General features: G+C 34.3%; 10 protein-coding genes and 1 pseudogene across 19 annotated transcripts in view; 7 read left to right on the top strand and 4 right to left on the bottom strand.

Moving 5' to 3' along the window:
* LOC110614946 (VIN3-like protein 3) overlaps positions 1-21 on the top strand; it is a 3,993-nt gene extending 3,972 nt beyond the window's left edge. The window contains exon 4 of the mRNA XM_021756639.2: positions 1-21. This exon is cut by the window's left edge and continues 960 nt beyond it. The gene's annotated coding sequence lies outside the window, so the exon portion shown is untranslated.
* Positions 22-1,744: 1,723 nt separating this feature from the next.
* LOC110614312 (double-stranded RNA-binding protein 1) lies at positions 1,745-6,245 on the top strand. Its single transcript, XM_021755820.2, has 3 exons — positions 1,745-2,163; positions 3,144-3,406; positions 5,055-6,245. Exons 1-3 carry the CDS (start codon positions 2,139-2,141, stop codon positions 5,832-5,834), a joined length of 1,068 nt encoding a protein of 355 aa, XP_021611512.1. The 5' UTR covers positions 1,745-2,138; the 3' UTR covers positions 5,835-6,245.
* Positions 6,246-10,915: 4,670 nt separating this feature from the next.
* On the top strand, positions 10,916-15,480 carry LOC110615614 (geranylgeranyl transferase type-2 subunit alpha 1). Its single transcript, XM_021757587.2, has 8 exons — positions 10,916-11,139; positions 11,224-11,386; positions 11,602-11,762; positions 11,870-11,974; positions 12,130-12,924; positions 13,011-13,185; positions 13,641-13,824; positions 14,888-15,480. The coding sequence occupies exons 1-8, from the start codon at positions 11,024-11,026 to the stop codon at positions 15,274-15,276; spliced, it is 2,088 nt and encodes a 695-aa protein (XP_021613279.1). The 5' UTR covers positions 10,916-11,023; the 3' UTR covers positions 15,277-15,480.
* A 2,223-nt stretch (positions 15,481-17,703) lies between these two features.
* Positions 17,704-19,338, bottom strand: LOC110615446. Its single transcript, XM_021757286.1, has 3 exons — positions 18,701-19,338; positions 17,896-17,965; positions 17,704-17,712 (listed from the first exon to the last, which is right to left on the bottom strand). Exons 1-3 carry the CDS (start codon positions 19,336-19,338, stop codon positions 17,704-17,706), a joined length of 717 nt encoding a protein of 238 aa, XP_021612978.1.
* A 2,853-nt stretch (positions 19,339-22,191) lies between these two features.
* On the bottom strand, positions 22,192-30,222 carry LOC110615682 (serine/threonine-protein kinase CTR1). 4 transcript variants are annotated; one of them, XM_021757690.2, is made up of 15 exons: positions 28,959-30,222; positions 28,440-28,738; positions 28,213-28,357; positions 27,449-27,564; positions 26,762-26,970; positions 25,946-26,395; positions 25,815-25,855; positions 24,562-24,630; positions 23,942-24,042; positions 23,777-23,861; positions 23,590-23,688; positions 23,442-23,510; positions 23,232-23,363; positions 22,892-22,986; positions 22,192-22,727 (listed from the first exon to the last, which is right to left on the bottom strand). In XM_021757690.2, exons 1-15 carry the CDS (start codon positions 29,799-29,801, stop codon positions 22,616-22,618), a joined length of 2,865 nt encoding a protein of 954 aa, XP_021613382.1. In that variant the 5' UTR covers positions 29,802-30,222; the 3' UTR covers positions 22,192-22,615. The 4 variants fall into 4 exon arrangements, with proteins under 4 accessions (XP_021613382.1, XP_021613383.1, XP_021613384.1 ...); XM_021757691.2 differs by having other exon boundaries at positions 26,762-26,967; XM_021757692.2 differs by having other exon boundaries at positions 25,946-26,386; positions 28,959-30,221.
* A 31,480-nt stretch (positions 30,223-61,702) lies between these two features.
* Positions 61,703-70,853, top strand: LOC110615597 (GATA transcription factor 25). Of its 3 annotated transcripts, none has more exons than XM_021757562.2 (7): positions 61,703-62,231; positions 62,601-62,684; positions 62,773-62,909; positions 64,545-64,652; positions 64,926-65,031; positions 70,326-70,391; positions 70,469-70,853. In XM_021757562.2, exons 1-7 carry the CDS (start codon positions 61,947-61,949, stop codon positions 70,586-70,588), a joined length of 906 nt encoding a protein of 301 aa, XP_021613254.1. In that variant the 5' UTR covers positions 61,703-61,946; the 3' UTR covers positions 70,589-70,853. The 3 variants fall into 3 exon arrangements, with proteins under 3 accessions (XP_021613254.1, XP_021613256.1, XP_021613255.1); XM_021757563.2 differs by having other exon boundaries at positions 61,710-62,231; positions 70,495-70,853; XM_021757564.2 differs by lacking the exons at positions 70,326-70,391; positions 70,469-70,853 and adding an exon at positions 69,186-69,751 and having other exon boundaries at positions 61,705-62,231.
* A 4,870-nt stretch (positions 70,854-75,723) lies between these two features.
* LOC110615272 (GATA transcription factor 24) lies at positions 75,724-82,600 on the top strand. 3 transcript variants are annotated; one of them, XR_006350723.1, is made up of 10 exons: positions 75,724-76,334; positions 77,120-77,206; positions 77,289-77,422; positions 77,962-78,072; positions 78,216-78,330; positions 79,675-79,734; positions 80,100-80,165; positions 80,266-80,370; positions 80,780-80,860; positions 82,120-82,150. XR_006350723.1 is itself a non-coding variant. In XM_021757065.2 (10 exons), exons 1-10 carry the CDS (start codon positions 76,059-76,061, stop codon positions 82,183-82,185), a joined length of 1,068 nt encoding a protein of 355 aa, XP_021612757.1. In that variant the 5' UTR covers positions 75,724-76,058; the 3' UTR covers positions 82,186-82,600. The 3 variants fall into 3 exon arrangements, 2 of the variants coding, with proteins under 2 accessions (XP_021612757.1, XP_021612758.1); XM_021757065.2 differs by having other exon boundaries at positions 80,266-80,337; positions 82,120-82,600; XM_021757066.2 differs by lacking the exons at positions 80,100-80,165; positions 80,266-80,370 and having other exon boundaries at positions 82,120-82,600.
* Positions 82,601-85,456: 2,856 nt separating this feature from the next.
* On the top strand, positions 85,457-89,962 carry LOC110615445 (annotated as a pseudogene).
* Positions 89,616-101,668, bottom strand: LOC110615444 (protein SABRE). The gene is made up of 22 exons (XM_043956824.1): positions 101,598-101,668; positions 101,098-101,209; positions 100,730-100,996; positions 100,376-100,683; positions 100,087-100,297; positions 99,836-100,006; positions 99,658-99,735; positions 99,298-99,552; positions 96,458-98,566; positions 94,514-96,299; positions 94,323-94,432; positions 93,875-94,231; positions 93,640-93,758; positions 93,083-93,332; positions 92,741-92,971; positions 92,478-92,617; positions 91,943-92,015; positions 91,586-91,687; positions 91,084-91,500; positions 90,821-90,988; positions 90,331-90,694; positions 89,616-90,141 (listed from the first exon to the last, which is right to left on the bottom strand). Exons 1-22 carry the CDS (start codon positions 101,666-101,668, stop codon positions 89,990-89,992), a joined length of 7,851 nt encoding a protein of 2,616 aa, XP_043812759.1. The 3' UTR covers positions 89,616-89,989.
* Positions 101,669-105,084: 3,416 nt separating this feature from the next.
* LOC110616199 lies at positions 105,085-108,188 on the top strand. The gene is made up of 5 exons (XM_021758545.2): positions 105,085-105,298; positions 105,426-105,452; positions 105,841-105,963; positions 106,463-106,727; positions 107,065-108,188. Exons 1-5 carry the CDS (start codon positions 105,240-105,242, stop codon positions 107,875-107,877), a joined length of 1,287 nt encoding a protein of 428 aa, XP_021614237.1. The 5' UTR covers positions 105,085-105,239; the 3' UTR covers positions 107,878-108,188.
* Positions 108,189-108,775: 587 nt separating this feature from the next.
* LOC110615443 (E3 ubiquitin-protein ligase UPL2) lies at positions 108,776-126,760 on the bottom strand. 3 transcript variants are annotated; one of them, XM_043957129.1, is made up of 17 exons: positions 126,622-126,760; positions 126,277-126,403; positions 121,810-121,905; positions 121,424-121,630; positions 114,723-121,302; positions 113,510-114,582; positions 113,133-113,432; positions 112,833-113,034; positions 112,172-112,452; positions 111,797-112,092; positions 110,389-111,493; positions 110,162-110,308; positions 109,979-110,059; positions 109,672-109,897; positions 109,448-109,587; positions 109,082-109,188; positions 108,776-108,995 (listed from the first exon to the last, which is right to left on the bottom strand). In XM_043957129.1, exons 2-17 carry the CDS (start codon positions 126,370-126,372, stop codon positions 108,893-108,895), a joined length of 11,040 nt encoding a protein of 3,679 aa, XP_043813064.1. In that variant the 5' UTR covers positions 126,373-126,403; positions 126,622-126,760; the 3' UTR covers positions 108,776-108,892. The 3 variants fall into 3 exon arrangements, with proteins under 3 accessions (XP_043813064.1, XP_043813065.1, XP_043813066.1); XM_043957130.1 differs by having other exon boundaries at positions 126,277-126,406; positions 126,622-126,759; XM_043957131.1 differs by lacking the exons at positions 108,776-108,995; positions 109,082-109,188; positions 109,448-109,587; ... (1 more) ...; positions 109,979-110,059; positions 110,162-110,308 and having other exon boundaries at positions 111,400-111,542.
* Between the last annotated feature and the right edge of the window lie 17,419 nt (positions 126,761-144,179).

Below are 144,179 nucleotides of genomic sequence, written 5' to 3'. Positions count from 1 at the left end.
GCTCCTTAGTTTTGAGTTCTATATATCAGTAGTATTTGATGATAAACTTAGTAGAAAAATATGCTTATGCCTCCTTTGAATTAAAAAAAGAAAGTTTAGTTAAATAAATATTTAAGAGATTCAGAATAATGTAAAAAGAATTCTTTTTTTTGTTGATAGGTATTTGGAGAGCGGAAGAGAAATCAAACCTGATTATCAGAGAATTCCCTAACATGCATTCTCAAGCGATTTTCCAAATTGTCGCGATTTAATCGAGAGCGAATAACTTGACCATTAAGAATAGGAGGCAAGACGAAAGATGCGAAAGGAGGTGTTTCAGTGAATTTGCTAAGTAAAGATACATAGAACACATTATGGATTTTAATTTCTAAAGGCAACTCCAATTCATAAGCAACAGGACGAGCATGCTTAATAATATTGAAAGCACCATAGAAATGAGGCCCTAGCTTATTTGAATGCATGCGACACATCTCGATAGCCCTAATCATAAAACTGTTTCATATGATTCTAAGGTTGTTGGAGCTAAAAATGAATATCACTTAAAAGCTTATCTCTTGCAATTAAAGCTTTGTCTTTGGCATTTACCCGAGAAGAGCCTGACTTGTCTAGATGAGTGTCTCTTTTGTGAGGTTCTTTTAGATATAGGTATATGGCTGTTTCATTCTTTTTTTGACTTTTTTGTTTTCTCTATGTTTGGGTTGAGTTTCTTGCAAGAATAAAGGCATTAATGTGGATAATGATCTTTGAGGGAAGAGGCCTTCAAGGTCTATAGTAGAATCCTTGTGGTTCGTTGACTCCAAGACTATGTTGGAATACAACTTCTTCTTCTCTTATTTACCCTCTTTGTTGTACTTGCATGCTTGAGGTTGTTGACTTCTGGTTCCTTTGTCGGTAGAAATGAAAAAAAAACATGCTTCCCTTTTTTGGATTGACAGCCTCATCCTCTAGATTCTTGTTCAAAGCTTCACTACCTCTGGCTATTCTCAGTATTGCATGTGCTTGGCTATTTAAAGCGGTGTTCTCAAGCGATGTGGAAGAATGTTTGCACAACTGTGATTTCTTCTCTTGGTCCTCAGTGTGTTTGCATGCCCTCTTGGATTATTGTAGATAAAGAAAAGCATTGGTAGCTGGTTCCTCAAGAGACAACGACATTGATTGTGGACGCATTCATATGTAAGAATGGATCAAACTAGATTGGGAGTCTCTAGGGTTTTATTTTTCATAGGCTTTTGTCATGGAATTTAAGAACCCCTTAGCTGATATGATGATAGGACTCTAGGTTATGCTTGTTTTTTTATTCTTCAGTCGTTCCTTTAGTTTTTAGCCTTTTAAGTATTATATAAAAATTTAATATAAAGAGATTAAATAGTAAAATTTTTAAAAAAATAAAAAATTAATTAATAATTTTTCTTTTTTTGAAATAGGGGTGGAAAGTCGAACCTTTGACCTCACAAGACTACAAGGATGCACTTTCCACCAATCTAAGTCTCGGAGTGCTAATTAATAATTTTTTTATAATATAAAAAATAAATAATAAAAAATTTTTAATAGATAAACTAATAAAAATAATTAAATAATAATTTTTTTAATACACATTTAAAAATTAATAAATTAACTGATGAATTTATTCATTCTATTTCTGTAGACATTAAATAATAAATACCAAGGTTGCCTAATGGTTGGAATTCAGATCGTGTAGGCCTCTCCTCTTAAAAAGTTTCAGATCGGACCCTTTCTTAAGCCCAGTCCAATACTACCAAAATCAGAGTCCATCGTTTTCTCTCCCAAGAAACTATCCGTCCGATAAACCTCCACCTTGCCCACCGCCAGCTAAAGGCCCCTTCCAACGGCCCTGATTTCGCTCCTGCAGAAAGCACAGAGCACGCGTGAGTTTTCTCAGCAATAAATACACAGAATCCTCGAGCGAGATGCTGCGCAAAGTTCACTTTCACGTACCTTATTCGTGTTCTTCACTTGCTTAGAACCATTTGAAACGTTTGCTTCTCTCCTTCCCCTCCTCGAAGGGCTATAATTACTGGGACTCGATCGTTGCTTCGCGTTTTTGTTTCTTTGCTCTCTCGGTTCTCAATCTCTGGGACCAAATCAGTCGAAAATTCCTCCGGAGAACTCTCGTAGCTATGCCTACAAACGATGGCTTCTCAGGTACATTACTTGGTTAAATTTGTGTATTATTTTCTATCTTAATATTAGCTTTTAGATTTCTCTTGATAAGTATATGTGTGTGTGTATGAGATACTCTTTTCTGTATCTGCTTATGTGTGTATTTTAGGTGTTTATTTATCATGCATTTGGTGTAGAACGTTCTTTTAAGAATACAAAGTTTGGGCTGTGTTGATATTTTTACAGAAAAGAAAAATTGATGGATATTTAGATTGATAAAGTGGTCTTCTCAGATTACTCATTTGAAGTGTAAAATTATTCATTTTGCAGCCTTTTCTGGGAGAATTTTGTTGCAATTGAATTGAAATTTTAATTACATGTAAAAAATCGCATTTTTTTAACGAATAATTGTGTCAAGAATGTTGATTTGTTTCATGTACCCCTTCTCTGGAGTCAAAGATTTCACAAAAATTCAAATCAATCATTTCTTTTTTATCAAATTTCTTGTTTAGAATAGAAAATTTCATTTCTTTTTTAAGTTGCAAAAATTTCATTTATAAAGACAATGAAATTATTTTGTAAGAATGCATTTGGAATCTTTTCTTGTGAAATGAATCATGAATCATGCCAAATGGAGGGTTAATAATACTAATGGTAATAAAAATTATAATAATAAAACTACTATGGATAAGTGAATATTGAGATGGGTTCATCAGTTCATCTATATTAGCTAAATTGTAGTGAATACATAGATATTTCAATTGTTATGCTTATGATGAAGGGATTGCTTTATATCTGGAGAGATGGAAGGTTTTGATGCATACCTATTTGTGAATGTTGAGGGTACATTGGGGAAGAAAGGTATAAGTTAAGCATCTAGATTATTGTGCAGCTTAGTAATTTTTCATTGTTTTGTTGATGAACCCAAGAAGTATTTGCGACAATTTTGATATTTGTTTCTTTCTTTTTGAGGACTTTATTAATCCCTTGATGCCTTGATGTTCCTGTTTTGCACGCATCAGGTGTATCCAATTGCTATGTTTTCAAGAGCCGATTACAAGAGTATGCGCAAAAAAAGGGACTGCCAACGCCTGTGTATGAGACAATCAAGGAAGGCCCTTCACATGAGCCTTCCTTCAGGTCAACAGTGATTGTAAAAAATGTTAGATATGATTCTTTGCCTGGTTTTTTCAATCGGAAGGCTGCGGAGCAGTCAGCTGCAGAGGTTGCTCTAGTGGAGTTGGCTAAATCTGATGAAGTTAATGAATGCATTTCTCAACCTGTTGTAAGTTTATCCAATTCTCTTACTAAATCAGTGTTAAAAGCTAGGTTTATGATAGTCTTGTGGTCTTAACCCTTTTTTCTGTAATATTATTTAGTTATGGTGTGACAGTTCACTGTTATAATTGCTTCCTGCCTTCCCTTTTCTCTTCAGGGGCCTTGTGCTAAATAAGATGATGGGATTCTTACTCTAAATAGTCTTTGTTCTTGCAATTTTTTAAGTTTTTTTGGCCAAGAAGTTATGGTTCAACTTCTTGCAAGTAATAAGTAAACACTGTGCAAAATACTATGTGCAATCAACTTCTAGTTTTACTAGTATGACTTCCAACCTTTATCTCTGGTGCCTTGACTTCATGCTACTTTTGAGATTGCCCGAAGGAGCATTAGAGTTTGTGGGCTTCCATGATGGTTCTGCACAATTAAATTAACTGCCAGCCATACATACAAATGGTAACATGCTGATTTTTTGAAATTTGCAGCTCCCACAAAACTATCATGAACAACATGATGTATGAAAATGCTCAGTACAGTAGAAATTATTGATGCTAGCTGTTCTCGCTTCTCTTTTTGTGAGAGAGAGAGAGAGAAAGAGAGAGAGGGAGAGAATGGGGTTGGTCTTTTTTCTTGGTGTAGATTTTCTTTTTCTTTTTCTTTTTCTTTTTTTTTTTTTTTGGGGGGGGGGGGCGGGGGAGGGGGGAGAGAAAAGGGGAAGGGGTGTGCTTCTCCTCTCCTTGCTTTTAATTTAAAGGTCTCCAGTGCTATGCTCCACATGCATGCAGTAGTAGGGCTATACCCGGGCTGGTTTTGTTTGGTCTGCATATATTTTTTGGTCCAAACCGATCTTGTTTGGTTGCATACTGTCATGACCACAGTGGACTCAAGATAGATGTAGAACCACTATAATTGGGCATGTTGGATTCAGTCTGGTTTGATTTGGCTTTATTGAAAAAAAATCCAACATTTTTTATGAAGGAGAGAACCAAAAATCAGAATTTCAATGAGTTACTAACGAATCTATAAAACATTCTTAGCCCAAAAGAAAAAAAAAAACAACAAAAAGAAAAAAGATCTGTATTTGGATTCAACTGTATACAACATCAAAAGGTGAGGCGTAGGAAAACTAAAATCTCAGAAATACTTAATAAGATCTTTTTGAAGTTTGTTTTAGTGAAGAGAGAGAGAGAGAGAGAGAGAGAGAGAGAGAGAATGCTGATACAGTGACAAGTAATAGTGATCATAAGAATCATTTTTCATATTTAGTGGTTGGTTATGGAAGTCAATGACAAAAAACACACACTGAAGTATAGTTTGGGTGTTACAAATTTAGAGAGAAAAGTTGCAGAAATTGTAGATATACGATGAGATTGAGTTAAAGTGTTCTGATATGGAAGATTTTATGAAAATGTGATGGGAAGTTTATCGAAGAGATTATAGGGCAGAAAGTAAACGCTAACTATATGAGAAAGAAAATCGAGTTCTAGGTGTAAATTTTATGTGCTTTGGATTGTAAAGTGGCTCCTATGTTTTTCTGTAATCCATACATGAAATGCCTGCAGTCATAAAGTTTCATTGTTTGGTGATTCATAAATGAGGTTTTAGTGTTTCCTGCTTTTGTTATCCTTTCATTGTGACCTTCATTTCTATATTTCCAGCATGAAACAGGACTTTGCAAAAACTTGCTTCAGGAGTATGCACAGAAGATGAATTATGCAATTCCAGTGTACCAGTGTCAAAAGAACGAGACCCCTGGTCGAACTACACATTTTAAATGTAATGTTGAGATTGGTGGGATTCAGTATATTGGAGCATCAGCAAAGACAAAAAAGGAAGCAGAGATTAAAGCTGCTAGGACTGCTTTGTTAGCTATACAGTCAAGTGCTTCTGACCCATCTCATAAATCAGCTGCCAACCATCAGTTAACAGTAATTCCGTTCAGAAAGAGGGGAGCGGAAACAATTGGTGTGATAGAGGAGGCTGCAAATGTTCCCAAGGCAAAGAAGGGTCGATTCAAAAAGAAAATGTTGAAACACAAATTCTCTGGCGACAAAGTAGATCATAATCAAGGTGAAAGTGTAGGTAATGTGGATGTTATTATGGATGGCCCATCAGGATCAGGGTCAGGGTCAGGGTCAGGGTCAGGGTCAGGGTCAGAGTCGGATAAGGCTGATGCAGCTGGAGTCCAAGGGACAGGTCATTGTATGTTAGCAATAATTGATACAAGGAATTTGGAAAATGGGAGATCTTCCAACTCAACCAGCGAGAGAGCAACAAGTGATGCAACAGGTGCTTTGACTTGCCATATTTCTGGTGATTTTGGAAATGGATTGTCACCAACTGTGGATTTTAATGAGAGTAACCATGGGATGCCCACTGGAATATCTTCTGAATCTAATGGTGATGCAGCTAAGGTGTCTGGACTTAGCCTTGCTTAGACAGGGCCTTCAGCTGTCATGACCAGGTTAAATCCATTGGGACAGGGAATCAGATGAGGCGCAGTCAAAAGATGGGATTTGATAGAGTAGATGGGGTTTAATGGGGAATTATTGGACTAGAAAGGTAGAAACAATTGAGATTATATTTATATATTGACATTCTGCGAATTTGACGTCCGTTGTTTGATTAGGGCGTCTTAGAATTTTTGTTTAGGGGTTAGTATCTATTACAGCATGGGGTGCTGTTTACATTGTTCTAGTGGTATTGGTTTGCATTTTTGTTGATCTCCCCTGTATGGGAACGAACTATTTATTTTACTATGAGACATTGGACTGATGAGATGGGCTATCTTTGCAATCATTCATGCAATTTATGTAACTTGCTTGATATTATTAATAGTTTCTCCTCTCTCTCTCTCTCTCCCTCTCAGTTTAAATATAATGTATTTTTCCTCATGATTTGCGGTATCTTGTAGTATTATATTATTAGTAAAAAGTGTTAATTTTTATACTTTTCCTTTTTCTAAAGATAGCATGCCATTGAAAAAGATCTTGAGATCCAAACACCCGATAAGCCCATAGGTTATCAAATAGGAGATAACAGGAGAAGCATCATCTTTGTTCAGTTGCAGGAATATTACCTGGAACAATAAAATAATATTTAAAAAACACAACAGAAGCCCCAGAAGCAGTAGGAACAGAAGACAATGTCCTTGGGCAAGCAACCACAAGGAGGAGACCCAAAGACGATGATAGTTAGGTCTAAACAAGCCAGGAGGTGGCGGGCTTCATACTGATGGAGCCATGCTTCATTGGGTCTGGGCAAGGAGAGTCGTTGACCATTTTAGGTCTCCCAGAGCACCGTGAACTCAAAGCAAAGGCTCCAAATCCTCCAGTTGCAGATCTCCCAAACTTAAGTTCTTGTATTCATTCCGGCAAGGAGATCCAAGCAAGTAAGAGGAACCAAAAACAATAACATCATAGAATTTGTAGATCAAAAGGCAACTTTCAATCGAAGCTTAGATCTATAAAGCAATAGAAATATAACTAAAATCTGACAGATATCGAGAATATAGCTACCTAGAAAGGAAACCCTCCTAAAAAGTCAATAAAAAATAAAAATATGTAATTTATTGGACATGATAATTCTTTCATACTCTTAATTGAAATTATAGAATAAGTTTTTGTAAGTCATATTAGAGTATAAAGAAATGTACAAAAATTACAATTAAATTTCAAAACCTATGCTGCTTTTTTTTTCCTTAAACAGTATCAAGTTTTATATAATTTCTCAGAAATTAATTAATTAATTTTTTATTTTTTAATATTAATTTTAAATCATTTTTTATAAAAGGAAGGTTTAACTCACGATTAGTAAGATTACATTTGGCTCATTTGATAAATGAGTCCTGACAAGCTAAGTTTATATTAAATAAGTATCGAATAACTCCTGAATAAATTTATTTATAATTTTAATAAATTTTATTTTAAAAATAATAAATTTAAAATTAAATAATTCCATTTCAATAAGCGTATTGATGAGTTACCTTGCAAAAGTTATAGACAAACGAATTTTAAAGTTTTAATAAGTTCGATATCAGCAAGTATAAGTATAGTTTGGTTTGTTTATTAAACGTTTTTAAAAATTAGGTTTAAACTTGGTCTATTTAGAAAATAAGCCAATCCAAACTTTAATTGGATCAATTTGAACTTTTGTGACTAAATGTTTGAATAGTATATGCGCAACTTGATTTATTTACAATAACTAATACTATTTGCATATTTCCAAATAGTATGAAAAAATTATTTAGAAATAATGGCAAAAAAAAATTGCACTATTCATATTTTACTAGATATACCTCAAATTATAAAAGTTAACTAATATATTTTAAATTAACTACTTAAATTTATTTATACTATACCATTAAGTTTAACTATTAAATTTAGCAAAAATAACATGTTATCATCATAGACAGTACCAAAAATTAATATTTTAATATAATTGATATTTGTTAAAAAAACTCTAAACCTTATGAATTTCAACAATTATACCTAAACTTTTTTTTAATAAATATACTCCAAATCAATTTTTTAATTTGGTTTAATTTTTAATTTTGATTTGGTATATATATTGCATTAACAAGTGGTTATATGATGTGAAGCAATTAACCTTAGATTTTATGGAAGATTTAGACCAAACTTAACTTCTGCTATCGATATCTGTTGGAGGTCCACAATAACTTTTCAGAAAATGAATTTCAAAACGGACGACTTTAAAAAATGTGATGAGAGAAACAGGCCTATCACAAAGTTTGATGCTCAAATTCTATTATTTAAGGGTCAATTTTAAATTTTTATTATTTTTTTAGATTTTTTTGTAAATTTCTGCATTAAGATTTTTGTAATTATAAATAGCAAACTTTTTCAATTTTTAAAAATTCAATAAGAAGTTTCGGCTTCTAACCTTTTATTTTTTGAATTTTGTCTTAATCAAACGATATTGATTAAAACTCTTAACAAAGTCTAAATAGTCCTATTTCAGTTGGTATTAGAGTGAAGTTCATCCATGACTAACAACTAAGAAGCGCGAGTCACTGCAATTGAGGCATCCTTTCTAGAATTGAGGGAGATGATCGGACAACTAATTCTACAGCGAGGTAACAGCCAATTCGCCACAGCCGAACGCGCACAGCTAGTTTCAAATCCTGTAGTCGTAAATCCTATGAGCACAAATCCCCAACAGGATTATCACGAAGGTTACAAAATAAAGACAGACTTTCAAAACTTTTTTGATTCGTTGGATGTAGAATCTGTCTTCGAATAGTTAACAGAGATTGATCGATTTTTTGAAATTATGAATGTGAAAGAGGATCAAAAGGTTCCGATTGTGGCTTATAAATTAAAGGGTGGTGCAGTAGCATGATGGAATTCTATTCAAAAGGAACGTTATCGCAGGAGGCTTGAACTTATACGAAACCAGTTTGATGAAGCAGATGATTGAACAATGGTTCTTGCCTAGCGATCACGTCCAAATTTTATATAACCAATATCATGACTATATTCAAGGAGTTGAAGGGTGGATGAATATATATAGGAGTTTTTAAGATTGCAAGCGAGGTGTGATAACTGTGAGAATAAAGTCCAACAGGTTGCTCATTATTGGAGGAGACTGAATCATGAAAATCGTTGTATGATGAGAGTAGCTACGATTTTTACTTTGGAGATGGTGAAAAGAGCGGAAGAACGTGTTGAATGGCAGTCTTGATAACAGTCTAATCAAAATTTTAATTACAAAAATTCTAATTTGACAGGAACTCAGTAATATAAAGGTAATTACAGCGAACAACCTTCTAAGGTTGTAAATTCTAGCAACCATCAGAATACTGTGGAAGAAAGGAGAGACAATAAGGAAAAGACAGTCATCAATACAATAGACAAAGGAGACAAAATCAATCCTTACCAAAAATCAACCGAAGACATATGTTATCGTTGTAGGTAACCTGGACATTGATTGAATAATTGTTCAAAATGTAGAGGAGTTAATAATGATTGTCGACAGGTTAATGTGGTTGAGGAGTTAGTTGAATTTGAGGAGGAAGTAGATGAAGATGATGGGTCTATTGCTGGTTCTAAAGATAGGGAAGTCACTTATGTGGTGAAGAAAATTTTATACTCGACGAAACAAGAAAATTAGACACGAAGGAGGAAGATTTTCCAGGCGAAGTGTCGAGTGGAAGAAGCAATTTGCAAGCTAGTTATAGATAGTTGTAGTTGTGAGAATCTGATAGCTAAGCAATTGGTGGAGAAACTGCAGTTGCCTACACATTCTCACCATTCGCCATACAAAGTTGGGTGGATTAAGGAATGTCCGACAATTGAAGTCAACAGAATTTGCAGTGTGTCTATTTCGATCAGTAAATCTTACACTGAATCTTTTAATTGTGATATTATGGATATGGATTGCTGTGAAATTTTGTTAGGTTGTCCTTGGCAGTTTGATGTTGATACTTTGTATAAGAGAAGAATTCGTATATGTTTACATAGAACTAGAAAAATATTACTATTTTACTTTCTGATTCTGCAAAATATTCTAAAGTGGAAGGAAAAATTGTTGTTATTGTGTCTACAGGAGTGCAAAGGCTATCAGGTGCAATTAAGAAATTTGGAGGCATATTGGCTTTATTGATGAAAGTAAAAGATGAAGTGGAGAGTACACCATCTTTACCATCACCCGTCAAAAAGCTGTTGGATGAATTTCCTAAGATAGTGGACTTTTTTTACTTAATTATAAGATGTTTTCTCATTAGGAACAAATGCGCATATTAATAACCAAATGATATGCTATTTTTATTAATGCAATGAAATATCCTCTTCAATTCAAGTATACCTATACATTGTTACATTACACATATTACAACTTAATTTTTCAAATTCTGATAGAACTCTTAGCATATCAAATGACTCATTCAGATTTTTTATCTCAATCTTCTTTCACTCTCATTTTATCTACACTACCTTTGAGGATTTCAAACTAACAAACTTCTTTATTTTTATTTTTCTTTTTATTATCTCTAACTTTTGCCAAAGTTTTTCTTTGTGGATCTTCAATCAAGTGGTCTTTCTCTCGAATGATACTTTTAATTCGTTTAAATTGATTATTGTTTTCAAGTTATCACTATTCATATTCCCTATTCTTATATTTTTTTTGGACATATTATATTCTATGATACTTGTTTTAACTATATTTAAACCTAACCTTAATCGAAAATGATGAGTTAAATCTATTTTGACTTATCGTAATCTATTAATATTTATTAGCAGGATTCTTTGACTATAATAGGCATCGGTTTACTCTACCTTGTTAGTAGAAAATACTTTAAATTATGACCTGTTTCTTACTAGGAGCAGGCTAAACACATTTACACGAGTCAATATTTTTTTCTCTTCTTTCAAATTTTCCTTTATATTCTAACATGATCAAAATATAAGGATTAGAGAGTATATTTTTCAAAATATAATGATCAATCACGATAAGTGATGAAATCTATGGACCAAAGAGTAAATTTCCCGTAATAATAGTTACCCGAGGGAAATGAGGTTCTTCCTCTCTGGCTCTGCCCATAGTCTACGGACATCTTCTAGTCCAGGCCATACACTCGAACGCCGACTGCTGGCTCGCCGGAGAGAAAATGCACGGACGTCCTCGCAAAGCCTCTAAACCAGAAGACGAAGAAGCTTCGGCGGCCAAAGGAGAGAAGCTCCGGGCCCTCCAGTCTCAACTCCTCTCCAATCACCGCCATAAAATGTATCCCTTTTCTTTTACTCATTTGGTTCTTGATCCAAACATCTTTCCACTTTTTTTTTTTAATTAAACAAAACTTTTTTCCAGTTATACTAAGGAAGCTGTAGAGCTTAGCACGAAGCTTCTCGAGATCAATCCGGAATGTTACACTGCTTGGAATTATAGAAAACTCGCCGTTGAACACAATCTGACTCAGTCCGACTCCGATCCTAACTCGGTCAAGTCAATTCTTGAGGAAGAACTTCGAATGGTTCGTTTCTATCTACTCCTGTTTGGTCACTGAGAATTCCAAATACTTAGTTTTTTTTTTATCGGCCAATAATATAAATTAAATTACTTAGCTTTGAAGATTTAGATTTTAGTTAATTTAAAACCTGGAAGCAGAAACCTAGCCTCAGCTACACTTCAAGAGAGTTCTGTGACTTTGTTTTCTTGGTGATTCAATGAATTCTATGAATATTGTAGGTAGAAATTGCTCTGAGGCAAAATTTTAAGTCATATTCGGCTTGGCATCATCGCAAATGGGTGCTAAGTAAAGGGCATTCTTCAATAGAGAAGGAGTTGAAACTTTTGGAGAAGTTCCAAAGTGCTGATCCTCGAAATTTTCATGCATGGAGTTACCGGAGGTGAATATCCAGCTTCTTTCGGTTTCAATCCGTGATTAAAGTAGTTTTCTTCATTGTGGATGACTGACTATTCTAGGCTTTTGTTTTCAATCATTGGTTATGTCTAGATTTGTAGCAGCTTTGATGAACAGATCAGAGGAGGATGAATTAGAATACACCCAGAGTCTAATTGATAAGAATATTAGTAATTATTCTGCTTGGCACAATCGAAGGTTCGGTTTTATTTTGTTGTAACATGCAATTATCTGAACTTGCTTCAGTTATTGGGACTATTTTTTTATTACTGATGCTTTATGTAAGCGAAATAATGTATGCTTTATGTTTGATACGCTGCTGATATTGTTGTGTTGACGTGAAACTTTTGCAGTTTTCTTCTGTCTAATTTAATGAAGAAAAATGTAGAAGGTTTTACCAAAAAAGATGAGGTTCTAATCAAGGAGTATGAATTAGTACGTGAAGCTCTTTTTACAGATGAAGATGATCAAAGTGGTTGGTTTTATCATCTTTGGCTTCTTGAGCAAACTGTTAAAGCTAAGTGTCCAGTGCTGGTTGCTACGTGGCCTGTTCATGGCTCTGATCTCATTCTATTGCGAGACAGATACCTGGATGCTTCCCCTTCTTCTCCATTCAGTGCATTCCAATTTGATTCAGGAACATTTCCGCTTATTCTTTACTTTAGTCAGGCTGTTGAAGGTGTAAACTCATCTACAGTCAATGTTGACTTTGGATCTAACTTGAATCAAGATCTTGTTTGGAAACCTCTTTCAACAATTAACTCTCATGCTGCCCAAGTTTGGATTACACAGTTGAGTCTGCCCAATGCGGATCTCCATTCTTTAGAAGCTTATCCTGTGGAGATTAGCCTTGGACATTGTCAAGGAATCATTTCTTCTAGTGGTATTCATTATAGCCAATCTTCTCATTTTTCATTTACAGTGCGTGTACAGCCTGTCAAAAAAGAAAGTACAGAAGTATCAGGCGTAGAAAAGATGTCATGGACAGATGAAAACTTTTATCTTTGTGAGCCATATTCTGGAGAATCAAATCTAGTTGCTTGGTTTCAACAGGTAGGTTTAGGAAATGAACATGAGCTAGAGGCTAATGCATGGCAAGCAAAAATTATAGAGGAGGAAATGGAACACTTCCGTCTGTTGTCAGACTGGTAATCCTGCTATACCTGATTGGTGACTGTTAAATCTTTGAAAGTTATATTGTTAAGCATGCATTTATTTGTGTTGTATTTTGCAGTAAAATTGGAAAACTTACACTGGCAAGGTTGTTGACTGCTCATGATTCATTAATGTCTTCTGGCAAATTGGTCCACTCTGAAGAAATTCTTGCACTGTATAGTGACCTGATGAAGTCAGATCCATCACATTACTGGTACTATAAAGATCAACATAGCATGGTTTTGTTGCAACAGGTGATTTCTTCTTTTAAAGAATTACTTCATCTTTAAATATATGAGTAAAGTTTCTATTGACTTCAGGTTATGGAATGCGTTCTCAACTATCCTAAATCTTGGAATGCTAGAGAGTTGTTACATTTTTAGGTTGCCAGTCCACTTTTTGTTACGATACCTGATTGTTGCGTCAGAAGGAAAACATTGGATTAATCAATGAAATTTGGTGTGGAAGGCATGTTACTGTCATAGGAAATCTGGAAGAGCACCCTTGTTAATTGCCTTTTAACCTTGGGAAACAGAATTCTTTTTGTGCAAAGAGCTTCTAACTGCAAATTGTTTAGTTTTGAAATTTGAATCAAAGAGATTTGCTGATGATGAACTGATTTGAGTTTTAAGTAACTGGAATGAATTTAGTGTTTTACCATGCTAAATTTTATATAAGGCGAACAGATTCTTTCAATGTGGTTGTGCAGGTGATGTCTAGTAGGGAATATCTGAGCCACTGCTTTCACTATAGGGACCTGACTTCATCAATCAGGGGCTATCCTATCTGTTTACGACTGAATAAATTATCATTATCTCGCATAGGGTCTGTTGAGAAATTATTATGGGTCCAAATGCTAGACCTGAGTCACAATGAACTTCAATCAATTGAAGGTAAACTTCTTTCACAACTGAGATTCTTTGATGGATTCCTCCTAGCTTAATGCTCTGGTAGCTTTTACGAATTCAAACCCTTCATTGTGAAAGGCAAAATACAAATACAGGTTTAGAGAGAGCAAACTAAAATAAATTGGTTCTGTCAATTGGTTCTTAAAATTTCAAGAACCAAACAAACAGAACTGAACTATTTATCCAACATAAATTTTTGCAAGAAATCCTTGCTTACAGATTAAAAAAAAAAAAGCAAATAATCAACACAAAGAACAAGCAGATTCTGGCATTGTGACGGCAATGGCAGGGCAGAAGATGACAGATGAGAAGTAAGGGCGAGAGGAGAGTGACGAGGGTGAGGGGAGTGGGTGTGGGGAAGAGAACAGATAAAAACGAGGATGATGCCACACAAGGGCAGTGGTGTCGAGTTTGACTTATCTGTGAGGGAGAAGAGAACAGATTTAGAAACAGGAGGAGAGAGTAAGCCATAGCTAGAGACGAGGAGATTCTGCTCTGGGGCTGAGTTTTTAGGTTTAGTTTTTATCTTCTGGGAAGTGAGGAGAGAAATTTTTTTAGTTTTATTTTATGGATTTGGCTGATCTTGTGAAGATTCTTTCACTTTGAGAGGTGGGTTTAAGTTAAATGGGTTGGGTAATCTTAAGGTAGGCTGCAGCCGTGGGTTCAGAGTTCCTGTCGGTTTGGTTAAGTTTGGCACAAGTCATGAACAAAACCAAGCCAGGAAAACCTGAACCATAAAACTGAGTTACAGTGGTTCAGTTTTTTGGCTGTAACCAATGTTTGCTCACCCCTATTGCTGTGGTTCTTAACATCCCTTGATAATATAATGTTTCCATTTATGATATTGTGGTTTTGCAGCATAGGTTTCTGAAAGAGAATTCCTCCTGAAAAACTTTTATATCTCAATTGAACTCTGTTTAGTCTTTGACATAGGACAAGGATAAAGCTCTTCGCTTCATGATACAATATTTCTAGTACCTACTAATTTTCCCACTGTTCTTGATCACGGGAAAAAAAGTGTCTTACTTCTTCTTATCTCGCGGCACAGGGTTGGATGCTATGCAACTACTGACTCATTTGAATTTGAGCAAGAATAAACTCTCAAGTTTTACTGCTTTGGAACCATTAAGACAGCTGAAGTCATTGAAAGTGCTGGATATTTCATACAATGAGATAGGCGCACACTCTATTGACACAACAAGATATCTATGCTCATCTCCTTTATCTCATTCAGTTGGAAATGAATGGGAGGGAGACAAAATATTGATTGATGGTGTTAGCCTGACAAATTATTGGGAAGCCTTTTTTGTGTTGAAAGGCCTGAAGTTGACACAGTTGGATGTGGTGGGCAATGCGATTGCTGATGAAAATTTTACCTTATTTCTGGTTAAGGTCCTGCCTACACTCAAGTGGCTGGATGGTGTGCAATTGAACTGATTTTGATCTTTATTTATTTTCTGCATTTTCTTGTCTTTTCAGCTATAGATACAAAACGTATCGTATTTCTGTTTCTGTAGTTTGAACGACTTGCTTCAAATATTTTTCTTGGATTGTATACTCTCCCTTGTGCAGGGAAGGGAAGAAAAGGAATTGAATGGGGAAATGAAGAGAAAAGAAAAGAATCCTATCTAAGAAATCTAATTTCCTTAGTTGTTAGAGAGGTACAATTTCTCCTTCACAAGCAAAGAGGAGAAATTATTATTATACATTTTTTAATGTTTAAGGGCATTTAAATAATTTTAATTGTAAGTGATACTTTTGTTTTTCAGATTTTTCTTCATTAGAAGTAGAAATACATATTTTGGAATCATCTTATGAGTGGACTGTTCATTTCAACCAGATTGTGAAGTAGAAATACATACACATTTTTCTTCATTAGAAGTAGAACTAATTTCGATTTTAGACTGCCAGTCTTAGATTTCAACCGAATGCTCACCCCTAACTCATATTGTTGTACGAATCTATTCAACTATTACATTATCTTTATAATACTTCCTACACCATTTTCTATTAAAAACAACATAAAGAAATACATGAATACCGAAATTAACGACAACAAACACCGTAAATTATTTTACCTTGGAAGTTTCACATCAATAAAATTAATGTTTTGAATTTTTTAAAGTTCACAAGGTGTATAAGAAATCTCTTTTTACTAGAAAAATAAAATAAAAATGTAATTAAAATAATTACGATAGGAACTCGGTTTTCGCACTTTGACGGGCCTAAATAATTGAATTTTCGTTGGGAATCAGTGAGGAATAGAGAAATTAAAATTAGGAATTCTATTTTATTTTTTAATAAAATCTTAAATTTTACTTATTTTTTTAAAAAATATTATTTATATACACACAAAAATAAAATAGTGAAATTTAAAATTAAATTCAAATAAATTAACAAAAGAAATTTTATGTGTGAAGTTTTTACAAAATATATTATTTTTTTCATATAATATAGAACGTGAATTTCAATTTTTTTTATAATAAGTAGTTTAAAATATTACATATAAAAATATTTTTTAATTTTATCATGTAAAATTTTTAATTTTTAAATAATATAATAAGTTATTTATTAAATTTAAAATTTATTTTTTAAAATGTAATAGTACATACAACAACTTTTTTTCATTTAAAAATTTATTTTTTATATTTAAATAATTTAAAATATATAATTTCAATCATACAAATAAAGATGAACAAAAATAACTATCTCTTTTTAATAATAAAAACAATGTGTATAAAAAAATTTAAATAATAACTTAGTAATTTATTTTATAAATATTTTTAAAAAAATTAATTAGGATACATGTTGAAATCTTGAAAATTAAAAAAAAAATTATGGAGTAATAAAAAAATAGAGGAAAGAAATATATAAATAAGGGTGATTGCAATGAAAATAGTGGTGAAATTGAAATTTTATTTATAAAAAATATATTATCAAAGTTTCTAAATATTTAAAAAATTTATATTGTTTAGTCTATTTCTCAACTAAATTATTAATTAACTTATTTATTCTTTAATCTATATATTTAAATTTATAAGAACTAAACGATATATATAATTAAAATTTTATGGTCTAAATAATAAATCTTCAATATATTTTAATAATTTTTTTATAAAAAGACTAAAAATTTTAATTTTATAAAATAAAAATTTTCTTTTAATTATTTAGATATATAAAAAATTTACTTTAATACTCCAAAAAAATTTTCAAAAGTTCAGGGACCATGCCCCAATCTAAATCCGTCCCAAACAGTCCCTCTTGAAAACTATATTAGTTCAAAAATGGTCATAGTCAAAACAAATTCCACATGTACTTTTGTTTGAAAAAGCTGATTCTATGTTAAAATTAGATTTTTTTTAAAAAAAAAATTGAGTGTTATATAGGACTAATGTAACTAAAAGTAAAAAACTTTCGAGGAAAAAACAAAATTAAAAAAGAAAAAAACAAAAAGTCAATTGTATCATTTGGTGAGGTTATACACATTTTCCGTATTGAATTATCAAAAAGCAAAGTTTTGGCTTCTAAACAACGATTGCTCATCTATTTGTTTTTTTTATCAAGATAATATTCATTAAAAAAGTATATCACAATCAAATTATAATATAATTAAAATAATTTGAAATATAGAAAATAAGGTCAAACTCTAAAGCAACAGAGAAAAAAAATATATGAACTCAAATTTGGAGCCTTAGACTCATAATAAACTCTAATCTAGAGCTTGATCCGATTGAAAACTCAAGTCTCGCCTTTCCTTTCCACCAAAAAATATTGGTCACCCAAGCAAGGGATTGCCACAGAGATTTGGAGAAAATCTCAATAGTAAGTAAAAACCCATAAAACTCACTAAAATAAATATTCAATTTAAACAATCTGCAAAATAAAGGAGATCCCAATCATGCAATCTCATATCAAAACTTATCACCGTCGAAAGCACTCTTTCCGGCATAGAGAACTTTGAAGCGTCAGAGAAAGAAAAAGCAGGGCCAAAAATAAAAGCCATGGAGGGAGAAGGCAAGACCTTTAGCAAGATTACGGACCGTCCCTGCAGAATACCTCTAGCTTTGCATCTAGACTTTGGTGCCTCCTCCCTCCTTTAACATCACATAAACCTCCTTTTCGATATCTGCAATCCAAGGAAGGAAAGCAAGCAAAAAAAGCACAACATTATAGATAAAACAGATCAACAACCTGATTTGTTCAAAAAGGCCTGGGCGAGGGAAAGGACAGTCATTCCTTGCACAGAGGAGATAGGAGACAACCACATTCAATGATGGCAGGAAAATACAATCTAACCTTAAAAGGAAGGATAAGCACCCAAATAGCTTATCTCTTTTTGAAACTCAAATAGAGAGAACTTGATAATAATTATGATGAATTTTGAATTCTCATTTATTTGTTTATAAAAAAAATATATATTTATATATCTTAAATGATAAATCAAGATTTTATATCGTAACAATTTGAAAAATAATATTTAGTGTTTAAATTAATTAAAATGTTATTTTAAAAATTGAACGAATGAATTGTGAGAAATTAATCCTCTTAGTTTCTCATGACGTTTATCTAAAAGCTACAAAACCAGAGCTTAAAATTACAAAATACTCTTCTAAATCTTAAAATAGCCAAATTATTTGAACTACGATTGTACATTAGCAATAATATTAATATAGTCTCACCCGCACGTTATAGAAACTAGCATTTAAGCTTGAAAATAGCGAAATAAACAATTAATTACATATTATTTCTTTCCGATTTCTTTCTCTTCCCTCTCCTTAGTTCACAACTACAACTGCTTACAACATGCATTACAACCACATAATTGTGAATTAAAAACCAAACGCCGCCGTTTTCTGCCTACGAGCCCAGCCGACCCAGCGCTTCCTTGGCTGAAGCCAATTCGGGCTGCACCCTCAGAGCCTCCTCGTAAGCACTTTTAGCTTCTTCCATCATATTCTTAGCCTCATAGCACTCGCCTAACAAACGATACGCATTTGCGTTCTCCTGATTCAGCTTCGCTGCCTGAGTTAGATCCTCAATCACCGAGTCAACTCGCCCCCGTTTATTCATTCCCATCACCAACTCAGCTCTCTTATACAGCGCATCCCCCTTCTCTTTCTCGCTCAGCGACTTAACGGCCAACGGAGAGAGAGCCACGTCTAGCGAGTCTAGAGCGGAGGGCTTGAATCCTTGAAGATCGAGAGCTAATGCTTTGAGAATGTGAGGCGCGGCGTCCTTGGGATTGAGTGAGATGGATTTGGTGGCTTCCTCTTCGGCTTTTTTGGCCAAGGAGACGGCACTAGAGCGAGAATTGGAAGGGGATCTAGCCTGCGATAGGATCTGGGCACCGATCACGAAGTGGCGCTTGGCCTCGACGGCGGGGCGGTTCCGATGCTGCCGCACTTTGGCTAGAACTTTTTGGGGGATTTCATGTATATACAGATATAGGAAGACGGAAAGCAAGATCAAGAATACTTGTAGAAGGATATCGATCACCATGATCGTCCCTGGTTTTTGAGTTGTGGGAGCTTGATCGGATAGAGGTCTTTGCAAAGAACTAACTGGACGGGGGAAGCCAGGTCCTCGGTTTTGGTTGACTATATAAGAAATTATTGATACAGCCGCCTTGTTTGACGTGTGATCAATGGAATCCCAATTACCAAACAATGGGGGTTTTATTTTATTTAATTATTTTAATGGATTTTTTTTAAAGATAAAAATTCATTCAAGAGAACTGGGCTAAGAAAAAGTACAACTGAAAAGCGGAAAAAAAAAAGGAGCCCAAGGCCTTAAAGCTTAGCATATGAAGAGGCCTAATGAATGTACAGCTGACGAAAAGCGAAAAAGTCCAAGCCCACAATTCAAATAAGCCCAACATAAAAGGCTCATTATACAAAAAACCTAATAAACAGCTATCAACCCAAATCCCCTCAACCCGTCTCCACCAACCCGAAGACTTCTCCACCATGGCACTGCAACAAACAGAGATTGGAGAAGACGCATGAGAGGTCAAAGAGAATTCAATTATTGAAGCTTCGATGGACGCTAAGAAAGATAGGACAACAGATAAAATGCCCTAGGGCGAGATTTCCCAGCTAGAAGACACCCTGATATATGTTTTCTTCTGCACATGGTTGGCCAAGCTTGATTCTCCGCTCCTTTGTTCCCATGTTTTCCTCCTTTATGCTTGCAAATGTTTATGTTTTTTGCCAAATAAGTTTACAGACTTACTATTTGTGCATGAAAGAAAAGAAATATCACGTTTAATCAAATTAATAATAAAATAACAAATACGAAGGTTTAAAGTAAAGATAGAAACTCAAAATAAAATTTAAGGTATAATTAATAAAAATTTAAAAATCAAGAGTGTAATTGTAAATTTATTTAAAATTAGTGTTTTTTTACCATTTTATTTAAAATTAAATTTTATAATATTAAAAAATAATTTTTATTATTATTATTATATTTTTTTTGTTTTTATTGATGATTTAATTATACTAATGTATCTTTAATTCAATTTTAAATTAACTCACTCCTTAAATTATTTTTTTTAAATCACTCTAATTAGTATTATAATTTTAAAAAAATACACGATTAACAATATAATTAAAAATAAAAAATTTTAAAAAAATATTATTAATAATATAGTTGCAATTGTATTTATATTAATTTAATTACTAATTAAATTTTATTTTTTTAATATGCTTTTTGTAAACAGCATTTTTTCCTTTCAACCTATTAATTATATAATTCTTTTAATTAAAACAATAATTAGAGGGATTTTAAAAAAATCATTTTGAAAATGGGTTAATCTGGAATTGAATTAAAATAAATCAATGATAAAACTAAAAGAATATAATAATAGTATAAATTAATTTTTAATATTATAAATTTTAATTTTAGATAAAATAAACATAAAAATATTCTAATTTTGAAAAATTTAAATTTATACCATTAAAATTTTAAAATTTTATTTATTATATCATGAATTTTGCTGACGTGATAATATGATGTAACGGATAACATGGTATTTTCATCCAGCAACAAAAATAATAATAGAGTTTATTTAGAACAAAATCTAAAGTTGGTAATTTAATTAATAATTAAATTAGTATGGAATACAATTTGAAAAATTATAAAATATAAGATTTTATGGATGATTAATTCTAAGTGACGGTGCAACATTCCACTATCTTAAGAAAAATATAATAATTAATGATTAATTAAGAAAAAAATATAATAACGGCTTTTTAATCAATGCGATGGAATTTATTGAAAATCATTTGAAAAATGAACTTTTTGGCATTTCTTTATGAGCTAAAAATTAGGTTAGACCAGGTAAATCATCCAAGGTATTACACACTGTGTTTGTGTGAACCTTGCTCTCCAATTTCAGTCACGGTCGTTAATTAAAATGCTCAAAAACTATTTAACAAAGGATGAATATGAGATGTTTTATATGATATGTTAATGCATTTTAATGTGTTTGGGAGAGGAGTATATTTATGGGGTTGAAACTAGCCGAATGGCTTTACAAAGCATCCAACCACATTTCACGCCTCCAGTTGAGCTACTGTACCTTTCGACATTGAATCATTTCTTTTATTTTTATCATACAGAAATCTCAAATAGTTTTCATTATCTGCTTTTTTACCGCACAATGAAACGCTATGATAAACCCATAGTATACACAATAGTTATATTGCAAAATTTCTCCAGAAAAACAAGAGAATGGATGAACTGCACATTCGTTTTAGCAACGCAGCAAAAGAGGAAAGCTTTTTTGTACAAAATGGAAGGTATTAAGGGCATTCAAATGGCAATACAAGTGGTGAAAGTTCTGTGCGCATATTCTTTGGAATACACTGCTAGCGGAGGTAAATTTAGATTGCGAAAATAGTAGAGTCGATGGTATTGCTTTATGATCGTGTGATACAGATGATGCATGCTGATCTTAATTTAACATTCTAAAAGCAAAGCAACACATCTTGTTTTCCTCAGCACATACAACAATGTATGATGTGCCATCTTAGGATCCCCTCCAGCATAAACAACCCTCCTTGTCTGGAATTAAAATTTTACAAGATTTCTCTGTCAACCTCACTTCAGAATAAATAAAAAATAAACTCTTCTGAACTTAAAAACAAATTTATTTTTAAAAAAGAGGTTGCCCGTGATTACATGATCAATCTAAAACCTTTTTCTTTCAAATGATTTTCCTCTTGAATAATAATATTGATTTAACCCATTTTCAATCACCTTCCATTCGAATAACAACTAATGACCCAAAAAAAAAAGGGAAATAAACAGCTACATAAACTAATTAGTATGCACATTCATGCTAAATATATATACCGCAAGGAATTTGGTTTCGTATTATTACATAATCCTGCAACTGTATGAACAGGCGAGGAGACCTCAATACAGCCCAGAATTGCAGTTTTAGTTACAAAATACATGATGTTCTATGACAACCCGGATCCGCAATCCACAAATTTTAACTTACGAGAGGCGCTACTCATACCTATACAAATACAGAAGGAACAACCCCCTGCACTTTCTAAACTGCAGGTTCCACTTCCATGAGTTCTCAGTTGTCTTCCAATCAGTTAGATGAGTAACAAATCTACAGTTGCCAGGATTCAAAAAGGTTTGTCTGTTAGTGGTTACATAACCATAGAGGCTTACCATTACTAGTTGTAGGCTACCATATCTGGAATCTTGTTCCAAGGGCTCCCAGTATACTCTACTCCACTCAACACTTGTAAGTGGCTTTTCAGGAACTACTCTCTATTCTCCCCCCCATCTGTATCAACTTCAGTGGAGACTTCAGCAACTTCTTCAATGTATCGACTATATTGCCAAAGGATGGGCGTTGAGCTGGATCACTGCTTGCATTCCAAAATAAATTGGCAGCGGAAAAGAATTAGCAATGCAAGAACTACAAAATAAAAATTAAATAAACTGAAGAGCCACTTCTAACTGTTTTGCGAACTAAGAGGCAATCATTTTTCACCAATATCGGTGAAATATAAAATTCTAGAATACTTACTCGGCCCAGCAAGATTCCATAAGAGCAACCAACACGGGGGAAGTAGTCGGAGGTATGGCAAGCCTTCTATTTTGGAAAGCTACAGCTCCAACCACCTGAATTGCACCGATATATATCCCGCATCAGTTCATAATAATAATAATAATAATAATAACTGAGGAGGACAACAGCAATAGTAATACTATCCAATGTCCTCCTATGTAGGATTACTACGACAACCTTAACAATTTAAAGGAATTATGCAACAAATGATAATTTGAAGGAAATAAAAGACTACAAACTAAGGGAAATGGCAAAGACAGAAGCAAGTCTATAGATCCCAACGCATTATTAATTATACCTGTGCAGGACCAAGTCCATTCCAAGGCTGTTGCATGGTGACCAACTCCCATAAGATAACACCAAAACTATATACATCAGATTTCTCATTTGAGGGCTCCCCACGAAGGAATTCTGGGGCCATCCACTCAGGCTGAAAGTAAAAGCCATAGTTACATGCTGATTGATACTCTGTTCAGTACATTATGGGGCGAGAGAGAGAGAGACTTACAGTTCCAGCTACTGATTTTGATGAAATGAACGTGTTTGCTTTAAATCTAGACAACCCAAAGTCACACACCTGATGAATGCAAATGCAGGTTAAAGATGCATCAAGCTGTAAGCAAGAATGAAATATTATACATTTTTCGATTGTTTACCTTTACTGTCCAATTTTTATCAACTAGCAAATTTGGAGACTTAAGATCCCAGTGAACAATAGGAGGGTTCAGACAGTGAAGATAATTGATGCCCTTTGCCTGTTCCCAGTAAATAACATCAGGTTCTGCCACAGAAAATACTAGTAGCAAATCAAAAGGAAAAATAAACACAAGTACTATTACACACCACATCCAGTGCCATTCGTAACCGCCGTCTCTGATCCAGTATTTCCCCTGCAGCAGGCCTGTGTATTAAGCGATATAGACTACCCCTGTTCCAGAATAAATAGGTTAAGACGTGTACATATCATATGAAAATGATCATGTAACCAACTAACGAATAACTAATTACCGAGGCAGGTACTCTGTCACAATTGATAGATGAGGACGCTTTGTAACCGCACCCATGAAGAGAACCACATTTGGATGACGGACACGTTTCATTATAGCAACCTGCAGAATAATCATTGGAACTTCAGTTGCTGCACATCATTGCTAGTCCATGGAAAAACTCAAAGGAAGGAGAGATCCAAAGTTGGTAGAACTTATTATATTAAGGGGCTAAAATCCTTAATATTAGCCATCAGTCACAGACATGGATACTTGACAAACAATATTAATTAATAAGTGTAAAAGGTGTGGCCTACAATAGCTTGACTGTGAAACTGAAAGCATACTAGACCAAGCAAGGAAAGCACCAAAAATTTCCACTTGCAGAGCTAGCTTGTGAAAGGCACATACAAGGGTTAAGAAATTGGAGAACAAGGACCACGGATTTTGGGACATGCAAACAAATCTCGCGAATAAAAAGACGTGTGCAGGAAAAGCAAACAAGCTATTGTAACTGAATATCAAATATGTAAAACAGAATGCATCAATAGTGAACATAAGAACTGGACATTACAGTTGCATACTACTGAAAGAAACATCGAGCATATCACTCGAGGACATCAAGCTTAAACAAATACCTACCTCTCTTAAAAACTCCCTCAACTGATCATCGTGAAAATCTTGAACAGTTAAAACCTTGACTGCAACATCCTGCATTGTCACAACAACATAATTATTTTCAAGAGAAATAATAATAATGATAATAACAACAACAAAAGAAACAAATTTACGGCATCTCAAACAAATAAACTAAAATATATGGTAATGGAATGATATCATTCAGAACAGAAAAATGAGCCCATCATAATTTTCCTCAATTTTAGTAATCCATCCAGTAATATTGTTAGTGAGGGGAACAATAATCACTGAAATGAAAAAAAATATATAAGGAAAAAAAGCCGACAGATTATTCAACGGGTTGCCAGTAGATGGTGAAATTCATACATTAATACGACTGCACTGGATTAGTTCCAATAGCATGTCTGAATGACTTTTTTAAGTCGATGGATAAGAGGTGAAAAATCTTTTCTATTAAGGAACTACAGTAGATCCTGGAGTTCCAAAAACATTAACTATCCGTTTAATATTAAAATTTTGCAAAAAATTCAATTTAATTGATTTTTTTTTTCTAAAAATTCTCTGGTTTGAAATGAAAGAATTCAATTTTTTTTACTTTAAAAATTTTCATTTTAAAGTCAGTTGAATTTTTTGCAAGCTTTTGCAAAAATTCATTTGAATTCTTTTCTTGCAGAATGAATCATGCTAGACAAAGGACAAGAGAAGAAGAGAAGAAGAGCAGGACTGTAATTGGCATAAGTAATGCCTTAAAGTGGCAAAAGATTGTCCTAGAACTAACTGATTATCTTCCAAAACATTGGCATTAATAGTACTCGAGACTATTCGCAAGTTCAATCATTTATGATAATAAGAGAAGATCACAACAATCATAAGCACAAAGATATTTAACAGAATTCCTCCCTAAAGTAACTCAGGTTGCCGACTTCCTTCAGTCACAATTATGGGGCCAGGGAGATATATTTCAAAGAATTCTCATTGATTACAAAGATAAACAACAGATAATGCAATATCAAATATTCAGAAAGTTGCTATAATAAATGGTCCCTCCTTCAGTCACAATTATGGGGCCAGGGAGATATATTTCAAAGAATTCTCATTGATTACAAAGATAAACAACGGATAATGCAATATCAAATATTCAGAAAGTTGCTATAATAAATGGTCCCTAGAATAATAATGGCAATAAGCAAGTAATCAGAATTTCTCAGTCACGGAATAAGTCACTGAACAGATGTTATCAGGTTCAACATACTAACCGAACCATGCCATTCAGCACGATGCACCGTCCCAAAGGAACCTGCAAGGACAAACAAAACCCTCAAAATAATTACCTTCACAGAGTACTTCAAAAATAAAATACACAATTAAGCAGCAGCAGAGGATGTACCAGCACCAACACGTTCCTTGATATGTAATTCTTCCCATGAGATCTCAAGCCAGTCCATTGCAAGTGAAGGTTCAAGATTCAAATATCTTGGGACAGTTGCAGCAGGTAATCTTCCTTTCTTGTGAAGCCTACTATCCACCTCCATCACATCCGACTGACTGGAAAAGTTCACTTCAGTTTGCTTGCCAACATTGTCAATAATTGGATTTCCAGGCACCACAATCTGTTTTTTGTAAGTTTGTTGTATTACAACTTCATCTGCTTGAAGTTCTAGGTTAGAAAATTCTAGCACAGATTGCCCTCTGACATCAAGAGGTTCCAAATTCCTTGTTAAATCCAGAGGAACCAGAGACGACTCATTTTTAAGAGGGGATTGATTGACTGGAACATAGGAGGAAAACTTGACATTCCCCCTTGTTTGTTGGCCCCCTCCTTCCCTGCCTGCAAGAGCTTTGATCTCCAGAGTTAGATGGCCACAAAAAAGAGTCCATAAGTTGGGGGTATAATTGTATCCAACATCTATTAGACCAATAAAAGTCGACCAAAAGCTAAGAAATTTTAGTATCATCCATAAACCTTTAATTGAAAAAAATAAAAATAAAAAAACTACAATGCCAATGGAATATTTATTATTGGTATGAGAAACAGCAGGTTCATGTCCTAATACTAAAATATGAATGGCATAAATACAACCAAGTTGTAATTATGCCTTCACCCCAACTAATTAGCCATCCCTCAGCCCAATTCTTCCCGCCATGCTACAGCACCTTGATGCAATAATAAGCAATTCTTTGAAACATGTTAAACATGGAATACCTGAAGATAGAGGATTTTCTGTCAAAGCATGTGAATGCTTTGAACCTGGATTCTGACAAGATGTGTTATCCATGTAAGCATGTTGAAACTCTTTCAGACGAGAAATTTGAAATGGTGATGGGATTGAAGATATAAACCCTCCATTGATGGTGGAATCTGGACCATGAACATTTCCTGGCTGCCCAACTAAATCAACCACATATTCCCTGCTGAGAAATATACATGTGTACATGAACAACAAAGGGAGACGAATGAAAATAAGACAAGTTCCAGGACTTATTGTCTGTTTAATCGGATTATGATATAAATTGCAAGTTTGTTTCTAGTTATGAATTCTATTCAACTCAAAAGTCCAATGCTCATGCTACAATAAGACATGTCCGGAATTATAACAAGGTAGAAGCAATGGAGACAGATAACAATCAGATATGAGATGTGTCAGCAACCAAAGAATCACGCAACAATACATAATGATAAAGTGAACGTCAACTATAAGAAACAAGATATAATAGAAGTTATCCCAGCAACAGAACATATGCTAAATCATTATTGGATATCTCGAGTATTTAATCGTGCATCAGCCCAACCTAAAACTTGAAAGCTCTTTCCAGCTAAAGAAGAAACTTAAAAGACTTCTCTAGTATTGTTATTTTATCTCATGGCCAGGTAATAGAAAAGTTATCAAACCTTGACAATTGTCTGTCGTCCTCAATTTTGACAAGGCAAGAAGACCTGTGATCTGCTACACAATACTTGCAGCCTCGAGCTATCCGACATGGCAAACCTATGTAATCTGCCAATTTCTGCATACGCCATAAAATATTACCATTAGTTATCCAGATAGAATGAAACTTAATTGTCTGCAGAAAGATGTGACCCCTTGAATTCAATATAATTTGGGTTAACAAAAAAGCAGAATAGCCAAATTGCAATAACTTGTTCATAGTAATCCCAATCTAACCATTGAGTACTCCCACATGGTTTCACTTGATAACACACACAAGGAAGAACACGATAGTGCAAGAGATAAAAATAGTTTTCAAAAGCTAAAGCTCATTTTCTGTTCCCTCTTCAAGGGACAAGCACATAATGATAGATGCGACGAAGAACATACAAATCTGACATTCCATTAGACTCATAAATTGAAGCTTCCACACAAATTTACCATTCAACACAACAAGCCACAAATACAATCGAACAATCAGAGAAAACTACTAGTAATGAATTTCTCTATATAATTGTGGGGGTCACTTGATGCTTCTAAATAAGATTATTCGCTACTCAGAAGCATATGCGTGACCACGAAGGACTAAATGCACTAAAACTAATTTCAAAAGCACTTCTTTGATGGATCAGCAACGAATTCATAAGCTCGTTATTTAGATCCACACAAAAATATTTCTAAACAACATAAATTAACATAAAGGGAACCAGTAAATATATATTTTCACCTTGAATAGAATTGCACGATGCCTGCAAAGTCCCATGGACAGGCTGCCAATGGGAAGAACAATACATTTATGGAAGTCCCTCAATCTCCTGCTAACAATTTTCCAGCGTTTGTGAAGCTCACCTTGCTCCGCCGGGAAAGTTCCCCTGAAAATTCAATTATGTTATTAAAATCAAAGTATGTACAAGCATTCAAGTCTTTGAAGCAAATAACAATTTTAGAACTTACCCCATGCAAATAGCGACCAGTTTTCCCAGTTTCTCTACTAACACCAACGTATTTTCCGAGGCACAATAGATTTCTTGAGCTTTATCCTCTAACTCCTTAAGGCGTGAGTCGCCACGCCCATCGACGAGAACCACCTCCATTGATGTCTCACTGGGATCAATTTCTCTAAGGGACATCAAAGGCGGCAGCCGTCTTCCTTCCTCTGCATCGTTGCACATGACCCAAAGATACGGATTCATACCAAGAATGTTATAGAATCCATCTGATATTCTGTCACTGTACGATAGGCATCCACTAACCTGAAAAAGGAGCAACAATAACCAAACACATTCGTCATGACTCATATAAAGATGAAAATAAATCTTTGAAGAAAAAGGCCAAGACCAGACCAATCTGTAATTACTTGTGGTACATAACCTCGACCCTTCAAAATGAAAAAGCTGTTCAAAAATGAAGAATAATAACATCGTACGATTGGCTCATTGATACAATAACGAGAATGTGAAAGGTGGTGAGTACCCAAAGGCGATAAGATACACTTTCTGCATCGAAGGAGTCAGGCCCGCCCTCCTGTAAAAGCAGAAACTCACTAGCAAGGCCAGATTGGAAGCTAAGCCTCTTAGCTAAAGCAAGCTGCAAATGGTAAATTTCTCTCGTCCTCTGTGCCACCTTCTCATCATTCTTCTCTTCCTCCTCCACTTCCACCTTCACCACCACCTCCTCCTCCTGCACCACATCATGCCTCGTGGTGGATGTGATCGTCGTCACAGAGTCCTTGACATCGCTCAAAAAGTTCCCGTCCAATGTAGTCCCCGAGAACAAGCTACACGCATAGCTACTCCCACTCGACAGTCTCGGCAAGGACACCTGTCGGTCAAAGTTGCGGTCAACATCCCTCTCCTCAATAATCTCCGAAATCACCTCCGGCTCGGGAGCTGGAGGTTCCGGAGCAATCAAGAGTGGGCGATCCTCGTCATCAGACGATAATCTATGCAACTTGACATGAGAAGCCAATCTGTCAGCCTTTTTCTCGGCGAGCCAATCATAGAAGGCGGCAAGTTGCTTCTTCTTCTTTTGAAACTTATCATTATCGCCCAACTGATTCTTCTTTTGATGGTACTTCTCGTCATCACTGCTCGTGAAAAGATCGGATACAGGAGTAGGTGTAATTGAAGTCGTAGTTGGAGTTGACGATGTGATCTTGCCAACTGTATAAGAGTCATTTTCGTGGTCATTTTCGACATCAAAAGTATCTTTGCTCAACTTCTTCTTCTCCTGATCCAACAGCTGCTTCGACGAAGAATCTAATCCAGACCGATCTGGAAATTGCCTAGGGAAGAAGTAAGTCGTTCTGTGAGGCATTTTTCCACAAGAAGAAAAATCACCCGCAGGCTAGCTCTCTGCCAAACACTTACTCTCCCTCTTTCTCAGTAACAAAAGATCCAAAAACGCCCACGTTTCGACTCTACTACCTGTGCAAATCGAGCAGATACAATACGATCAAAACCTCTAAACGTCTCCGCCGGCGTCTACGTTCAAACAGAGACTTAGATTGCTTGAAAGAAAAGCAACAGAAGGAACTAAGATTTCTTCTGCGGCGTCTGAAGAGTTAAAATGGAAGAAGTGGATAAGAGAGATAAGCAGAGGAGAAGTGGATCGAAGAGAGAAAGAAATTTGATATTTGAGAGTGTAGTTGAAGAGAAAAATATGAAGAGCAAATGAAAGGAAAGGATTCTGTGGGAAAATGAAGGGAGAAATATGTTAAATAAGGAGAGAACTAAAGAAGCTAACGAGCGCATTGAGCGTGAGTGCACACCTTTTGTATAGAGAGCACACGTAAAACATAGCACGAAAGCCGTTGCGACACGTAAGATAGTTTTGGCGGTGTACCCGCACATCGCATCAAGCGCACGTTAGCAACATTTAAAACCGCGGGTTTTCTGTGGGGGGTTAAGATTTTGTATAACATTTGTGAGGCAAAAAAGTATTGGTCAAATTGGTTATTGGGAATAGGCGAAGGGAAAATTACCTTGTAAGTCCTCCAAGTTTTGCTAAATTATGAGATTTGGAGCTGTAATTTATTATTTGTATTTGAATTATTTTAATTTGGCATTTTGTTTAGCTTTTTCTATAACTGCATGTGACGGTTGTTGGGTTTTATGATACGGGGCGTTGTGGGCTGTACAAAGCTGTTCGATTTTTTTGGCTTTAAGCTTTTTCTATCACTTGGAGTGCGTGATAGACATCACTTTATTGATTAGTTTTCTTTCCAGTTTTGTACTAAAATAATCTTCTCTACCCTTAATTCTAAGTCATGCAAACGACAAATTCGAATTAAAAAATATTAAATTTTATTTTTATTAAAAAAAATCAAATAATAATCAGAGTCTATTTAATTTATTATATTAATAAAATAAATTTAAAAGTATTAATTTAAAAATTATTAGGGATTTAAATTACTGTAAGAGTCGATTAAGTATTTCTTACCTATAGATAGAAGTTGAAACTATTGGGGATTAATGCTCAGTTTATTTAAAAAATAATTTATAAATGGAAAAATATTTTTTAAAAAAATAATTTATTTCATTGTTTAATAATAATATGTGAAAAACGTTGAAAATTTTATATATAAAAGTTTAATAGTATTCACAAGATTTAATGACTTATTTATTTTAAAAAAAATTATTTTCTTATTGAATTTGACGATATTTTTATTCAATAATTTTTATGAATTTTAAAATATAAAAATATATGATATATTTTTTAAAAAATATTTTCTGTAAATTAAACAAATCTAAGTTTAAAAAGGGGGAAAAAGAAATACTTAAACCAAATTTCTTATACATTGAACGTAGACACTAGAGTTTCATCAGTAGTTTAATTTATGACAAAGGGAATCTTAACAAAAATGCTGAAAAGGAAAATAAATGGCTACAAAATTACATTTTTATAAATGCTGATGAACTGATTTCTTATTTCATCGCATTCTTTTAGGATACTGCCAGTAGTATTTAATTTAAATTAATAAAAAAATTGATAAATTAAATTAATTTAAAATTTTAATTTAATTTTATATTTTTTTATTTTAAAAATTTTAATTATTATAATTCAATTTTAATTAAAAATAAATTGATAAAATCAAATCGGTTAGTTAGGAATAATGTATTATTTATTATAATTTAGAAAAATTAAACTATAATTAAGATTAAAATATTTAATTAAATAAAAATATTTTTTTATCTTTAAAATTAAAATTGAAAAATGATAAAAGAAAAAAAAAATTGAACCTTTAACGTATTTTTAATAAAAATCATTTGATTTTGAAAAATATTTTTTATAAAATAAATGAAGAATTACATAAAAATAATTAATTCAAAAGTAATAATTTAGTTAATTTATTTCAAAATCAAACGAATTATCACTCACTTTTTAAATATTTTAAATAGTTGTTTATTTGTTTAATTTTATTTTAAACCAGTAAATGTATTTAAATAATTAATATATTTGTAATATATAGAGAAACATGAATGAGGAGTAAACCAATAAACTTACTAATACTGCAAAAATATTTATTATTTAATTAATATAAAACCTAATTAAATAAAAATTTATTAATATTTTTTTACTATGCTTATAAAATTTAAAAACCTCATAGGGGTAATGGGAGGGATGTGTGAGGTTTGACTCCAAAAAACCAGGATGAAAAGGCTGTGGAATTCTTAACTGAACCGCCTCAGCAAAAATATACTAATACAAATCAAATAAGAAGTTTACGTAATAATATTTGGAATTTTCTATTTATATTTTACAACACATAAATATTAAAATTATTTAAAAATTAATATTAATATAATTAAAATTTAGGATTTATAAATATGAATCAAATAAAATTCTCTTTTATATATTAATCAAATAGTTAAAATTAAAAAAAAATACAATTTAAATTGAATAATGATAGTAATACAACCATATCCCAAAATAAGTTATTAGCTGCTATAAGGTTATATGACAAGAGTCTGAAAAAGACTCAGACTCCGTAGCACCTAATTTTTTATAAAAACGAATCTCTTTTTGAATAGGTCGAGTATTCACATAAAATTTTAAACAATTGTTTACCTTCGTCATTTTCTTTAGTAAAATTTATTGATTTGAGCATTAAAGTGTCTGTTATAGACACCAACCACCTCAAATCTTCTTTTCTGTAGAGTGATCAAACACGGCACAACTTCATTTCAACTACATCAAATAATAATAATAAAAAGAAGAAGAACGACCATAACATTAATACCCACTCTATTGCAAACCAATAATTACAATTCTATTTCAAAATATCACTACAAGAAATTTGCATATTAACAATAGATTTTTTTATTGGTAATCCAATAAAAATTGATATGACAATCATAGATTTACCATCGATAACCATTTTTAAAATTCTAACTAATAAAATATTTCAATTAACAAACAAAATTCTAAAAGATAATCATTTTTAAAATTTTAACTAATAAAATATTTCAATTAACAAACAAAATTTTAAAACGAAACACATTTAAGCACTAAAAGATAAAAGTAAAAAGTTAAAATAATAACTTAAAATCCTATTTGAAAGAGACCTAATTCAAAAATGTACAAAATCCAACACTTCAAAGCACCACAAGAAATATACGCCAAAAAAAAAGCACACAATAATAAAATTGCAAGGCAGCGGCAATAGAAAAACTAGGCATGACTTATAGGCGTTGTGAATAGTACCCATAAAAAGTGCGTATAAATAGTATGGATGAATAATACTCATAAAGCGTACCATAAATAGTACCCAAATACAAAATCTCAAAAAATTAAAGTATTGGATGCCGTGTAATAGATTTAATCCGTAGAAAATAGTTAATATGTTTACTTTATTCTAAATGGTGGTACACATATACAAGACCTTAAAAAGGAAGAAATCCTATATTTAATCCTCTAATTGATCCTATGAAGTTTTTCATGATTATGCAATCTACACAAAGTCAAATAATCATCTTGATTCTTTAAATTCATAACTGTATATTACAATAATATGAAAATCATACTACTTTTCATAAAAAATTTGTTAAAATTATTTTCAAGATGAGAAAGACTACCTGACTTTGGTGAAAGTCAATCAAAAGTATTTGCGATAGCCATGTTATGCACCAAAAAAAAAGAAAAAAAAAGAAAAAAACACTTGACTATATAGGTTCTAATTGTCTCTTAAATGGATATTTTTCCTCCTCTTGATTCTTGTTTGACAGAGATATTTATAAATTTCGCTATTAAGGAAAATAAATCTCCCATCAAATTGGAATAGAGTTGCCTATTCATTTCCTTTCCTTTCTTCTTCCCTTAATATCACCTAAAGAGATATTCATTATCAAAATATTATTTTTCCTCTCTTTTTATTCTATTTGCTCCCTAATTAGAGAATTAAATTCCTTATTGCAAAATCAAAAGAAAACCTTTTCAAATAGCCTAGTATTACTAAATGGGCCTCCAAAAAACTTTTAAAAAAAAGCTAGAGATAAAAAAAAAAAAGGGTTTAGTGCGTGGAATACAAACGCAAAACTCTAATAGATTTTGGGTATATTTGGTCTATATTAAAGAGCTCAGTATTTATTTGAGTTAAAAGTTAAAAATTAATCTATTTAGTCCCTGACTAATAAATGAAGGCCAGAGTTGGACTTTTTGCCAAATTTCTTTTATGGAGTTTGCCTCCTTCAAGTACGTAGTAAACACTAGTTATATTGCGCTTGTCTACCTCACTCTCTTAGGTATAAGTTTGTTTTTTAGAATTTTACTCCACCTTTAAGAGATTAATTTAATTTAATCAAGGCACTTATCTACCTCAAAATGCTAATCTACTTTAGAGGTGTTAATCCCCAATAATACAAGGTGAAAGTTTGGGTAAAAATTTTTCACTTTTAAAGTTGCACACCTATCATCTATTATAGCGACAGCTCACTCAAAACCTCCAAAGTGATTTCTCTCCTGTAATTGGTTAAGATGATACTTTGGCAAAAATTTATAAACGAGATGTCTCACCTAACCATATTCAAAGAGGTAGCTCATCTAAAAGCTTTTAAAATGGTTCACTTAAATCTTCAAAAGATTCAAGCTATGATGACTAGCTTTATCACTTAAATGCACCACTCCATCGAACCTAAAGATTTATACTCGAGGGATAAAACTAATAATGTAAATCTATAAAAAAAAATTAAGTAATTAACTCCGTAGATTGAGTATTGGGTATTTGTGACTTGGACCATATCAATGATTTGGACCAAGATTTTAACTCGGTCAATATTTTGTTTCACTATCCAAATAACCAAAGTGTTATAATTTGAACATCTTACAACTCTCCTAGTAAAATGATAAAACCCCAATTAAATAAATTATTATCCACCATAGAAGATTCATCTTATGTGGATAAGATTTTATATCATATACTAAATATAATTCTAATGTCTTATATACTTCTAATAATATTTAAATTTTATCTCATATACTATATAAGCGCATATAGCCTTCATTGTAATACCCGACTAGACTCCGGTATCGGAATTCCTACCGTCCGGTGAAAATTCGGATGTCGGAGACCTCTAGAAGGGTAAAACCATGTTTTCATAAAATGTTTTAATGTGTTTTGTGTTTTAAGCATGAAAGAAAATGAGTTTTTGCATGAAAACAACCTTGGAGGAAAACCCAAGTTCGGCCGCCGAACCTCAAGTTCGGCCGCTGAACATGCATGCATTTCGGGTGTGCCTTAGGCCCCCGAAGGCATAAGTGAGGGAAGTCCAGGTTCGGCCGCCGAACCTCAAGTTCGGCCGCCGAACATGGCATGCATGCGGGGGCACGTTCGGCTCCTGAATGTGGCCTGGCCAGCCACTATAAAAGGGTCCCTTAGCCGAAATGGGCGAGCTTTTCTCTCCATTTTCGGCCAAGGTGAGCTCTCCACTGTCCCTCACTAATCCTTGATGTTCTTCCTCTAGATCTTTCAAGATTTTCATTAGTTTTAACTTTGTTTTGAAGATTTTGAACTTTTGAGCAAAGTTTTGGAGCTTGGAGGTTCAAGAATCCAAACTCTCCCATCTCCAAGTTTAGGTCGTCTCTCTCTCGATCTTCAAGAGGTAAGAGCCGATCTTAAGCTCATTGCATGTTTTAAGTAAGTTTTAAGTAGATCTATGGGGTAGAATGCATGTTTAGGCTATGGATATGTTTTTGGAGTTTATGGGTTTAATGTGTATTCATGAACAATGTGGATGCTTGATGTGTTGTAGATGGGGTTTATGATGGTTTGAGGTCCCTAGAAACATGTATGCTTGTGTATGTGTGTTGTAGAATAGGTTTGATGCATGTTTGGAAGGTTTGGAGGCGAAATGTACAAAGGGAGCCAAGTTTCTGCCCTTTGGCAAAAACCAGGTTCGGCAGCCGAAGGACTTTCGGCCGTCGAACATGGCTGGGGAGGCAAGCCTTTCGGCTGCCGAAGCCTGCCCCCGAAAGAAGACTTTCGTCTCTGTCTGGCAGTTTCGGCCGCCGAAAGTGCCGCCGAACATGCATGAGTTTCGTCTCTGTCTGGGAGTTTCGGCCGCCGAAGGTGCCGCCGAACCTGCCTGACTTTCGGCTCTGGAGGGACTTTCGGCCGCCGAACCTGCCGCCGAAAGTGCCCTGTCCAGGCCTCCTTTGCATGTTTTTCTATGGTTGTTTCATGATGTTTTAGGGGGTTTTTTGGGGAGTAGTTTAGAGATATGTTCTAGTATGTTTGGTCCCTCATTTGAGTCCACCTGTGTAGGTTCGGACCCGAGGAACCGAGGACCCCAGCAGTGAGTTCAGCTGCTTCGGTGTTGTCAGAGTCAGCCAGAGGTGAGTGGAACTAAACTTAATCTTTTAAATTGAGAAATTAAATGTTTTTATCATGTTTCATGCATCATGATTATGCAATAGGATGATTGCATTAGTTTTCACGAATATGCCGCATTGCATCATTTGTTGTTGATGTGGGTGAATATTGGATGACCCAATTAGTCCCTGACAGGAAGAGCAGGACCCCATTCTACGGCCTGGCATAGAGTAAGGAAAGACCAAGACCCCATTCTACAGCCTGGCACGGTTATGGGACTCGAAGACCAGGAGCCCAGAGGGGGCCTGGGGTAATGGTAAGTAATGTATGATATGACAGGAAGACCGGGACCCCATGCTACGGCCTGGCACAGAGTTAGCTGGGACTAATTGGTGACAAGTTCACCCAACCCTTATGTGAATTGTCTGTGTTATGATGCATTTCATTGGAGCATAGTGTTAATATGTTTTATAGTTCTACTCACTGGGCTTTTAGCTCACCCCTCTCCCTTTACCCCCAGGCTTGCAGGTACAGGATAGAGCAGGAGTCCGGATAGAGTAATGAAGTCTTAATTTTGTAATAGCTAGTGTGGATATGATGAATGTTTATGATGTAATGTAAAAGTATAGTATAGTTATGTAATGATGTTTATGGATATTAGAGGTGTGCTTGACCATAGAATGTTGTTATCCCTTTTTAATACATGATCTTGGATATTTTGAGGATGTTTATGTAAACCAACTCAACACTTGTGGTGCCGCCCAGTGGGGGCATTGATGAGGTCCCACAGAGGGACCAATGTTTATGATTATGTTTATGTATAGTGCATGCACAGGTTGAGTTTGGTGTATGAATGAAAGTAAGATTTTAATTTTTATGTATGTTGTTGATCATGTATGGGATTATACAGGTTTACAGGTTATATGTCAGGCTTGCTACGGGTCCCGGCGGCCTTAAGCCGATCTGGATCCTAGCGCCGGTAGCGGTCCGATTTTCGGGTCGTTAAATTCATAATCAGGTACAGTAATCTCTCTAGTCAATTTCATATTGTACTCGGTATTCTTATTGTACTCGGTATTCTTATTCACTTAAACATACAATAGATTCTCAAGCTAGCTTACTCAGTATTATATTTCTTTTTTTTAGCTTATATAGCCTTCATAATCAGGTACAATAATTTCTCTCCAGTCAATTTCATATTGTACTCAGTATCCTTATTGACTTAAACATACAATAGATTATCAAACTAACTTACCTAGTATTATCTTTCTTACTTTGCAGGTCTAGGCATGAAAAAAATATGTGAACAAAATCAAGATTCTTTGATTAAGTGTACTAGACTTTGAGGAAAAATTCATCTATATATTATGATTGCAAAGACCTTATATTCATGCTTATAAGACTTCTACACCTATCACCATGACATTGATGCCTATGAAACCTAATTAGTACATGGTCATCTTTCTCCTTTAAGCCTTAGTCTTAATCACCATGACTTTTTTTTTCTATTCACCTTTGATATTATGTCAAGAATTAAGGGTAACATTTTTTGTTGGAAAAAATAAAAAAAAGTATATTATAGTTTTATTTATTTTTATTTTAGAGTTTATAGTTTAAATTTGTATTAAAATAATATACTAAGAATTAAATAATTTAATTCGATTTATTTTTTCAATGATAATCGTTTGTACTTAATTCCAAATCAAAAGTTATTTTATATAAATTTTAGTTTTTTGATATTAATGAAAATAGAAGGTACGAAAAATAAATTTTAATTAATTTAATTTCAATTATTGCTTAAAATCGAGAAAAGTTACGGTCTCACTAATCTAACCTCATTTCCTTCTTAAGTGCTTTATGTTCCCAAAATGCCTTTACCAAGCATTCCTTTGTTCTTTGTTGAGCTTTTTTTTAAAAAAAAAAAAAAAACTATTATTTTGTTAATTAATTTTATTTTCAAAGGCAATTTGACTCATAAAGCATAACCAAACCATCTATCATTATCCATATCCACTCAGATGGAATAATTTTATTTCTTTAACTAAATTATCTTGTTAATTGTGCCCCAACAGCATCACCATTCAAAGAAATATCTTTTTTTTAAAAAAAAATTGCTGGCCATGCCTTGGTTCTAAAATATGAATTCAAATTTATACCCATATAGAAATTATAAAAATTATATCTATTTTGGACATATTTAATTAACGGCTAGATGTTTGGTGATATAGCTACTATTGAATATCTACTGTTTTTATTTAGTGGAAACTTTATAGATTATATGATAATAGGTTATCTCTCTGAATGATAATTTTTATACGATAGAAAAATATTAGATGTAAATTGATAAATCTATTTATTTATCTGTAATACTGTAAGGTAGAGATAAATAATTTTAAAATAGATAAAAAAAGAAATTTAAACTTAAAACTTATTTATTCTTTGCATTTTAAAAATCGAAAGAAGACTAAACAAACTATTTCCACCAAATTGGCATAGTAGTATTTAATAGAAAAAAAAAAAGAAAAACTTTTCGATTTGTAGTAATTGTATGATTGTAATATTTAATATGTATTAATGACTGTTGGGCTACTGACACTCAGACCGTAGTCAAATTTGCAGGAGAGACAGATCTAAAATCCATCAAAGTCCACTATGCAATCTGGTCTATTAGTGCACAACTCAGTCTTCAATGGGACAGGCCGGACAGGCCGGACTCATCAAAGAGAGATTCAGCTCATCTGACGTGACGGAATAGTAGGGAAGCAGGTCTAATTATACCGCAACTTTATCAGCACGAGCGCCGAAAATAAATTAAATGGTCGTATGAGGATAATGAGAAGACAGGTACGTACATACGTATGACATTATATGATAGCGACAGATGCACTGTAGAAGGGCGGCAGTTATACATCACTAGATAATAGAGAAAAAATGAATAAAAAAGAAAGGCGTTAATTATTTTCTTTTGAATTTCAGATCATCATACATCATCAACTTAATTTAAAAGTATTTTTTATTTTTCAATTTTTTTATTAAGCTAAGAAGAGAATGAAGATTTGAGTCCATCAGATCATGTGTGAAAATAATTGGGAGTTAGGAGGTCTATTATGTAACGACCCGAAAATCGGACCGCTACCGGCGCTAGGATCCGGGTCGACTTAAGGCCGCCGGGACCCGTAGCAAGCCTGACATAAAACCTGTGAACCTGTATAATCCCATACATGATCAACAACATACATAAAAATTAAAACTTTTCTTCACACATACTGTCATCAACTAACTCAACCTGTGCATACTCTGAACATATACATAACATAGTCCCTCTGTGGGATCTCATCAAGCCTTAAAGGCAAAACAACCTGTGTTGAGTTAGTTTACATAAACCTCATAACATAAGATCATGTACATACAAAGGGATTAACAATATACTATGGTCAAGCACAACTCTATCCTCAATAACCTCATTACATAACATACTGAATATTTTTACATTTCATCATAATACAATTGTCATGTCCACGATCTAACTATTACATGCATAAGACTTTCTTTTTCTCTTCTTGCCTTCTCTATCTATCCCGTACCTACAAACCTGGGGGATTGGGGAGAGGGGTGAGCTAGATGCCCAGTGAGTAGAACTATAAAAAGAATATTTAAAACATGCTATCATGAAATGGATCACTGCACAAACATTTCACATCATGGACGGACTGACCCAAAAATCCCTCAGCTCCATGCCCGGCCCTATTATGGGCACCACAGGACTTCGTATTGCTCGGCCCTATTATGGGCACCACAGGACTTCGTAGATCGGAGCTATTGCCCGGCCCTATTATGGGCACCACAGGACTTCGTATAAAGGGCTAGTGAGTCGTGCAATGTCCATCCCCTATCAACATCAAATAATAATGCAATGCAACATAATTCGTGATTCTAATGCAACTAACCTATAATATAATCATGATGCATGAAGCATGATAAAAACATTTAATTTAAAAGGTTAAGTATAGTCTCACTCACCTCTGGCTGACTCTGACAAACTCTGTAGCAGCTGGCTCACTGCTGGGGTCCTTGGTTCCTCGGGTCCGAACCTACACAGGTGGACTCCAATGAGGGACCAAACATATATAAACATGACTCTAAAATATCCCCCAAAAACCCCCTAAAACATCATGAAAACATCACAGAAAATATGCATGAAATGGCTGAACAGGGCACTTTCGGCGGCCGAAAGTCCTGGACAGAGACGAAACTCAGCTAGGTTCGGCATCACCTTCGGCGGCCGAAAGTGCCAGACAGAGACGAAAGTCTCTTTTCGGGGGCAACTTCGGCAGCCGAAAGGCCTGCCTCCCCAGCCATGTTCGGCGGCCGAAAGTACCTTCGGCTGCCGAACCTGGTTTCTGCCAAAGGGCAGAAACTTGGCTCCCTTTGCACATTTCGTCCCCAAACCTTCCAAACATGCATATTTTTCAACTAAAGCATGCATACAAGTTCCTAGGGGCCTCAAACATGCATATACCCCATCTACAACACTTCAACCACACACAATCAAGCTACATTGTTCAAAAAGTCATCAAAAACCCATAGGTTCAACACATACCCTAACATGCATTCTACCCCTTAAAACTTCATAAAACTTGTTTAAATCATACATTGAGCTTAGGATCGGCTCTTACCTCTTGAAGGCCGTGGGTTGAGGAGATCTAAACTTGGAGATGGGAGAAGTTCCAACTTTTGGTCTCCAAGCTCCAAAACTCGTTCTAAGCTCAAAGATCTTCAAAACCAAAGTTATAAACTTGTAAAGATCATGGAAAAAGGAAGGAAAAACTCAAGATAGGGGAAGGATGGCGAAAAGCTCACCTTGGCCGAAATGGGGAGAAAAAGCTCGCCCATTTTCGGCTAAGGGACCCTTTTATAGGTGGCTGGCCAGACCACGTTCGGGGGCCGAATGTGCCTCCGCATCCATGCAATGTTCGGCGGCCGAACTTGACTTTCGGCGGCCGAACCTGAACTTCCCTAACTCATGCTTTCGGGGGCCTAACGTGCCTCCAAAACGCATGCATGTTCGGCGGCCGAACTTGACTTTCGGCGGCCGAACCTGGGTTTTCCTCCAATGCTATTTTCATGCAAAAACTCATTTAATTTCATACTTAAAACCATTAAAACATGAAAACATTTTTATAAAACATGGTTCTACCCTTCTAGAGATCTCCGACATCCGATATTCCACCGGACGGTAGGAATTCCGATACCGGAGTCTAGCCGGGTATTACATTCTCCCCCCCTTAAGAACATTCGTCCCCGAATGTTCCTCAACTAGCACATGCATAGCAAACAACATAACATACACATGAAACACCTAGAGACTAACCTTAAAAGAGATGAGGATATTGCCGGAGCATGGACTCCCGTGTCTCCCAAGTGCATTCTTCTATATTGTGGTGGTTCCACAGGACTTTCACCATCGGGATTTCCTTGTTCCTCAACTTCCTGATCTGGGTGTCTAGGATCCGTACTGGCTGCTCAACATAGGTGAGATCCTCTTGGATCTCCACATCAGGTTCACTAAGAACCTTGCCCGGATCTGACACGAATTTTCTCAACATAGAAACATGGAAAACCGGATGGATTCTCTCCATTGAAGCAGGTAAATCCAGCTTGTACGATACATTCCTAATCTTTTGCAAGACTTCAAAGGGTCCGATGTACCGCGGAGCCAGCTTACCTTTCTTCCCAAACCGAACCACTCCTTTCATTGGAGACACCTTAAGCAATACCAGATCCCCCTCCTGAAACTCTACTAGTCTTCTGCGGATGTTTGCATAACTCTTCTGTCTGCTTGCAGCTGTCTTGATTCTTTCTCTGATTAAGGGTACCACCCTGCTGGTGATCTCTACTAGTTCAGGCCCTGCCAAGGCCTTTTCTCCAACTTCCTCCCAGCAAACAGGTGACCTGCACTTCCTTCCATATAAAGCTTCATATGGAGCCATCCCAATGCTAGCATGATGGCTGTTATTGTAGGCAAACTCCACCAAAGGTAGATGTTGCCTCCAAGAACCGCCAAAGTCCAGCACACACATTCTCAGCATATCTTCTATGGTCTGGATGGTCCTCTCTGACTGTCCGTCTGTCTGTGGATGGCAGGCAGTGCTGAAATCCAACCTAGTACCCATAGCATTCTGCAGACTCCGCCAAAACCTGGAGGTGAACTGGGGTCCTCTATCTGACACAATAGAAACAGGAACCCCATGCAGTCTGACTATCTCATCAACGTACACCTGCGCCAACTTGTCCACAGAATAGCCACTCCTGACAGGGATGAAGTGAGCAGATTTGGTGAGTCTGTCCACAATCACCCATATGGAGTCCAATCTGTTGGACGTCGCCGGTAACCCCACTACGAAGTCCATAGCTATATTCTCCCATTTCCACTCTGGAATAGGTAGCGGGTTAAGCATTCCAGCCGGCTTCTGATGTTCCAGCTTCACCCTCTGACAAACTTCGCAGGCTGACACAAACTGTGCCACTTCTCTCTTCATAGCTGGCCACCAATAAACCTTTTTCAGATCCTGATACATCTTGGTGGCTCCGGGGTGAATGCTGTATCTTGCATTATGAGCCTCTCTCATAATGTCTCCTTTTAGCCCTATGTCATCTGGTACACACAATCGACTCCCATAGCGGAGGATCCCCTTATTGTCGAATCTGAACTCACTGTCCTTGCCTGACTGAACAGTCTTGGCAATCTTCACTAACTCTGGGTCCTCATGCTGTTTCTAAGCCACTTGCTCCAGAAACACAGGTGTCACTTTCATCTGAGCAACTAAGGCGCCTGTACCAGATAACTCCAACTGTAGACCTTCCTCAATGAGCTTGTAAAGCTCCTTCACCACTGGTCTCCTCTCTGCCGTGATGTGGGATAGACTGCCTAGTGACTTCCGGCTTAGGGCGTCTGCCACGACATTCGCCTTACCCGGATGATACTGAATCTTACAATCATAGTCACTCAGCAGTTCTACCCATCTCCTCTGTCTCAAATTCAAATCTCTTTGACTCAGGATGTACTGCAGGCTTTTATGATCGGTGAAGATCTCACATTTTACCCCATAGAGGTAGTGCCTCCACATCTTGAGTGCAAAGATTACTGCTGCCATCTCAAGGTCATGTGTGGGGTAATTCAACTCATGCTTCTTTAGCTGCCTCGAAGCATAAGCAATCACCCTCTCATTTTGCATCAGTACACAACCCAGTCCCACACGGGACGCATCACAAAAGACTGTAAAGTCCTCATCACTAGATGGCAGAGCTAAAACTGGTGCTGAAGTCAACCTCTTCTTAAGCTCTTCAAAACTCTCCTCGCACTGGTCGGTCCACAGAAACTTCTGATTCTTCCTGGTTAGTCTGGTCAGAGGAGCTGCTATCTTTGAAAAGTCCTGAACGAACCTCCTGTAGTAACCTGCCAAACCCAAGAAACTCCTGATCTCTGTCACTGAAGTGGGTCTAGGCCAGTTAGCCACAGTTTCTGTCTTCTTGGGGTCTACCTCTATACCATTCTCTGACACTACATGCCCCAAGAACGAAATGCTCCTTAGCCAGAACTCACACTTGGAGAACTTGGCATACAAGCCATGTTCCCTCAAGGTCTGCAAAACCAACCGCAGATGATGGGCATGCTCCTCTGCATTCCTGGAATACACTAAGATATCATCTATGAAGACAATAACAAAGTGATCCAGGTACTGGCTAAACACTCTGTTCATGAGGTCCATGAATGCTGCAGGGGCGTTAGTTAACCCGAACGGCCTTACAAGGAACTCAAAATGCCCATATCTGGTCCTGAAAGCCGTCTTTGGCACATTCTCTTCCCTGATCCTCAACTGATGATACCCGGACCTCAGATCTATTTTGGAGAAACAACCCGCTCCTGCTAGCTGGTCGAATAGATCGTCGATCCTTGGCAATGGGTACTTGTTCTTAGTAGTGACTTTGTTCAACTGTCTGTAGTCGATACAAAGTCTAAGGGATCCATCCTTCTTTCTCACAAACAAAACCGGAGCACCCCAGGGTGAGGTACTCGGTCGGATGAAGCCCTTGTCTACCAGCTCCTGCAACTGCTCCTTCAACTCTTTCAATTCTGCTGGTGCCATCCTGTAGGGAGGGATAGAGATCGGTCGGGTTCCAGGCATTAGTTCTATCTCAAACTCTATCTCCCTAACAGGTGGTAAACCTGGCAGCTCGTCTGGGAACACATCTAAGAACTCTCTAACCACTGGCACCGAGGCGGGCTCTCTAACCTGACTATTAAGCTCTCTCACATGAGCCAAATACCCCTGACATCCCTTCCTAAGCAACCTACGAGCCTGAAGAGCTGAGATCATACCTCTAGGTGTACCCCTCCTGTCTCCTCTGAAGACAACCTCAGACCCATCCTGACCTCTGAACCTGACTACCTTGTCCCTGCAGTCCAAGGTAGCACCATGGGTAGATAACCAGTCCATCCCTAGAATGACATCAAAATCTGTCAAATCTAGAACCACTAGGTCGGCGGACATGCATCTCCCCTCAACAAAAACTGGACTACACTGACAGACTGACTCTGCCACTGATGGATCACACTTGGGTCCACTGACCCAGAGAGGACACTCTAACCCATAAGTCATCAGACCTAACCTCCCCACGGCTCTCGGAGCAATAAAAGAATGAGATGCACCAGGGTCCATCAATGCATATACATCCGAACAACCTATGACGAGATTACCTGCCACCACGGTGTTGGATGCGTCTGCCTCCTGCTGTGTCATTGTGAAGATCCGTGCTGGGGCTGACGGACCTTCACCTCTGAAACCCGCTGAAGAAGAGGCTGCTCCTCTCCCTCTGCCTCTGCCACTGGCCTGAGTCATGGCTGGAGCTGCTGGCTGCGCTACACTGCCTGAAGCTGTCTGCTGGGACTGAGCCATCGGGACTGCTCTTGGACAATCTCGAGCCATATGCCCCTCCTGACCACATCTGAAACAGGCGTTCGTCCCAAACCGACATGCTCCCCTGTGTGGCTTACCACACCTCGTACAAACTGCATTATCCGCACCAGAGCTTGAGCCACTCCCAAATCCCAGACTAGACTTGACCTTATTCCAGAACTTATTCTTCTTACCCTTGGGCTTAACCCATCTCTTACTGCCTGAAGCTGCTGCACTCAAGGTAGAGGGATCTAACCTTCCCCCACCCGGAGTTTTAGAACCGGAAGACTGTGCCACTGACTGCTTAACTGTCCCCTGAACGATGGCACTAGCCTCCATTCTCCTAGCCATGTCTACTATGGCATGAAAACTCTCTCTATCTGCTGACTGTACCAAGGAGGAATACCTGGGATGGAGCTTCATGATATACCTCCTCGACTTCTTCTGGTCTGTGCTAAGGTCCTGCCCAGCAAATGGCAGCAACTCCATGAACCTATCAGTATATTCGTCCACACTCATGTCATCAGTTTGCCTCAACTGCTCGAATTCTATCATCTTCAATTCCCTTGAACTATCAGGGAAAGCCCATCCTGCAAATTCATTAGCAAACTCCTCCAAAGTCATGCTGTCCACTCTCGGGTTCACATAATTTTTGAACCACTCCCGTGCCTTCTTGCACTTGAGTGTGAACCCGGCCATTTGAATGGCTCTATTGTCATCAGCCCCAATCTCATCTGTAATTGCCTTGACCCGCTCCAAGTACACGAACGGATCATTACCAGTTTCGAACTGGGGAGCACCCAGCTTCATATAGTCTGTCATCTTGACCTTGCTCCCACTGGCTGAGCTAGATCTAGGAGGTTGAGCAATTGGGGCTGCTGGTTCTGCAGGTGGTGGAGGTGGTGCAATATTTTCTGAGGTAGGGTTTTCTGGATTTGGATAGTAGGGTGGAGGTGGATACATTGGGTACTGAGAGTACGGTGGGTAGTATGGTGGGTATGGCATCTGTGTGGGATAAGGGGTGAAACTAGGGTAATCCGATGTACCTCCCATCGAATACCCGGGATGTTGTGAGAAATGTGGGTAGTGAGGTGGCTGTACAAATCCCGAGGCCTGAGTGCCTCCTTGGGACTCTCCCATTCCTTCTTCTGACATATTGACTCCCAAACTGCCATCCCTCCTCTGTTCTATGTCCATATCATCCCCCATATCCTCTGACGCTCCTCCCTGAACTGTCCCTCTGACTGATCTGCTCCTACCCAGATCCAGAGACCTTCTAGGGTCTCTTGCTACTCTGTCCCTGTTGGACCTGCTAGACATTGCCCTAGGCAATGCTGGAGGACGGGCGCTCATGCCCTCATCCTCAGGTGGTACTCCAGTCAATCTTGCTGATTGACGAGTTCCCCTCATCCTGTTTTCTGAAAAACAGTACACAGCACATAATCGTTAACATCATATGGTTCATGTGAGCACACATGAACCCGCATCACATACATCACATATCATAGCATATCATTAATGCACATGCTTATTATCATGGCATTTCACATCATCATGCAAGACAGGACTCCACATCCTATCCTAGTGGACATGATCTTTTCCTATTTGTGTTTGACCTTCTATAACCTCTATGAGCCCGACACTCTAGGTCCGACCATATGAACCTAGGGCTCTGATACCACTCTGTAACGACCCGAAAATCGGACCGCTACCGGCGCTAGGATCCGGGTCGACTTAAGGCCGCCGGGACCCGTAGCAAGCCTGACATAAAACCTGTGAACCTGTATAATCCCATACATGATCAACAACATACATAAAAATTAAAACTTTTCTTCACACATACTGTCATCAACTAACTCAACCTGTGCATACTCTGAACATATACATAACATAGTCCCTCTGTGGGATCTCATCAAGCCTTAAAGGCAAAACAACCTGTGTTGAGTTAGTTTACATAAACCTCATAACATAAGATCATGTACATACAAAGGGATTAACAATATACTATGGTCAAGCACAACTCTATCCTCAATAACCTCATTACATAACATACTGAATATTTTTACATTTCATCATAATACAATTGTCATGTCCACGATCTAACTATTACATGCATAAGACTTTCTTTTTCACTTCTTGCCTTCTCTATCTATCCCGTACCTGCAAACCTGGGGGATTGGGGAGAGGGGTGAGCTAGATGCCCAGTGAGTAGAACTATAAAAAGAATATTTAAAACATGCTATCATGAAATGGATCACTGCACAAACATTTCACATCATGGACGGACTGACCCAAAAATCCCTCAGCTCCATGCCCGGCCCTATTATGGGCACCACAGGACTTCGTATTGCCCGGCCCTATTATGGGCACCACAGGACTTCGTAGATCGGAGCTATTGCCCGGCCCTATTATGGGCACCACAGGACTTCGTATAAAGGGCTAGTGAGTCGTGCAATGTCCATCCCCCATCAACATCAAATAATAATGCAATGCAACATAATTCGTGATTCTAATGCAACCAACCTATAATATAATCATGATGCATGAAGCATGATAAAAACATTTAATTTAAAAGGTTAAGTATAGTCCCACTCACCTCTGGCTGACTCTGACAAACTCTGTAGCAGCTGGCTCACTGCTGGGGTCCTTGGTTCCTCGGGTCCGAACCTACACAGGTGGACTCCAATGAGGGACCAAACATATATAAACATGACTCTAAAATATCCCCCAAAAACCCCCTAAAACATCATGAAAACATCACAGAAAATATGCATGAAATGGCTGAACAGGGCACTTTCGGCGGCACCTTCGGCGGCCGAAAGTCCTGGACAGAGACGAAACTCAGCTAGGTTCGGCGGCACCTTCGGCGGCCGAAAGTGCCAGACAGAGACGAAAGTCTCTTTTCGGGGGCAACTTCGGCAGCCGAAAGGCCTGCCTCCCCAGCCATGTTCGGCGGCCGAAAGTACCTTCGGCTGCCGAACCTGGTTTCTGCCAAAGGGCAGAAACTTGGCTCCCTTTGCACATTTCGTCCCCAAACCTTCCAAACATGCATATTTTTCAACTAAAGCATGCATACAAGTTCCTAGGGGCCTCAAACATGCATATACCCCATCTACAACACTTCAACCACACACAATCAAGCTACATTGTTCAAAAAGTCATCAAAAACCCATAGGTTCAACACATACCCTAACATGCATTCTACCCCTTAAAACTTCATAAAACTTGTTTAAATCATACATTGAGCTTAGGATCGGCTCTTACCTCTTGAAGGCCGTGGGTTGAGGAGATCTAAACTTGGAGATGGGAGAAGTTCCAACGTTTGGTCTCCAAGCTCCAAAACTCGTTCTAAGCTCAAAGATCTTCAAAACCAAAGTTATAAACTTGTAAAGATCATGGAAAAAGGAAGGAAAAACTCAAGATAGGGGAAGGATGGCGAAAAGCTCACCTTGGCCGAAATGGGGAGAAAAAGCTCGCCCATTTTCGGCTAAGGGACCCTTTTATAGGTGGCTGGCCAGACCACGTTCGGGGGCCGAATGTGCCTCCGCATCCATGCAATGTTCGGCGGCCGAACTTGACTTTCGGCGGCCGAACCTGAACTTCCCTAACTCATGCTTTCGGGGGCCTAACGTGCCTCCAAAACGCATGCATGTTCGGCGGCCGAACCTGGGTTTTCCTCCAATGCTATTTTCATGCAAAAACTCATTTAATTTCATACTTAAAACCATTAAAACATGAAAACATTTTTATAAAACATGGTTCTACCCTTCTAGAGATCTCCGACATCCGATATTCCACCGGACGGTAGGAATTCCGATACCGGAGTCTAGCCGGGTATTACATATTACACCAATTACAATGAGGCTAAGTGGTCCAACCAAGTGAAGCACATTTGTTTAGTCAAGTGAGATGCATATGACTTCCTTTTACAGAAAAAACTTAAAAGAAAAAACCATTGATGTTGGAGAATTTTTATATTTCAAGTAATACTTTCCATTTCCCTTCCTTTCTAAAGCAAATGAATGGATCTATGGGATTTGCCATTCAACTTTTCCATTTGCACCAATGAGAGAGCTTCAAAGTGTATGGAAATTATAAAATGCTTCTTGTATCAACCATTCTCTTCAAAAAATTTTCATGTTATATAATATTATTTTAAGATATAATTAAATGAGTTTTACCATAAAAAAAAGAATTATTTTAATTTTTAAATAAAAGTTAGGTGAAAAATAAATTTATTTTTTATTCCATATTTCTTAAAATAAAGTTGATTATTTTATTGATTTAATTAAATAAAATTTTAATGACTTGAAAGAAAAGGCATTATGGTTATAATAATAAAAAATTATCGATCACCATCTGTTTGCCTTTTGGTTTGAATAAAAGGGTGAATGAGAAGGTCATCAATGACGCTATAAACACTTTGAGAAGGGAGATTTCATTCAGCAAGTACGATTGTGCCTCTTGAGATTTGTATTAAATCCACCACCATTATTATTATTATTATTATTATTTTATATAAATTTCATAAGAGTTTTCCACTCGTCTAGAACCTACATACTAGTCAAATTTTATTTTAATTTAAAAAATAAATGATAGTCGTTCAATTTCATCCACTTTGAATTAAATTAAGAAAATAGAGTCGAACTAGAGTCTGCAAAATTTTTTAGGCCGAACAGCCCGATTTTTCAGGTCTCGACTCAGAAACATGGGGTAGACCGAATCAAATGTGAATTCGAATTCAGTGGGAAAAATTCAGTCCGGTGATATGACGTGATAAAAGATAGCAAGCTCAGTCATTTCGCAGTCCTTTCTGCATGTACATCGAAAAAATTAAATGATTATTTGGCATGGAGATGGAGTCTGACACTTTCCTACGTACGGACCTGCATAACAGAGACATATGACACTATAGCAGATATACCATTAAACATTACAAATGAAAAAGCTCTCCATCAAAACTTACAATCATTCTGTAAATTCTATTCTCTAGATTTTAGAATATTAAGAAAAATTTCAATTTTTTATTTATTGAATTAAATTAAATTAATTTTTTTAATTAATTTAGATAAGGGAAACACACTCCATATTGTGCTTAAAAAGCATGGAATGGCAATGAGAGAGGATGTGACCTAATTTCTCATTTTTGTTCATCCTAGTTGTGTACGGTTATTCGTTGGGTTGGTGACCCATAATCCACATTAAAAGGCTACGGCTATTCTCCTGCCACGTGCGGTTAATCCGATTAGTGTGGCTTTTTTCTCTTACCGTACCTCGTCTAATGAGCATATTAATTGATTTTGTTCTTCAACATAAGAAAGTTTTTTATCAATATCTTTAGTTTCTCTCTAAAGCTGCAAAAGTAATAAGTTAAATAAATAAATAAAAACGCTGTCGTTTCTTCTATTTATGCAAAATTTGATCTTATAACAATAATTTACTAACTATAATTGAAAACTAAAAATTAATATGTTATATCGAAATTTCTCATTGCAATTCTCTAATATTGAAATTTCTGTATTTAGAATAGCTCATTTAACTTTAAAATCAAAATTTTAATTTTTAAAAGATTAATGATAAAAATAAATAAATAAATATTTATAACTTAGAATCAATAAAATCTATATTACTTATATTTTAAAAAAAATTGGATTTTTAGTTTGTTGATGAGAATGGATATACAACTTTATAATATATAATAAATATAAAGAAATAATTAAAAGAAATCATGAATTGTTCTCGTTTTAATAGATATATTTTAAATTATAAAAATTAATTAATACACTATATAAAAATTAGCTAAATTCAATTTAATTTTTTTTTTTTGAAATAGGGGTTGGAGGAGTCGAATCTTAGATCTTTCAAGGTTACAGGATGCACTTTCCACCAGGCTAAGTCTTGGAGTGCAAATTTAATTTATAACTATAATTTATATCTCATTAATATAATTATTTTTATTTATTAGAATAATTATTTCCTTTTTATTTTAATCATAGTAAATATAATAAATATGTTTAATTTCTAAAACAGGTGAATCATAATTCTTGATTTCTTAAAAGTATTGTTATTATAGCATTTATAATCTATAAAGTATACTTATTAATGAGAAAAAAGTCAAAAAATAAATTATCAATTCTTAGAATGTGTAATCTGAAATTATAAATTATAAGTAAATTTAATCAAAATTAAAAATTAAACTAAATTGAAAAATTAATTTTAGATATTATTTATTAAAAAATTAAGATAATTATTAAAATCAGTAAAATTTTAATTTTATTAGTAATTATTTATTTTAAAATATTAATTTTAATACTAAATAAGAAAATAACATGAAATTTTCTTAAATATAATTATAAATTTAACTGTAGAATTTATTTAGTTAGTTAATATACGTTAAATTTTTTTTTTTTGCTATTATATCTCTTATTATAATTAAATTTTGAATTTGCCAATTCTATATAAATACTTCGGCATAGAATTAAAATTTTAGCACTCATAGATTTACTCGGTGGTATGTGTATCTGAATAAATCTGAAAAATCTCATATTCTACTATCTCAATTTCCAATTTTTATTTAAAAAAATAATAATTTAATTTATAAAAATTTTAAAATAAATATATTTATATAATAAAATATATAATTGTAATAACTTAAAAAATTAAGGGACAATTGTGACAATCTTATTCTCCTACCCTTTTCATTTTTATATATATTATAAATTATAGATATAAATTATTTTTATAATTAAAAAACTTATTATAATATTTTAAATAGTATTACATTCGGTAAATTAAAATTAAAATGGACTCCATATAATAAATTAAAAGGATAATTTATAACTAAGCTTTTGAGTTTTAATAAAATCAATAAGTTAATTCTTATTTTAAGACAGTAAAGTTTCAATTCATTAAGCAAATTAGTCTTTCTTTAATTTTCTATTAATATAATGTTAAATGAGAGCAATATCTAATATAAAAAAAACATATCAAATTATATGAGAATACTAAAAAATTGCCCAATCAGTTACAACCATGGTGCAGTCAACGGCTAAGGCAAGGGGGGCCTTTCATGAAGAAAATGATGCTTCCAGGAATTATATGATTAAGGATAGCCACCAATAAGCAATTTTTAAATATTTAATTAGATTAAATTTTAATAAAATATATTTAAATAATTATTATTAAATTTAAAACCGTTTAAATTTAAAAAATAATTCGAGTTGAAATTGAATTTAAATTTTATTTATAAAGTATTCATTATTTGAATATATTTATATAAATAATTAATTTAATGTAAAAATATATTATTCATAATAATATTTTTAAAATTTTTTATTTAAAAATTAAAATTAATTTAAAAATAAAATTTTAAATAAAAATTATTAATAAAAAATATTTTTTATATAAATTATTAATCAAAATATATCACACTAAACGAATTTAAATTTTATTTGGATAATAATAATTCGACTTGATATGAATTATATTATTTTTAATTAGATTTGAGAGTAATTTAGATATTGATAATATAAATAGAATTTAAATTTGATAGTTTAATTTTATAAATATTCTACTCATTTACTTCTTAGATATGACATACAACCAAGCCTAGCTACCGTTTGATTGAGATTTGTAAATTTAACTAATTAAATTAAAAATCAGACCAATCAATCAGTCTTAATTTTTAAATTAAACTGAAAATTTATACTAATTTATAGGTTGCAAACTCTTCTTTTGAATTAAAATGAAAACAGATCAAAATCGATGGATTCAAATCATGATTCAATTTCAATTTAATTTTTAATTTTTAATTTATTTAAAAAAATTGACATTTAAAATTGATATATACAATTATTAAATAATTAAATTCAAATTATTTTTTATTTATAAAAAAATATTATTTTATTTTAATATATAAATAAATCGATCATTTAGAATTTAAATTTTTACTATAATCATAAAAATTATAACAGTAGCTACTTAAAACTAAATTAAACTAAAACCATTAAAAAAATTGAAGCTATTTTTAAACTGTTACAAATTAAAAATTGATTCCAATTTAATCTGCAAATCAAATTAAATTATCCATTTTGAACTGAAATCAACTTTTAGCCAGACCTATCCACAACACCAATGGATTCAAGAAGGGTATATCTTCTGAGCCTCTTCACATTTTCAATACTAAATTATCGTAGTTGAAAAAAGGTTTCAATTTACTAGACTTATTAATTTAAATTTATTTCATTAAAGTATTCAATTTTACTACATTGTCCTTTCGGACACCTTTGAGACGAAAGCTTGATTTTAATAAACATAGAAAAAGTTAAAAAGAAGATAAGAATAGAGAATTGGTAGGAAGAGGTGGTGGGATATAGTCATACCAAATATAGTAGTAGAGTAGCTACTAGAAAGATACTCGTATAGTCTATTATTTTATACAAATAGTTCTCAATTTCAACACTCTCATTATAAAAAAAAATAAAAAAGTTAAATTTGATCAGTTCTATTATTGCTTTATTTTTCAAACCATCACGAGACTTCTCCTCAATAAAGCATTGCTTCACCGTCTTAACTGATTTTGTTCTTCCTTTGCTCCCTCATCTTTATATATATATATATTCAGAAATATAATAAATTATTTCCATTAATTAAGAGGTTGAAAAAACAACTGTCTTCATGTTCTATAAAATAAAACCCATAAAGGGTAATTAATTTAATAATAATATATTTAATTTTTAAAGTCTTTTTTCCTCGATATGCACAGTGATCACATGCAAATGGATCCTTGATAAAATAAAATTTTACCATTTTGAAAAACAGTTGAGCTATCCATTAAATAATTATTGTCCTTGTGTCACTTTGACAGTCACTCTATTTTTTACCTCAAAGGTTTTGATTGGTTTAAATTTAAATTTTTACAATGTTTAAAATAAATTTAAATTTGGTAGTCTTAGTCAGACTTTTGTGATTTTATTGAGCAATTTGCAATATCAAAGAAGACCGAAGGATTTCAACACTCAAGTTAATGAAGAGTTTGAATGAAAGATAAGAGAAATATAGATTATACTGAATTTTATAAACCAACGTATTTGATGTCTTCAGAATTTTCTGTTTATATAGTGTAAATGATGATATTTTTCTAAAATTTTGAAATTGATTCTGCATCTGAAAATACTTCTTACTTATAAAATTAATTTAGTAAAAAATAACATAATTTAGGTATAAATGAATTAATCGGTTCGTAAGTTATTCAAAATTTGCTCAATAAAAATACGACTGGACTCTATTTGATTTTTAAGCGTGTCAAATTTTTAAACCAGTCAAACTTGAATTACACTTTTAAAATTTATATATATTTAAATCGTTAAGATTTAATAATTATTTTTATAAATTTATGAACTAATTTATATATATTTATTTAACTAATATTATTTTAATAAATTTTGAAAACAACTCCAATTCAAAAGTCAGTGATCCGAGTATTAATAAGTTAAAATTTTATGGAGTTGAGGAGTCTAAAATTTAAATTCGAACAAAGTATTAGTAAGTTAAAATTTGACTCGTTTAGCAAATAAATTTAAACTAGTCGAATTTTTATCGAATTTAATATTTAATAGTTGATTTTATTTATATTTATAATGAGTTATTGTATAAATATATATACAAATTATTTATAAACTTATAAAAATAATTCGTTAAATATAAAATAGGTAAAATTTGAGTTCAATTTAAACTTTAAAAAATTTAATAAATCAAATTAAACTCCTTAAAATTTAGTTTATTTATGTTCTATCGTTAATTATTTACTCAATCAAAAATCACAGAACAGTTATTTCTTAGACTTAATAAGGCATGGTCAAAAAAGTTAATTCTGAATCACATAGCTATATTTATAAAACAAAATTTCATTAAAATAAAATATAATTATGTAAATTAATTTTTTTTTATAAAAAAATTGATAAATATGAGAGGTGTAATGGGTATATTCTTTATTCTGTCATCGTAATTTTGGAAAGGAGAGAAAAAGAAATTGTCAACTTGTGTTAAAAAATACAAAAAAAATGATAAGTGGTTGGCCGTTACGCATGTCTTTATCCTTGAATAACCTCTTGTTTATTTATATTGATGGGATCATTTCTGCATTTGCCGTAGATATAGAGGAATCTTTCTTCCTTTAGAAGTTTCATGATTCGAGTATGGATTTCCTTTTTTTATTTTTTTCCTCCATTTATTTTTTATATTCTCAACTAACATTTAAAAAATAAATAAATAAAAATCATTTCAAATTTATTTTAAATTTTATTATTCGAACAATGGTATATTAGTCTCCTTACTTTTCAATATTAAAAAGATAAATTAAATATGTAATATATATTCCAGGATTAAATATGTATTTTATTTTATTTATTTATATATAAATTTATTTTTTTAAACATGCAATTGCAGGTTATATTTATAAGGTTTAATTGGGTTAAAGGTATCCAACACAAGTGAAGCCTAATCCAAGTTAACCAGATTAACAAAATCTAATCAAATCAGTAACTCAATCAATTTCAATCTAGAAATTCTAGAAGCAAATTGCCTGCAGCAATAACAATTACTTGATGCCAATTTCTCACCAGCACTAGGAAGAGTCACACAGACTCTGATTAATCTGTATGTATCAATAATTAAAATTTGATACAGGAAACACCAAATTAAATTTATATATAAAAAAATGAACCATCAATTCATTTTGAAATTGAAGGCAATCAAAATGGAATTGGTTAATATTAATTTAAACTTTACTAGAAAATTATTCAATTATTAAATTGAAATTAAATTAAAATATAAAATTTAAAGTTTGATGATTCTATATTTCTCTCAATTTGAAATTGAAATTCTTAACTAAATAAATTTTAATTCCGTTTAATTCATTGGATAGATAAATGATCACATGTTTGATATAGAATATCAAGCGGTTTATATTCACACATATAAAAAAATCTTATTACATTTGTGTTGGAATCAAAGGTTAAAAGTATTATGACTATGAATATGCCACCTCATCAATATGTCAATCAAAAAACATGAACATTTAACTTTAAAGTTCATGATTCGCCTCTTCACCACTTCAATTATTAATTCTTTTGAAGTTTGTTGTATATTTTAAGATAATTTATGCAGTTCTTGAATTGAGTAAAAATCTCTTCCTTTTTCTTTTAAATAAGTAAAAATTAGTGGAATAATTTTTTTATTAAATTCACCATTAGTTAATTATAAATTTAAGAAATCAGCACAAATTGATTAAATTAAATTAATATAAAGTATTAAAATCACAGGGGAGATTAAATTTTATAAATATTAAAATTTAGATATTTATAATATTACTATTTTTATCAATTTGACCATTAAATTTCACTTTTAAAAAATAAATTCACTTTTAAAAAAATAAAGATTACATTGTAAATTTTATTTAAATTTTAAAGATTATACTGTAATTTACCATATATATATATATATATATAATCTACAAAATCTTTCAATAAAGGAATTAGTGGTGAGGATCGTTGATAACAAAATCTTTGAATCTTCACAAAATCAAATCAACTTCACATGAATTTGGAGAAAGGTTGTGAAATGGCTTTATGGTCCTCATCATCCACCTAACTTTCACTATTGGAAAAATCTAGAAACATTCATCCTTAATAAGAAGTTATTATTTTCTTTAATTTCTAACAACAAAGCACAAATGCTCCAGAGGCTTTTTTTTTTCTTTTCTAAATATCCGAATAAACTCTTAATTTTTTTTAATATAATAAAATAATTTTAATAATATAATATTATTTTTATATATTAAAATCATTTACTATTTTTAATTAAATAAAATAATATAATCATAAAAAACAATTAAATTGCTATTTTAATTAAAATAATTAAAAAACAGTTAATATTATAAAAAGGACAAAGAAAAAAAACATAAAACTCATCCAATCATCTTGGAGGTCCATCGTACACAGGCATTTCCACATGAATAAGGTAACTTTGTTAATGTTAATAACGGTGCTTCAGTTGCATGAAACGACACCGTTATTATTTTCTATATCCTCGTAGTCCCACTGATCCTCCGGATTATGTTCTTGCCATGCATAGCCAATCAGCCTATTTCAAATTTCGAAGCCACGTTGTCTTTATAGGCTTGGACCCGTTTATTTGGGCTGAAGCCTTAAAACTTGTGTAATTACATTTTTAGTCCCGACACTTCACCTATAATTACAGTTCAGGATATTTTTGAGAGATTTATATTTTAATTTTTACCATTATTAATAAGTAAGTTCCTATATTTTTAAAAATTTATTAAAACATAATTAACTTTTCTCACCGTTAATCGAAATAGTTATTCTATTGTTTTTTTGTTAAAAATAGATAAAAGATGAGAGAGAATTTTTAAAATTCAATTTTGCTCTCAAATAAAACTCTCTTATTTAGCCATTGAATATTATTATTATTAACGAGTTAGTTTTTATATTTTTAAATATTTATTAAAACATTCTTATTTTTTTTATATTTATTAAAACGTTCTTATTATTTATTTCTGTCAGCGAAAGAATCCCTCTTCTTCTTAAAAAAAAAAGAAAAAAAGAAGAAGAAGACGACAACAACGAAGGAGAAGAAGATAAAAAAGAAAAAGGAAGAAGAAAGAGAATAAGAAAAAAATTACGATGATCCTTAAAAAAAATAATAAAAAAAAATAAAAAAACAATCAAATAGAAGAATATCCAAATAATAAGAAAATGAACAGGAAGAATCAATGAAGAAAAATAAGGAGGAGGAAAAAAATTAGTGTAATTTAATATTTTGCTATATTTTTAACGGCAGACATAGACGAAATGACTATTTTATTGACAGAGATAAAATATAATAATGTTTTAATAGATTTCTGAAAATATAAAAATTAATTCATTAATAATTATAATATGCAGAAACTAACTTATAAATCTCCTTAATTTTTTATCTAAACTTTTTCTCAATTAGATTAGGTGAAATTCATAATACCTTCTAAAGTAAAATCACAAAGTTGAACTGTTTTAAAATTTAATCTATTAATTTAATAAATTATTCTAAAATTAATTAATAATGATTTTTATAATCACTATTTAGATATTTTTCTTATTTAAAAAATTCTCTTTTCATTTTTAAAATTATTGAATTTTTTTCCATGAGATTTTTTAAAAATTATTTTTATTTCTGAATAGAAATATATATTTAACGATATAAACTTAAAAATTTATAATTCTATATATTGACATATTATTTGAAATATCAACCATGATCAAATTTATAAAGACAATTATTAAAATTTTATAGAAAACATAAAAAATAATACTTTATAATATAAATATATTAAATTTATATATATAATGATAATTGAGAGAACTTTCTATCAATAAGAATAGCCTTAGTAATTAACCATCAAAATGAATATTGGTTGAGCCTTTGGCTATATGCTCCTATCACAAAGGAATAGGTTTTCATAATGACCCATTATTATGTATTTTTTTACTTACTAAACGATTAAAGTAATTTATTTTTTTCTTCTAATTCTAGGTATGCAGAATTAGAAGTAGAGTAAAGAGTTTCGGAAGATAAAGTTTATTTGGATATGTAAATTTTAATGAGTTAGAGTTATGTAATACCATAATTGTTAGTTTTGGATTCCAATCTTTTTGATCTCCTTATATTGAATGGGTATACCTATGATTTTATCTTATATGTATAGTAAAGTATCACAAATTTTTGAAAGAATCAAAGTTCAAAATTAAATATAAGACTAATGTTTATGTTTTATTGAACTATTTGCCATATATTTAAAGATCGTACACGATGATTTGATAAGAACGATTAGTGTATAACTGTCTTTTAAAGTTTTGTAGATGTTGATTTTATTTAGTGATGACATATTTATATTTGTTATTGAAATTATATGGAAATTTTTTTCTCAAATATCAAGTTTATATGCATTTCAACGACCTTAAATTGATTTGAATTAGGAAAAATTACTTCTTAGTCCCTCAAGTTTAACGTAATTAACACTTCTGTCCCTCTATTTTGGTGACCCAACACTTAAGTCCCTCACTTTTTCTTCCGTCCAAATTTGTAGTCCTTCCGTCAATTTAAACCGTTTGGTCAAAGAATCAAAAGTGAGAGGTGATAATTTTTTCCAAAAATACCCTTCTCTTAATGTGAAATTCCTTTTTTTTTTTTCTCTTTCATGCTTTCTCCCGTTGAAGAAGAAGAAGAAGAAATGCACCAAGATGGAGAGAGCGTACCCAATAAGAATAAATTCTCAAGATTACAACTTTCTCTGAAATCAGATGGAACAAAACAGAATAAATAAATAAATCAATCAAGAAAACAAAAAATGGGAAATTAATGGACCAATAATCAACAATATCTGCACATCTTCTGCAGCCTTTGTTTTAAAAATCCCACAACCCAGAAAGCTCGAAACAAGGAAGACGTCTCTACCCATTTGAATGTTGCAGACCATCAAAGCAAAGAATCTAGTTGCAGAAATGAATCATAAAAATAAATGCTTCAAGAGTATGAAAGTGGGCAAGAAGAAGAAGAAGAAGAAGAAGAAGAAGAAGAAGAAGAAGAAGAAGAAGAAGAAGAAGAAGAAGAAGAAGAAGAAGAAGAAGAAGAAGAAGAAGAAGAAGAAGAAGAAGAAGAAGAAGAAGAAGAAGAAGAAGAAGAAGAAGAAGAAGAAGAAGAAGAAGAAGAAGAAGAAGAAGAAGAAGAAGAAGAAGAAGAAGAAGAAGAAGAAGAAGAAGAAGAAGAAGAAGAAGTTGCAGAAAAGAGGGTAGGAAGAAGAAGGAGAAGAAGAAGGAGAAGAAGAAGAAGAAGAAGGAGAAGAAGGAGAAGAAGAAGGAGAAGAAGAATGGTTATTTGGGTTTGGGTTTAGTGAGGGTTAATTTTGTCAATTTACGTGTCCCAAACGGCTATTTTGGACGGAAGGACTGCGAATTTGGACGGAAGAGAAAGTGAGGGACTTAAGTGTTGGGTCGCCAAAATAGAGGGACAAAAGTGTTAATTACGTTAAACCTTAGGGACTAAAAAGTAATTTTCCCTTTGAATTATAATATTGGTGATAGTCGAAATGGGATCATTTTACAAATTTTCGTATAGAATTTAATAAGAATTTAATAACAATATGTGATAACTAACTAGTTATGAGTTATAAGCTAGTAAGCTAGTAAGAGGAGTGGTGAGCAGTATTCGGTTTAAACTGAAAAAAAGCGACTAAATTGAATTAATTTAAAAATTCGGTTTAATTTTTTATTTATTTCGGTTTGATTTGGTTTTTAATTTCAAATTTTTTTATTATTTCGGTTCGGTTCAGTTTTGATCAGAAAAAATCGAAAAAATCGAACTGAACCAATTTAGTGATAATAATATGTTATTTTCAATAATATAGAAAAATTAAATCATATTAAAATTAAAATATTTTAATTAAATTTTAAAATATTAAAAATAAAGTGTAAAAAATAAAAAATTATTAAAAATTAAAACTGATCAAACCGAACCGAATCAAACCAATTCGGCTTGATTCAGTTTTTGACTAAAATCAGTTCGATTTGATTTTTATAAATAGTAAAATTTTGATTTTTAGTTTATTCAGTTCAATTCGATTTTGAACCGAACCGACCGAATGATTAGTAAGAGGATATGAGGGTAGCTCTTGAATTGAATTTTTATTAAATTTATTGATTAAAATAAATTTAAAATATAAATAAAAGAAGAGATGAACATTGATTTTCTTATGTTTGTTCCCTTTCTAGATTGAATGAAAAGAAGGATGGAGGAAAACATAAAGACCTTAAGTTATATTTTATTTTATTTTTACCTTCCATCTTTCTTTAATTTTAATCTAAGGAGATATTGGCCCCTAAGGTTTATTATTCATTTATTTTATTTAATAATTATAAATAATGACATAATTAAAATTAAATATTTATTTTAAAAAACTATTTTATTTATCAAATAAAACTTTAAAAATTATATTGTATTTTATTTTTATTTAGATTATATGATCCTTTTAAATTTATTAATTATATTTTTTAGAATTAAATTTTTTATATTAATAAATTATTTAAAATTATCATACATAATACATAAATTAATAATAATAGTTAAATATAATTTATAAATAATTAAAATAAATAAGCTAAAATCATCAGTTATTGATTATAATTAATTACTCACTATCTGTTATGGTAGAAGTAGAATTCAAAATTGAGCCATTGAAATAAAAATCACCTGTCATCTATCAAACAGCTAAAAATAATTTCCAAATTAGTTCCCCACCCCCCAAATCCACATCGTGGGCTCCTGGGCTGTGCTCCACTCCGCACCCACGCACGCACCGCGATGCACGAAGCTTCAACGCAAAAACAAAATTCACCACTTGAGTCGTTATAGAAACCAATAGGCCCATCGGACGGCACTCCTTAATTCGTACCAACGCCAACCTCATTTCTTCCTCGTCTCCCCGCCCCCTTGTCTCTCTCGTTTTTCGCTTTTCACTCTTTTACTCTCTCTATCTCACTCAATTAGGGTTAGGGTTTTATACAATTCCCCCAAATTCACTTCTCTCCTCTTCTTTTCCCTCTATGTAATGCTTCTCAATCCTCAGTTTCACCCTCAGACTCGCCAATGTACGGTCATTCCCAACCTATGAACGTTCATCATCAGATCGCTGCCCCTGCCGCGGATGACGAAGACGGTGCTGCCGCTGACTCGATTGACCATCATCACATTCGTTATGAAGACGGTAATGCTACTGGTGTTGTCGTAGAGGATGTATCTCACGATTCTGTTTACGTTCCTAGCAGTGGTGCTGGCTCCGAACTTGTTGTTCACAGAGGCGATGTCTCCAGCCAACTCACATTGACGTTTCGCGGTCAAGTTTATGTATTCGATGCTGTTACCCCTGACAAGGTACTTCTCTCTCTCTCTCTCTCTCTCTCTTTTCTCTCTGTTTTGGTGGGGGGATGTGAATTGCGTTCTTTAGGGTTCCTTTTTGCTTTGGAGGAAATGTAAGGGGAGGGAAAAGAAGATTTTGAAGTTTAGAAATTTAGGTGCTCTTCATTGTTTAATTGGCGGAGGAATTGCTAATTTATGCTCAAAATGAGCTTAATAAAGCTTCATTTTTAGGCTATAGGATAATGAAACAAGAAGGAACTTGGACATATTCTTGGGTTTCATTCTTTTGTGCCTTAATATTATTGAGAAGTGAAAGGAGAATCAACTTTAGCTTATCTGTAGTTTGAAATTTTAATCATAAAGTATAAATGGTTATTCTTACAGGTTCAAGCAGTGTTATTACTACTGGGTGGATGTGAACTAACTTCTGGTCCGCATGGTCTGGAAGTAGCAGCTCAAAACCAAAGGGTATATTCTCAGTCATGAAAATATAGTGGCTGCGAGCATGCTATTTTTAAAAAACTTCCCCTTATTTTGTGCTGACTTATCTTCATAGGGTGCGGTGGTGGAATATCCAGGACGTTGTACTCAACCCCAGAGAGCAGCCTCGTTAAATAGGTTCAGGCAGAAGAGGAAAGAACGATGCTTTGATAAGAAAGTTAGATATAGTGTTCGTCAAGAGGTTGCACTCAGGTGTGGTTATATTTTGTTTCCTGCATTAAGCTATATTGATGCTTGTTGAAGAACTTTCAAATTCCAAACAGAGAAAATACCAAGTGATGTATTAGGAATTAGAAGACGTCCCATTTGCTATGAATCAAGATGACAGTAATGGAAGTGTGAAATGTTCATAATAGCTATCTTGAGATATTTAAAAAAAAAGAGACTAATGCAACATTATCTTGTCAAACCTTGTTGTATTGTTGAAATTATGATGGAAACTCTATATACCCGGTAGTGTTTTCAAGGCCAGAGGTGACACTAAGGCGATAAGGTCCCTTATCATCTTAGGCGAGAGGTGAGGCTATGCCTTTTTAAAAAAGGCGACAAAGCCAGAATTTTGTTATATATTTTAAATGTACATATACATACATATAAATGCTTCAATTGGACTCCCATATTTAAAGGAACAAAACATGTTCAAATGAAATATATATATTATTTGCAGCAATAGGAGGAGAGAATTTTTTTAAAAAAAGGGGGGAAAGAACAAGAGGATTTGCTTCTGTGCCAGGTCCAGCAAAGAGAGAAGAGAGATGAGAAAGAGAAGGAAAAGAAGAGAAGAGGAGAGAAAAATTAAAAAAAGAAGACATGCAGCTATACAGGTACAGTAGGGAGAGAAAAGAGGAGAAAGAAGAAGAGAACGGAGGAGAGACATACTTGATTGGTGGTATTAGGAGCAAGAAAGAGTAAGAAATTTGCACTTTAGTTGCTGCAGAAGTGTCATCTGCTGTTTGAAAGAGATAGAGAGAGACTAGAATTTCTCTTTTGATGTTTAAAAGCATTTTTTTCCAAAAAAAGGCCTTGCTTCAGTTAGGCATGCGCCCCTCGCCTGGCGCCTTAGTGGCCTTTGCTTTGTGCAGGCGCCTCTCACAGCGAGGTGAGGCGAGGCCTCTCGCCTTTTTTCGCCTTTAATGACCCTGATACCAGGGGAATGCTATTCATTTCCCTTGTAATTGCCAAGCCTTCTAATTCCTAAATTGGAAATTCTGCTAGTGCTGATCTATATGATTCCTTTTAGCAAAGTTAAAATTTTCACATAGGGTGTAGAGAAATGGTAATTTTGCATCTGGAAAACCAACTGAAAAGAAATGATCTGTCCTTTGCTAGCAAAGCCTTTATATCAACATCTTCAAAATTTAAAGCATTTATAATATGCATTAATTTGGCCAATAATAGTTCAATTATGGAACTGAATTGCAGTCTACAAGCATAATGGGGAAGGAATTGTCTACATAAATAAAAAAGCCCTTTACTTCTACTATGAGAAATTCTAGAATCCACATGGGTAATTTTATCTGTTCTGGTTTGATCTTATGGAAAGAAGTTTTCCTTGATTATGAGCTGTAAGTATGTAGTCATTTTGAAAAGATGTACTCATTGTTCGGTTCATTGCTCTTATGCCTTTTTTGTGTTATTTTTTTCTTGCCTTTTTACAAATCCAGAAGCAAGTGGATGTATGTTTTTTGGTCAAGAGTTTTTTTTGCCTCTCATATGATTGATTTTATTTATAGACTGCCATGGATGTAGATAATCTGCATTAGTTATCAGTCTGGTTGTACCGCCATCTATCATGAATTCTGATTTTTATTTGTTTGGCCTTATCAGGATGCAGCGAAATAAGGGTCAATTTACTTCTTCCAAGAAGTCAGATGGAGCATATGGTTGGGGTGGTGGTCAGGATTCAGGACAAGATGACATCCAGCAAGAAACCACGTGTGTTTTACAATCATTTGGAATTTATTGATTCCTTTATCATGCTGTCCTGTCTGAAATTCTTGTGGAATTGTGAGAGCAAGAAATTAAAAGTTGGAAAGGAAAAATAATAGTTCCCAATATTACATTTTTGTGCTTTTTTTTTTTGTCACCATTTGGTCTGCTACTACTATAGTTGTTTGTGTTTATATTTTGCTATAAGTGCTGTAGTATTTGTTTGCTATAATGATTAATGAAGAAAGAATAATTTTCCTACTTATTTGCACCCTTTAGGTGTACACATTGTGGTATCAGTTCAAAATCTACCCCAATGATGCGGCGTGGTCCATCAGGTCCAAGGTCACTTTGTAATGCCTGTGGGCTTTTTTGGGCAAACAGGGTCAGTATACAACTAATTCTAGTCGTTCATCATACTTGTTTATTTTTTATTCTGTCTGGTTCTATCTCTCTATTTGTTTATTTTTTATTCTGTCTGGTTCTATCTCTCTCTCTCTATATATATTTATGTACACATACACAAAACACACCGACCTGTTTGTATTCTAATTTGCTGTGTGCAGATAACTAATTGATAACCTATCCATGTTCATATGTCTGCCTCGTGTTTATTTACATGGTTTTCTTTTTTATGTAAATGATATTGATAAATGTGATCCTGACTTTCTGAATGTTTGATATATCATATTTTGGCTGTTCCTTTTTAATCTTGTAAAAATTGCCACTATTACTGAATTACAACTATAGTTATGCTGTCAGACATTGCCACTGGTATGTGTTTACCAAACTGATTATTCATTTACTCTTGTAAGTTACATATTATGGTCAATATTGTTAGATTTATTGAGTGATGAATTCAAATTTTTTAACTGCTTTTGTCATGTTTAAAAAGGAAAAAAGCAACTTTATGAATGCTAATAAAATAAGGAAGAGGAAAAGAACTGGAAAGTGAAAAGAATTCTGTGACCAGAGAGATGGTAAAATTATATCTAAAAGTATGAGTATCAAAGCTTTAAAAACTTTGTGCTGAATCTTGAAACAAAATTTGGAAATCCATGACTTTACAGAAAAGGATTTGTGATATGAATACTCTCCTCTTCTTCCCATTCTTTTGAATCTTTACAACATAAATCCTCAAATCTTTTTTGGCATATATATTTGAAGAGAATATTCCTCTTGGTGTCACATTAAGTGATGGACTTCTAATTGCTAACTTGAGATAAGTTTGGTAGTCACTTAATGAGCCCAAAAAGAAGAGCAAGTTCTGCAACACATACACAGTGACAATCCAAAATAATGCCATTATTAATACTTAATGGGATCTAAATTTATGCTTACTTTAAATGACCCTTTGGGCTTTTAAAGTCTTTGTACTGCAAGTTCTGAAACATTATTTATGCCTTAATCTTATGGTGACTGCAATGATGTAGCGGTAACTTTTTAGGAAATGTTATTGCATATATACATGGTTGAATACTGGACTCGAGAGAATTGAAAAGCTTTTGGATGTATTTGGAGATTGGAAAACAGTAGATTTAGTTGATTCTTGCTTCATTACAAGTTATGCTTATAATTGAATAACGCTAAAACAGTGCCCTTTTTCTTGATGCTCTATGAAGCCCACTTTGAGCTTTTTGGCCTAATTAGCTACTGGTTTGCAAACAGTTTGTTTGGTTTTGAACCCAACTGAACTAATTGAAACACCAAAATCTAGATGGCAACTACTTAAGTGTAAATGAAGCTGAAAAAAATTGATTCGGTTTTGGTACTTGCTCACCCTAAACAAACGTGGACGTTGGTAGAGTCAAGCTGAAATCCAAATTCATTCTCATTGTAACCCAAATCACTCTATACAAGCAAAATAAATTCATACTAGCAAAAGAAGTTGATCTGAAAATCATAGTCCAACAGAATGAAAAATCAATACTCACATCTCAGCAATTTGCATTCAGCAAAATCCCACCAAATAAACAATCATGAACCAAAATATATCTGACCCCAAACACCCAAATCAACAAATTCACAAACAAAAAAATTCAACAGAATCAATCCAACCCCATAATCAATAAGCTTTTAGCAAAATCAATGATCAACATGAATCCGTCATTTTGCTAAGTTTTGGTCAGAACAGATGTACCATTGATGTTGTTGTGTCGAGGCTGGTGAAAGTGAGGTATCATTATGTCAAAGGGAGGCATACGTGCCAAGGGCTTTAAAGAAAAGGAGAGGTTATTGACTCTGAGGGAAGAAATCTACCAACTCTTTCAGCAACATGACCCACATGAGGGCTTTGAAAAACCCACCTACTCCCTTTGCGGCTTGGCTCATTAGGGTGGAGGTTAGTGATGGAGTTGGCATTAGAGTGAATAAAGGGAAGGGAGTGAGTGTTTCGAAAAGGAGGAAGATTGAAGCAATTGGCGGTCAAAGAAAGGGAAGGGAGAGGAGACCTTGACCACCAAATCATCATTCAACAAAATCAACAATCATCATGAAGTTATCGTTGCATTGAGATGAGATGAGGCAAGAATAGATGTACAGTTGTTGTCCTGTCAAGGGTAGTGAAGGCAACACCTCATTGAGTTCAAGTGAGGTGGATTAGGCAAGGGCCCTTAAAAGTTAAAGGGTGAGGTTCCGACTTTGAGGGATGAAATTTTTTTATTGGAAAACTGAATCATATAACCGAATTAGATTGGTCCTTTTTTTGGTAAACTAATTAGTGCTTTGTCCTAGCCTAGTTGATGTTTTCTTCTTTGTTAGTCCATGAAGAAACTTCCAATGACAAAACCCAGATCAAACAAAGTGTGGCTACATTATTGGAGAACATCTAAAACAGGAGGAAGAGAAGAAGAGCTAGAAGGCAAACATATTATACTTATTTAATTGTAAATGAGGAAGCTAATCAAAGGCAATAGGCATGGTTGAGAAATTGGCAAAGATACTTGACCAAAAGGAGCAAGGAAGAACTTCCAGAGATAAATGGAGGAAAGAAGCTGCTAGGGTAGAAATGTAGATGGCACAAGTTTTGGGCTGAGCGACTTGAAAATTTAATATGAAGAGAAGCAAATGCTTATCTCCTGAAGGATTGATGAGGGCTCATGAGATTCAGTATCAAAGTGAAAATGGGCTTGATATGTCTATGATATATCGAGCAGCTTCAATCTGATTATTCAAAGCGACCTACATGTACAGTATTCTAGGCCATCAAGGTCGAAAACAGAGCATCCTTCACTCTCCGCCAATCTCTGAAGCTTCTCTATATGGTGTATTGCCATAGGCAGCATGCAGTAGTGGTTAAAAAATATCATTCCTTGAGCTCGCCTTGCCCAACAATGTTATTATTACTGATCGCTTGGACTCTCTTAACGGATGGTGACTCCACATTGGACCTTGTCTACGATCTTGGTCTCCAGTGACATTTCCTGTACAATGAATTAGTAATAAATGAATGGAGGAACCAGGATTGACAACATGAAAAAGATTAAAAATTGGTAAGGGAATGGGATGCTGTCACATATAGAAGGAAGAAATGGAAAAAGGAGGAGGATCCAGAAGCAAGCAATTGGAAGGAAAAAGGAAGAGGTTAGCTTTTGGAGGGAAAAGGAGTTAGTAGTTGGTAGTAGTTATGTGGCAATTAGTAGTTGTGTAGCTGAGTTTTCTTAAATAGAGAAATACTAGTAAACAGTAATTGATTCAAGAAAATCAATAAGAATCGAACTACTACTCTCTCTCAATATTCTTCTTCTATCTCCCATCTCTCTCTATTCTCTTCCCTATCTAGTTTTCTCCTTGTCTCTTCTAGATTCTATTTTGTTCTTCAGTAGAAACCCTAATCTAAGGGCTGCTATTGATAAATTGGTACCAGAGCTACTTTTTGTGGTGGGCTTTGCTTCTAACCTGTGCTGTGGGCGTCAAAAGATGATGAGAAGTGTGATTTTGAGTCAGGAATCCCTCAGAGTGGCTGAATTGGAGGAACAGATATGAATTGGCCGAGAATGCACTGACAAGAAATTGGAAGAAATCAGAGCTGAAGTGAGGCAGAATATGGAAGATAACAGAATGATCCTTCTTGATGCAGTGTGAGCCCTAATAAATGGGTTCTTTAAGGAAAAAGGGAAGAAAACCGAGGTAGAGAATGTTGAAGTGTCTTGATCCTAGGAAGGGGTGGGAAACCAGAACAGGCCTGCCACTTAACTAATAAGTAATTTACTCCTATTCCCTCCTAAAGCTAACCACTTCCTTTTCCCTCCAATTGCTTGCTTCCAGTTCCAGATTCTTCTTCCTTTTCTGTTTCTTCCTTTTCAGTTTCCTGTTTTCTGACAGTTGCAGGATGAATGTGAGCTTAACTGAAAGCTATAGTTTGTTGTGCTTATTTGTACATTTGTGAAAAAGAACAAGGGCTATTTGAGAGTTCTTCCTGCTTTTTATTATTCGAAGAGGTTTGAATTACAACTATTTGTTGTGAAGCTTGTTAAATGGAGAATATAAATGGCATCCTTGTATCATTTTGACTGAAATGGGATATATATGCTTTGCAAGGTAAGGGAAAAGAAGGATGGTAGTAAACCTAGATGGAGTAGAGATGCAATTGCAGTTATGCGACTAAACTTGGTTAGTTGAAGGTAAAAGTGAAGGGCTATGAAACTGTGATTAAGATGGCTATGCTCTATGGGAGTGAATTCTGGATGCTGAAGAGACAACATATTCTCAAAATGAGTTCGCTGGGATGAGGACTACTGGATGTTATCGAAAATATAACTATTAACAGTGTATTTGGATGGGTGAAGGGAGGTTTTTTAAAGTAAGGTAAGAAGGTAAATGGAGGTAATGTTATAAAGCCTTTTCAATTGGTGGGTTAAAGAATTGAGGGTTTGGAGGTTTTGAACCTCCAATAACCATACTACTTAAATAACCTCCCTTCCAAACAAAGAATGAGGGTGCATTTGTTGGTTACTAAAGGAGGGTTGGGGGGGGGGGGTTTAAAGACTTGCTTCCCTTTGCACCTGCTTGGTATATATTTTTTTAAGGAGATTAGAGGTTATTTCCCTCTTTGTTATAATATAATATTAATGCAGTAAAGGGTGGAGTAGAAATTTTTTTTATTTTCAAATTTATCAGTATCATTGCAACTTAGCTTAATATTTTAATATTGAAATTGTAGTAGTAAATCATAACATTTTATCTTGTATTTGTTTAACCTTCTACCAGCGCAATTGTTTCCTTCAAACTTTTTATTCTCAACTATTATTTCTGTAATTGTTAAACCCTTGGTATTAATGAAGCGTCCAATGGGGTCGATTGGGAATTGGGGGAAGGGAATCCATATATTTGACCCAATTCGATTGGGATTGAGTGAAGCCTGAGTTGGATTGTTATGAACCATTAGGTAGTTCTGACAATCCAGAAGTTTAGAAACATTACGTGCTAGAGTGCAGAATCTTTGATAGCCTCCTTCCTGAACTGTCAAAATCTTTCCACCTACTTTTGGAATGGGTTTCGAAATTTACAAGTTAAGAGGCATAAATAAAGAGTGACAAGGGAGTTCAGCATCATGTCTGCAAATAAGATGACAAGGTTTATAAATGTGGACTTTCAGATGAATATATATTTATGGTGCCTTCATTGTGATTAATGCATTCATAGTTCAACTGCATTTTGTTGACAAGTAAAACTCTGCAGGGGACTCTGAGAGATCTGTCCAAGAAAACCCAAGAACAACAACATTCTGTGACTCCAATTGAACAGGTATATTTTCTCAATTGTGAAAACACAGGTTTCATTGGTTCTGATCTGTTTCATAATGATGTGTTGTTAATGCGAAGCTCTCAACATTTGGGTTCTGGATTAGGGTGAAGCTGAAGCAAATGACTCGGACTCGGGAAATGCCATGCAGACACATAACAATCTTGTTACTTACTAAATTGGTGATGATTCAGCTTTAATAGCAGAACGGCGAGTTCCAAAGCTGCCTTTGAAGAAATGGCAACAGCAGTAGAGCACGGATTCAAGTTGAAGGTTTTTCTAGTAATTTGATTCAGCTTGTTCTCTGTAATGTACAGATATTATAGTGTCATCATCAATACATGAGATTATGTCTTCCTTAGGTACTTTGCATGAATCACCTCTTGGGGATTTTTATGCCTGATGTATCACATAAAGCTTACCTGATTTATCATTAGTAATTTTATATGCAAATGCTTTTAATGAGCTGATGTCCCAGGAGTTTGAGTGGGCTACCCATTTTTTCCATACTGGGAACTCCAAATTTTAAAACGAATTTCTCTGCTTTATTAAAATTAATTTCTTTATTTTTAAAATAAATTGTATTATTTTATATGTTTATTAGTCGTATTATTTAGTTTTTATAGTTTTAATTTTAATATTTTTTATCTTTTAACAAATTAAAATTTTTATTAAAAATTTAATAAAAAAATATTGGAACATTTTAATTTAATTTTAAAAGGAGGAACCAAATGCATCCCAAAAGAGTTCGGTATAAGCTTCCCTCAAATTAGTTCCGACTCGCGAATTCACCAAAGCAGGAAGTAGCTTTTAAACGAGGATCTCGTTTTCTAGATGCATATACATTGCAGTAGCACGCCTAAAAGGTCTATTATAATATCTCTTTCCCGTTAACATTCAAAGAGCCTATTGGCTATTGTTAGTTTGATAAGGCATAATCAGCAATGTTTGGAGTAGCTTTTGTGGTTTCCTATAAAGGGATAGGGACCGTCCAGCTGCCCTTTGGCAACACTTAATCAAATTGCTTAATCATCTTTCTATTTTTAGTGCCTACATGTTCCCTTGGAATTGGCGTTTTTAAAAAGTACTGATAAAAAAGATGCACTCCATGAAGTTACTTGGTGTTAGTTGGGGGGGGGGGGGGGAGGAGGGGGTGTTTTTAAAGTAAGATTTTTAGATGTTGCTAAAACTTTCAATTTCAACCCACCAACTATTAAAAACCTTCAATTTCAACCCACCAAATCGGTGGGTTGACAAGGCTTTCTCTTAAAAACCTTATGAAAAATTTTACTGACAAACAATAAAAAGTTATTAAGATTTAAAAACTATGAAAAATTTTATTTTATAAAATCATATCTCAGAAAATCTTAATTTACTCTAATTCCTTCAAACAGAGTGTAAAAATATTAAAAAAAAAAAAAAGAAAAGAAAGAGGAATATTCAAGCTTATCTCTGTTGTCTTAATCCCTCCAAAAATTGAAAAGACGAAGGAGAAGTAACTTCTCACCAAATTTAAATTTGTTTTAAGTTCTTAAAAACTTGAAATACAAGTAAAATCTGATTGAAAGTTAACAAATCTTTAAAACTCATTTTCTAAGCCCTGTTTGAACAAATATTAAGAGCAATAATCTTTTGTTAACACCTAAAATTTTTTTAAAAATAATCAAGTTTTTCAATAAATTTTTTAATGTTTTAATTATTCTTTAATAATTTTTTTAATTGGGAAAGTTATGAGCACTTATTTTGAATTTGAATTTGAATTTTTTTTTTTTGTTATTGACAGGAGAACACATTTCCTTATCATCCATTATTTATAATAAAAAAAATAAAATCTATAATTTTCTTAAAAAATAAAAAATAAAAAATGATTTTTTTATGGTGATTTAATTAGAAATTGAGAATATAGTGTTAGAGACTAGTAGGTATCATAACATGATGTCGCCTTATACTCTCCGTTTTAATTAAATTTGATATTTCTGTCCAATTCCAAAATAAATAGAAATGCTAAGTGTTTTCGAAATGCACAAAATCAAACATTGAATCAAATCTTTAGCAAAAATTCAAACTAAAATTTATATCTAAACCCATTTGCCATTCTTTTTATTTTGAATATGCAAAAGGGTGCATTGAAAATCCAAACTGGACAAAAGAGTTATATAGCAGGCTCACTTTAGCCTAGCAACTGAACAAAGCCCACTGACTCATAGGCCCATTGAAAATCCAAGAAACCTATGACCCAATGGTCATCTTGGAGAAGTTTTAGAAATGCTTCCTCCACTGCTACCAAGCATAGACATGCCAATCAACAAATGATTGACAGACAAAAGAACATTGGACTCGTCGAGAAATACTATATATTTTTTAAAACACACCATCGATAAGCTATGACATAAATACTAAACCTTTTTCAAAATTTAAAAGAAAATATCAAAACGAAAATTAAAAGAAATGAAATAGAAGATCAACAAATGATCGATAGACGAATGAATATTGGACTCGTTGAAAAACACTATACATTTTTGAAAATACACCATTAACAAGTAACGACACACATATCAAACATTTTATAAAAACTAAAAGAACACACTAAAATCAAAACCAAAAGAAATAAAATAGAAAAATTAGGACTTCACAAAAACTCACAAGCTCTTTAGAAGCTGGCAGAAAGAAGAAATTGATGCCATAATGCTTTTAGTCTAGCATAATTGTGAAAGGACTAAACCTAAAGCTACTTGCTTGGTGGTGCCTATTCCACCATCCTTTAAAGAAATCCAACAACAATCGGGTAGAGAAAGGAATCGATATACCAACGGTTACAAATATACCATCTTCTAATAAAATAGACATATAAACAAAATCGATTAAAACGAAAATAAAAATTTATATAAAAGCTAATCGAGAAAATTACTCACATGCTGTTCGTATAATTTGGATCTCATTTCTATTTATTCAACTCAAAATATCAATAAATTCTTATATTTTTCATCATTCTTGCCACAGCCGATTATAAAATAATGATTTATTTTGTATGATTAAATAAAAAGAATGAAAATAAGAAGATAAAAAAACTAGATAAAAAAAATAAAATAAGAAGACAAAAAATAAACTAAGGCAATAATTAGAGAGGAAATGAAATTTTATTAGTGTGTTTTAATATTAAGAGCAAAATTTTTTTTAAATAGTAAAATTATGATTTTAACCTTAAATATTAAAAAAAAACATAAAACATGTTGGGATATGTTTGTAATTTCAAAACCCTTCCTCCTACTTTTCACTCCAATTTTAGACAGAAAATGGGAGTGAATTATAAAATTTATTTTGCTTTCAATATTTTCCCTCTTCCCTATTTTCTCCTCATTCAAATGAAAGGGAGTGAAAAATATCCCTTATGTTTGTAATTTATCCTATAGAATTTTTAACTTAATAAAATAATTTGTTACATATCTTTCACTTTATTTTAATGCGTAAATCTCTTTCTGCAAGTTAGAAACACATTTTCTCGAGAGAATCTTTCTTTAAGATTTTTCCAAATATAAATATCTTTCTCAATCCATAGAATACTGTTTGCGATCGATGAAAATAGTGAACGAAAAATTTAAAAAGTGAGTATAGTGTTGCAATGCTCCAATAGTGAACGAAAAATCTAAAAAATGACCATAGTGTTGCAATGCTCCGATAGTGAGTATAGTGAATCATTAATTATATGAGCTTTTATGATTTTATTAACGAACTAATGTCGAATTCTCATTAGGATGAAGAAAGTAAGAGATTCGAGAGATTATGTGTGAGATGAATATTTATGACTTTGGCAGAACTTGAGCTTGCCATGAAAAGCAAAATAAAGAGGGTGAAGAAAAAAAATGATTTTGTTGTAGAAGATTTACTGATGTGGAAAAAAAAATTGCTCTACTACCATGATGAAGTCTGAGAATCAATTTTACAAGGTATAAGCCTTGATATACTATGCAGGTCACATGTTTTGCATGAGTCTACTGATATAATAGTTTTTGTTCCTTTTATGTTTAACAATTAAAGTAAAAAATTTAATTTTAAAAAATATAATTAATTAATTTTATAATAGAAAAATAATTCTAATTTTAGAGTTAAATCCAAAATATTATTGATAAGTCTTATATCAGCAACCTATTAGCCATCTTTTTAAGTAATTTTGAAATTTACTAAAAATCTAGATATAGCTGTTTGAATATTTATCAATTATCTAATAATTATATTAAATATTCTTAATCTTTTATTTAATTTTAACGGTTAAATATTTTACTATATAGTTCTAATAGTATGAAAAAAACATTTATTAATGAGTCTCTTAAATTTATAAAAATATTTATTTATTAATCTATGATAAATTTTTTAAATTCTCATGCACTTTCTAATATATTTTTTTAAAAATCAAATATAACTTACTAGTGAGTTTCCTGAAAAACAAATAATATTTTCTTATTTTTTATACTACCATATTTTTTCATTTGAATTTTTTTTCCACCATAAATAAGCCAAGATCATTCGCACACTTATAAGGGTGTAAACAAATAGAGCCAATTTAGGTTTTGAAAAGTTTAAATTTGATTCATTAAAATTTTTTCAAAGTCGAGTCGAATTCGAGTTATACTCATTTCGAGCTCGAAATGAATATTAAAAAACTCAAGTTTGGCTCGTTTAGTAAACGAGTTTAGAGAAATTGAGCTTTTATCGAGCCTCGAATAATTTACGAGTAGTTTAATTTATTCACATGTATAATAAGTTTTAATATAAAAATAATAAATTTAAAACTAAAATAATTTTAATTAAATTAGTATATCTATAAATTAACTTGTAAACTTATAAATTTTAATTATTTAAATATATGCAAGTTTAAGGGTATAACTAAATTATATAAAATTGAATTTTTGAAAATTTAGATTTCGCTCATGAAAGTATATATAGAATTTAAATTTATTTCTCTTATAATAATAATTTTAGCTTACTTAATAAGACTGTTCACGAGTCTATTCGTGAGCCTATTCATAAATTCAGAAATAAGCCGATCTCATGAATTTTAACGAGTCGAATATTATAGAGTTCAAATTTAGCTCATTTACCAAATGAATCTAAAAATTAAATTTAAATTTAATTTAATTAAAAATTGAACTAAATTTTTATCAAATTAAATATCAAATAACTTCAAATAATTTGGTTCATTTAAATTTCTGCACACAATGGATCATTGCTCTAACAACCATCCAATAAGTATTGCCGTACTCCTGCAAACGCCGAATCATTTCCCCCAGGACAAGAATAAAAAACAACATAAATAAGTTTCAATATATAGACACACACACATAAATGGAAATTGCGAGGCAAGGCGAGCGACACATTTCCATAGCAGTCGGAAAATTTAAAAAATATATATATAAAAATTCCAAATTTAAGACTCTCGAAGGAAACAAGAGTGTAGCTTCTGCAAATCTTAGCTCTTTTAGGTTGCTTTGTCTCTCTTCCATTTTCGAAGCTTCTCAAGAGCTCATATAAAATTGGCAAATTCCAATTCGGTCTAGGGTTTCCAGTGCTTCAACATTTACTCACCATATCCAATGAAACAGACAGCTTCAAGCTTAGCTTAGGGTTTGTGTTCTCTGTGACTGAAGGTCGACCAGCGACGTTAAGGTTTTTTAAATGGCGGCAGCGAATCCACAGCCACTGCAGGCGCGTCCTTATGAAGAACACGTGCGAGCGCCGATACAGATCGAGGACGACGACGGCGGGGAGTACGAGGATGGTGACGCCATGGATGATGTTGATGAGCCGCTCATGAATTCCCGTGTTAACGTGGCGGAGCATCACGTCGGAGTTGGAGGTGGACCTGGTATGGTTATGGCGTCGAGGACTAGTGAACTAACTCTATCTTTTGAAGGGGAGGTTTATGTTTTTCCTGCTGTTACACCTGAGAAGGTGGCTCGCTCTATTTCTCTCTCTCTTGCCCTCTGTGCTTTCTCTAATTAATAATTTGATAGCTTGTTCATTCGGCTCCTTTTATGTTTTTTTGTACACAATTTCTTCTTCTGTTTTTAATTTAGACTCTTGCATGCCTTTGTACTTATGCTTACTTTTATTCTTACTTCTTTGTGTGGCTATCTGTTCTTATGAAATTATTGATTTTATTATTACTATTATTGCTGCGTTTTTAGGGGTTTAATGTGATTGAATGTTGGGAGTTGATTTGGAATTTTTGAAGTTACTGGAGTGAAGTGGATATTGCCACTATTTTTTATAAGATATGTCTTTTCTAATTTTATACAAAGGTCGTGTACTTTTCTTTATCCATTATTGTTTTCTTTTTCCAGTAACTCCGTGCCCATCTTCAATTTACTTGTTTCTGCAGCATTAACTATTTGTATCTATTAATTGAATTTTATGACAAAGATGGACCTGGATGCCTTTTATTTCTGGGGAGTGCATGTGTGACTGCCATAGATAGCTTTTGTGGAATTTTAGGAAATTTTTTGAGATATTTTTACACTGAACTGCAAAAAGAAAGAAAAGTATTTCACTTTCCCATGTAAGTATGAATATTTGGAATCCATATTTTGCAGTTGGGTGTTTGATTGCAAATTAGTTACTTTTGCAATTATGTGACTTATTACCCAGTTCGCACAATTTCTCATTCATTTGGTAGTCTGGAATATTTTTATTTTGAAGGAGTGAACAAATTGGTTTGGTTTCAATTGGTAAAACAGGTGCAAGCAGTGCTCTTGCTTCTGGGTGGACGAGACATACCCACTGCTGTACCTACTATTGAAGTAACCTATGATCAAAATAGCAGGGTAATTCAGAATTGAAATATCAAGCACAATTAAGTTGGTTCTTCCTTTCTTGTGTTCATGTGATAACTGTCATACTTTCTAGGGCATAGGTGACACCCCAAAGCACTCAAACCTTTCACGGAGAATAGCCTCCCTTGTTAGGTTCCGTGAGAAACGGAAGGAGAGATGTTTTGACAAGAAAATAAGATACACTGTGCGAAAGGAGGTTGCACAGAGGTATGGTGCAGCTGAACTATTTTAGTTTTTCTTGGTGCTGTCTGATTATGTTAAGTGCAAATATTTCTGTTAAAAAAAACCAAGTTGTTAGGATCTGCAATTGTTATTTATATTTAAAACCTTGAGGATATGATTTATTGTGCCTTTACAGTTTAGGAGTGAGTAATTCTTGTTTCCTTTTACTTGGTCATTGTTTGAATCGGTGTTTTTGTGGTTAATCTAGTGGACCTACATACCAGTTTGTTTTTGCTGGATATTGTTTCTCAGGAAATTGGATCTGTCTTCAGAAAGTATGCTTTAGATATTGACACTATGCAACTAAAATTTTGCAGTATTTATTTCCCCTGAACAGCCCTTGCTAGATATGGAAAATTGAATTGAATTTGTTTAAGAGACAAATCTCTCATCTTGCTGAACATGCATTAAAAAAGGTGGAAAAAAAGAGAGAGGAAAACCTGCCATTAATGAAAATTCTATAAAACTCTGAACATATTGGTGTAAATGTGTTGCTCTTTCTTTTCTATTTATTAATTTGTTAGGATGCACCGTAAGAATGGGCAGTTTGCATCCTTGAAAGAAAGCTCATGTGGTTCAAGTTGGGATTCTGCGCAGAGTTGTCTACAGGAGGGCAATCCTCATCCTGAAACTGCGTGAGTTGCTAGCTTAATCTGGCTTTACTAGTTTTGACCTTTGGAAATGGTTATTGTCATGACTTCTGTTTATGGAGTTTTTCAGTTATGGACTTTGTCATACTGGATTTTAATCCTCCCCTTGGATTTCTGCGATGTTTCAGTGTTCGGAGATGCCAACATTGTGGTGTTAGTGAAAACAATACGCCTGCAATGCGTCGTGGGCCAGCTGGACCAAGGACATTGTGTAATGCATGTGGCTTGATGTGGGCGAATAAGGTTGGTTTCTATTGGCTTCAAGTTAACTTTTAATGCATGTAATTGTTGGAGATGGACTTGCATTCACGTGGAGTTTCAATACAGTTTGGCTCAATTGTCAGACATCAAGAGTCATGTAATGGTGGTCCAAGGCTGGATTTTGTCTGGAACCAGGCTAGGACTGTTGTGGTCAATGTTTCCTTGAGCTTGAAGTGGACTGGATCTGGGGAAGGGGGTGGGTGAAGGCAGTTCTGATTATGTTTCCTCCCCCATTAACCTGAACCAGACTGGAACTGGAACCCTTGATGTGCTCTGTTAGAATGGTGATATTTAAAAAAAAAAAAAAGTTTCAAGACAATTGTTTCAACCATGAGATTGATCATCTCAACCTGGGTTAAAATGGAACCGGAAATAGAATTCCCCTGGAACTGGTCCCAAGCCATGAACTGGACCAGCCCATGGCCATCCCTGGCTTGTATCTTTGTAGATTCTAAATAGTCTTTCCGGCTGTTGCTTACAAGTTTGGCTACCATTTGAGTAAAAGGGTCATTGTGCTCTAATAAAATTAAAGGGCTATAATTTTCCATTAGATTTTTTTTTATCAATTTCTTTTGGTTATTAAAATGTATTGTTTAGTGAGTGGCTTGAAAAAACCCTCTCTTTCTCTCTAGAAATTTTTGTGTCCTAATTGTTTGTTGAAGAAGGTATCACTTTGTGGTTTGTCTTGTCCATTCAGTAACCATTTGGTACATCCATCTTTGTAAGTTCAAGGTGCTGTTCAAGTTCATATGGACATCTAATATGCCTTGTTCACTTGATCTCAGTACCTATTTACTTTACATTCATTTTTATGTGAAAATTACATGCAATAGGGACATTATTTTAGAGTCTGTTTTGCTTTTTGTTGGAGGAGTTGTTGAGAAAAACACCTCCTTAAGTATGTTAGAGGGTATTAAAAATTGTTTAAAGTGAAATTTGACATGTTTTAGTTTTAAGAACCACTAAACAACTTAATTGTTCTTTCAACAGCATAAAATATGGTTCTACTTTTAGAAGTTGGCCTCCCAACAAAATCTCAAATAGAGCCCTGTAAATCTTATGTTACAATTTTAGTGGAAATATAGGACTTAAATGTGAAAATAGCATGGATATAGGAATGAATATATATGTATGGTTCATTTATTTTTATTGTCCTGTTTGGTTGTGAAAAAGAGTGTGCATTGCGCACCATTGTCAGATTAGGAACTCTTGATAATTTTTCCCCCCTCCCTTTTCATGGTTATGGGTCGTTTTTGACTCCTAATGCCACTAATTATTGTGGCTCTTTATCTTTGTTGTTTATTCATTTGCTTCTGGATTCTGCAGGGAACACTGAGGGATCTTAGCAAAGGAGGAAGGAACGTTCCTATAGACCAAATTGAACCTGTATGCACAATAACAAAGAGCTGAAACCCCTTTGTGAAACTAATTCTTCAACTTATGGATCTGTTATTTTTAAAATGTCCAAATATATTCAAGTTTTGGATTTTAAGATGGGGCAAAACTGAATTTTGTTCTGCTGTGATTGCATTATTATTAATAGGTAATCCTAAATACAAAACGACTGTGATTGCATTAGGTTGCCATGGTCTCTTCTTTGCCATTCTTCATGGCATTGTCCTTTGGGTGTGAGATGCATGTGGGTCATGATATTTTCTGCATTAATCTTATCCAACTGGAATACATGGCATGGTGGTTTTAACATCACTTCTATTAGTATGTGTGTTATAACCTGATAATGGGATATGCAGGAAATCCCTATGGATGTCAAGCCTTCAATAATGGAAGGAGAATTCTCTGGCAACCAGGATGAGCATGTAAAAATTATTGCCTGTTGCAATTTTCTTCAACTATTGGATTTATCTTGTTAGTAAACTTGAACTTCTATCCTTTTAAGTTGATATATGGGTCATGCAGGGAACTCCTGAAGATCCTTGTATGTCTGTAACTGAAGGATCCAACATCCCTTCTGTCAATCCGGAAGAAGTTGTATGATTCGATTCCTAGACTTGACATATAGAGGCAATATATTTTATTATATGCTTGTTTTGTTATGTTGTTTCTCTTCTTCTTCTTCCCTTTCATCTTGTCTGCTGCTTTTGGGTGGAAATTTTGCGTTATTGCTTTCCTTTTCTTCCCTCAACATTTTTTCCTGATAGATGTCAGCTATTTGTTTTCCATTGGTATGATGCTGCAAGATACTTGAAAGTGAGATCATGTTTCACCTGCAGCAAAGCAACTAGGCCTAATGTGGATTTTATATTTTATATTTTCTTAAATTGTTTGATAGTGGGTGTATATAAAGTGTTCAAGGCTGTGGAATTCAATATGTAGTATTTTATTTTCTAACCTTAATGGACATATTTTGGCTTTTTAGCAACTTGCTTATTCCCTTTGACAAAAAAAAAAAGGCTTATTTCATGTGATACAGGTTTTGCAAGAACCTACTGAAGATCTAACTAGAACTTTGCCAATGGGAGTTGTCCACTCTTCAGCGGATGATGATGAGCAGGTATGCCATCCATGTCAACAATTTCTGATGATGCTTCCTAATTCTTGTCTTTTAATGTCTGCATGATTGTTTCCCAAGGTCACCTAGTTATATTTCTGATGCTTTGTTTTCCAAAGCGCATAGCAACTTCAAAATTTATGACCTTATATACATGTATCTGTATAAAGCAAGCCCACTTTCCTGAGATTTTGCCATGTGGTTTGCTGACAGTATGCTGTATGGCTGCTGGAAAGCTTGGGCTATTCTCTCTTCTATTTTAATTTATGCCTTTAATTTAGTATTATTGGATAAAATTATTAATTATTGCAAATAAACAAAAATAAATAATAGAGAAATAATGAGAAAATCGAAATGTATACAAAGAGAACAATAATTGATAAGAATTTGAGTAGTTTAATACAATAAAAATATAAATATACTTTTAAATATTTGTTGGATATATCTAATTATAATAAAAAAATTGAGCAATTCATTAAGAAAGTACAGTACAAAGGGCATACATGCATGTATGTATTTGAAGAGATTGTATGTACTTGCGATGAAAAAAGTGCATAAGAAATTATTTTTAGATATTGGCCTTTGAGAGTAAGGTACAGTTTAATTTTGTACGGTATTATTTGGTGCTTTGGCAATGCAATTATAATAAATAATATTTTTAAAAATGTATGACTCCACAAAAATTATTCAAATTTAGAAAGTAAAAAAAAATTATTTAATAATTTTAGATAAGATAAATATGATTTTTATTTTATGGGAGGGACACTGCCGCATCAGCGAACTTGAAGGCACTAGAGTATTTGTTTTCACAATATAAGGGTTATGCTGTCATGTGGTTAAAAATTGAGCTACATGCCCTAAGGTGTAAATGAACGAAACCTCGTGATACTTTCTTGTACTTTGCCTTAATATTTTATGTTTATTTAGTGATTTTTAAATATATATAATTGAACTGTTGAAAACATGTAAATGTGATGTATATATACACACACACACATTCCGAAATTGTATGTGAATAGAATTATCAACAAATTGTTGCATAGGTTGGACATTTTGCTATTAAATAGTAAGAAACGGACGAAGTTATTGCCTCGTCACAAGCAGCTGACTTTGGTAATCATATCCCACAACATTCATAGGCTATCAGTTCTCAATGCATTCCTAAGCACTTGGTTTACCTATTAAAAGCATAATGCATTCAAACAAATGATTTCTGATGTCATTTTAGAATAATCTCAGATACAAGTTTGTGGGGTTGGCAGGAACCTCTGGTTGAGCTTGCTAATCCTTCGGATACAGAATTGGACATTCCTCCCAACTTTGATTAGAAGGCGATAAGTTGCTTCTGTTCAGAAGCATTGGAAGGGTCAGGTAGTGAATGGGCACTGTCATCTTAGTGCGTGTCGTTGTGTTGCAGAGGGGAAAGTTGCTGATACCTCAAAAAAGGGGGTTAATTAACAAATTGAGTAGTAATTAGAAACAGGCATGATATTGGATCCCCAAGTATAATCATCTGACGATGGGAGAAGATGTGATGCTGCTTTCAAGCTAACTGCAAAATAGAAGAAGGCGATATAATACTCCTTGTCGATACTAGTGGTGTATGTTGTTTGTGTATGATCTGTTAGCTGATATGGTTGAGTGATTAATTATTAGGCTGTTACATAATTTCAATATGCCTCAATTCTGTCATTTTTAAGAATGGTATGATCGGAAATAATACCAGTCTTCATTTAACAGCAATAATCAACGTTCTGTAATCATGTGATGCTGCTTTGTAGTGGGACGATTTCTCTGTTTCTTGTTGGATAACTACAACCGACCTTGAAATCTGTCTGTTTGATATCCTACGTGTCTTTATATTAATTATATTTTTGTCTATTAATTAGATATTTCAAAATTTTTTGTAAATTAACATTTATGTATTAATTATATTTTTATTTATTAAATAAATATTTCAAAACTTTTTGTAAATTAACATTTATGTCACAATCTTTTAAGGTTTTTAGATAAAATAATTTAAACTCGGTAAATTCATGTTTATATTTTAATACTTTTATTTTGGATAGTATATATTTATTAAAATATTTAGAAGATTAGCTATCCCATCTTAGCAAAAAGTACCGATAAATGAAATATTGATAAAAGGAAAACCAAATTAGTTAATGAATTTTTTGCAAGGAGAAAACAAAACCCAAGTGAAATAAAAGAAAGCTCTGATTGCAAGGAGAAAATAGAGCCCAAGTGAAGTAAAAGAAAGGTAATGGAGGTTAGTTTGCAGAAAACAATTATCTATTTTTTTAAACTGTTTTTTTATCCATTACTTTTTTTTATTCATTGCTTGAATAAAATTTTGGATATAAATATAAATGTATAAACAAATTAAATTATTATTTAATAAGATAAAAAATAAAAGAAATATCAAGTAAAATGGTAAATGTTATATCTTAAATTTTAATCAAAATTAATTTAAACTCATAATTAAAATTGTGATAAATCTTAAATGTTCAACCAAAATAAAAAATTTAGAATAGCATGAATTGACGAAAATATTTTAATTATTTAGATTAATAAAACTTTAAAATCTATTACAGTAAATTCAATTAATAATGACATTATCGATATATCTACTTAGATAAATTAAACTGTAATCGATAAATTAAGTTATTTAAAATATATAGTTAGAAATTTTTAATAACTAATTAAAATATATAGTGTTATTTTATAACACTGTTAATTATTATTCAATAATTAATATAGAGAGTTTATACTTGAATTATATAAATAATTTAATTTATGAATATAAAAATAATAAAAAAGAGTATGTATGTATGCAAAATAAACTTAGCTTTTATTAAGTTGAGTCGTAAATAGTTTATGAATAACTTATTTTGTTTATATTCTTCTTTATTTATAATTTTCTACTATACATTATTTAACATTTGGTAGAATTAAAATTAAAATATTTAAATAGAATTATATAATTTTAATAATATAATTTACAAAAATATCTTGAAACTATGTGATATATAACATATTATTTATATAATAATAATATCATAAACATCATTTAAAAATTATACATATATAATCAGTTTTTTGATTCGGTTTCATTTTGGTTTTAAAATCATTCTTGTAAAATAATTAGGACTAGAAGTAAATAGCTAAATAAATTAAGTTTAATTTTTATAATAATTCTTTTTTGATTCTAGAATTATACGATACAGTTTTATAATTTGATTTGAGCATCCAGAGACGTGCACAACTCTAATTTCTTTTATCCCTTAGGTATTTTTTATTTTTTTTTCCAAGGATAAAGGATAGTACTGGATTTTAGAGCTTTGGTGTTCTGTGTGCGAAATTGTTCCCTCATTTCCAGTTTTTCTCTCGTTTCGTATTCTGTTGCTTTCTTTCAACGAAGGGAATTGTAGAAGTAATACTTCTTCTTAATCTTGCTTTAACTACATGCAATTCTATTAGCTTGGATGGATTATCCTTAGTGGCTATGGTATATCTGACCCTATAGTTAAGCAGGTGAGAGCTTGTTTTCTTCTCCCTAAAGTATGTGTTGTACGATTTCTGCAAGTGTAAAGATTATTAATGTTTGTTGTAAAGTGGATTTTTAAACTATTGAGTTATTGGCTTTTTACTTCTTTGCTCCGAAGGATGAGATTTATATAAGATAGAGAAGAGAAAGACCAAAAGTTTTAAAGAGAGTGAGGATGTATAGCTTTAAAGGGGATTCTTTTTGTATGGTTGTTAGGCAAAGATTACAAAAAAAAAGATAAGATGCAATATATTTCTTGTCACTATCGAGATTAGCTAGTATTTCTGATCAAGTATATTTAAAGATTTTTTTTTTTCATTGTGTTGTAGGTAGAGAAGATTTCTTATTTGTAAGTAATAAGAAAGCGACTGTACTGATTTTTCTTAATAGTAAATTTTAATTCAGAATTTGGCTCGTGATTTTTTCTCTATACTGAAGGATTTTTCTTATAAATCTTGTATTTTTTGATTTGTGGTTAATCTTCTATTTTCTTACATATTTTTTGTATTTTATTAACATATTACATTTATTTTTATTGAGTACTCCCAACAAGTGGTATTAGAGCCTACTTAACTTCTGAGTGTGAGTTTAACTGTATCAATGAAGATGATCACCCAATGAGTTCCATGATCAATTTGTCAGCTACAAATTATTCAATTCGGAAGTCTATTTAAATATTGACAAATTTATAAGATATCTAAAGAGAAACTGCACAGAGAACCTCTGAAAAATATCAGACCATGGATTGAATTTAAAATTTATTCTCACATCAGTAATGAAGTTAACGTACAGATTTTATGGAAGAAATTAAAAAATATGTATGAAAAGAAAGAATGCTAAAATAAAACTAATAAAATTAGAAGGCTAGTGAAGTTAAAGTCATTTGAGTGAATTTTTATAGTATAAAATAAAGTATAAAACAGCATATTTTTATATGTTAATTTTTTGGTATTTATAGCGATTCACTTTTCGATCTTGATTTTCTATCTGATTAATTGTAACCAGCAAATGAGTCTTTTGAGAGGGTGGCAAGCCATGGACTTCTACTAAACATGGTATTCTACTTGATGAAAGAATATCACATGAGTGTAACCACAATCTTCCTCTGGAATGCTGCTATAAATTTCACGCCTCTTTTGGGTGCTTTAGCATCCGATTCATACTTGGGTCGCTTTCTAGTATTGGCATGGGTTTCATGTTCAGTCTCCAGGTAATTCTCCTCTATAAATATAAATCTCTTTTAACGTTAATCTGTCATATATTACCGTAAATTAAAATTGTATATAATAGCTAAACACGAAACTATTAAATAATTTAGATTAATTATTTTAGATCAAATAAAAAATGAGTTAAAAAATTATTTAGGTCACGTAGAGTTTTTGATACAGGAAATGATCTTTTTGTGGTTAACAGCCATGATTCGGTATTTGAGATCTCCCCCTTGCAACCAAATGATCCCAACAATTTGTGAAACCCCAACATGGTTGCTGTGCTTATCATCTCCACGGGCTTAATCTCCATTTAGAGCTGGTGGCATTAGGCCATGTTCCTTAGCATTTGGGGCTGATTAGTTGGATAACAGATCTGATTCTAAAAACAAGGGGGGTATTAGAGAGCTACTTCTGATGGTACTACGCCTGTTGTTTATATTCAAGAACATCACGGTTGAAAAGTGGGTTATGGGGTTCCTACAATTCTTATGTTCTTGTCCATTCTTTTGTTCTTTATTGCTTCTCCACTTTACTTCAAGCAGAAAGAATGCACGAATTTGCTCACCGGCTTTGCACAAGTTCTTGTGGCTGCTTACAAGAATAGAAAAGTTTCATTCCCTCCTACAGATTTAGATAGCAAGTATCATCACAAAAAGAATTCAGAATCAATTGTACCAACTAAGAATCTAAGAATCAATATTAATGAAAAATTATTGTTATTAAATTCTTAAACAAGGCTTGCATCATTAGAAACCCAGAACAAGATTTAGCTCCAGATGGATCAGCATCAAATCCATGGAGTCTTTGCACAGCAGAGAGAGTAGAAGAACTCAAAGTTATCATCAGGGTTATCCCAGTATAGTATACAGGGATTAAGATCTCGATAAACGTTAGCCAAGGCTCGTTACAAATGCTCCAAGCTATCTCTATGGACAGACACCTAACTTCCAATTTTGAAATCCCAGCAGGCACTTTTGCTATGTTCTTGGTCATTTCTATCATAACATGGATTGTTTTGTATGATAAAGTACTCCTTCCTTTAGCATCAAAAATCAAGGGTAAGCCAGTCAGACTTGGTGTTTAACTGAGGATGGGAATCGGTCTATTCTTTTCTTGCATGTCTATGGTAGTTGCAGGAATTGTTGAGAACACCTGACGAAGAAAAGCAATCGTGGAAGGTCATTTAAACAATCCTCAAGTTGTGTTGGAGATGGCTGCACTATGGCTCATACCACAGTTTTGCTTGAACGGCCTAGCAGAAGCATTTAACTCTATAGGGCAATCAAAGTTCTTTAAAAGAAATCAATATATTGTATTTTCACTTCCGTTGTGTTTGGATGGATTAAATTTAAAATATAAGACTGAAAAATAATAAAGATATATTTTAATTTATTCAATTAATTAGAATAATAAATATATTTTAGTATGATAAATAATGAATATATTTGTATTTTGATAGTAAGCGCATTTAAATAAATTTAAAATATCTCAATTCCTATTTTTCCGATTCTCGGTTTCTATTTAAAAAACAAATAAAGAATATATTTTTTAATGTAAATTTAAAATAATTTATAAAAAAATATTAATTTAAATTCACTCCGAAAAGCTCTTAGCAGTTTAAATAGTGCAATTAAAAATTTATGATTTTCTGACATTTTTCACTAAAATTTATCTAAATTCTTAATTTCAAATATAAAAAATGTGGTTGACTTTTGTTTTATATATTATGGTAAGAGAGAGATTATCTAATATGATTACTATTACTTATAAGATAAAAACAGAAAATTAAAATTTTTATTTTTTAAATAAATTTTATATTTAACCTAGCTATTTATATACATAATTTTTTGCATTTCTCTTCACTAATTTTACAAAAAGTTTAATTAATTTACAACTTTATCAAATTTATATAAATAAAAAATATTCTAAAACAAATAAATATAAATCTATCACCGTGACTTATTGTATTTTTCATTATTATTAAATTTCATATCTTAACAATTTATTATGTACCGTACAGTACACAATCCATAATATATTATTAGATTTCATATTTTAACAATTTACCTTTAATTTAAAAGATCGGCTGTTGGAACTAAGCTTGTAGATATTTAGGATCGAAGAATCCAATCCACTTTGCAGCTGGAGATCAAATGCCAACACAACCAATAACAATCTGTAGAAAGATGGACAACTCAAATGATAAAGTGAATTAGAGAGGTTGATATTCGATTATATGAAATAAAGCTCATACTTTGCAGCTTTCATCAAATATTTATTGGATGTTCAATATTAAGTGATGCTCTGGAAGGTTACATGACAACAGAGCATAACTGAGGGCACAATACATATGTTCAAACGTTTCCTCTCTCTCCTTTCGCTGGTGCCACGTAAGCATGACTTATACCTTCACTCGCGTATTATCGCGTGAAATTACATAATATGCTGACAAGGCAAATTTATGTTTAAAAGTACTTATTTTTTAAGGTTAAAGTGCGTATTAGGTCGAAAAAAAAAAATATTCTCATATCATAACAAGTTTTGTTGCTAATGGGTTTTTCCTTGCTTATGTAATTATCAGCGACAAATCTCATGTTATTAACTATAAGTCTAATCTCATTGCAAATATAATTTCTCATCACTAATTGTAATTAGCGACAACCATCCATTTGTCGTTAAATATGTCTATATGTACATACTTATTAGTAACAAATTTTATGGAGAAAATTATTACTTAATCCTTATGGTATGAAAAAACTCACTAGTTAGTCCATCGATTTTGAAAAATATATTAAAATGTCTTTAATATTTTAAAAAATCTACGAGTTATATATTATCTTTGTTAATTTTGTCGTTAAATATTTTACTATTTAGTCCTTATAATTTTAAAAATTTATTAATCAGTCTCTCAGATTTTTAAAAAGTTTATTAATTAGCTCTGTATTAGAGATATTTTAAACTTTTTTATAAGATTTAACGGTTAAAACTAACGGAAAAATTAAATAGTAGAGTTTTTAAAACGTCAAGAATATTTTAATACATTTTAAAAAATCGAAGGAACAATTAGTGAGTTTTTCTATACCATAACGACTAGGTAGTAATTTTTTCAATTTTATGTTAGCAATAATGAATGTAAACTCGTTGCAAATGTAAGTTTTTGTCACTAGTTTAATTTTTAGCTACAATATTTATTTCATCTTTAAAAAATTTCATCACTTTATTTGTTTGGTAGCAACAAGTTTTATGTTTTTAGTGACAATGACTTACCCATTGCATGTAAAAGTTTTGTCGTTAATTTTCATTAGCGATGACCAATTTTTTGTCGCTAAAGGTTACTTCCTCATTTTCTCATTGCTTCAACGACACATAAAATCATTCACGATTAATGACAAGTAATTGGAAAAATGTTATTTGGAACGACTGTTGCGAAAGACCTATTAATGAGGGAAGTATTTATGACGAATAGCGACAACTTAATATATATTGCTAGAACAATTACTGACGAAAACTATCTATTAGCGATAAATTAAACCTAGCCGTAAGAGATAAGCATATTTTTGTATTGTATCCTCAATATGATGGACAGACTGAAAGATTGAATAGTTGCTCGAAAAATTACAGCATCCTCATGAATGGAGTGCATGGTTGCCTTTGGTAAATTGATGGTACGATTTTAATTTTTACAAAAGCATTAAAATGTCCCCTTTATATGTGGTTATCCTTCGCTTGTGTTCAGTTTTGATGATTTCATTGGCGATTGTAATTACTAAGGTGCAAATTTTCTTAGTTTAGAATTGGGAATTGGTGGCTGACACTAAAAGGAAAGTTAACGTAGGAGATAGGGTTTTTCTAAAGCTCCAACCTCACAACCAATGGAAGAAGGAGAAGTGTTAAATTTTCTCTAAAATACTATATCCTATCTTGATGTAGGACATTTTAAAAAAATAATTAATGATACCAATCTTTAAAAAATTTCCATTCAACATATGTGCAAAGAAAGTTTCAGGCCTCAGAAGATGACATTGCATCATTTCTTTATTTTCCATTCTTTATTCAAAATACATAGAAATTTGTAAGATTATTGTAGCTCATAAGCCAAATAGGATACAAAAATTTAAACACAACTGTGAAGCCAAAATGATTACCCTCCCAAGAGGCAGCTAGGTGTCTCATGGATTTGATTCATCACAGTTTGTGTAGTTGAATTTTGAAAGCATACTCATTTGATATGCTGCATTGTGCTCTTATTAAAATATGACGTGACACATTTTAAATCTTTCAAACTTCCTATCATAGGTAGAGGCCGAGAATGAGAGGCAAATTCCACGTTGTCCCTTGACTGAATAAGACAACATGGATCATGTCTGAAGGACTTCATAATTCTCCTTTAAGCGCTTGGAGTTCGAGTTGCTCCTGAAGTGCCTCATATGGCTCAGATTCACTAGAAGAATCACTATCATATGGTTCAAATGGAGTACCTTCCCTTGGAGAGAATGGATGTGATTCCCCTTCTAGCTTGGGTGAACCTAAAAAAGCCATTATGTGCAAATTTGAGATTCTATAGCGATGAAACATTCTTACCCGCACCAGCTTGTTTATATACCGAACCAATCAATCTCTGGATTGACAAGGTATATACTTACAACTTGACAATTAGGTCGAAACTCTTAAAAGGAAGAAAGCAATTGAGAGTAGTAAAGGAAAATCAGACAAACCGTTCTGTCCTCTTGAGAATTTCTTTGTGTGGCGTCTGATAAGCTTCTTAGTTTTTGTTACTGTTAGTTGCCTAGCAAATGGAGAGAAATCTGCATCACTTTCACTCCAGTCACCTCCAAAATCATTTTCTGCTTCACCCCTCATAGTTCTTAGCACAAATGCCTTGGCTTTACGACGTTGAGTAGTGAAAAGACCTCTTATGGAAGTTACAAATCCATCACCTGCTCCATCACTTGGACGCTTAAGCCAGTCTGGATACTGTTCAGCTTGACCATCATTGTCATTAAGATTTAGCTCAATCTCGGGGACACTAGGTACGTTGGCTTCCTTTTGAGTATGTGATTTATCTTTGAATTTCTTACCCTACAAAATCAACAGAGAATATCAAACATAGAATTAGTTGGATAAAAGGTAAAGCATATAGGACTCGCTTCATTGTTTTTTGGGTTTATAGTAGATCGGATCCTCCTAATAAATGAATCTTATTACCTGCATTCCTGTCACAGACTTCAAGGTCCCCCAAACGACATGCTTCTTTACTCGTGAGAAGAGCCTCCTCCAAGTCCCAGTAAACTCAACGCGGTGGAATGTATCCATTAACAACTTAAGCTCATGCAGATTGAATCTTGAGCTTTCGTAAGTAATTTGTAGTTCAACCTACATGAGTAATTAAAAAATATTAGCTGCATAATCAAAATCATTGCATTAAAAAAAACAAAAACAAATGATCATTTCATTCAAATTGAACTCACTTGGCTTATCTTAATATTATGAAACTCGATGACTTTTTTAGGCCGAGCATTTTTATCATCAATTGGCTTTCCAAGCTTCTTTTCATCCAGAGATGGACAACCATATTTTACAAGCTTGGTATTTGGTTTATTTTTGGAGGAATCATCTGCTTGATCAATTAAACTTGCTGGGTCGACTTTTGAAGATGAAATACCAGATGAATGAGCTTGCATGACAAGTTCAGTAGCAACAGATTCTGCAAGTGACTCCTCCCATGTTCTGTCAAAAGACGATGTTCTTCTCAACTTTGTGCCGAAACCAGCCATGATTTTGGATGCAACATCAGTATCTTTTGATTGGCCATGTGAAGCATCACCAATTGCTGAACCTTTCTTCGCACGTCTGGCACTAGCAGTTGTTGAAACTTTCCAAACTTCCTGATTAATACACAACCCAAATTAAGCTTGTATGTGTCTGAGTAATTTGTTAATCTGTTCTAAATCATAGCAATCTTCAACTTACCTGTCGCCTTTGTGAATCTTGTTGTTCTTCTGGGAAGAAATACACCCACATCATCCTGTACATTGTCTCTGCCAAATAAATCTTAAGGGGATAAACCTCTACCTGAAGTAAAAAAAAGAGATTATGTTAAACAAGAACGAGACAAATATCTACTAATCTTCAACTTATAGTTTACCAAAAGGACTAACAATAACATGCATTTTCATTCTATGCATGCACATATGGGGAATGATTTTGACAGATTAGAAGATGCTTGCAGATGGTTTATGCTCCATATATTATTTCAATCGATGCTAGCTGTGAGAAGTCAAAGGAGAGGAGCATAATGGAACGAAGTGGAAAACACAACTAAATTACCTGGAAAAGTTCAATATTGGAATTTCCATTCTTTGGAGCTCCTTGCTTTGCATCTACCCGAAGCATGACTTTTCTGCAGCCGAAAGAGTAATGTGAAGTCACACATCAGTAGGGAAAAGAAAATTCAAGTGATTTATAATAGCTATATTAGAACTATTAAACATTTCGGTTAACTATTTTGAAATCAAATGAAAACAAATTTAAAAATTATTTATATCAATTTTAGTAAGTCCGCTTGGGTCAAAAAAATTAGTAGTTCTATCCGTCTGCGAGTAGAATACTGTCTATAGAGTGAAGCGGAGCTGCTAGAGATACTAACCAACCAAAATACAACAAAATTACAAAAGAAAATTTAAGGAATTTATAATAGACATTTCTGAATTATTAAATAACATGGTTAATTATTTCGAGTCACATCAAAAATTTTGATAAAAAAATTATTTAAGTTTTAATCATAATGTTAGAATGCATGACTAAGAAGTATGGGCCTAGATAACTTCTAAACAGAAGATATATAGAGAAGAAAAGGCCATACTTTCCCCATTCTGGTGGAGGATTCCATGCTGAGAGAATCGTATCAGACTTGGCATTAGGCAAACAGTTTCTAACGACAACAAATTTTGTTGTAAACAAAGCAACTCCAACATCCTTGTAGTCACGATCAAAATCAAAGATCTGAGAAAGAATGCATACAAGCAAATCTCCATTATGAGAGCTGTGATTCTTACAAAAATTTCCTTTTGAATTTAGAGTAAAATAGAAAAAGATGAAAGAAAATAGATGTTTTGGGATACTTACTAAGTCATTTATCTCAGCCTCTGCAAAAGATTTACCATCTAAAAGCATGCTCCAAACAACTTTGCTGACTTGCAAAGATATACGCATTGCACAGGATGAACCTTTGCTCTTCTCCTTCTCCTTTTCCATCAAACGTATTTGGGCAGCTTTCTGCAAAGTCGTCCTTAAAGATGCAGATGCTGCCTTTTTAGATTTTTTTGCATTTACAAGCTCTCCCTTCAACCCTTGGACCTAGAGAGGTAAAGGTTAATTATTTCAAAAAATTTGCAAATATTCATAAAAATAAATAAATATTTAAATTTTGTTTTGTAAAAAGAGTCGTTATTGACAAGCTTATCTCACCAGATCAGATTTTCCACCAGTGATCATCCACAATTTTCCTTCTATTTTTGAATTTATTTCCCCAGAAGTATCGCCATTAAGGGACAATCTCCTGATATCATAAAGCAGTAATTTTTGATCCCGTTCTTTTACTTCAAGCTCGATTCTAGCAAGTTCAACCTCTTCCACCCCATCAGGCACCACCTCATCTGCCTCTTCTTCGATATCTTCTTCGTCTTCAGCCAGAAATGCGAGATTACTCTTCTTAGGCCTGAACCACATATGTTACGCCAATTAATTTCAAGAAAAAAAAAATGCACCCATTTAAGTAGATTGCCAACCAAAAATTAATTGCACAGGATAAACTAATTTTAATATGATTTTCAAATTTCAGAAAGTGGTTTAATTTTTTGAAAGGAGGAATTCATATATCTTAAAATTATCTAATTTTCTCTTTAACTTTGATCAATTTTTTTGTAGTAAATGTAAAAGAAAAAAAATGTTTAAAATTTTTTTAAAAAAATATTTTTAGAGAAATAGACGTAGACAAGAAGAAGAAGAAAGGGTAAAATTCTCACTTAGGAGACCGTGCAAAGAGGAGATTCGTCAACACATCCAGCATAACCTGAAACTGGCGAGATGTCATTGTTGCCGTTATGTTATCACAATTGAAAGTGAGCTCCTTTAGAGGCTTCACCTGCAGAATAAAATAAGTTTTTCAAAATTAATTGAGAACCCAATATAGATCAAAATTCATTCACAAGCAAATCAAAGTAGATAAAATCGCCATTGAAAAGATAACAGCTTTGTGACCTTCAGCTCTGGAGTCCCGCCTTTGTGTCTTGTATATCGCAAGTACATATCACAAGGAGCAAACACTCTTTCAAGTAGAGCGCCAGTGCGAATTACTTTAGGTGAGTTTTTCTTAATTTTTGGAAGCCATTGAAGTCCAGCACCAGGATCAACATCAGTTGGTGCAACATGAGCTTGCACTTGCTCCAACATCACTGAGAACTCCATGCGCTTCCATGCCATTTCAGGTAATGTTTCAGGAATCTGTACATCTCCACTGCTTAGTGCCTTTTCAATCGCCTGATGTCCAACTTGAAGGATAGAATGAAATGATCGAGCCAGAACTCGACCACTGATAGCAGCAAGCAAGAATCTACCCTGGTGGGCAAAATAATTTAACCCATATCATTAGAATCGCTAGAAGATCGATGTTCACAAAAGGTTCTGAAAGTATAAGATAACAGCTTACGTTGGCTTCTTCTGAATGGAGATTGAATTGTGGCTGAATAACATTCACCATGAAATGGCGAGTCCCTTCCTCGTCAGGATCATCTGCGCTTTCATTTCTTGCTGGAAAAACTGCCAAGAAAATCTACATCTCTTAGCTAAAAAATTTCATAATTGTAAAAGTAAAGAGTTCAAACAAATCTCAATACATACCGACAGCTGAAGATGAATTCTCTGGTTTAGCTGAATCTGATGAAGGTGGGTTAGATCCTGAACTCTCTTCATTTTTAGAAGGAGAATCAGCATCTTGACTAGTAGAAGGTGGTTTAGATGCATCGTCTTGATTCACTTCAGTTTCTGCATGTGACTGGGACTCCTCAAGCAATTTCCTCTGTGTATACTGTCGAGAAGGAGAAGGCTTGGGAGGCGCTAATCCTTTGGTTAATCCACCAACCCAGGAGAAAATAGCATTCTTATTCTCAATATTCCATAAAATCTTGAGACCATAAACAAAAACTCGCTGACAATTGTCAGCAACTGCCACATTGTATCCCTCATCATCGCTTGCATGATCATCAGTACTCTCATTTTCATTTTCAGTCCCAGTCCTCACAAGTGTCTTCTCAGTATTTTTTTTCCCAGCATCTTGCCATGCCAATAAACTTTCAGGATCAGCTTTGGGTGCCTGCTTTCTGATTATAAAATAATCACATGATAAAAAGAATCCATCATCTTTGTGCTTCTCAATATTATCTCGTTTTTCACTGGGAAGTTTCTCAGGCTGGGAATTCTTCCTTGACATTTGAACTATTTTTGCAACACTGATACAGTCTTCTTTATCTATGATGACCTTAGGCATGTGAAGGTCCACACCCATGTAAACAAGATCAAGACTTTCTCTCTGGCATTCAAAAGTGAACTCCTGCTTACCCCGACTGAAACAGATTTCACATTTCAACTTGGCGAAATTAAAAGCAAGTCCTTTTGCTGGATCTTCATCTTCTAACGGCATATGTTTTATACGAAGAGGGGTAGCATCTAAACGAAGGCAAACTTCTGTCATCACTCGGTCCATTGATAAATTACCTGATCTGGGTATTCTGGGACATCCAAAACGGGGAAAACGGGAGAACAAACGTAATTTGTAAGGAGGAAGAACATTCAATTTGCCAAACTTACTTAACCATCCCAAATCATGAGAACCCACATTAAATGTTGTTGGAAAAGCAGTCCCATCAACAACAATGCTACCACCTGTGGAAGAAGAAGATGATTGATTCTCACATGATGGTTTTAGAGATAAATTAAACCGGAGCGAGAGAGATGTTGATCTAAAGGGATCAAAAACTTTTTCACGAGTTTTCCCTTCATTTGGGAGTCCGAATAGATAATGATTCAGTGGAGTACGAGAATCACAACCCCAGTCCATTATAACTTCAATAATAAAGACTGGAGCTTCAAGGAAACAACCATCTACACCACTGGGAATTTTCATGCCACGGTTATTTGCCAAACTCGTCAAACTGCATGGGAAAAGTTTGAAGTTCTTTGCAGACATATATATACGGCCATCTGATTGCTGGATCTCCATAGAATCAGACGTAATTTGAAGATTGTCAAGCTTTTCATAAGGATCAGGTGTTCCAAGAATATGAAATCTAGTTTCAGAAAAGTTTAAGGTGACATTTCCATGAACGTAATTTCTCATATCATCCCACCATGGTAAACTACGCTCTTTCTTTGGCACTTGAACTAGTGGACCAGGATTTCTGACGCTCAGATTAGCCCTTCGGAGAGCAACTGTAAAAGCGTAGCTTATGTCGGCAAAAGATGGTTCATAGCCAACTCCAAATGACACTTCACCTTTCTGAAAAGATAAAGGCAAATCGAGATACGATTTCGTTGGAGGAGTTGTGCCAGTTGCTGATCGGAGCAACTGCACCTTTCTCCATCTCCCAACGAAGACATCTTGGTAAACTTGGGGCTGAAAGAAGGTTGCCTAATTCAACAGAAGAATAATAACAATTAGAGAAAGAAGGAACAAACAGAAGCAAGACAGTACGTACACTGGATTGCAGCTCAATATGCAGCAAATGAGAGAGATATATAGCCTGAAGGAAGGAGAAGAAGAGGATGAGAAGCAGCTCTGGACCTTACCTGCTGTGCCAAAACAACACGGCCTTCACATTTACCAGCGCTAGCAGCAAAAAGAGGAAATGTGTAATCTCTTATCTGAGCAGCAAGAGTGCCAGTACGCAATAAAATATTACAGCCATAGAGCCGAGAAAATGGTATCTCCAGTTCACGAGCAACAGGATCAAGCTTTTTTACAACATCTATCATCCCATCTTCTCCACCATCGATCTTTGTCAAGGTTACATCCAACTCAGTAGCAGAAATGGTAAGAACAGAAGTTCTTGAAGTGCTGAGCTTAAAACCAGACTGAAACCCCTCCCTATAGGCACCTGAGCCTTCAGAAGTTACTATCTTCTGGCACGCCTGGTAGTATGTTTTAAATGATTGTTTGTACATTTCTTCTTGCAATTTCTGAATAGCCGAAGGATCTTGTACATCAATCTGAACCCCATTATAATTAACCTTTCTTTCAGTGGTGGAATCATTTGTTTCAGCATTTTTAGGAGAATTGTTAACTTTGGAAATAAATTCATCGAGAAACTTTAGCCTGACAGCCATCTCATCAGCCTCATTCTTCATCAACTGGTAATGCTCATCAAGCCAACCCTGCAATGGTTCTTCCTCGATATCAACAATTAGCTTGCTTATACATACTCTTACACGTCCAAATTTTGCTGAACTCGGCTTTTTAGGCTTTGAGCTTTCTTTCTTTATGGGAAAAATAAGTTGAGTTTGAGCAGCAGTTACAAGCTTCAAGGCGCGGATCATATCTTCAACTGAATCATCAATGGCACGCAATTCCAGCCTGAATGGCATGCTAACATGAACATTAAGACCTTGAATCACCCAGTCCCATGTGATAGCTGCGGGCGATTTTGCATCAGATACACTTGTAGAAGGACTAGGTCTGCGAGAAATTTGCATTCTGCCACTTTTCAACAATCTGGCGCCATTAAAACTGAGCATAACTCCTTCAAGAAGTACTCCTATACGGGCATTCTCTGAAAAAATTGAATGAACCTGCACCTTTACATCAACCCCATCTCCAGCTGCAGCTGATATCTTTATCATTTCAATATCAACGGCGAAAATGCTTTCCTTTTTCTTAGACCTATCAGAATTTCCTGATTCCGGAGCAGCAGGTTTCTTCAGCTCAGTATCTCTCATGCTAGAAGCTCCTTCCATACTTTCAGTGCCTCGTTCCTGAAGCTTTTGGTTGTGTACCAGTAATTTCAGCTTGAGAACAAGTTGAATCAACGATAAATGTGCATCAGGCTCCCACCCAACTGAAATTTCAGTAGCACTGAATAGAGAGCAAATAGAAACCCCTTTAAGACCGCCAGAACGTCGTACAAATTTTGCATTCTGCAGATCAAGCAATGTTACTCTTGCATCAGGTCTATCTTCCTCCAAATGTTCCTGATAAATAGACCTTGCTCTTTCAAGTTCAACCTCTGTAGATTGATTCTCCTTGTTCACACACAAAGTGAAATGGATAATATCAAGAGAAACAGAATAATTTATCTTCCTGCAATCATCAGGAACTGTAGCTAGCACAGTTGCAGTACGTGGGGTGCCATCCTCTGCGGCACTAATTACAAATCGACCACCCTGTGATCCATAATTCACACGCTTTGGATCAGCAACAACTGCATCGTCCAAACTTGTTTCACCACAAAGATTTATAGAACACCGTTCCAAATTAAATTTCAACATTTGAATCCCTTTCCCTGATGGTTTAGATGATCGCACAGCTCGGTTCTGCGTTGTTTTTTTAGTAGAACCAGATAAACTTTTCAGGAAAGATTGATAGGAAATAGCAGTTACTACAAATGACTGTATGCGTTTGAAGTTGACATGAACGCCCATGCCATTCACTTCAACAGAGAGAACTAATTTACATCTAGCTTTATCCTCTTCAGATGATTCTACGTCCTTTTTGCCCCAATCTAAACTAAGCTTCGCTATATGAACTATTGCACCTGAATTTGATTCAACAACTGAGCTTTCTTTCAATCGTTCTTGACATTCATCTGCCATGAGGAAGTTTAGTAAACCAAGTTCCAAATGTAATGTAATGCCCTTGCTTGATACATTATTTGCGAAAACATGTGATGATTGCCAGCGTAACTGCACAAAGAAGGCAGAAGTTCATTGCACTGCTATGAAAAGGATAACTATTTAAATTGAGCAAGCATGGGAACTGAAAATATCAGAACTAAAAGAAATGAACTCCTAAAACCAGTAGAATATGAGGACTTGAAAGAAAAAAACTGCTAAAAGTATATATACTTAAATTGCATAGATGTAAAGATTGCATAAGAGTTAACGACTAAACAAGAAACCATCGCCATTGGTAGTATGTTGGAGCTTTCGGCAGTGATTCTTTGTGGGTTTTCAACTGAAACAAGAATCTCATTGTGGGTTGAGGTACCAAGTCTTCCTCATGTGGGTTTATGGTTCTAGTACATTGATTTTTGGCAGTACTCTTGCCATCTAAGCAACAATAAAATTTTCTTTTTTATTTTGATTTCGTGTGTGCCTTTCATGATTAAATAAACCCATTAATAATCATTTGCCTAACTTTTAATGCTTAACTAAAATGTTTGAAATCAGATTCCAGTTTAAAAAAAGGCCATAATTTTTAAAAATGTTCAACAAATAAGCAAATGCCATGAGTACCAGCAGCAAATGCGGGTAAGGCCTAAAATGGTACCCAATTTATCCACTGTTGTGACAGCAAATCAACAACGGTAACTCGTTACAGCAGAAAGAGTCGCTGGTGGGAAGGAGTGTAGTAGAGGGAGAGAGAGAGATAGTACATGACAATATAAGTCACAGGAAATAAGTGCATCACTTACATGATATAGAGGTGATCCACTGATACTGTACAGAGCAATTGTTACCTCCGGAGCTGACACAGTGCATGTCCATGTGATGATGACTTTGGATCCAGTTGATTGTGGCTTTGCAGGAGGAGGACCCTCCTCTCGAAGTACTAGTTTTTTCTTTTTCGAGGAATGGAGTTGCAACAATGGCTTTATTCTACTAATATTAATGTTGCATCGAGTACCTCCTATCTTAACATCTACTTCAGTTCTAAGCGGTGAAGTTGGCTGAAAAACATAATTAGAAAAGAAAAAAAAGAAAAAAAAGGATAATTCTATCTGCCTCATCAGTCTCAAAAAGAATGGAAAATAGAATAATTATAGAAGATTTACCTCTGAAGGAATGTAAATAAAAGAGATGATAACAAATCTTAGAATCTCCAAAACTGAAGTTCCACCTTCTTTGAGAATCTAAAATATAATGTAAAACTCATAAAAGCCAAGTCATGCAGAATGATAAATACGAAAATTAAAATTCTAAGTTAGTTTTATCGACAATTATTACTCATACATGTATCTCACTGAAATCCATTTGAACATCAAGGCGAGTGCTCTCTTCTCTATCTTCGACGCTTCGTGATTTCATGCTCTTTAATTGAATGCCTGTGATGTTATTCTCGAAGACAAGATCAAGTTCTTGATGGACAAATTTTACATCTAATTTTGGTAAACTGAAGCTAACCTACAAGATAAAAAGTAATTTTCTCAATTCACAATTAAATCAATAGAAAATTTGGAAACCTATTAAAATAGTTGACAAACCTTTTGAGGAATCATGGAAGTATACTTGATAATTGCAACAAGAGGTGGTTGTTTTCTCTGTGGATCTTTAACAACAGGAGGATCGATTGCTGCTTTATCTCTTTGAGAAGAAGTATCTGAAGTCTTCTTTTTTAAAAGTAGCTTCTCATTAAGACTCATAGCAATCTCACCACAGTTAATATCAAAATTATGGATAATTAGACCAATTTCCCTACAACCAAAAACATGAAATTCATAAAACCTAACACCTTAATCTTCATAATCAAACACAAAGTAAAGAGAAATTTACCTATCATGACCAAATTCACAAGAGAAAGAAAACTCTTCACAGTTGAAGGAAGCAAAAGGCCCTTCCATTATACTAGATGATGTGTCACTTGCAATATTGCATGCCCCACCATCAGAGTTGAATGATTCATCAGAACTGACACGTGGTTCACCTATGTGGATAGCAATAGGTAATATTTGTAGCTTAATAAAAATATTTGATTGGGATCCATGTCCACCATCTTTGCTTATGTCGAATTTCAATTCCTTAAATTCAACTGCAGCTTTGGGTGTCTGTAATGATTTTGGAAGAACAAAGAAAGAGCTGGTGAGTGTTAATTAAGTAGAAGTGGTGTCAAATTGCCAGACCACTTACCTTTAAAGACAAATTTGTGATGGAAAGTGACAAAAATCTTGCTACATTAGCTATGACCATCAACTTTCCTTGGCCTGAAGAGCTAGTTCGAGCTTTTCGAGTTCTAGGTTTCTGGGTGCCTTTGCTAGAAGTCCTCATTACAACTTTCAAGTCACATATTAACACATGTAATTTTGGATCTTTGGAAATGAAACCAACCCCAATTTTGATCAAGGACTGACGTATTCCAAGTCTAATTTCACCAACTGATATAGATTCAATAGAACCCTGTAAAATTTTCAAAACTTTACTATGATGTAAGAAAAGAAGACAACCTTCCTCATTAATTTATTCAAATAAAAATAAAATAACAAATATAAAAGATGAACCTTTTTGAACTTGACTACAATATCCTTTAAACATTTCCATCCACCAACACGAAATCTAACTGATGCTTTAAGAATTCGACTTAAAATCCAAGCCAACAATCTAGAAGTAAACCTGAAAAGAGAAGCAAAATTAGCATACAACGACTACTTCTATTATAAATGTAACCATTCAGCTCTCGACTCGTGGAAAATCGTCCGCAAATTATGATAATTTCGAATTATATATAATAGTTGACACGAAATTACTAAATAATTTGGATTAATCATTTTGAATCAAGTGAAAAGTGAATTTAAAAAAATTATTTGAATCAGTTTGAGCGGAAATATTTCAATAAATCATTTAATTCGATATGTAATACAGGCTTAAATTACCAAACTGAACATATACTAAAATTAAATTACCAGATCAAACAAAAAGATTATTAAAAAAAAAAAGAGGAAGAAGATATTAAGAACTCAAAGAATAGATACACAGAGAAATCAAAATTAAGAGAACCTACATGAAGACCATCCATAATGTGATGGACATCATCGACAATCCAAAGAGAAATTTCACTACTGAGGTTGCCATGTATGCTTGATTCTGAAACTCGATCAAATCATCCAAAACAACTAATAAAATCTATTCAATTCTCTACACATTAGTAAATTTTCATGTCAAGATCCAAAATGCATTTCCATATTAGTAAATGATCCTTATGAAAGTAAGGAGTGAAGAGGAGAATTTTTCTCTAATTTTTTTGTGGCCTTTAATAATTTAATATTTTTTTTTCATGTAGTAAAAAAATTCTCCTCAAATTTTGTTTTTTGCCTTTCAATAAAAATATAAACTCGATCCGTGAGGTTCTCACTTATCACTGCGAGAGAGGAGGGTCTGTTTTAAACTATTTCCATTATTAGTTTATTCATACTTTTAAACTATAATATAAAAATACACCTTAAATATTGAGAAGTGAGTTATAAGTTGTACATGTTAAATTTATATTTTTCTTAAATTCTTAAATTTTTCTATAAAATTTTTAAATTTAATTAAAATTATAGATTTTAAATATAAAATGTAATTAGATGCAGATGCGGTGGGAAGGTACGGCAAGGGGGCACGTGCCGTACCGGTGACCGAAAAATGTTTTGAAAGGGGATGAAGGTGCCGCAGCGGCGCAGCCGGTACCCGACTAAAGAAAAGTTCCTGACTCTACCACAGATTAGATGCCTATTATTTAATATTTTACTTAATCAATACTTGTTATAGTATTCATAAAAAAAATTGTTTATTTTTTATTTACGCAAAGAGATTTTTTTATTTTGTTAATTTAATTTTTTCATAATTAACTAATTTGATTTTTTTAAAATAATATTTTTAGTATTATGAAAAAATATATTATATATATTTTTTTATATCAAGTTTGTAGTTTTTGTAATTAATTACATTTCGAATTGAAGTATTATTTTGGAAAAATGTAGTCGTAAAATGTGGAAGTTGTATAAGAAGTTATATGAACATTCTATTTGTTTTTAATTAATATTTTCTTATATTATCAAAAAAGATTGTGTGTGATTTCTATAAAATTTTTAAATTTAATTAAAATTATAAATTTTAAATATAAAATGTAATTAGATGCAGGGGCGGAAGGAAGGTACGGCAAAGGGCACGTGCCGTACCAGCGACCGGAAAATATTTTGAAGGGAGATGAAGGTGCCAGGCGCAGCCGGTGCCCTACCAAATGGAAGCTTCTGGCTCCGCCACATATTAGATGTCTATTATTTAGTATTTTACTTAATCAATACTTGTTATAGTATTCATAAAAAAAATTGTTTATTTTTTTATTTACGCAAAGAGATTTTTTTTATTTTGTTAATTTAATATTTTTCATAATTAACTAATTTGATATTTTTTTAAATAATATTTTTAGTATTATGAAAAAATATATTATATATTTTTTTATATCAAGTTTGTAGTTTTTGTAATTAATTACATTGCGAATTGCAGTATTATTTTGGAAAAATGTAGATGTAAAATGTGGAAGTTATATGAACATTCTATTTGTTTTTAATTAATATTTTCTAATATTATCAAAAAAGATTGTGTGATTTCTATTTATGCAAAAGAAAGTTCTACTTTTCTATTAAATCTATTTTTTAATTTGTAATTAATAATGAGTAAAATATTTTTTATTAACTTAATTTTTTTTTGTGTTTTAAATATTAAAAAATTGAGAAAATATTTTTTGTTAATTAAATTTTCTGATTAAATTAAATAAAATAAAAGAAAATTAGAGTCAATAATAAGGAGAAGAAAATAAGATAAAAAAAAAATAAAGGAATGAGAAGAGAATATAAGAGAACAAAAAAATATGGAGATTTGTGTAGATATATAAACACGCGAATTAGTAATAAATTTAATAATGAAATTAATTTATTATTAATATTTATTATTATTTTGATAAATTTTTGTAGTGATAATTATTTATAAAATTATTATTTTATTACTTACCAATTTTGTATGCTTACAAAACCACTATTAATTATAAAAATAAATCTATAAAGAGCTTGAATTTATATATTAAATATCGGGTGAAATAAATTTTTTTATCAATAATTATATTGAATCAAAAGTCATCTTTATTCCTACCAAATAAAAGCAGTAAATTCGATTTTATATACATAATTTTTATATTTTTTAGATATATTACATAATTTTAATGTAAATATAATGCAACGTCTACTTTTTAAGGTACAAATGAAATATTTAAATTTAGAAAGAGACAAACACATTATTTATTTTAAAGATAAAATATTTATTAATGCATTATTTATACTTAAATAAAATTAAATATAGATTTAATAAATTTATATTCAATAAAATTATATTAAATTAATTAAAATTAAATTTTATAAAAATATAATTTTAATTATTAAATTCCAATTTATTTTAGCTAAATTAATAAAACAAATAAACTTTTTAAACATTATTTTAATATTTTTTCTTTTTATACTTTTTGTTATATTTTATTTTTTGATAATTCTAAATTTATTATTCACTTTTTTCTGCACTATAATAATATATAAATTAATAATTTTATTATATTTAATTTTATCTTATTTTTTAAAAAAAAATTCTAAATATTTTTAATATCTAATAAAATTTAATATGAATATAATTAAAAAGTTAATAAAAAAATATTTTTTTTAATACTCTCGTCCCATAATTTTTATTTTTATTTCCTTTTTTAATTATCTTAAAATTATTATTTATTTTATTTTTTATATTATAATAACATATAAATTGACTATTATAATTTTATTTTATTTTATTTTTAAAATTTTTTTAAAATATCTCTTAATTTTTAATAAAATTTAATATTTTTAAAATAAATATAATTAAATAATTAATAAAAAATTATTTTTAAATAAATAAATAAAAATAATAAAATGAAAGAATATATATAAAAAAATAAAATAAATAAAAATTAGGAGACTAAGTGAATAATAAAATGACGATATGTATTATTTTCAAATTATATACACTTTTATTGTCGTATTAATAAAGAAAAGGGCTAATGCGACAAGGAGAGCTTAAAGAGGAAAGACAGTACCGGTCTTCGGACTTGGGAACCGTTAACGCTAGGGGTTTGTCCTATTTAGTTTAAATTAAAAAAATTAATTTTAATTTAAAATTTAAATTTAATTAATTATTTATTTTAATTTTAAAAATTAATTTTAATTTAATTCAATTTGAATTAAAAAAATTAAATTGAACTAATTAATTATAATAATATATGATTTTAATAATATAAAAAAATTATATTATAATTAAAATTAAAATATTTTAAGTAAATTTTAAAATATTAAAAATAAAATAAAAAATTTATTAAAAATTTAAATTAATTAATTCGAATTAAATTAATTTATTTTATTTTAATTTTTAATTAAAATTAATTTAATTTAATTTTTATAAATACTAACGTTTTTATTTTCAATTTTACACTAGACCGTCCGAATCTCACCCAATTCTTGACATCCCATTGATTGCGACATTGACTCCCGAAGTCTTCTTCCTCTTCGTCTTCCCACTGTTCCTACGGCCAGCTTCCGAACACCCAATACCCAGAGGAAAAAATTGCACCTGCGACACATGTTAAGAGATGCCTTGGAGAGTTCTCCTCCAGTTTTTGTCTGCTCAACTCTTCAATGTTCTTTCTTGGTATGTCTGTTTTCTTTCCTTTTTCTTTTCTTTTCCTTTCCATGCTCGACCATCTGTTTGTTTGATTGATCTGTTAAGATCTGGCAACTCTTTTCTGTTAATTTTGTTCGTTCTTTGTGGATTGCAGGCCTTCTTTTACTTTGCTCTGTCCCTTGTAAGTAACTCTTTCCATGAATTTTTCTTTTTTTTTTTTTTTTTAAATTACTGCTCAGTCCGTATAAAAACATTTTGAATGTTTAAAAAGTCTACTGTAAATTTTAGCTCATAAGGGTCGAAGAAATGCAGTCAATTATTTTGGTGTTCACTAAACAAAGAGAAGGGCAATTTTGAAAGAAAAATTCCTTTTTAGTGTTAAAGATCAAGTCTTTAGATTTTTGCGCATGCTAAGCAATAGATTTTTTAATTTCTCAGCAAAGTTTTAATGATTTTGAAAACCAACCGGGTAATGAATTTTTCTATGCTACAAGGAGTAAATATTAATTTTTCTTGATTTTTTTTTTTTTTTTTTTGTTTCAAATTTGAAAGTTTTCTTTTGGTTGTAGGTATGCTTCATATTGGGCAATAGAGAGTGATTCGCAGGCTAAAAGTCAGAAATGTCTGACTTTCTGGGTTCTTTTTGCTCTTTTGGCTATTTTGGAGAATGCACTTGCAAAGCTTCTCCTATGGTAATTTAGAGTTGTTTCATTCTTTGACTTCATATCTGAATCCTGCTTTTGAAATGCCCAATTTTGGGTTGAGGATGGAATTACATTATATCTCAATACTTGATTCTATTATTCATCATGCTTGGTTAAAAATTTAGAACCCTAGGGATTAAAGTCTATTCATTTTGTAATTATAATTGAGTTTTAAAGAAGTAGATTAAATGAGTTCAGTGCTTGATATTGGGCATTTAACTTACTATTGGGATTAAACTCAAAATAAGTTGTTGAGTTGGATTGCTGGATCAAACATCTTTAGCAATCACTAAGAAGCTTGCACATAGTACAATCAATTGCTTTGATGCACAACAACAACTAAGGCTTAATCCTAAACGAGTTGGGGTCGACTATATGAATTCTTGGACGACATTCAATTCTGTTACATGTGGTCAATATCTTGGCTGCATTTGTACCGATTAAGGAATCCTTTAATGAGCCTTATTTTCATGTTCTTTATTGACAGGCTTCCTTACTGGCCTTATGTGAAGGGGACAGTGACTGTCTTGTTGGTGGTACCTTATTTTGGTGGTGCTTCTTATGTCTACAAGTGTTTTGTGAGAACTCATCCATTTAAAGTTTCAGAGATATTCTGTTTGATATGGAACATCTTGTTCATTCCAGTGAGAAAAAATTTCCCATTCAATGGGCTGAACAACTTTGTCGATGAGATTGATAAAAACAGAACTGTCAAAGGACAAGAAGAACAGCAGAAACCTGTTATTTTCCAGGTACTTCATCACATGGGTTCAAGCTTGTATTTACATCATGTAATATCTTTTTGCCTTCTTAGTGTATTTGGTTTATTAGAGGAATTGACATATAAACTAATGACAGTTTTGAATGCAGTCTTAATACTTTGTTTGGAAATAATTTTGAAGGTAGTGTTTAATATTGTGACTAAGTCAAAACACATTATGAAAAGTTACTTCTTATAACGTTTGAATGATCACTCCTAAAACAACTACCGGCTACTAAAATAGCTAACAGCTAGTATTGTCGAACAAGGCCAAGTTAGAGAGTAAATACTTATTTGTGAATGTTTTCTTTGATATTTATCTTTGGCAGGGAACTTTCAAGCCTAATTATGACAATGTAGACAGTGATCAAACGCCAATTATTTCAAAGAAAGTACAAAGGGAGTGGAGTTGCTCGCTTTGTCTGGTAAGCACTACCAATGAAAAATGCTTAAATAAACACCTGCGAGGTAAGAAGCATAAGGCCAAGAAAGAAGAAGTGAGAGCTGAAGAAATGGCATCCAACTTAACATACAGTCCATTTTATATGGCATATAGAAACCAAAGGATGGTTTTGGTTGAGAACTTGGTCAATCTGGGAAAGTTGAGTAGACTTGTAAATCCTGTCAAATCAATCAGATGGTGTAAATGGGAAAATCCAAAAGTTGGATGTATTAAATTAAATACTGATGGATCTTTAGATCGAGAAAATGCCCGTTTTGGCGGTTTGCTCCGTGATTACAGAGGTGATGCAATATGTGGTTTTGTGTCTAAAGCTCCTCTGGATGATGTTTTCTTGGTTGAACTTTCTGCTGTATGGAGAGGTCTTGTTCTTGCCTCTGGCCTTGGGATTAAAGCAGTGTGGGTTGAGTCCGACTCTCTGAGTGTCGTAAAGACCATTAACGGGGAGCAATCTCACAGAAGAAAAGCCGAAAAATGCTTGAAGCAAATTTGGCTACTTCTAAAGAAGTTCGACAGCTACCAAGTATCTCATTCATGGAGAGAAACGAATAAAGCTGCTGACTACCTCTCAAAAATGGCTTTGCAGAAAAGTGATGTAGTGTTATGGCCTTGTGATTTTCCCAGTGGTCTTCAAAACATCATCAAGGATGATGCTGAAGGAAGAATATACTGCAGACGATAAGTTTAGCTTCGACTTGCCTTCCCATTTCCAAGTAGAAAGGAGGAAACTCTAGAAGAATGTAATGAAATCAAAGGGTGAAAATATAGTTTAGTTGAGGACTGGTTATGTTAGAAGCTGAAGGAAAAGGCAAGTCATCAAGTGATTTCTGTCTCTGAACTATGCTGACATGTTAATTGTCAAGAGAAGCCCTTTGAAAGGGCATATCAGTAATGCATTGATATAGGCTGGTATATATATACCAGGTGGACACGTAACGTAAATAATGTAAAAATATATAAAATTTTATGTGAATTTATTATGTATTTATATTATGAGTTTGTGAATCGAATTCATGCATTTATAAATAAATACAAGATGCGAGTGTTTGAGTAGTATTGGCAAAACAGATTTGAATTTGATAGTGTAGAATTGCTTATACTTTTTTGAATTTGAACAAAAAATTTTAGGTTCATTTTTAAAATGAGATTTTTTTACTCTATCCGTTTGGAATTAAACCCGTACGGACTGGACCGATCCGGACAGAAAAAAAAAATATTGATTGATGTTTTTTTTTTATTTTATATAAGGTTTTAGTAAGTTTATTTTGTTATTTAAAAGAATTTAATTAATTTATATTCATAATTTATTTTTTAAAAATTATTTCCCCTTAAATAAATTTTAAAAAAAAGGAACTTCGGGCTATTTATTAAGTTTTGATTAATTTTAGCCCAAATTCAACCCAAATATGTTTTAACTTTATTATATGTGTCTGCTTCTTGTTTGCGTACCAAGCTCCAGCTACGACTCGTGGACTTGGGAGGCCGATAAAAAACCGAAGCTGTCGCCGTCGTTCGAAATAATTCTCAAAAATGGGAAAATCAAAATCACAGATTGGCAAATTTAAAAACTGCCAGAAGCATTTCCCAAATCCAATATTGGACTGTACAATATATTAACAACTCAGCATCTGATATAAGCATGTTAAGGCCTGTGATGTATTTTATATTTATCTACATAACTATTCCCCCACCAAAAATCAACCAAAACCAAAACCTTCATTGGCTTCATGAATGGCAAGCAGCAATCTCTCTTCTAGATGTTGTTTGGAAGGATACTCTGGTAAATCCAACTGATTGAAACTGCAACATCATTCATATGAGTTGTATGTTGGAAAGATAAATCAATGTACTTGAACAAATAATAAGCAATCAGAAAATTAGATTACCAAGTATGAGCAGTGGGCAAGTGATCAGGGCTTCCATATGCCTTGTGTATTTGGAACTTTTGTGAACCAGAGATCCCTTGAAGTGCACTGAAGCCTTCTAGAGGCACCTGGAACAATTTAGGAAGTGCGGGAATTAGACACTAGTTTCTCACCAAAACCACCAGAGCAGTCCACAAAATAAACTACATGGACTACAAAAGTGAAGAAACAGCATCAGCATGGTAATTTTCTTTATAAAAAAAATGGATCTTAATTTCCTCAATAGTTTTAGTGGGTACATTTTTAGCACAAGGTCAATGACCTAGGAAATCGGTTATTACTGATCAGGCATACATATACAATAAGGATCCAACAAAAGTAAAATACCTTCGAGGTGCCAGTCACAAACTGTAGAAGGCGAGCCTTATCCTCTTTGCTGAATCCTTGAACAACCTCCCAAAACCACTGTATGACAGGGGATGCAGCACTGTATCCGGAATACTCAGTATTTGCCCTCATGTCATCCACTGAAATACATTATGGGATACCAATTATTAAGAAAGGAAATCACAAAATCCTGCAACATGCAAGGAAAACTGAAAGGAACTCACAATCAATATCTGGAAGTCCGCTTATCAACAATTCTAATTCCTTGTCATTAAATATAGATATCAATTCCCTATGAATTAATTCGTTGAATCCCTCCAAAAAGGCATTTATTTGAGGACGGATAGCAGTTGTCAACCGATGCTCTGCAACTAAATCAACATATTGGTGCTTGTTTTCCTCAGTAACTTTAATGTTACGTCCACCAGGAATCAGTTCATGATCAGTTACCTGCATTATGATATTCACCAGAAATAATTAAATAAAGATAGGAAACAATAGGAAAATAAACGCGCAAGGTAAGATCATTACTTCAGTCCGTTCATACAGTATGAGCTTTTCCTCATCAGCATCAATACTGAAAGTAAGGTCCAGAACATCACTTATATCATTCTGCAAAATCTCAAAAAAAAAAATATTAACCATAAAGCAATGCCATTATTGGATAAGTTCAACTGAAATGAAAGAGCTGATAAATAAGACCACGCAGCATACCTCCAGCATCCACTTTAGGTTTTTAAAGTAATCAGGATCGATAGCTTCAATGTCATGATATGTAACTTTAACTCCTAAAATATGCTTGTAGAAAGATCTAGTGAAATGAACATCCAACAGTTGCCCATCAAAAAGTGCTTTCCCCACCTACAGAAGATGGACATGAATCAATAATAAAAATGCATTAACTCAAAGAAATAACAGCATCTATAGAAAATGATACTTACAACTCTCCCTACGAATTTGAAGTATGACAAGTGTTCTGTTTGGTACACCGAGTTGGGGTTAGGCTGAAAAGTAGATTCATTCCCTACTGTTGTAAAAAGTAGTGCTCCCTTATCAAAAATAACCCTGGACAACAACTGATACCATTCCCTTGTAAGTCCACCAGCATCAATACCTTCCTCTCCTTGAAAATGAACAGTCAGCCTCCCTTTCAAATCTTGGGTTGACCTCATGCGTAGTTGGTTATATGAATCTTCGAGAATGTAAGCTCTTCTCACAGAAATTCTCAAAGGACTTTGATGGTGATCATGCTGATGCTTTATTTTTGATCTGAAGTGAGCGCGTTTATTGTCAAAATCAACAAAGCGGGGAACCTTCAGCATGAGTGAGAAGGACTTCTCCAGCAACCCAGGATTTTGGCGAATGAAAGCATTAAGGAGCTTTCTATGTTTCTCAGAAAATTTGACAAATGCAACATGTTTCTCATCAACTTTCAAAACAGGGACAGAAGTTCTCTGCTGGGCAGATGTGCTCACATCTTCAACTTCAGAAACTGCTCCATAGTCATGACTGGAACCCGGTTGTGCAGGCTGCAACTTTTCACACATTACAAAGAAGGACTCGATGTAAGGTAAGATGTTCTGAGAGCCTGCAGGGAGCGGAGGTGTTACACCAGATGGTTTTGATGTGGAAGTTCTAGGAAGTAGTAAATCAGGTACAGAATCTGAGTAGCTCTCTACTTTGCTTATGCAAGTGCTCAGCTCCAGCCACAAAGGCTCTAACACTCCATTGATATTGCACAATTGAGAAAGAGCAGCACTTTGCTCTTTCTCAGGAAGGAGCTGGTCCTTCTCTTTCTCCACTAGTGAGGCAACAAGACAGCTTAACGCCTGCAGAACTCTTAAAATAGCAGCTCCATCAGAAGATGTTGTCCTAAGGAGTGCTTTCACTTCTTCACCGAACAGGCGGAGCTCATCCATAGCAGATTTAGTCAGATTCTGTACAGCATCTGCTAGCTCAGTAATAAACAGATGACAGTGAGTTGGGGCAATTGCCACCAGCTTCTTCATTACCTCCGCTACAAGAGTATAAGCATTATCTGACAGACTGGAGGGAAAACAGAGCATCAGATCAAGCATGAGAGAAGATTCTAAGACTGCAAAATAATAATACTAGCATCAATGAAGCAAAACCAGTTACTAAAGATATTGTACAGGTAAAAAGTACCACTTGAAATCTTCCTGCATACACTTTTAAAGTAAAAACATGGACAAAGATAATAAATGTATAGGCAAGAAACATAAGATTCCATAAGAATAACAGAACAAAAGAAAGAAATTAATAAATAATGAGATACAGGTATACAACAGTACACAAAGTATTGACCACATGTCTAAAACTACATCATACCCTTCCCGTGCAAGGAACGAGCAAAGAAGTCGAAGTTCTGCTTGTGGCAGGTTCAGTAGAACACTTTGAGCATCACACTCATTATTTGCACCAGGAGCCATGGTTTTGGAGGAATCAATGGCTACGGACGATGAAGCAGCAACCCCAGAAGAAGCACTGCCAACTTCCATATTTGTTTTAGAATCTGATGAGGAATTCTGGGGAGCAGATGGTTGCTCAATGGCAGCCCCAGATTTATCAGACAAACTTGGCTTGCACTCAGCACTGTCAATGATTACCTCTAACAAGTTGAGCAGCTGCATATAGAACGAGAAATGAGAGGACAAGAAAGAAAGGACATCTCGCAAACCGAAACAGCAACTGGGAAACAATCACCTGCTCAAGGTGTGCTATGCTCCTTGAATAAAGAGGTTGGTTCAAAAGACTCAAAAGCAAGGCAATGGATATATGTCCTTCATGAAACTGTTTTACATCTGTTCCATACTCTTCCACCATCATCACGGCTTTACCACGTGATTGATCAAAATTTTTCTCATGCTGCTGCAATGCAGAGAGAGGGAGCCTAAACTGCAGCAAAATTTTTGCCACATAGGGATGATTGCGAGCCAAGTAAGTCAGTGTCTCGAGGACACGCCGAGATACCAACGGTGGGACCCCTACAAAGCAAACAATATAAGATAGAAGATTGGTAAATACTGCTAGAAAACAAACCAATTCCTCAAATATCACCAAACTTCTCACACCAATGTTGTTATAAAAATGTATTTTTGAGAGGACTAATATTCAGACCTAAACACCGTTGAAGATAAATTATCACCTTCTAAAGGGTTCCATAAATAATAGAACTTCACAGATAAAAAAGATCATTGTAGATTTAGAATAATGTCAAACTGATTTTCACTTCCTTGAGATGAAAGAAACTCAACTTAGTACTATCAGCAGTACGTGAGTATTGCCCATTATAAATTTTCAGAATTTTTTCTTATAGTTATAACTAGCAACTAAAAGATGTTAAAAAAATTATTCTATACTTTACCATCAAATGATTGAGGACGAGAATACATGACATTGCTTTGGCAAGCATAGAGCCGATATGATGGCTCAGAAGCATTTAAATAATTGGCAGGCTTTGTATCGAGCATCAACATGTCCATGAGGATTTTTACCAAAGCAGTTCTTGTTTCACCATGAGCACATAAATTCAAGAGAAGCCTCTGCAGAGGACCTTTGTACAAGGGCTGCAGTATCATAATTTCATCAGTACCTTGATCAGGAGACAGCACAAGGGGAAGAAAAAAGAGAGAAAAAAAAAACACAGAATTTAGTTTACCAATACCTGAACAATGCGTAGCACCCGTATCATTGCTTGAAGAGATTCTGTCTCGACTAAAGGAGATCCATCAGCTTCAACAAGCTTAGCAGTCATAGACCTACGTGAGGCAACCCCAGCTCTCTCCAGGCTGTATCCAATACCCTCACCTCGCCGAGAAGACTCACCCCTGCGACTTCTGGGATACATACCAAAGAGTGTACGATTATGATAGCGATGTGCAAATCTTTCACGTAACATGTTAGCCTCCGCAACAAGAGCAGGTGTGAGATTCGCAAGTATAGCATCAGATGATGTTAGGAGAACCTGAGAGCAGAAATAATAAGATACCTTGAAGTTAAATGTTGCTAATTCATACATCCACAGCACAATGAAGAACGTACCTCTTCACGCAAATCTGAAGGAAATGTTGCTATTATGGAAACTGTGTCCATTTCAACTGGTTGACCTTCCAGTTCATGAGACTGATGAAGCCTTTGTGCTTGCTGTTGTGCTAAAACCTCTGCTCGAATGTCCGGAGGAAGGGCTGCAAGGAATTCTGGATCAATATCCCCAGTGTTTTGTGGTTCAGCATTTGAAGGTTGGGCCACTTGACCCTGTTGAGCAGAAAGAACTTCTGCTCGCAACTCCTCTGGAAGGGCATCCAAGAATGCTGGATCAATTGATCCAGAACCAGCCTCACCACTGATTTGCTGCTCCACTGCTGGACCATCTTGTTCTGCTTCTCTACTAGAATTTTCCGAGACTTCAGTAACACTATGAAGTGATGCATCTCTCCCACTTACAGCTGTGGCATTCCCAAAAGAAACATTAGTTCTTCTCATCCGACTTGCCTGTGAATCCAAATGCATTCTATCTGCTGAACCTTGTCTTTCTCCACCATCATCATGGCCATCAGCACTTCCAATTTCAACATCTAGGCTCCGAAGGCTTTCCCCCAAAGTTGCCCCACTCCCACTACTTTCTTGACTAACAGCTTCAACATCTCGGACTGTAGCATCATTCTGTTCAAACTGCATTTCAACAGACTGTGAATGAGAATGAGAATCACTTATTACTGGTCTCATTTCAATATTGCCAGATCTGCCCACTGCTACAGAAGAGAGAGGAGGTACATTGCTGCTCCCATTGTTCACATTGTTTTCCACAGGTGTATCAGGCTGTGCTGCACCTGGTCCAGGTAACTGACCAGCCTCGCCATTGCTTTTAGGTTCTGCTGTTGATGTATTCTGATCAGAGGACTTCTCAGGAGCTGGTCGCCTCAACTGAGTAACAAGCAACTCCTCAAGGCCTTGAGGTACAGATGCACTAGATCCACCACTTTGCGGGTTATCATCACTCCACAAGTTCATACGGTGTGCATGACGCCCATTCCTTAGTGAACGGAAGATACTATCAAGCTGAGATGAAGTACTCTCCAAATTCCTATCTGACAAGACCACATCACGAGCATTATCTGCATAGAAAGACAAGATGGTGTGAGAATATCATGTCAACATTAAAATCCAAATATGCAATCAGGTGGGAATGTCGAGCATACCAAGCATAAATAGTAAAACCAAAGCGGCAAAAAAACCAACTAGCAAAGGAACTCACCTGATTGTCTTCCAGAGGCTGAGTGCAATGTGGAAGGACCAACTAGAAGGGGATGGCGTGAGGGAGCAGCACTGTCCCCACTTCTACCAAGGAGACTGTAAATGGATGTAGTTCGGCCCTGACGTCTAGAACCAAAAACTTCAACTGGCATCACATGAAGAGTTTCATTTGGGGAACTATGTTCTCTACCAAAAACTTCAATATGATCAAAAACATTTATCCCATTGATCCCCTCCTCCAGCCGTAGTATAACCCCATCCTCATCTTCCTCCTCATCTTCATCCTCCTCCTCCAATAGTTCTTCTTCAAACTCATCATCATCAATATCATGATCATCTTGATCAGTGTCAGGATGTGGCAAGTGATGCACTTCATCCTCTTCTAGATCATTATGCTCTTCATCATCTTCATCGTCCTCATCATCGTCCTCATCCTCATCTGCTTCATCACCATCATCCCCAGACATCTCATCTTCATCTAGAGTTTCTTGTCCATGAGGCTGTATTTCAAATCGTATTCCAACAGTATCCATGCCATTTTCAAGACCCCTTATTTCCTCAGAAGTTTCCTGCATATAGTCATCCTCATTAGCAGGGGCAAAACCACCATCAAGATCTTGGTCATGTTCCATATCATCTGCAACAGCTTCAGATCGACCAAAATTTTGCACCTCATTAAATGGTTCGACATGGTCAACTGACACAGAATCGTGATTAGATTGGGGCACAGTTTCTGTTGATTGGGATATATCGACAATATTCTCCGCTCTACCTAATTGACTTTGCACAGGAGGTTTTGTTGAATTCTCACTCTTCCCAGTATTAGACTCCACTGTGTTAACATGTTCCTTGGTCACCAACTCCAAAGCTTTGATGAGTGCAGTTACAAGTTTAGGGGAGTCAGAATGATCCATATCCAACACCTCAAGGGTTCGAGTCAAAGACTTAACCAGACCAACATCAATAAAAGTGGCCGAAGCTTCTGGCGAAATGTACGAACCAGTAGGTGTACGGGCAGCAAGTACATCATTGAGCAGATCAATGTAAGTCTGCATATCAATAGTTGGGGGCCTGGAAACATTGCATGAATCAACAAAGTCACTGAAAATGCAACTGATGTCTGTGAACACCCTCTTTCTGGCCTCAGTAGAGCGAACACAAGATGCCACCAAAAGCTGGCTTGCCCTTGTTGCCAGTTTATGCCTCCAGTCACCATCTAACTTCCTTTCTTTTTTCAGAATTCGAGAATAAGGAATAAACTTGTGAAGAATATGGTGAAATATTCCTCCAGTACACAAACCAGTAGAACCCCTTACATGTGGAACCCTGCAACTACTAACTTCAGCATCTCTTCTAAGTAGCACATGAACAGATGAAGAATACATTAACACTATCTCTGTCAAAAGCTTCAGGATAAATACAATTTTTGCAAGCACTGCAGAAGCTTCCTGACTACTGGTTTCATTATCTTCAGGAACAGTGGCTATGGCTTTTCCTTTTCCCTTGATTGCAGCAAAATCAACATCCATGTCAGTTGATGATGCACCTACCACAGCATCATCTTTTGAGGGAGGCACAAAGCTACTGACCACATCCAAAAGAAGCTCAATCACAGTTATAAAGCTCTGAGGAGATTTTCGGTGTACTTTAGCACTCTTTGAATTCAAATCATGAAGTTTTCCATGCACATTTCCTGAGACCAGTGTGTTTGTATTGCCCAAGGTAGCCTTCCCATCATTTGTGTGCAATTTATCTTTTTCCAGTGCTTTGTCCTTCTCCTTGTCTTTCTCTTTGCTTTTATCTTTCTCACGATCCTTCAGCAACACAATGTAAGGCCTGTCACCTACCATCTCAACTTGGCATACAGATTTTGCAGCCTGTATAAAGATCATTGGATCACGGGAAATGACAGAACTTAAATTTAAAAGGAAATTGCGTGGAGTGACCCTTCCATTTGAATGCCTATTCGCAGCAGCCACAAGGCTGTGCTTTATCTCAGATTCCATTGCTTGCTGAAGAGTTTGGGGATCTTCAAGGACATGTCGAATGATAGTAGCAGCAATATTGTCAAATCCAGGAAAAAGGCTACTTGTTGGCAAATTCAACAGTGAACTTACACCCTCAGCTTCAAGAAAACAAACAGCAATGAAATGACTTCTGGTGAGAGTGGAACATAACTGCAGAACAGCATGCATTGTCTCAGATGGAAGCTGCTTCTTGATACAATGGCAAGCAATCCGAATGAGTCTCTTCTGCTCTTCAGCCTCTATTTTCTCTGTAGGTGATCTCAATGCAGACTGCAGTCTGTTTTGCTTGTCCTCATCAATACTGATTGAGGTTTGCTTACTGCTTATGTCATCGCTTTTCAATCGCTCAAAAATTTCAGAATTCAGTTTCTGATCCACCTGAAGTAGGCGATCAATAGCAAGAAAAGCTGTTGTTACCCATTTGGGAACCTGATGATTCTCTTTGTCCACCAAAGCATTATTCCATTGCGCAAGTAAATCAGACACAATTTTTACCAGACCATCCTTTAAAGCAATATCTCGGGCTAGTGCATCTTCATGAAGAATCAAGGCAAGGACATGGAAAAGAGCAGACAACATGGTACTATTTCTGCCATCAGAAGTCAGGTTTCGATCCTTCACTTGGTCAAGAATAAACGAGATGACAGTAGACCTATATTGGCCATCACTTTGAGAGCAAATCAACACAAGAAGATCATGAACTGGAAAAGCAAGAGGCTCTTTCACTTGCAAAAGCTTTACGCATGTTGATAACAGCTCATCAACTGGAGGAAGTTGGACCATCTCTTCTTCAAGCTGTTGACCATTGGCATTTACATCATCTTCCTTTGTATCTGATTCTGAGTTCCCCAGCGACATGGCAAGTGCACGCGCAAGCTCATCATCTTCTTGAGTTTCCTCAGGGTGGGAAAATAACCACTCCATTGCCAATTCCACACTATTTGATCCAACTTGCCTTAAAGCCTCTTCTGCCCTAGACCTGGAAAAACCCATTTCCACAATTGTTGAAATAGCTGTTTCATTTGGGGGAGGGCCAGTAATACGAGCACTGGGGGTGTTATTCACATTTTTCACTTCCACTCCTGAATAAACATGCCTTATTATAGAAAGAAATGTACTAATGAAATCACTACTGCAATCAGTCAACTGAGGGTGAGTCCAAACAGGAAGCACTGCCTTCAGAACCATAGACTGGAGCACTTTAACAAATGTCTCAGCATCCCGAGGAAAAGGTAAGGCTCCGTTTGCCAAAGGTTGTGCAAGCAAGTGCTTCGTAAATGGAGACAATATAAATGACGATGTCACTAGATGATCCATAAGTTTACCATAGCTAGCTAAGGGACCATAAATCCAGGAATGATCTGCATCTTCCTTATCATTCTGTTTTACATTCTCATCATCAGTTTCCATGGGCGATGCAGGGGCCCTATTAACTGCAAAGAGCAATTGACTGGTGGCTTCAAATGTGGTCAAAACCGATTGAACAACTCCATGTCCATATAAGCAATTTAACAATATTGGATTACAAGAATCTGGTCTATCCAGTAGAATGCCATCAATGAAATCAATAACCTTGCCAAAGTAGCGACATTTTGTTGATATAGATATCTCTGATCCAGGACTTGCATGACCACCAAAATTCATATGACCCAGAGAAATGGAAGCAAAAGTTCCAGCTACTACTTTGGAAGAAGGTGAAACATTCACAGTATCATCTCGCCGTCGAGAAGGAAGTAACATTGCCTTTCCCAACTCCTGAAACAGACGCGTAATATGAAAAGAGAGTGACCTCACCATGTCACAGCAAGAAGTATAATAGGACCTCTGCTTGTCATATTCCTTTTTACTGGAAGTCCCAGCAGCATCTGAAGTTTCAGAATGATGTGAATGATGAATGGATCCAAAGCGGTTTGAAGGACTATCTGCACTCGATCTTTGTGGAACCCAAATAGCACCTCCAAGATCACGGTAAAGGTTTATGAGGTCAAAAAACTGAGATTCAATACTCCAGCCTGATGTCCTCCTCCTCAATAATGGATCAAGGAACTGCCTAAGGGAATTAAATCGCTGCTCTTCAGTCTCATTTGCATTCAGTTCAGACTGTTGCAACTCCGAACCAGAACCAGAACCTGAGCCCGTTCCATCCTCCTCAACCTCAAGCTTTGCATCTTCAAGTAAAGCAATCTGCCAAAGAACCTCACGATGCACACTACCAATATCCTCCAAAACATCTTTACTACCATTTCCAAATTCTGTAAGCAGAGCAGTTACCCAGCGGTTGTCTTTTGAGGCAGCAAGAAACAGAAGGAACTCAACAAGGAACAGTGAAGAAAATATTTCACCATCTGGTGTTATCCTCGGGTCCAGCAAAAAAGAACCAGAATTCGCACCAAGTCCAGTCAAAGCTTTCTTTAGATGGTCCCTAAGAGAAGAACAGAATGCACGTGCCAGAGTTGCAGAGTGGTGTTGAGTAAAACCCTTGAAAACCATCGTGCTATGTAAAGCAATAGACATCCCTTCAGACGACTGGACAATACTTGGCCGTAATAGAAGTTTCAGTAATGATTCAATTCCCAACTTCTCCACAAATAACCGACATGTTTCTGAATTTTCCATCGTTCTGTGAAGCAGAACCATCAAATGAAAGATGCACAACTGAATAAACTGCTCATTGCTGACCCCCTCCGCACCCAAATCACCCTCATCAACTAAACAACAGTGCTCATCATTTTCCTTGTCTGCAGAATCCATTTCCATTTCAGTATTTCCACTAATTTTTCCAGAGGACCCAGCAAAACTGTTATCCCCAAAGGAAGCAATTCTATCAATAATTTCAATAATTATATCAACGCTGGTGCCTCTCAATGAAGAAACATGTCGCAAAAGCTCTTCAACAGCATTTGCCAAAGGAACAATGGCTTCATTCATGGCCAAAACATATTTCTTGCTGGTGAAGATGTCAACAAGAAAATGCAATGCTGAAGTTTCTTTGACGGCTTCTAAGCCTTTGGCATTAAGACATATGGCACCAAGACCATTTGGAACACAAGTAAGAGCCTTAGAAGAAGGAAGTAGTCCAGCTACCACCGAGGATAAAAATGCATCTGGAAGGCCCATCTCATGCAATGCGGGGAAACAAGTTGGGTCCTTGTGGATTATTTCACTCATAACAGTCACAGCTGAATAATAGATGTCACCCCCAAATTTGTCTGCATTCCCATATATCAGTGACAAAGTAGAAGGTAAAGAACTGTCATGGGAATTTAAGGATCTGGTATTATTTGTAGGAGCATAGGTAGCAGACCCAAGTGCCTTCAAAAGAACCTTGATTAGCCTCTTTTGACAGTAGATATGCTCATCAGTATATCTGGAGCATTCAGCAATGACCATTGAATTTTCATTTTCCCCAGCCAAGCCAATAATTCTATGTACTTCTATCTGTAACCTCTGGGCCAAAAGCTCAACTCCACCTAATTCCCTAAGCAAGGATACAGCTGAGTTACTGTAATCCATGAGCTTCTGTAGGGCTTTGACGGCCAAATACACAAGGTGCATGTGATTAGGCTCCGAGTCTTCCAAAAGAGGTAAGAAAGTAGGAACCATTCCTGAACCTCTTACATTACTCCCTGAAGCTGATGATGAAACAATATGGAGCAAATAGAACTGAAGAAGTGCTTCAACAAAGGCAAGAGAAGATGGATCATTAGAGTTTCTCAATGATAAAACAGCTCTCTGAAGCACATTCAGGAGAATCATGCGGTTACCCACAGCAAAACTGATACTAGACCCACTCAAAATCCGTGCCCGCTCATGGGATGCTGAATAAGCAGCTAACTGAGCTCCTAAGGCAAGCATTGCAAGAGTTCTAATGGTTCCAGGAACAGTTTCCTCTGATCGCACAATCCTAATCAATTCATTTGTATACTCAGGCTCATTTGCAAAAAAAGAGGTCAGTTCATCATTAGCATCACTAGACTGAACAAGTACAATAAAAGCGAGGAGGCAAATCCTGCTATACATCCTGCAAACTCTGGGAGAACGGAAAGCCCGAGCATATCTAATTCGGGTTAGCAATGAAAATCGAAGATCAGGAGGCACATTATACTCCTCAATGCACTGTTTCATCAATAACAGATCATCTTCTTTGCGCAAGTGTAGATCTGGTATGTGTATGACTCTCAAGCTAGAAGAATTTGCATTGTCACTAATCTCCCTAGTACTTTCAGCACCACTACCATGCAATTCAAAATACAGGGTGGAACCAATCCGGTATTGAGACTTGTCATGATCATTTTCCACCTCTGAGGGGAATAGACACAACCCTTCTTCTTGACTTCTCTCATTTGTCATAACACATGAATACAAGCCCAATCCCTCCTCCTTGCTTCCCCAGCCTTGTGCAAGGGACAGAAGATAGCTGTTTACTGAGCCACATCCAACCAATTTCCCACTCCCATGCAGTTTAGAGGGATTAATTTTCACAAGAGCAGAAAGCGTCTCCAATGTAGCTATAAGAACCTCAGGATCTGTGGACGCTAGCAAGAGCTTGAAATGCTGAAAAAGCCAAGTGACCAATATGAACATGTTAGAGGAATGACAATTGCATAACAACATTAAACACTAATGGACGGGACATGTTAGTCTCTGGCTCTATCAAAAAAAAAAAAAAAAAAACCTCTATGCCATCAAAAGAACTTTTGGCATGGCAGTTCTCTAAAATTATTTGCATCACTCGTAGAATTTGAAGGACAGCCTGCTTCGGAAATGGAGAATCATTTTCTGAAACAGAATCTGACAAGAGAAGATCATTCCTAGTAGACAAGTATGTCTTGAAGTAAGTATCAAAATGCAGAAACAACGGCCTCCAATGATGAAAATTCCCCTGCAAGTTAACGCATCAAGTAAGAAAAGGCAGCAAAAAATTAAGAAGAGGGATTTTTTGTTCTTTTCTTCTCTTTCCTCTTTTTTCTTTTTTTTGAAGGTGGGGGGGGGGGGGGGAGCAGGGGGAGAGAGATAAGCGGGGAAGGCAACTCCAAACAGCAGTGAAAAGTGTGCCTTTACCTTACTGTACTCCCAGCGAAAGCCAGAAAGAGGTATTGCTATATCTTGCAATGGACTCTGTATCACCTTGTCAATGAATGCTTTAATTTTAGGAGGCTGCAAGTATCACTATAAGTTAGTGCATATTGCACACCAAAAATTATTAAAAAAGGACAATTGAAGTGGAGAACATTCACATAATTTCATTGCCAGAAAAAAAAAAAAAAGAAAGATACAGAGTCTGGTATTTAGCAGGACACTCCATTTATCTTTCTAGTTTTTTTTCTGATTTCACTTCCTAGTTCTCCTCCTTTACTCAGTCCTCCATCACTTGGCAATGTGGGACAAGAAAACTAGTATATTTAAGCAATACCATAAATGGATTAGATCAGTTGCAAGAAAAAGACAAGAACAAAGTGACAAGAACAAGTATAACCCAGGAAACAAGAGCTAGAACCATTAAGTGAGAGAACAAAGTTATTACTAATGCAAATAAAAAAATGAAAATGGCAATAACTTAGACAACTATTGAAGCAAAAAGGAGAAACAAAAAAAAAACCTTAATGAGCACATCACTTTGTGGTGCAAGAATAGTCAAATCTGCAATAAAAACCAGTAATACAATTTGGGCAAATTACCAAAAACTACCCTATGTTTTGACGCTTTTTTCAAATAAGGTCCTATAATTTAATTTATGACAAAAAGAATCTCGTGGTTTCACGCCATTGGCAAAGTGGGTTTTTCCCTTTACACTATTAATACATGCTGATGCTGATGTGGCATTTAAAATTCAATTGAAAATAATTTTTGGTTAGGGCAAATTACATTTTAATCCTAAAAATTTAGTGAACTATATAATTTAGTCCCTATATTTCTAAATTTAGTTATATAAGATTTTGTTTTATTAATAAAATAGTCCCTTTAGTTATAACTCATCCCTATATCTTTACAAACTGATCCTTAAATAGTATAATTGCTTATAAACAAGTAATTATATTTTTTACAAACTGATCTCAATGCTTATTAAATTATATCTTATATTTGGCAGTAAAATAATAAAATCCAAATTAAAGCCCAAAGAACCATTCCCTGTCTAGCTTCCCCTTTCTTAGTGTTATTTTTTTTTATTTAATAAGAGCAAAAAGGCAACAAGAGACTTTTTTTTATTTTATTTTTTTACATACAAGATATTAAAATTTAATAAACAAAGAAATTATATTTGTAAATATATAGATTAATTAGTCATTGAAACAGTTCAAAACTCAAAAGTGAAAACCATAACATTAAATTTAAATGGTGCATCTGAAAAATTGAACAGTCCTTGTTAAAAAAAAAGGGGGAAGAGAACAGCATAAGACTTGGAGTTTGGGGCGTTTGAATAAACCAAGAACATCATATGTCCTCAAGTTAAAAAGAACAACTTAGCAAAGCAATTATGGAAAATGCCTGAGAGCTGCAAGTTAAGAAATTGACAGTTGATCATAACAAACCTAAAAATTGCATCTTCTAGACTAGGGATGAACAAAATTAAACTGAAAAATTTTGAAATTTTGAATTCAGTTTGGTTAGTTCAGTATAAAAACTGAACCAACAGAGAATTTCCCCCCCTGCACTTGTTGGAGATTGAAATAAAAGTTTGCCTTCCTAAAGCCTCACGCCTGGAACAAGGCAAGCACCTAGGCGCTTAAAGCATTAAGATTGGACTTGGAGCCTTTTGACCCTTGAGCCTGAGGCATACCAGAGGCATGCCTTAACTAAACTATGATCTTACTACAACATAAGCTCACCCCCAGTCTCAACTCTCATATTCTCATTTCTCCTTGCTTCTCCCTCAACTGCAATTATTTGTCATAGGGATTTATTGGTCTTGGCCTTTTGATTATGAGTGTAGCTTGATCTTGTGCCACTCTTTTTTATTTCTATGGATGTTAATAGTAGCTATAAGTTGTGACAAATCACGATATGATAGATGCGACAAATATATCATTAATGTGTTAAATCAGAGCCTCTATTTACCATACAATATCAAGCAATGACTCTACGCTTATCTGTGTTTAAGTAAAAAAAAATTTCAATTTAGTTATATTTGATTTCCATTAAAGATTAAGTTTAGTTTCCAGCTAGTCCAGTTTAATTTGAATCAGAACCAAAACAACCAATTGCTCAACCCTATTGTTGGACATAGTTTTTGAAAAATTAGCAGGACCGCATAGCATCAAATCATCTATGATGCAAGCACAAAGCACCATGCCACACATGGAGATGCGATGGATGGAGACGTCACTATGCTATTTGGTCCAATGAGAATAGCTCGAACTAAGAGGCTTAAAATTGCACTCCAAATCTTGGCAAAGCAAGCTATGACGGAGGGAATTAATGGGAACAATGTGAAAACTAAGTTTGGAGAGCAAGGAGAGATATTCATGACTTTAATCGATGCAGTTGCAACTCATTGAAGCAAATAGAGCACTACACAATTTGCAAAGGATCTACGTAGGTCTACCCCATATTTTTGGCTACATAACTAATGTAGTCTTCCATTCTAAAAGCACAGAGTTGTGCAAGAAAAAAAAAAGTAAATAACATGGCCTAGACTTCAAAACACGGGCATCCCGTGTTTCCCCTCTCTAATCCATGTTCCTTTCTGATAAATTTGCAACTTGTATTTTTCTTGTAAGACACAGGTCAAGCTTTAATTACTGGTTCCAAGCTTTCTACAATATGGGTACATGAGAAAGAATTCAGAATTTCCATGTTCTAGTAGGATTAGGAAGAGTTCCCATGAAATAGTAAGATTAAGTAGAGTTTTCTTATAGGATTAGGGTTATAACACTATATATATGTTATTTGCTTGCCTTGGCTGGCCACTATGTAATTTTGACACCAAAACTTTGTTCTTTCATTATTTTTAATGCAAAGTGCAGAATTATTTTCTTTTATTTTTGTGTGTTGCATAAAAAATTGACAACTTATCAAGGTTAATAATCTTGTGGTGTTATCTTTCTTGATTTTTGCTCCATCATCCGCATTCCTAATTACATTGTTAGTTAGAAGTCCAATAGAGCAACTCTTGATTTGCCTAAAGGGTGTGTTTTAATATTAAATTGTCTATTGAGGTTTTCAGATTCATTGTAATCCTAGGGTTCTACATCAATCTGAAGATATATATATGTGTAATATTCAGCTGCCTGCTTGATGTGGGAAAGATTCCCAGATCAGCTTAATGGCAAATTACCAATTGAATTGGTAATATATAAATCCTAACTTAATATTACTAAATAACTTGGATTAACATTTTGGGTCATTTTGGGCTAATTGAAAAGTAGGTCAAAAGTTATTTGGATCAGTTTAAGCCGGACTGTTATAATCGGACTATTATAATCGATATCAAAGCCACCTCTTTCCAGAAAAATTGTGCAGAACTAGTGGACCTGCGAGAAAAGGGCTACCCATGCGAAACGAGATGGAGCCGCCCGAAGTACAAGCGAATCACAATACCCAAGCATCCGTTCAGTTGCGACAAGGACGTCACAAATTTATTAGGGGAGAGTGTAATATTCAGCTACCTGCTTGCTTGACGTGAGAAAAATTCCTACATCAGCAAATTATTAATTGAATTGGCAATATATAAATTCTAACTTAATATTACTAAATAACTAGGTTAATCATTTTGGACCAAGTGGAAAATAGGTCCAAAAGTTATTTCAGTTTGAAGTTATTTGGGTAAGTTTGGACCGAGCCCTTACAATATGTATATAAAATAGCATTCAATTTGTGCTTAAATATATACACAAACAGGATGGAGCCACTTGAGGTAACAAATGAGACTTCAAACCAATCAACACTTGCGTCCATGGTTACTTGTGTCAAAATTTAGCAACGTATAACCTTTATTTTTCTCAACCATATTATATTGTCAGTACTTAAGAATTATTGCTTGAAAAAGATGCCATGCACAAGATACCACATCAAATGCCCAAATAGTAAGGGGAAGAAACTAGTAAAGTCTTTTTTATTTGATCAGTGACAACACTGACACTTAATCATGACTAAGTAGCAATATTTCACAATCACCATAAACTTCAAATACGAGTTCCGATATGAATGCTTACCAAAAACAATAACAGAGATACGGTCAACCAAAAGAATAACAAGAGATACGTGTCAAACACCCATGAGATTAAAACAAACAACCAAACAAAAAGAGGAAAGAAAAGTAATCTTGTCTATCTATATTGCTTCATAAACGCAAAATAGATACCATTGCGACACAAGCCATATAATCAAACTAATCACAACACAAATTACTAAAAGGAAGTGGCAAAACTAAGTAATCTATATTAAAAAATTGTCAACACAAAATCTTGATGGATTCACCAAACAGTAAACGATATTAGAAAACCATGATAATCAAAAGCAGCACAAAGACAAGATAAACCCATAAAAATTTTATACAAAGGTAATTATCCCAAAAAAAAGAGAACTCACAGGCTCAGAGTCGAGTTTTATAGAGGGGCCGATGACGCTTTCACCAGAAAAAAGTTGCCGAAGCCTCGACGGCAAGCTCGATCTTATCGTTGCCATCACGCCTCGACTTCCCTATTTTCAACTACTACTGCTAAAAAGCAAAACCCCACCCAACCCAAAAGCCCCACGCACGTAACACGCACAGACACAGCAACAAAAAACAAAATCAGAATCGGAGACTAAACAGAAACGAAATCCCTAATACAAACAGAGCTACTATTTCGAAAGCGTAGAAAATAATGGTAAAAAAATTAGATCAGATACAAATAGATAAACACATCTAGAGAGAGAGAGCTAAAAAAGAACCTGATAAAGAAGAGAAAGAGAGGCGATAGATGCATAAACATCCGAGGAATGGACTGTAGAGAAGGAAATGAAGAGGAAACAAGAAAGAGGCGAGAGATTGTTAGAGAGAGAGAGAGAAGACGAAACCCCAAAGCAAAGAGAGAAATAGAAGGGGGAGGAGGTGGGGTTGTGTTTGTTTTGTGTTGTTTGTGCCTTGGGTTTGGGTTTGGGTTTTTGTTTTTAATAACTTAATAATATTAATTAATTAATGAAAAGTTGTAATTAAATATTATCAAAAAAATGAAAATCTGTAAATAGATAAGAACGGAGTGTACGAGTTTATATAAGAATTTTAATTTTTATTTAAATTAATTTTAAATTTAATTAATTAAAATAAAAAGTTAACAAATTTAATTTTTTATATTCTATTTATAATAAAATTATTATTATTATTATAATGGAAAATATGTAACTGAATGTAGCATTTGGTGAACATTTATTTTATATATTATTGAATTTCAGAAAATATTTTTGTTGATTATTCATTAAATTTTTATTTAATTATACAATCATCTAATTAAATGGAAAAGAAAATAGTAAACCAGCGTTCAATAAAGTTTAGAACTTCATGGTTAAGGAAGCTTTTGAACTTGTATTGTATATATTAAAAATAAAAAATAAATCCTCACCTCCTTCTTGGTCTTAACCTAAATTTCAAACTAATATATTCCGGATTTTAAAATTTATAATCTCATTTCAACCACAACACGATATTACGATATTATTCTTATTCATTTATTAAAAAATTAAATCCATTATCATAATATATTTCATATATAATATCTATGCCCAAAAATTTTAATTACAATTTTTAACATATAATCAACCATATATATAAATTTTTACTAGAAATTGGAGTAGTAAAAAGATTGGGAGAGTTAAATCAGCTTCTTCGATTTAATTTTAGTACAATTATCACCTCATCAGGTCTATAACTATAAATTTTAGTTATTTCTAAATATAAACTATTGATACTAATACATAAATCACTAAAGTCTATGAAGTATGAATGGACCTTTTATCGACTCAGTTCATACTAAAAAGGCCCTCAATGCCCATTTTAAACTAAAGTTCTACTATGACTCAATTTTATTCGTCCTAGAGAGACTTAAACACATAATTTAAATTCTATCAAAATAAAACTATCAACAAACTATTTAAAGGGTCAACCTCCAGGTATGTGAGTTATCTGATCTTTTTTTAGATTTAACTTGGATCTTTATAGGCTTAGACATTAGAAGTTTTGTCTATCAAATCACATGGTATTTTTTATTATTTTGTATATTCATTATCTGAAGGAAGAACCGAAATAACATCATTGATACTGTATGTGGAAATGAAAAGTTTTTAATAGGAATATAAATTTTGTGATTCTTTACCTCGATGTTTCTTTTTCTAGTCAATTCTTGATCTTTTTACTCTTAATCCTAAAAATAGACGACAACAGTGCCATCAAAGCACTCAATAACGGGTATCTTGTGATTATAGATTTATGTTCCGGAGATGAGTTTCTAACATGGGAACAATTTCGAGAGAAATTGAAGATATCGATAGAACTCTTGAAAAATCGAGATGGGATGTCATCCCACAAGAATCCCATGACATTCGTATAAGGGAGAATAAAGATGAAGTATGGGAGAAGATAATGAAGAATTAGAAAATCATAAAACCGAGGTCTAAAATACAAAAAGGTGGACATTTGGATGCAAGACCGATGGATGGATGTAGTAAGAAGATTTTAAAAGTAGGAGATTGGAAGATAATTTTGGAATAGGAGATGTTTCTCCATTCTTTGTTGAGATTTTAACAAAAATCTTTCTATAAAATATTTTATTATTTAAAATTTTATTAAAATTGTACTCATATAATTATATTGTAAGATTAGGAATATAATGTCAATATAAATTATAATTTTAATAATAAAAATATAAACATTTTTGAAATGGGAATAATAAAAATATGAACATTGAAATATTTTTTATAATATAATTTTATATTATATTTAAAATTAATATAACAAATATAAACACATATAAAACACATTAGATAAAACTAGTTAAACCTAAATGTGGAAAAGAGAAATCAATTAAGATAGCTACAATAAAATGAAAAAATCTCTAAAATTCATTGTCATGTAAATGAGCCAAAATTGACCAATACAAAGTTAAAATACATTAGAAATACCCAATTTTCATAAAATCTTGTGAAATTTTATGCCACGTATCAAACATTAATACAGTAAAAAATAATTAACCTAAACTTTAATATGGTAAAAATAAGATCAATTGATTCAACATTTACATCATTTACATCATTTACATTTGGTATAATTTCAGTTAATTTTTAAAAATTATAAATTTAAATAAAAATAATATTATTGAAAAAAAATATTATTACGGATGAATATCATCTTGAATGCAATATATCACAATGCAAATTATGACTTCAAGATAATCCAAGTAAGGGAGGCTCTATAGTAATCCAAAATTTGCAATGCAACTTAGACCTAACCACCACCCAGTTTCAGACTCGAAATTGCTGGTTCGTAGGCATCTGGTTTGAAACAATTCTATTTTTAAAATTATTACAGTTTGAAAACGGTTATGGTTTAAAGTGGTTTTTGTTTGATTTCTGATACGATTTGATGCCAACTAGAAATTTTTACATTGATAATATCAATATTTTATAAGGAGAATACTGTTTCACTTGAAATATTGCTTTTTACTTTGATTGGGATTTATCATTAGTATTAGAGTTATGGCCACTAACGAGGAATGAATTTAGAACCTAGATGTGAGCATAGGTGAACTCCAATCCCATTTTAGTTGGATGGAGGAAGGTGTGAATGACAAGTTGCAACATTTGAAATTCGCCATCAGTAGTTGGTATCAGAGCCTGGTTGAACCCAATCCTGTTTAAGCCTTAGTGAAACCAAAGTCGCGTTTCCTGTTGCCAGAAAACCACAGTTGTTAGGCGTGTTGGAATAAATCGTTGACAGTGATCTAAGGGTAAAATGGAAAGGTTACTCAATTCTCTCTCTGGTAGATCTAGGAGAACTAGTTCATCGACACCTAAAAAAGGAAAAAATAAAGAAATATTACTAGCAGCAGACTTAGATACTAGTTTAAGTAACTGGAAAATGCCTCCCGTATCTTCTAATGCCATATATAGTAATCCTTTTGCATTAAGATCTGATTATGTAGTAAAGACTGTAGAACAGGCTACTCCAGTCCATGGAGAACTACAATCGATGAGTTTATTATCTGAAGAACTCATTCGAAGGCATCAAGAGAAATACTTATTCCTACACATAGGAATGATTCAAGTTGCGGTAAAACCAGCAACCAGATTAGGGCTTAATACAGCCGCCATGCTATGTGTCAGAGATAAACGACACAACAAGTTCAATGACTCCTTATTAGGAGTAGTGGAATCTTCTTTATGTGACGGGCCAATCTTTTTCCAATGTTTTCCTAACCTGACCTTGTCCCTCACAGATCCACATATTATGAGAACTTTGATTCTTGATATAAAAATAATGGGATATGACATGGCTCCAGGATCAGAAAATCTAATTTTGATCTACAGAATTCATTACAAAGCAATGAACACAGTAGTCCCTAATCTGAGGGACAGTGCAACAAAGTTAATCTCTCCAAAAGGAATAACTACTTTGTTTGTGACTAATATGTCAAAGGGAAATCTGATAGTTCCAAAACCAATCCAATGGGATCAGGTTAATTTGCCTGACAATTGGATCCTTGAAGAAGCTGTACCGCCGAAAAAGGAAGAATCAAAGACTGTTCAATCAATTGTCCAGACAAACGAAGGATCAGTAGCCATTTCTTTTGGAAGAAGCAGAAGTGTTGCAGAAAGGAGATCTTATTCAGGGGTTTCTTTATTCTCAGAACCTTTACCTCCAAGGTCTTCTATATCAACTCCTATCCAGCGGAGTAATTCTGTTATTGGAGTACAGCGATCTGAAGAGCAAATTGCTACTCCAGTATATGCAGGGTCACAAAGCCCAGCTCCAAGACCCCAAAGTCCAACTCCATCAGACATGGGCTATGACGCTGAAAGCATACTCTCCAAACCATTTAAAATCATGGTGCTCGAAGTCGAAGACACACCGTTTGACAAATGGTTTGGCATGGAAATTCCCAGCAAAGAACAAAGGATGTGGCACAAGAAGTATGAGCTCTACAAAGTGCAGAAACAAGGAAGTAAAGACTTTCCTGCCTTTATTCACCATTGCTTCTCTATACTCAAAAGACCATACCCTAACTTCGATGACCCTTCCTTTCTAGCCACCCTTGAAACTCATTATAAAACCTTCATAACTCCTCAAAAGAAAATTCTCAAAGAAATGCATCCACCTTTGACCGATGTAACATACCAACCAACTGAAAATACAAAAGTTGAGTGCATTCCTTTTGCTCATGATCAGACTAGCAACCCAGCCTCTAGATAGCAAAATTATACAAACCTGAGCCTTCACACAATTGGACAGCAATTAACTAGAGTGGAAAATCAAGTTTCAAAAATAGCTGCCCAACCAAAAGCAATGGACATTCTTCCACGAAAAGAAGTTGCAGAAACTTCAGGAACCAAAGTAGAAGAAAAGGTGCTATTCAAGCCTATGGATAGCAAGAACCTTGGCCTCAAATTGAGCAAAAATGAAGAAATGTTAGAAGAACTAACTAAGAGGTTAGCTAAACTGGGAATAAAAGAGGACCCTAAAATGAAGGCAATTGCTCCCTTAACAATGGAGTCAGAAGAAGAAAAATTGAGTACTGATCAAGAGTTAATTCAACTCGAAACAATGTTGAAGGAATCCGAACCAGCAGAAGTTAATAGGATAAAGTATCCTAAAGCACGGGCAACTATGGATGTAAAGCCGTACTATCCAAGACCGTCACCAATTAATCTACAATTTGAAGATGCCAGCTACAACTATATGCAGTATGACGGCTCCTCGATAGTAGAATGGAATATTGACGGACTATCTGATTATCAAATCAAAAATGTCCTCCAATACATGACTATGTATGCTACGGCTAGTAGAGCAAAGGGTAATGATGACCCTCACACTGCAAGAGCCCTAATAGCAGGGTTCAGTGGCCAACTAAAAGGTTGGTGGGACTTTTCAGTCTCAAATGATGGCAAAGCTCAGATATTCAACATGGTGAAACAAGAAGGAGCTCAACAAGTCCCAGATGTGGTTAACACCCTATTATATACTATAGGGCTGCACTTCATCGGATCAGTCAGCATGTTTATTGATAGAGCACAAGAGCAGTTAATCAATCTGCGTTGCCCAGACCTTTCTCATTTCAAATGGTATAGAGATACCTTCTTTTCTCTGGTGTTTACTAGAGAAGACAGTCAGAATCATGTCTGGAAAGAAAAATTCTTGGCAGGACTTCCCGCACTCTTTGCTGAACGAGTACGAGATCAAATACGCAGTAAGCATAACGGTAATATACCGTATCATGACTACACGTATGGAGAACTCGCCTCTGAAGTGGTTACTACAGGCATTCATCTTTGCAATGAATTAAAAATTCATAAGCAAATGCAGAAGGAAAGGTTCTATGGCAAACAAATCCTTGGTAACTTCTGTGAACAGTATGGCTTACCACCTATTAAATTTCCGTCCACGAAATTTAAGGGGGGTAGGAGAGAAGCCGACGACAATGTTCGGCATCGCCGCAAGCGTTTCTTCGCAAACAAACGCCCATACAAAGAGAAGCATAGAAGGTTTTCAAAACCAGAAAGCAGTCGGAAGTCCAAAGAAAGAAAGAAGCCTAGTCCAAGCAAAGCAGAGAAAACTATAGTCTGCTATAAATGTGGAAAAGTGGGACATTACGCCAATAAGTGTCGAGTTAAACAGCAGATACAAGCATTGACTATAGAAGAAGATTTGAAAGAAGCATTAGCAAAAATTTTGCTAAATGAGACAGACTCAGAGCAAGAAACAATGGAAATCAATGCAGTAGACTATACCACAGAAGAAGAAGAAAGTAGCACTGAAGAAGAAGAAGATCAGAAAGAAGACTGTGAAGGGAACTGCGATTATTATAAATCGCTGTGTGCAATGAATGGCCTTCTGGTACTGACAAAAGAGGATAATCTTATCCTTGACCTGATAGACAACATTGAGGATCCGGAAAAGAAAAGAGAAAAGTTAGAGACTTATATTGGCCTCTACAAAGACAAAGAAACAAACAATACAGCACAAGACCTAACAGACAAGAAGATAGAAAGCAGACAGCCTTCTTACGACCTTAAAGACATACTAGAAAGAGTCAAAAATTCAAAGAGGCAAAAGGAGCCAACAGTGGCAGAGTTACGCTCAGAACTTAACTCAGTAAAAACTGAGATTAAAGAAATGAAAGAAAGGATAAACATCCTAGAGCTGTTAAATGAACAGCAGCAGCAATTAGCTATGGAAGAACTAGAAGAAGATCAAGGAGGTCAAGACCTCAACAACCTCCATTACATTAACATGGCTGATAGGGTAATTACCCATAAATGGCATACAAGGGTTACCATAGTAGTACACAAGAATTATGTGTTTGAAACAAATGCACTGATCGACTCGGGAGCTGATCTCAACTGTATTAATGAAGGACTAGTGCCTTCAAAATACTTCTCAAAAACGCTTGAAGAGTTGCATACAGCAGATGGGAGCAAAATGTCGGTAAAATACAAACTAAACAATACTGTTATCTGCAATCAAGGTACCTGTTTCGAAATCCCTTTTCTTATGGTAAAAGGATTATCTCATCCTGTTATCCTAGGAAATCCTTTTTTACATATGCTATACCCTATCCAAATAACCAAAGAAGGAATTAGTACTGAGATAAACAGTAAGGTCATTACCTTTTACTTTAGCTCTCAGCCTAGACTGAAAGAAATAGATGTGTTAAAAAACACAGTAAAAAATAAAACTAAATTTGTAAATTCCTTAAAACAGGAAGTGATCTATAAAGGTATAGATGATAGGTTAAAAGAACCTAAAATTCAACAAAGGATTAAAGTAATCCAAGAAGAATTACTAAGCAGCATTTGTGCTGAAAGCCCAGATGCCTTCTGGACTAGGAAAAGGCATGTGGTAACTTTGCCATATGATCCTGAGTTCTCGGAAAAGGCCATTCCAACAAAGGCTAGGCCCATAGCAATGGGACCAAGGCATCTAGAACTCTGTAAAAAAGAAATTGCTGAGTTAGAGGCTAAAGGGCTAATAAGAAAAAGTAGTAGCCCATGGAGTTGTCCGGCCTTTTATGTAGAAAATGCAGCAGAATTAGAAAGAGGAGTACCCAGACTAGTCATAAACTATAAGCCCTTAAATAAGGCGCTTAGATGGATTAGATATCCTCTGCCTAATAAAAGAGATTTGTTAAACAGGCTTTATGAAGCTACGGTTTTCTCAAAATTTGATATGAAGTCTGGATACTGGCAAATCCAGATAGCTGAAGAAGATAAATATAAAACGGCGTTCACTGTGCCCTTTGGGCATTATGAATGGAATGTCATGCCCTTTGGCTTAAAAAACGCCCCTTCTGAATTTCAGAAAATTATGAACGAAATTTTTAACGTTTATTCAGCGTTTTCAATTGTTTATATTGATGATGTCCTAATCTTTTCCAGGACAATAGATCAGCATTTCAAGCATTTAAAAATGTTTGAGAAAATCGTTAAAATAAACGGTTTAGTTGTCTCTGCAAAGAAGATAAAAATCTTCCAAACAGAAGTAAGGTTTTTAGGTCATAATATCTCTAAAGGAACTATTATACCAATCAACCGAGCTATAGAATTCGCTAGTAAGTTTCCTGATGAGATAAGAGAAAAAACCCAACTTCAAAGATTTTTAGGAAGCCTAAATTATGTCTCAGATTTTTATAAACATTTAGCCCAGGATGCTAAACCATTGTTTCAAAGACTTAGAAAGAATCCTCCTGAATGGACTGAAGAATGCACTCTAGCTGTAAAGAAAATTAAGGATAGGGTAAAAACCCTACCTTGTTTAGCTATCCCACACCCTGAGTCCTTTAAAATAGTTGAAACTGATGCTTCAGATAAAGGATACGGAGGGATACTCAAACAAAGACTTAATGATAAAGAAACCCTAGTTAGATTTACTAGTGGTATTTGGGTTGGACCTAGAGTAAATTACTCGACGGTAAAGAAAGAAATTTTATCGATTGTTCTATGTGTACAAAAGTTTGAATCTGATTTATTAAATCAGAAATTCCTAATAAGGATTGATTGTAAAAGTGCTAAGGAAATACTCCTTAAAGATGTTAAAAACATTGCCTCCAAACAGATATTTGCTAGATGGCAAGCTATTCTATCTGTTTTTGATTTTGAAATTGAATTTATCAAAGGAGAATTTAATTCATTACCTGATTTTCTAACAAGAGAATTTCTTACAGGAAATGAGTTCAAACACTCCAGCAAAAAGACCGTTTGAAGACATGATACCCACATCGATTAAAGAATCGGATCGGGTCAGAGATGATGCCTACAAAATAAGCATCAAACCTGTTAATGAAAAGGAGGTAAATTACCCCTACATTCCTATCAGCTACTACAATATGCATCCCATAGAAAAAAGGTATGAAAGTCTGAATCCTTGGGAAATAGCTGAGTATTATACAGACCATCATTCGGGAGCACCATTCCTCCCAAAAACTTTTGAGTATTATCAAGCTATACTATCGGAAACCAGGTCAGTAGAAATCATCCCCACCGAAAGGACTGGCCATCAGTGGGCCTATAGTAAATTTCTTATAAAAAATATTATTACAAGTGAGCAATGGGGTGACTCTCTGTTACGACAGAAAGAATTACAATATGGACGACCAAAATGGTATAGTTACTTTGACTATATCCAGGCTTGGACAGGAGCTCTCTTATATGAGAACAGGCAAAAGAAGTTTAGCTGGTTCATCCAATTTCAACTTGAAAAGGAAATTAAAGAATTTCCTCCCTGGTTTTATGAATGGGTTTTTAACTGGAGAATTTTCCCGATAATGTTACCTGATAAGGTACGAACTGTTTATAAGCAGTTTACAGAGGTTAATAAATCTCTTGAGAATCCTAGACTGGACTTTACGATTCACTATAAAGTTCCATGGATAGCTAAATGGGATTATATCCTGACCACCAAACGATCCAAAAAATTTGAAGAATTTACCATTAATAATGTAAAGTGGTTAACTCGGAGAGTAATGACTAAATGGTGGGATAAATTTGACTTTTTTGGAACTTCATCTGTCCACTATTATAAAGGACTCATTCAACTGGTTAAACAACCTGAAAAATCTTCTGACAAGTCTAAATTGACTCATTTACTAAAGGAGTTATTTCACTCCCTGCCAAAAGAAGAACTGAAGCGACGACTGTCATCAGCACTAGAGGAACTAAGTGACAATGAAGCTTCTAGTGGACAGCCGAAAGAAAAGGGAGAGTGTTCTCGATCAAAATTCAAGCGTGCAAAAAGCAGTGACTCATCAGATGAAGACATGCTATCAGACTCTCTTTTCCAAGACAGTCAGAATCTCGAAGATCCAGACGAGGCCACCTGGCCGTAAAACTATTTTGTTTGTATGTAATTATTATTGTTTGAAATTATTGTTGTACGATTCCAGCTGTAAAGGAAAAGAAGGTAGTGGACGATGGGGCCCACAGCGCACCCGCACTACATCTTATCCTAAAGGAATCTTTAATACTTATCTGTAAACGCCACATGTCTTGCGATGAGTGGCCTAGCTAGATTGCTGAAGATAAGGTCGAACGTCTTAGTTTTAGTATAAAAGAGTAAGTGAAGCAGGAGTTAGTGTGCAAGTTTTTAGAAGTGATAAGCTTTTGTGAGTCTTCTTTGTAAAAACTTCTTACTTGAATGAAATCTAGTTTCTCTAAATTTGAGTCTCGATCTATCGGAAAGAAGTTGTCTCAGTTATCTTTAAACTCTGAAACTGCAAAAATTTGCAGAAAACGCAATCTTCCTGTCAACGATCTAGTAGGTGTGCAAGATACTCTCGGAGAACCTACTGGCAAATTCAACTACTTAGTCTGGTACACTAAACCAGAATCAGCCGAAACACCTTTCTCTGCTATCAAACCTACCGGTTGGGGAAAAGAATTCTCAGACACCGAAGATCAAGTAAGTATCTTATGTCTTCTCATATTGCAAAAGCTATAGAACACTTGCTCTTCATAGACTTAACAAATCAAAATGAAGTTTTACAATTTAAAAATGCTATTATAGCTTAAGGTAGCGAATTGTTCACCTATCATACTGTTAATCATAATGAACACTGCGACTGCCGAGAATATCAACGAACTTTGGCTTTGTTTAATGTTTTATTAAATTATTTAAATCAATTACTTAGAAATAATAATTTTTAAGTTTTCATATTAGCTTTCATTTTGGGTTTTGTTGGGTTTTGTTGCGCTTGCTTCCCCCTATCCCCTTTAAAAACATTCGTCCTCGAATGTTAAAACAAAACAAACAAATAACAGGCAAGTAAAGCCTCACACTTCTCTTCAAAAAGAGAATTTCTGAAACTCTATTATCCTGATCTGAGTCCATATTCCAGAATTAGTATCCTAATCTTTTTCTGAACTCCACAGCTTTCGCTGCGCTACTCTGATCCTTACTCTTCACTTTTCATCTTAACTAAACTAATCTCTTTGTGAAACTCTCACTCGTGAATTCTCAACAGAGACCAATCTGTAGGTTCGACACCAATTTGTAGGTTCGACACCAATCTGTACTCCTAATCCTTACCCGCCTTTATACCAATCTGTAACTCCAATCAACTTAATTAGACCAGCTAGTAGATCATCAACCTTAACTAGGAATACTAATCTGTAACAATCAAATCTTAAGGAATCATCCTTCGTTTCCCACAACAACACTGGAAACATTCCTGGGTGAAGTACTAAGTCAAATAAAACCTTATCTACCCCAACTTTCCACTATTCTGATAACTCTTAGCTCTCTCTGCAGGTGCCATTCTGTAGGGAAAGGAAAGAAAGAATTGGTTCTGCGTCCAGATACCATTTTCACTCCCATCTCAAATTTCCTAACAGATGGTAAACCTGACAGTATGCTAGTACCCACTAGCAATGGCACTGAGGCTGATTCCCTATCCTGACAAACTTACTCACAAGAGCGAAAACAACCCTCTGATAACCTTTCCTGAATAACTGTGAGCCTGTAGGGCTGACATCAACTTCTAGGCACCTCTATACACTGTCCTTCTAAAGGACTACCACCGATCCATCCTATACCCTGAACTCTCCTACCTTGTCGCTGCTGACACAGGTAGTACTGTGAGTAACTAGCCAATCCGCCCTAGAATGACATCACACAGTCAACTCTAGAACCATAAGGTCAGCTGGATCGCATCTACTCACCACAAACTCTGAACTGAACTGACTGACTCTGCTTCAGATGGATCATACACTTAGGTCCACTGACCCAAGAAACACACTCTAAGCCCAGAAGTCATCAAACCCATCCTACCAACAGCTCACAACAACAAGGAAAGCGAAACACTGGGGTCCAACACAAACAGTATACACATCCGAATACTTACAAACGAACGTACCTAACGTCGCCGTATTCGATGTGTTAGTCTCCTATTACGTCAGGGTGCTAAAACGAATGGAACTTCCCTCGGGAATCTTTCAAGAAAAGACTGACAACTATCACCCAATCTCAGACTGGCTCTAACCTCTTTCTGAACTTATTCTTACTCTTATGTATTCTTTTCTGCTCGATCTTACTTACTTTTATCACATAACTGATATCCTACTATAGTTCACACAAACACATATCATATCACTCAATCATGAGCATACCTGGCACAGAGGTGTCAGATGTGTCAGCCTCTCCTCCTTGCCTATCAGCCTGAGCTGCTCTATCGGTATCTGCTCCCTGAGACTGAACCAACTGGGGCGCAAAAGGACACTCACGCATCACATGTCCCTCCTGTCCACACCTATAACATCCTGTTGTACCAACAAGACAAACTCCCTTATGCAACCTTCCACACCTCAAACATTTTGCTCTGCCTCTACCAGAACTTACACCGGCATCATCACCTAGACTCTTATTTTTCTTTGACCGTCTCAAGCCTCTAACCTTTTTCTTACTGGTTCTCCCCCACATCACTCCTTTCGCGGTAGCTGTACTCCAAGTGGAGGGTTCATTCTCTCCTATCCTAGAGTCCTTGGGTTGAGCATCCTCTAAAACCTCTTCATTCAAATTCACCTGTATACCTATATTCTTTCTTTGCACATCTCCTCCTGTCTCTTTCCTGTTTCCTGCCAGTCTTCCTAGATCTATTCCTTCCGCAAAAGACTCTTCAGACGGATCTGATTCCACAAGGTAACCAGCATCACTCATCTTAGCTCTCTTGAAGAACAACACACAAGACACAATCATTAGCATACATAGAGTTCATATGAAAACACATGAACCTACAATAGATACATGCATACATAACATCACAGTAATGCACATGCCTATCTTCATGGCATTTCACATCAGCATGCAAACAAACAAACATAACATCTTAACCTAGTGGACATGATTTTACTTATTATGCTTTGCCTCACTATGACTCTAAATCAACCTCTTTCCGATGTGGGATCTCTAATCCTTGAACAAACATGCTCAGCACACCGTACTCAGGAGGCCCTATGCTCTGATACCAACTGTAACAGCCCGGAAACCGGTACCCTCTCTGTAACGGCCTAAACTGCTCGGCGCTAGGACTCAGGTCGGCTTAAGGCCACCAGAACCCGTAGCAAGCCTAAACTGAACTCCAAACATCCCATACATGATCCAACAACTGGAAAACTTTTCTGAAAAACTACCAGACGTAACTTAAAAACCACTCAGATAGACTAATCTGAAATAGCCCTTAGGGCTATCTGTAATACACCAGTGACACGCTACCAAGTAACCTCCATGCACTATGCGCTGTGTCATAGAACCCACTCTGTAAGGGTCAGCATATCATAAGTTAACTTGGCTACCATAGAGTCACAGGAATCAAACCTGATCTTCTCTATTGGCCTCTCTATGGATCACAGGAATCAAACCTGGTCTTTCCTTTGCACTGGTCTTGGGTCAAAGGAATTAATCCCTGTCTTCCCTCACAGTTATAATTCACTGGGTGTTGAAACACAACATTTATTAAGCCTGGCTCGACTCATTTCTCATCAAGAAACTGAAAACAGGATACATGCATATACAAAGGATAAAACATACTGTAAGCAAAGCACATACTAAACCATTAGCACATTAACTGACTATCTATACATCTGTACACAATATCTCTTTAATTACATCATGTCCACACTATACTATTACACATGCAATCCTTTAGCATAACTCTGTTGCTTCTGCCCTTCCCAGCTACTCTCTATACCTGCAAAACTGGGAGTAAGGGAAAGGGATGAGCTATAAAGCCCAGTGAGTAGAAACACTGAAAACAGTTCATTCATACACACTTTATATGAAAATGCATCACAACTCATACATTCCACATCATTGATTGGACATGACCTCAAAACTCCCGCGACGGGCTATTGATGTCGCCTGGGTCCAATCATCTGGAATTAGACATGACCTCAAAACTCCCTCTAAGGGCTATTGATGTTGCCTTGGTCCAATTCCCACTATCACTGAATAAGCAATGCAACAACTTCGTGATTCTAATGCAAGTCACCCTATTAAAAATCATAGCATTCATGATGCATGTACTATACTCATACATTCCATTTCTCAGTATAAAAGATTAAGTTTAGTTCTACTCACCTCTGTTTCTTTAGCAGAAACCTGACTAACTCTGCAACTGCTAATCCTGACGACCTCCCTGAACTGTCGGGTCCAATCCTACACAAAAGGCTATGGGGAAGCAAGCGCAACAAAACCCAACAAAACCCAAAATGAAAGCTAATATGAAAACTTAAAAATTATTATTTCTAAGTAATTGATTTAAATAATTTAATAAAACATTAAACAAAGCCAAAGTTCGTTGATATTCTCGGCAGTCGCAGTGTTCATTATGATTAACAGTATGATAGGTGAACAATTCGCTAGGGGAAGCAAGCGCAACAAAACCCAACAAAACCCAAAATGAAAGCTAATATGAAAACTTAAAAATTATTATTTCTAAGTAATTGATTTAAATAATTTAATAAAACATTAAACAAAGCCAAAGTTCGTTGATATTCTCGGCAGTCGCAGTGTTCATTATGATTAACAGTATGATAGGTGAACAATTCGCTACCTTAAGCTATAATAGCATTTTTAAATTGTAAAACTTCATTTTGATTTGTTAAGTCTATGAAGAGCAAGTGTTCTATAGCTTTTGCAATATGAGAAGACATAAGATACTTACTTGATCTTCGGTGTCTGAGAATTCTTTTCCCCAACCGGTAGGTTTGATAGCAGAGAAAGGTGTTTCGGCTGATTCTGGTTTAGTGTACCAGACTAAGTAGTTGAATTTGCCAGTAGGTTCTCCGAGAGTATCTTGCACACCTACTAGATCGTTGACAGGAAGATTGCGTTTTCTGCAAATTTTTGCAGTTTCAGAGTTTAAAGATAACTGAGACAACTTCTTTCCGATAGATCGAGACTCAAATTTAGAGAAACTAGATTTCATTCAAGTAAGAAGTTTTTACAAAGAAGACTCACAAAAGCTTATCACTTCTAAAAACTTGCACACTAACTCCTGCTTCACTTACTCTTTTATACTAAAACTAAGACGTTCGACCTTATCTTCAGCAATCTAGCTAGGCCACTCATCGCAAGACATGTGGCGTTTACAGATAAGTATTAAAGATTCCTTTAGGATAAGATGTAGTGCGGGTGCGCTGTGGGCCCCATCGTCCACTACCTTCTTTTCCTTTACAGCTGGAATCGTACAACAATAATTTCAAACAATAATAATTACATACAAACAAAATAGTTTTACGGCCAGGTGGCCTCGTCTGGATCTTCGAGATTCTGACTGTCTTGGAAAAGAGAGTCTGATAGCATGTCTTCATCTGATGAGTCACTGCTTTTTGCACGCTTGAATTTTGATCGAGAACACTCTCCCTTTTCTTTCGGCTGTCCACTAGAAGCTTCATTGTCACTTAGTTCCTCTAGTGCTGATGACAATCGTCGCTTCAGTTCTTCTTTTGGCAGGGAGTGAAATAACTCCTTTAGTAAATGAGTCAATTTAGACTTGTCAGAAGATTTTTCAGGTTGTTTAACCAATTGAATGAGTCCTTTATAATAGTGGACAGATGAAGTTCCAAAAAAGTCAAATTTATCCCACCATTTAGTCATTACTCTCCGAGTTAACCACTTTACATTATTAATGGTAAATTCTTCAAATTTTTTGGATCGTTTGGTGGTCAGGATATAATCCCATTTAGCTATCCATGGAACTTTATAGTGAATCGTAAAGTCCAGTCTAGGATTCTCAAGAGATTTATTAACCTCTGTAAACTGCTTATAAACAGTTCGTACCTTATCAGGTAACATTATCGGGAAAATTCCCCAGTTAAAAACCCATTCATAAAACCAGGGAGGAAATTCTTTAATTTCCTTTTCAAGTTGAAATTGGATGAACCAGCTAAACTTCTTTTACCTGTTCTCATATAAGAGAGCTCCTGTCCAAGCCTGGATATAGTCAAAGTAACTATACCATTTTGGTCGTCCATATTGTAATTCTTTCTGTCGTAACAGAGAGTCACCCCATTGCTCACTTGTAATAATATTTTTTATAAGAAATTTACTATAGGCCCACTGATGGCCAGTCCTTTCGGTGGGGATGATTTCTACTGACCTGGTTTCCGATAGTATAGCTTGATAATACTCAAAAGTTTTTGGGAGGAATGGTGCTCCCGAATGATGGTCTGTATAATACTCAGCTATTTCCCAAGGATTCAGACTTTCATACCTTTTTTCTATGGGATGCATATTGTAGTAGCTGATAGGAATGTAGGGGTAATTTACCTCCTTTTCATTAACAGGTTTGATGCTTATTTTGTAGGCATCATCTCTGACCCGATCCGATTCTTTAATCGGTGTGGGTATCATGTCTTCAAACGGTCTTTTTGCTGGAGTGTTTGAACTCATTTCCTGTAAGAAATTCTCTTGTTAGAAAATCAGGTAATGAATTAAATTCTCCTTTGATAAATTCAATTTCAAAATCAAAAACAGATAGAATAGCTTGCCATCTAGCAAATATCTGTTTGGAGGCAATGTTTTTAACATCTTTAAGGAGTATTTCCTTAGCACTTTTACAATCAATCCTTATTAGGAATTTCTGATTTAATAAATCAGATTCAAACTTTTGTACACATAGAACAATCGATAAAATTTCTTTCTTTACCGTCGAGTAATTTACTCTAGGTCCAACCCAAATACCACTAGTAAATCTAACTAGGGTTTCTTTATCATTAAGTCTTTGTTTGAGTATCCCTCCGTATCCTTTATCTGAAGCATCAGTTTCAACTATTTTAAAGGACTCAGGGTGTGGGATAGCTAAACAAGGTAGGGTTTTTACCCTATCCTTAATTTTCTTTACAGCTAGAGTGCATTCTTCAGTCCATTCAGGAGGATTCTTTCTAAGTCTTTGAAACAATGGTTTAGCATCCTGGGCTAAATGTTTATAAAAATCTGAGACATAATTTAGGCTTCCTAAAAATCTTTGAAGTTGGGTTTTTTCTCTTATCTCATCAGGAAACTTACTAGCGAATTCTATAGCTCGGTTGATTGGTATAATAGTTCCTTTAGAGATATTATGACCTAAAAACCTTACTTCTGTTTGGAAGATTTTTATCTTCTTTGCAGAGACAACTAAACCGTTTATTTTAACGATTTTCTCAAACATTTTTAAATGCTTGAAATGCTGATCTATTGTCCTGGAAAAGATTAGGACATCATCAATATAAACAATTGAAAACGCTGAATAAACGTTAAAAATTTCGTTCATAATTTTCTGAAATTCAGAAGGGGCGTTTTTTAAGCCAAAGGGCATGACATTCCATTCATAATGCCCAAAGGGCACAGTGAACGCCGTTTTATATTTATCTTCTTCAGCTATCTGGATTTGCCAGTATCCAGACTTCATATCAAATTTTGAGAAAACCGTAGCTTCATAAAGCCTGTTTAACAAATCTCTTTTATTAGGCAGAGGATATCTAATCCATCTAAGCGCCTTATTTAAGGGCTTATAGTTTATGACTAGTCTGGGTACTCCTCTTTCTAATTCTGCTGCATTTTCTACATAAAAGGCCGGACAACTCCATGGGCTACTACTTTTTCTTATTAGCCCTTTAGCCTCTAACTCAGCAATTTCTTTTTTACAGAGTTCTAGATGCCTTGGTCCCATTGCTATGGGCCTAGCCTTTGTTGGAATGGCCTTTTCCGAGAACTCAGGATCATATGGCAAAGTTACCACATGCCTTTTCCTAGTCCAGAAGGCATCTAGGCT

Source organism: Manihot esculenta, chromosome 5 (assembly GCF_001659605.2).
Source record: "Manihot esculenta cultivar AM560-2 chromosome 5, M.esculenta_v8, whole genome shotgun sequence".
NCBI lineage: Eukaryota > Viridiplantae > Streptophyta > Magnoliopsida > Malpighiales > Euphorbiaceae > Manihot > Manihot esculenta.
This window is presented reverse-complemented; position numbering and strand designations above follow the sequence as displayed.

Coding starts and splice junctions, on each gene's coding strand:
- LOC110615614 (XM_021757587.2), top strand. CDS start 11,024: ATGCACGGACGTCCTCGCAAAGCCTCTAAACCAGAAGACGAAGAAGCT. Junction 11,387..11,601: donor TTGAGGAAGAACTTCGAATG/GTTCGTTTCTAT, acceptor TGAATATTGTAG/GTAGAAATTGCTCTGAGGCA. Junction 12,925..13,010: donor TTCCGTCTGTTGTCAGACTG/GTAATCCTGCTA, acceptor TGTATTTTGCAG/TAAAATTGGAAAACTTACAC.
- LOC110615272 (XM_021757065.2), top strand. CDS start 76,059: ATGGCGGCAGCGAATCCACAGCCACTGCAGGCGCGTCCTTATGAAGAA. Junction 77,423..77,961: donor CGAAAGGAGGTTGCACAGAG/GTATGGTGCAGC, acceptor TTAATTTGTTAG/GATGCACCGTAAGAATGGGC. Junction 78,073..78,215: donor AATCCTCATCCTGAAACTGC/GTGAGTTGCTAG, acceptor GCGATGTTTCAG/TGTTCGGAGATGCCAACATT.
- LOC110615682 (XM_021757690.2), bottom strand. CDS start 29,801: ATGCCTCACAGAACGACTTACTTCTTCCCTAGGCAATTTCCAGATCGG. Junction 26,971..27,448: donor GACGACAGACAATTGTCAAG/GTTTGATAACTT, acceptor TATATTTCTCAG/CAGGGAATATGTGGTTGATT. Junction 25,856..25,945: donor CAAGGAACGTGTTGGTGCTG/GTACATCCTCTG, acceptor TTGTCCTTGCAG/GTTCCTTTGGGACGGTGCAT.
- LOC110615597 (XM_021757562.2), top strand. CDS start 61,947: ATGTACGGTCATTCCCAACCTATGAACGTTCATCATCAGATCGCTGCC. Junction 64,653..64,925: donor GACATCCAGCAAGAAACCAC/GTGTGTTTTACA, acceptor TGCACCCTTTAG/GTGTACACATTGTGGTATCA. Junction 70,392..70,468: donor CTGTGACTCCAATTGAACAG/GTATATTTTCTC, acceptor GTTAATGCGAAG/CTCTCAACATTTGGGTTCTG.
- LOC110615444 (XM_043956824.1), bottom strand. CDS start 101,668: ATGGCAACCTCAGTAGTGAAATTTCTCTTTGGATTGTCGATGATGTCC. Junction 100,298..100,375: donor TGTGAATTTGGTCATGATAG/GTAAATTTCTCT, acceptor TTTTGGTTGTAG/GGAAATTGGTCTAATTATCC. Junction 94,232..94,322: donor TCCATTCAGAAGAAGCCAAC/GTAAGCTGTTAT, acceptor TTTGCCCACCAG/GGTAGATTCTTGCTTGCTGC.
- LOC110616199 (XM_021758545.2), top strand. CDS start 105,240: ATGCCTTGGAGAGTTCTCCTCCAGTTTTTGTCTGCTCAACTCTTCAAT. Junction 105,453..105,840: donor TTTACTTTGCTCTGTCCCTT/GTAAGTAACTCT, acceptor TTTTGGTTGTAG/GTATGCTTCATATTGGGCAA. Junction 105,964..106,462: donor CTTGCAAAGCTTCTCCTATG/GTAATTTAGAGT, acceptor CTTTATTGACAG/GCTTCCTTACTGGCCTTATG.
- LOC110615446 (XM_021757286.1), bottom strand. CDS start 19,338: ATGGTGATCGATATCCTTCTACAAGTATTCTTGATCTTGCTTTCCGTC. Junction 17,966..18,700: donor GCGCTGGGTCGGCTGGGCTC/GTAGGCAGAAAA, acceptor CTTGGATTGCAG/ATATCGAAAAGGAGGTTTAT.
- LOC110614312 (XM_021755820.2), top strand. CDS start 2,139: ATGCCTACAAACGATGGCTTCTCAG. Junction 2,164..3,143: donor TACAAACGATGGCTTCTCAG/GTACATTACTTG, acceptor TGCACGCATCAG/GTGTATCCAATTGCTATGTT. Junction 3,407..5,054: donor AATGCATTTCTCAACCTGTT/GTAAGTTTATCC, acceptor CTATATTTCCAG/CATGAAACAGGACTTTGCAA.
- LOC110615443 (XM_043957129.1), bottom strand. CDS start 126,372: ATGGCAACGATAAGATCGAGCTTGCCGTCGAGGCTTCGGCAACTTTTT. Junction 121,906..126,276: donor TAAAACTCGACTCTGAGCCT/GTGAGTTCTCTT, acceptor TGATACTTGCAG/CCTCCTAAAATTAAAGCATT. Junction 110,060..110,161: donor ACCTAAAGTGGATGCTGGAG/GTATGCTGCGTG, acceptor GAGATTTTGCAG/AATGATATAAGTGATGTTCT.